Below are 112,918 nucleotides of genomic sequence, written 5' to 3' on the forward strand. Positions count from 1 at the left end.
CATTGGTTGACAGTTCACCTGCCGATGCAGGGGACACGGGTTCGTGCCCCGGTCCGGGAAGATCCCACATGCCGCAGAGCGGCTGGGCCCGTGAGCCATGGCCGCTGAGCTTGCGTGTCCGGAGCCTGTGCTCCGCAACGGGAGAGGCCACAACAGTGAGAGGCCTGCGTACCGCAAAAAAAAAAAAAAAAAGTTTCCGGATCAACCTGAACCTGATCATTTGGGTAACCCTAAGGCAGGCAGTTCTTGCAGTGCTTGTTTTAGCCTTATAAAAACCTGCTTATGTTTATCTTCCCAAGCAAAGGATTCAGGAACTAAATCTTTAATAAGTTCACAGAGTGGAAGAGGTAACAGAAAAATTTGGAACCTAGAGCTTGCAATAACCAGCTAAACCTAGAAATCCACAATGCTAGCACTTAGTTGTGAGTCTAGGAAGTTCCTGTATCAGCCTAATTCTCTCTGGAGATAGCTGAATTCCTTCAGTGCTTAGATTACGTCCTAGGTAATGAACAGCGTCTACGGATAATTGTAATTTTTCCTTTGTTCTTTCTCAGCTAACTGTTGCAGCAAATAAATGGAATCTTTTATGAATGCCTTATGGAACCTTTACAGTAGCTGAGTACAGCAGGAGGTTATCTCCATATGGTAAAAAGGCTGATTTCTCAGGGAACTAGAGGGTACTTAAATCTTGGTGAAGTACCTGGGAGGAAAAAAGAAGGAGTCCCAGTGAACCCTTGAGGCATAAAAGTGCAGGTATATTGTTGATTGTTCCAAGTAAAGCCATGTAGATATTGGCTGTTGGGTCTCCGGGATGCTGAAGAAAGGTGAACAAAGGTCTCCAACTGTAAACCATTTCAAGTCAGTTCAAGCTTGTGACACAAGGGTGGCTAGGTTTGGAACAACAGGAAAACAGGGAAAAACTATTTTTATTAACAGCTCCCAAGTCCTGGACAAATCGCCATCCTGCCAGGTTTCCAACCAGGCAAGATTGGCATGCTGCAGGGACGAGTACACGAATGATTACCTCCTGGGCAATTAGGTCTTCTACAATAGCTATGGGACCTTGTATGACCGCAGGCTTTAATAGCTCTTGAGGAAACCTAGCGAGAGGTTTAGCTACATCTATCTGAATCTTTATAGGTTTGCATTTTTTTATTCTTCTGATGTTAACACTGTCAGAAGTAGCCCCCAAATTTGCAGGCATCTCCATCCAATTAGGGAACTTTTGTTGAACTTCCGCTTTTAGGTCCAGGACAGATTGTAAGGAACATAACTGATCAGGTTCACGTTGATCAGGAAATTTTAAGGTGAGATCTCCACTGGAGGCAAAATGTACTGGCCCTTTGAAGTTAGAAAAGAGATCTCTACTGAATAGATTAACTGGGGCTATACTGCATAGCAGAAAGGAATCTTGGTTGAGATAAAAATTCTCTCTGAACTGTATTAGGTACTCCCACTATGGAAACATCCTCTTTACTCAGAGGCACCTGTTGTTCTTTGAGGGTGGGATTTAGAGTAGAAAGCACAGCTCTGGTTAGGGCTAGGGGTAGGGTGTTAAAGGGTTAGGTAATTATGTTTACAGTTAGGGTTACAGTTTAATGTAGATTTCAAAGTAAATTATGAGAGTGGGGTTTAAAGTACAAAGCATAGCTCCAGTATCAACTAAAATTTGGCCGTTTTTCATTATATTTTCCTCTGGGCTGTTTAAGGTCATTGCTGCTAATAGTTTACCCTAACCTCTGGAGTTCTGCCAACTAGGGGAGAGGGTCATGGGGGGCCCTCCCTTTGAGACAGATACGAGAGCATTTGTGAAGAGTTTGCATAGGACCTTTGAGGACACCTCTTTTTCCAGTGTCCTCAGTGATTACAAATGAAACATCAACTTTGGGTCATCAAATTGATCATGGACCCCTAGGAGGTTGTAATGGGGGAGGCCCAGGTGTCATTTTGTGTCCCTTGCCTTAGAGCTGTTGTAACTGTAAGGCTATGAGCTTGGTGGATTTCTGTTTGTGATCTTGCTCCAAGGTCCTTTCAAAATGCTCAGCTATAGTCACGAGTTCAGTCAGGCCTATAGCCTCCCACCCTCTTTTCTGCCCTTTTATCAATCCACTCATCTCAGAAGATAATCCACTTACAAAGAGGGCAGTTAAAGCAGGCTGAGTGGCCTTTTTATTCCTTGGAACACCAACTGCTGTAAAAAGAGAGCTTCCAAACTGGTTCCAAAGTCTTCCACAGATTCACCCCTCTTTTGTTTGTACGAGTGAATAATACATCAATCATTATTAGGCCAATTAATAACAGACCAAGTGTGAGCAGGGAACATTTTAGGAATAGCTTATAAAAGATTAGTTGTTATTCTGCAAGCCTTTTTAGGTTGAGGATCTTGAATACCATCCTAGGGATTATGTCATTTTGCTTCCCACATCCATTCTGGGGCTTCCCCCAGTCCTACCAACATGTGTACAAGTGGATAAAGATCTAGCAGTTTGGGGACATACGCCCTGACAGTGACTCTAAGTTCTTTAAAAAATGTTGGGGGTTCCTCCAAGGTTTAGAGAATTCTTTGACTACAGCTCTCAGTTCAGTCTTTGACCAAGGGGTAAAGGACACCTGAGGGGGCTCACCTGCAACCTCAGGTAGTTTTACTTTAAATGGCAATTGTTAAATATTCTCTTTGGAATAGAGAAGTATTTCAGACAGGAAATGAGTAACACAAGAGTCCTCGGGTGACAACGGAAAGGGGGGGACAGTAGGAGGTGCGTCTGCAGTCACATCCGTCCTGCGGTCTTTTGTCTCAGGTACCTTTTGTCTCTTTAATGTTGCATTAGCTTTTTGTTCTCAGTCTCTAAACGAAGCTATTTTGGAATCTTGAAACCGTCTGCAAACTTTTACATACCAAGTAAAGCAGGCATCTCATTCTCCCTGTGCAATCTGTGAACCCTTGCTCTCTAGTGGTTTCCTTAAATGTACAATCTTGTCTAACTGGAACATGCCCCACAATGACCACTGTAATTCTAGATCAATATTAGTATAATTTTTCCATCTTTCTAAATATCTACAACCTCCAGGACCATAGTTCTTAAATATAAAATAAGCAGGTGTGCCAGAAGCTGGCATTCTCAACTCTTGGGCGATAAAGGATCTCATTTCCTTAGCTAGCCTTTGTCAACCCAAAAGAACACACAAAAAACCTGCGCCTTAATATATCAGCAGTAACAAAGAGATGTTACTATGTCCTGGACAAAAGAAGGCCTGGTATGCACCACCACCGATTCCCAGGGATCCTTGGACTGAGGAAAAAGATCCAAACGGCAAATCCCAAGGAAGGGGGACTGCAAACTGATTCCAAACAAAACGGAGAACTATAGCCACCACCAACAGCTCCAAGCATGGGAACTGGGGGCTGATTCCAAACAGATGGGCAAGTGCAGACTACACTGTCAGCAGTGCCCAGTGTGGAATCCAGGGAACAAAATTAGGGGCTATGGTTTACCACTCAAAAAATATACTGGCAATAACCAAGAGATGTTACTGTGTCCTGGGAATTTCCATCTGAAAGGCTAGGGGTTTGGCCTCAAGGAGAATCCTCTACCAGCCAAACTGACCTGCCCTGTAAAGGAAAGCCAGTTAGATTGGGAGCACAAACGCAAAGAGAATGGAGCTCAAACCAAGAGGAGCTTACCAACAACCTTCAGGAATGGCAAGAAAGACAGTGAACTCAAAGGAGTTGTGGGCACCACACCTGTTCCTCCTTGTCCCAAATGTTATCACAAATTTGCTTCAGATCCCATCACTGCCACCAATATATTTACCTTTTTGTTTTTAAAAAGATAAGTATTTAATCATAAAATCATCTTGTTAGCAGTAGCAATCATAAGAGTGGATTTTAGAAAAGTGCACATACATATTTTTATACAGAACATTTCTGGAGGGATACATATTAAACTGTTAGTGGCCACCTCTGCATGCCCCCAATGTATTAAAAAACAAAATTTAACTGAGTAAATTGGAAGATTTACTTTGAATTTTGAATAAATTGGCCTTATTAAACGATTCATGAATCAGGCAGCATCTCATCTGATAGAAAGGGAGATACTCCAACGGGTTACACAACATGGAAGGCTTTCTTTTTTTTTGGCCATGCCACGTGGCATGTGGAAATCTTAGTTCCCCGACCAGGGATCGAACCCATGCCCCGTGCATTGGAAGCGCGGAGTCTTGGCTGCTAGACCACCAGGGAAGTCCCAGAAGACTTGTATAGTAAGGAGGGTGGGACAAGGAAAGAAAGTCATCATCAAGGGAAAAAATGAAAGTTCACTGGAGGAAAGTAAAACTTCAGGTGACAACGGCGTCTCATTGGCTAAACTGCGGAATTTTCTATTAGCTATTTCTATTTTCTATTTCTTGTTGCTGGCCAGGAAGGAAGTCTTCCCTCCTCCAGCTGGGGTAGTAAAGTGGTTGCACGTCCTCTTTGGGGTCAGTAAATGACCTCTTCCTGTTGGGGTAATTGATGATGAGTGGCACGGCATGAGAGCTCCCTCTACGGGCCTTCCAGACTCCAATTCTAGTGCAGGTTTCCTTTTGTTAACTTTCGCAGCATGTTTTATTGGCAGGAGGAGTCACAATGAGGGAGAAAAGGCCACAAGACTCACCATAAAGAAGGCTCAGAAATGCTTGGGTGGGTCCAAGGCAGGCACAAGGTGGCTGTGGGGTCAGCTGGTGGCTACAACGATCACATGGTTCCCTCTGATGGGTTTGCAGCTCGATGTGGAAGAGTGAATAAAAGGGTCAGTTCATGCTATCAGAGAAACATGAAACTGAGATAAGCTTCCCACTGCTAGAAGCATCTTGAGCCTTCAGAAAAGAACAGAGAACATGTCTAAAGGGTTTGGGAACATCAGAGCCACATCTCCTCAGAGTGGGACTCCCCAGGCTCTCCAGGTCTCAGTCCCCAACTCTCCCTCAGTGACAAAGCCTCCCTACCTCTGTCCTTGTCAGCTCAGTGATCCCTAGAGGTCCTGCCTATCCGTGAGGACTTAGGTTTCCATGAGACAGGTTGGTTGAGACCTAGTGATACAGTTGACCAGCCTGATATGCAACAGTTCCCACCACCCTGGGGCAGTTGGGCTCAGGGACACATGGCTCTGGACCCCATGTGGAGGGTGTCCTTGCACGTCCGCTGTGCCACAGAAGAGCCAGGAATGCCTGTAGCTGCCCAACTGATTCTCAGGGGGTTTTCCTGGGAGAGCCCTTGGTCATCTGACCTCCTATCCAGGAAGCCCCATGACTTTCTGATTGCTGCCTGTCATGCCAACAACACACCTGTGAAGGTTCTGCTCTGCATGGCCATCTGTCCACCAGGCGCCCCCTTCTAGGGACCCAGATGCTAGGACCACACAAATGCTGAAGGAGTGTCCACCTGCCTAAGGTACAGACACCCCTGTATCCATCTGCATGATTTCTACTGGGAATCAACAACATTTGTGGGGATTCTCTGGCCCTAAAGAACAGACCAACCTGATAGGAGCAATGCAATGATTCACAATTACCAGGGTCAATGCACATATACAAGGGCCCATAGCCCCAGATGCCCCACTCACAATTCACATGAGGGTCCCATACGTACCCACCGATGCCCAAATATTCTTGCTTCATACATACACAATCCAAACACGCACATCAGTGGTACGCTGCTAAGTGCTTGATAAAAAGCTCTCCGAGAAAGGCGGGAAAGACTTCCCTTATGGTATCTACATGGTATAAATATTCCCAGCAGGACCAATTTCAAGCTACCCACCTGACATCACTAAACACACAGCTGGGAAGAGATATGCACCATTGACTCTCCCAAGACAGTATGAACCAGTTCCAGCACATCCCATAACTTTTCCTGTGAATGTGTGCACAGAATCCACTTACACCCCAAGGAGAACTCTCAACTCCCACCACAGATATATAACCAAAAGGACACCACATATACATTTGTGTTTGTACATATATATATATATATATATATCTCCTGAACACACACCCTCACCCTGAATAAATACACAAACAGACCACCTCTTACTACCTAAATTTTTACAGATGAAACCTTACTCACCCTGAATATTCACATTCCACTCTCACAACTATATATACACACACAACATGGGCCTGAAAACAAACATGTGCAACCAATATGCCATCCAGATGTACACACTGAGTACCTAAGCACACAGGGTCACCAAGTACACAACTGTCTCATGTGCAACCCAACAAAAGACCCATGTGCAATCCCACAGCCCTAAAATACATAGACTGCAGGACTCCTGCACACACACAGAACCCACACAGCCTACTGGTTTCCAAACACACAAACTAAACTCTCACGTCCCACAGAATACATACCCCAGAAGCCCCAGGAACTCAAACACACACACAGACACAAATAATCTATACTTATCAAAGACAGCTGACCCTTGAACAGCTTGGGGGTTAGGGCGCCAACCCTCCATGCAGTGGCTCTGCATCCATGGATCCTGTAGTAGTCCTGTAGTAGTTACTGAAAAAGAAATCCACTATAAGTGGACCCGTGTGGTTCAAACCCATGTTGTTCAAGGGTCGACTGTCCATATAAGTCCACCTCACTAATACTGAGAACACACATACAAGCAACACCACTAAATTCTTCAGGCATTACATTTTGAAATAGACACATAGAGGACTCGAAGTCTCCTGCTACACTCACAAATCACAAATACACACATCCACAAACTACTCATGAGTATACACCCCAAATGCTCAGACACACTCAAAACAGAAAAACACCGACAACCTCTGCAGTCTTACTAAGATACATACACAATTCTCACACACCTATGGACACACACATGCAAATATTCCTAACCCCTGAACATATGGATCCCCTCCCAAACACTATACATTATGCTACCTCTCCAGAATACAAGCTCCCCACCACTACTCCAACATACAAACTGTATATGTGTGTGTGTGTGTATATACATTTCTACCCTCACCCTGAATATATAGACAGACCACCTCTTACTCCTACCAAACACATGTATAAACACCCTAGCGTTCTCCAAAGAAATACACTTTGAATACTCCTAACAACTCCATACCTTATGAACAAACTCTGATAATGCATGCACCTGATGATGGACACGCACACGGATTAGAATACACAAGTAAGATACATGGAAATATCTCCAGCAAACCATTTATGAAACAACTTCCATATATCAAATTATCCCTAGCTATCAGGAGCCAGCTCACACATATGCAAGTACTAACAAATACCCGTATCACATATTTCTAATACATACAAATGCAATTGTCCATCTTCCCTGTAGAAACATAGAACCCCACCTCTCTATCAGATACACATATACTCACTTCCCAAAATACATAAGCCTAAGAGGCTCCTACTGAAAATTACAAATGCACAGCCTCAGCAAATATTCCTCCAAGTGGCCATGCCCCTTGAATACACACACAAACTCATTTAACACACAACTCTCCACAAGTCCCAAATAGAACCACGATTACCCAGTACACTACAAATAGACAATAATGTCACCCTATATGCCCTTTGTTCCAAATACACATACAGTACCACACTACTGGCGTATACATAACCCCATATTCCCAACCTCTCACACAGAATGAACTCTGCCATCTTGCAGAATACAGGATCATACAAACACAACATACCTACACATTCAACATCCACCAGCCCCATAAAATAGTCACAGACTTGCCCTCTACACATCCGAATATACATACACAGCTCCTGAAAATGCACACCCACAAACACCCCATAACCATACAACATGCCCTGAATACACAAATGATCAGCCTACATTCCCCAAATATACAAAATTAACAGACTGGACACCCAAAGTAATATACACCACTACTTTTCCTGACATGGCCCTTACGCATATGCAGATAATCCTTCCAAATCCACCATTACACACACACAAATCCCCAAATTCAGGGGTGAAAAAAACACATGTAAACATATTCCCCAAACACCAAATTACAAACACCTAACCACCAACTCCTTGAGTATGCCTGCGTCACATCTCAACACCCTCCAAATACAACGCTCACTCTTACACACTCTCACAAAAACACAGGCATGACCTCCCTTCAAACACAAATATCCACGGACAAAACCAACCCACACATTTGACTACCTATCAGATTCCCACCAACCAATTAAGTATGTACAGACCCCATCTATGCTTGCAAATCAATCATGATTTGACACCAGACTACAAATACATGTTTATTACCACATTCAGCAAAGTTGCTCGCATCACCGACAAAAGAATGCAGTTTGAACCTAAGTGTTGACTGATGTTTTTATGATAAGAAGGAAGACACTAGTGAAACGATGAGTGTGTTCCTTCCATCTTCACTCATTTTCCAATCACCTGAGCTACACCTTCGGAACCAGATGAGGGTTTTCAACTCGCAAGAACTTCCCTCTAGCTTTTGTACTCTTCACAACGTGCAGACTAGAACGGCACCTGTTTAATAGCTCGCACACACTATTTAGCCCCCACTGTAGGCCCCGCAATCACTGAACCCTTCATGCAGCCGGCTCCCCAGTGGTGCCGATAATCCTGGGGTAAACATCTCAAGGGAATCGAGCTCTATGGGGGCGTGAATCCACATTGTGGGGAGTCTCCTTACATGGACAAGGGCACAAATAACCCACAGGGTGAACAACAGTGCAGAGCGGTGACACCTGAGGGGTGAAAAGTCCCCGTACCCCTTACCTCACGATTCCTAGAATTGACTCTACAGGCCGCCATGGCAGGCCCCTCCCCCGCCGGACAGCCATTGGGGCCCCACCCTCCGCGCTCGCGCATGCGCTCCTGTCTTCCGGAGCAAACTGCCCCAGCAGACGCCGGGAGCTGTTGGAGGACGGCGGTCCGCGTGCCCGAGAGACCCGCCCCAGTGGGCGTGCACAGGCATGCGCGGGCGTGCAGGCGCGGGGTGCGCGGGCCTAGGAGGTTTCTGCAGGAGAGGACAGAAATGGAGGGTCGGGCAAGCTGCGGAACTTCTCTGGCGACGCTCCTCGCTGGGAACCTCTTAAAGACGGTCTCTTCTTAAAACCAGCTCTTGTGAAATGTGCACTCGTGAGTTTTATATTGCACTCGTGAAACCCATGCACTTAGCTACAAAGAGTTCTGGAGAGCTCCGCTGTAAGCACAGTGGCCTCAAATTGGGGCAAGTACTTTCATGCCCTTTGGACTGCCGTTCCTTGGTTCTTGTTAATGCCTTTCAAAAAACAGTAGGTCCTTTTTCCTAGCACACCTGAAGTTTCCGTTAAAGAACAATGCTAGCAAAGAATTTCAGACCTGGGAAACACTCTTAAGATACTGTCTCCTGACTCCGTTCCTAGAGTTTTTCCAACGCATTTACTCTACTAGAATATTTTTTCTCCGTGTTCACAGGTGTTTCCTTTGTACGGTTTTGGTTTTTTTTTTTTAAATAATTTTGAGAAAGAGTTGACAATCTGGGCCAATTTCAACAGGTAGTATGGGAACAATTTTATTTTCCCTCCCTCCTTTTTTATAATATCTTGCAGAATTTCAGTTGACAATAAAACAACAACAACAAAAATAGTAGCGGGATCAACTTACTGACCTGACTTTGTAATACTTCCCAAAGAAACTTCAATCATCAGATCCGCTTTCTGGTCAAATGCAAGATTAGAGCATTTCTCACTCAACAGGATGCCTCTGAAGACCCCTCACATGTAACAGCACTAAGCGCCTCCAAGTGCAGACTTGAAAACTCCACAAGACACAAACATGGTATCTCTTCGTTTCTTTAATGTTTCGTGATTGAGTGGAAGATGAACTGTCTTCTGAGGCTTGTGATGCATGTCCAGAGATGTTTTTTCTCAGTAGTCAATGCCCGCCCCCACCTTCTGTGCAGGAATAGTCAGAGATCATGATCCAAAGGACTTTTAGATACTCCCTTCTGTGACTGGTCTTCCCAAGTTACATTTGGGCTAATTTGATTATCTCTGTCTGTGGGGTGTAGGATTTTGAAGTATTACAAAAGTGATTGCAGTATTGGGACTGGCTAATTTTTGCACAGTGCAATTTTTGTATCAGTGGCCTTGAGAAGAGTCCTTCAAATACTGTATCAGAATTATGAGTGAGAATCTTGTAAATAATTGGTTGAATGACTGAACAAAGGGAGGAAGCAACAAGGAAGCCTGCCTTTCTCGAGTGCCTGGGTACAATATTTTGCCTCACCATTTCTCTAGTATGAAGTTATTGGTTGCAAATCATATAAGTTTTCCTTCATTATAAAAGCTCCAGGGCTTCCCTGGTGGCGCAGTGGTTGAGAGTCCGCCTGCCGATGCAGGGGACACGGGTTCGTGCCCCGGTCTGGGAAGATCCCCCATGCCGCGGAGCAGCTGGGACCGTGAGCCATGGCCGCTGAGCCTGCGCGCCCGGAGCCTGTGCTCCGCAACGGGAGAGGCCACAACAGTGAGAGGCCCGCGTACCGCAAAAAAAAAAAAAAAAAAACAAACCTAGGTTGATGGATAAAGACGTGAAAGGAAGGGACTGTCATGCTCAACCTCGGTGCCGTGAATCAAAACAACAGTTTATAAACTGCCTAAAGAGGCACACGCCAATTGTGCTGCCACTGTGGGAGGTGGAAGGAACTTCCGGTTCTTGCCTACCTGCCAGAGCCCTCGTGGAATGTCCCCCCAGCGCACGCCACCCCGACCCACGTGCCCTCTGCCCCTCCCCCACCGCAGAACGGTTCAGCCCGCATTTTCCGGTTTACTTTCAAACGTGTCCCTCGTTGACTTGGATCCCGAGCGTTTGCTGAAGCAGGTCGCTCTCTGGCTCCTGGTCTTGACTTTTCTCATTGAGGCTACCAGGCAGCAGTAGTCCGTGCCCAAGCCTGCAGGATGGCTTCAATAGGAGGTAAGCCTATAGGCTGGGGGTGTGTTCTCAGAGACCCTGCCATCCTCACATCCTTCAGGTTCACATGTTACACTTAACTGTGGGCACCTAGTTGGACTGAAGTAGAGGGAGAAGAGAGCACTGGACGCACAAGGACATTTCACCTGGGGAGACTGGGGAGCCTGAAGAAACCTGAGACTGCCCTGGGGAGGAGGGGTCGTTGGAGGTGGATCCAGAGGAATTGCCCTGGCTATGGAGAAAGGATGGCAGCAGACAGTCTGATTCTTTCTAGAAGGGAGACAAGCCACTTTGAAACGTGTGTGTAAGGATGTGTGTGATATCCTGGTGGTGACGCAGGGAGGGTCATGAGGAAAGCCTAGAGCTGTATTGTGTTCCTGAGGCACCTGAAGCTTGCCTCACCATATCTTTCAAAGGGGTTTGAACAGGAGCATACTGTATCTCAGGGGGCCGTGGGGAGAGATGGTCTTGGTGAGAAAACTATTCAATGGGGCTGTGTGTGGCCACACCTGCAGTGAAGTGTCCTCTCCGAGAGCTAGGCAGGGGGTTACTCTAACTGCCGCAGCCCACACCTCGTCCACTCCTCCCAGCCCAGAGCTCACTTGTCAGTTCAGGTAACTGTTGCCTTGGATTCAACAGGGGATGGGCAACCATTACGAGTAACTTCAGCCAAGAGAGGGCTCAGGTTCCTGAGTTGCTCTGAATTGTTCTTCCTTTTGTGGAATGGCAGTACTTCAGACCTACTTCATCTTGTCCAGTATCTCATGGTGGACCCTCAGGCTGCCTTGAGAGGAAGAGTTTGTTCCTATTTCAGGTCACTCCTTCATGGACAGGGAACAGATGTGGAGTGGGGTTGTTTCGGGTGGAATGTCTATGAAGCCTGCTTCCTCTTTTAAAGGGGGAAGGAGTGTAGCCCAGGATCAGGAAGATGATCTTCTGTGTTACTATTAAACGTCCTATGACATCTGTTCTGGTGAGTTAGGTGCACCGTGGTGTGTACCTTGTTCTCCTGAACAGGGATGTGTTTCAGACAACTTGATCGCCATGGCATCTGGCTTATGCCTGCATCTCAGATTGTCTCTCCGTTATTGGGAGCTGGAAGGGGAAGGACCACAGGCAGTCTATACTCCCACGACCAATGTAACATGACAATTCCCTGGCCCTTGTTTAATCCTCTGCAGCCATCACTGGCTGTGAAATGACAGAATCTAAGGGACACGCGCCTACTTCTCAGACCACGCCAAGCCCCTAGGAACAGAACTCCTGACTGATGACAGTGACTCTGGGCACTGGGGAAGGGGTGGCAGGACCTGGCCCATGTTACGTATCTGCTGTGGGTTGTTCTGAGATGCAGGTCCTTTCTGGGCCAGTGTCATGGGTTTGTATCAGGATTCCATTAGAGATATTTTCCAGCATTTTGTTTTGTTTTGTGAGGCTAGGAAAGAAAGAGGGGATTTATACTGAGCATCAGGAAAAGGAGGACTGAGGAGGAGGTGGGGCCCTAATATTTTACACAGTGCCTGTCCACAAAGGGCCTTTGGGGGCCTAGAACTTACCTTGCAGAAGGCCCCACCTGCTAGTACGCCGGCTGAGGGGCATTTCTCACAGAGCAGATGTCCACACAGCTCCAGGTCTTGGGAGACAGCCTGTGAGGCTTAGGTGCCAGGGTGTGCCTTAGGGAGGCTCTCCAAGTGAGTGCTTGCTGAGGCAATTTCTTCTCGGCAGGCAGGGGTCAGGGAGCTTGGTGGATGGGCGTGGGGTCACCAGTGGAATAATTCTCAACTGGAGGTCAGGGCATGAAAATCACTTGAAGACATTTGCACGCTGCAGTTTCCCTTGTCCAAGAGTCTCTCATCTGTGGAGATTTACACTCTGATGCCGCAGAAAGCCTCAGTCCCACTTGCCCATTCTCCTCCTCCATTCACTCCTTTCCTTTGCCTCAACAGCATCTGCAGTGCTGGGAACGGATGTCACCATGAACCCCGGTGCCTCCTTGTCTACTTTCATGGCAGTGTCCTTTCCTCCACCCATTCCTGGCGCCCAGCACTGGCCACCCTGGGAGCAGCACGTGCCACCTCTCATCACCCCCGCATTCCCTCCTGGCAGCAGCCTGTGGCTGCCAGCTTTCCCCAGGATGCCTTTGGTGGCTAATGGTGGCTGTGGCCCCAGTGCCCCTGGGGCTTGCAACTTCACTGTACAAGTCAGGTCACAAGGGAGGCCAGTGCAGGCCCCCCCGGCTCAGACCTTTATCGTTCCTCAGGGCCCCCTCAACTGGAGCGCTCCAGGGGCCCTCAGCGGGAGTGCTGCATGTCCTGCACCCATATTCTTAGCAACCCCTGCGATGGAGACCATTGTGACTGCTCCAGCTGTTGGAGTTACTCAGGCTGGCAAGGGAGGCTGGACCCCAGGCTTTCCTCCTCAAGCTCCACCACCAGCTGCCCAGATGGCCCCTAACATTTGCCCAGTGAACTCTGGGCCATGGCCACGTGGCACTTCCAGGGAGGGCAGCCTGGACACCAACCAGCCCTATGCCTCGCAGGAGGACTGCTCTAACCACCAGAGCGTGTACAGTAACTTCCGACGGTGGCAGCGCCTCAAGCCACTGGCCCGGAGACACCTTCCCCAGAGTCCTGATGCAGAAGCTCTTTCCTGCTTTCTCATGTGAGTGAACGCTCAGGGGGTCATGAGCTTATCGGAGCTCTTAGATAAAGAGGAACTGGGGATGGACTCGCAGGTTAGGTTTCTAGGGATACTGGAAGCAAGGTGTGAAGGCGATGTCCACGACACGAAAAGGCACACTGTCAGTCATACGGGCGAGCCTGCCAGTCCATGACATCATGACTGAAATGTGCCTTATCTCAACTGACCCCACCCCTCTGTGAGTCTAGCCAGCTTGCTCTTCCATGATTCTCCTGGTAATACGGCCTGAAGACTTGCAGTCAGAGAGGGTCGTGGTGTAAGTTGAGGAGCCAAGGAGTGGATGCCACACTCTCCTGTGCTGACGTCTCCTTTCATACAGCACTTGAGTGTACGTGGCCGGGGGAGGTCACTTCGGAGAAGGGGGAGGAGCGCGGGGCCCAGGAGAGCGCTTCATGCACGCCTCGACTTTGTTGATGTGGAGAATTCCACTAGGAACAGGGTGATGGTAGAGCTCTCCTAAGGGCATGGGCTCTCTCCCACTAGAGTTGTGAGCCTGGCAGGCATTTCCATCCTAAACCTGCGGTCCCTCGTAAAAAGGGGACAATCACACTTCACCTTCAGAGGACCGTGCAGAAGACTCCTTGGGCTAATCTATGAAGTGTGAGCAGATTGCCTGGCACATGCCACGCCTCATTGATGATGGTGATTTTTATTATGAAAAGGCAGCCTTGAAGAGGAAAAGAGCTCCCCAAGGCACAGTGTCCCAGCTCTAGCCTGGGAGTGGATGGTCATCCTCGAGTGAGTGTGAGGCGGTGACAGCCGTAGCCGGGAAGGCTTGTCTCTGCTCTCCCAGACACCTGCCTCTCACTCTCCTGTTGCTCAGTCATGCTGTGTTGAGTGATGTGTGGTCCACATTGGTGGGTGGGGTCAGGCAGGTGGGGGCTGGGCTGGGCACAGAGACTGACCCCGAGTGCTTACAGCCCAGCGCTTCGATCCCTGGCCCGCCTGAAGCCCACCATGACACTAGAGGAGGGACTGTGCAGGGCCGTGCAGGAATGGCAGCACATTAGCAACTCTGACCGGATGATCTACTACGAGATGGCGCAAAAGTGAGTCAGCGTCCTGGGCCCAGGGGCTGCGTGGAGGGTGAGGCGAGTGGGTGAGGGCAGGGTCTGGCCGTGGGGGTGCTCATCAGAGAGGACAAAGGAGAAGGGCTGTCGCTCGGAACGGGGGGCCCGCAGCCCAGAGGCCCTACAGTCCTCCAGAAACCCCTCCCTCACCTTGAGAGTTTGGGTCTTCTGTCCTTCCTCCACCACGAGCTCTGCCCTCCCGAGTTTGACCTACCCTTGCCCTCACATGAAGGTCTCAGGACGGGGCAGGGTGAAGCTGTGAGTCCAGTAGGGGTCCAACTCCGGCCATATGGGCTGGGCTGGGGAAAGAGCTCCACCCGCCAGCCTGCTGCTTCCTTAGTGGTGGCTGGCTGGCGGCCACTGACATAGATTTGGGACCCCCTCTCCTCACGAAAAGTGGCCTGAGTGGGTACCCTGGCATCCCTCAAGAGGCTGGGGAAGCCAGCTGTCATCAGCCCAAGGGTCTCTGGCCCTTCCAGTGTTTGCTCCACGGTAATCCCCTTGGTTTAAGAAACAAAACCAAACAAACAAGCACCTCTCAGAGGAAAGGAAGGCCTGTCCTCTAAGCTCAGCATCCACATCGTCCAGCCTCTCCTGAGCCCTGTCTCCAGGTCTACGTTCCAGAACTCTCAGTCCCAACCCAGGGTCCTGGATTTGGGCAAGGACCCCTGTGGGGAACACATGCCTGTTCCAGCCTCTGGCTGTCAGCCCTTCATGTGGCTCTGGATGGGGGGCATGGGGAGGGTGCCCCCTGGGTCAGCCATGTGTCCCGTTGACCTGGTTCAATGCAGCGACCTGGCTCTATGCTGTTGAATGCTCTCCAGTGCTGGTGAGGCAGGAAGGGTCCCAGATCTTGTATCAGTTCCAGAAGCAGCTCTCTGCTGTGGACAGCACCTCACAGGGCCTTGACAGCCCCAAGGCACATCCTCTCCCAATCCCTCATTCTTGGCTGCCTTTGTTGGGCTCCAGAACCCAGGCCATTTTCTCAGGATGGCCTGTGCCTCCGTCACACCCCAGGTTCATGCAATTTGAGGCAGAGGAGGAGATGCAGATCCAGCAGTTGCGGTGGATGCAGTGCGCGCAGGGCCTGCCTCCTCCAGCCCCACCGAAGCTGGATCCTCGGGGGCCCCCAGCCCCGAAAGTGGGCCTTCAGCCGGCCACCCAGGTTCCCACTGGAGTTGAACGCACAGGTAACAGGGGCCCAGGGTTGGCCACTCTTCCCATGTGGATCATTTTCCTTCAAGACAGGGGCATTGGTCTTTCAAGCAAAACAGCCACCGAGGCGGGGGGTGGGGGGTGGGGTCTCAGATGCCCTTTGTTACTACGGGGTATTGACTTGGTCAATCTTGTAACTTCTCTCACGCCTCCCTGTCAAAGGACTGCACACAAAGTCTGCCTAAGAAGTGGGCTTGATGGGGACACCCCTAGAAAATTGGAGGTTCCCCACTTCCTTATATGTGACTCTCTTAGATGCCCCCTTACCTCCCCCCTCCAACTGTGCATGAAGCTTCAGGTGGTCCTGACCCCCCCACACCCACATCAATGTCCCCCAACAGTGCCCTCACCAGCGTGCGCTCGGTGGTCAGGAGGTAGACCGGGAGCCCCTCACCTTCCTTCCCTTCCTCCTGCTCTGCCGCAGCCTGTGCTCCCAGGATGTCCGGCCCCAGGGCCCAGCCCTCCCGCCCGAAGCCACACGGGTCCCAGCGACCCCCGGAGCCCAAGGCACCCGAGGACATTCCACCTGAGGCTGTGAGGGAGTATATGGACATCATGGAGGCGCTGGTGGGGCCCGTCCACTCAGCCACAGGCGACTCAGATGCAGAATGGGGAGAGGATGGAAATGAGCTGCAGCAGGAAGAGGACGGCACCTACTCAGACCCGGATCTCTTAAGCTATATCGACAAGCTGTGTTCCCAGGAGGACTTTGTCACCAAAGTAGGCTAGGCCTGGAGACTGGGGTCTGCAAGATGCCAGGGCATGGAACTCTCAGCACCCAAGATCTGGGTTCTGCTCAGGCCGTTGGGACTTAAGCTCAGCTCCTTGTTCCTGAGCCTGGTGTTAGGGGAGGTTTACGCAGATGTTTGTGTGTATATGTTTGTGTCTATCTGTGTGTATGCCTTTGTGTCTGTGTTTGTGCCTCTGTATATGTGCTCTTTTGTGTGTGACTGTGTATGTGCATGTTTGCGTGTGTGTGTGTGTGTGCGTGTGCGCGCTGACCATCCCCGCCTTGTGGAGGAGAGTGGGGTGGGTCTCTGCTTTTCACTTTCCCTCCTGGCCTTCTTGTCTCACAGGCCACTCCTGGCCAAGGATGCTCACAGCCTCTTCTTTCTGTTCTAGGTGGAGGCAGTCATTCACCCTGGATTCCTGGCAGATTTGCTTTCCCCAGACCCACAGCTGGATCTCTTGGCCCTAGAGAAGGAGCGGGAGCAGGAGGAAGGGCTCACCCCCGAAGAAGTGAGACAGGGGAGGGAGAGGGACACTCAGGGAGCCAGGGGACCCCACGGGAGGGGGACCCCAGGTGATCCAGGGGACAGGGGAACCCAGATGACCCAGGGGAGCCAGAGGAGGGAGGGATCCCCGGTAGAACAGGGGACACAAGGGACACTCAGGAAGACCAGGGCACAGAGGGACCCCAGTGAACAGGGGAGAGGTAGGGCCCCAGAACAGGAGGGCCACATAGCGCTGTCCATCCCTCCCCTGCCTGGGACACCTGGCATGGGGAAGGGCCCGTTCTTGGGTGGGTGCAGTGCAGGGTGAAAGGAAGGAGAGGATAGGGAGCCGGGAGGGGAGGGAAGGTCACAAAGCTGGGAATCAGTTGCAGGAGAATGGCCGGACTGCCACAGTGTCTGTATTTGGATTCGAGTCCTGGGGTCGCCCGTCCCCTCCTCCCCCCCAGGGCCATTGTCCCACTGCCCAGTGCTCCTCCTCTCACACGTGTGTGTGGAGCCGTCACTGTCCTCCTCCCTCCTACCAGCTGGTGCAGAAACGACTCCTGGCCTTGAAAGAGGACGACGGTGTGCGGGTAGCCCTGAGTCACAGTGCACCCGGAATGGCCTCAAGTCCTTCTGAGTCCGACGCCGGCCAAGGTGCCCAGAGGCACGACCAAGACCCCCATCTAGGGGTCAGTGATGAAGCCTGCCCACCAGAGATTGATTCTCAGGCTCTTCATAGGCTCATGCAAACAGACACTGCCCTGTGCAGGCCCAAAGTCTTTGTTCCCTCTGGAGGACGTCAGGAGTTCTCTATATTCCGGCCCGTACGGCTCTCCCCTCCCCAGGGTCAAAGGCGCACCGGCCCTCTACTGAGATCCAGGGATGCGTCTGTTCTCAGAAAGGCCTCTCCTCTTCGGGAGGCCCGAGTGCCCAGGGAAGGGTCCAGTGAGAACGAGGAGGTGCTCCAAAGCGTCTTCATCATAGACTCTCAGCATATACTGGTGCCTTTCGGGATGTCCCTCAGTCCTGCGCATGTCTCAGCCCTGGCTTCCTCTGGAGGTTGGGGGGCCCAGAGTGTTCCCCAGTCCCCCTCCTCTCAGAGAAGAGGCCTCAGCCCAGCTCCACCAGCCGCTCCCAAGTCGAGGAAGCGGGCTCTGTGTGGACACCCAGCCGCTGCTGAGAAGCTGCCCATCCCCGGGGCTGGCCTCGGCGTCTCTGGGAGGCCAGCCTTGGCTCTGGGGCTGGCTCGCCCCTCACAGCTGAGAAAGAGAAAGCGTGACCCGTTTGACACAAAGAAGCGTGGGAAGAGGAGGAAGAAGCACTGCAGCCAGTAGGGTTCAGCTGGGCCGGCCCTCCAGGGCGAGGCCCCAGGGCAGCCCCCTGGGGAGCCTAGGGGCTCCTCCTCCTCCTCCCAGTGCTGATCCTGGATGATGTGGGGGGAAGGGAGCGGGGCAGGACCACCAGGGTGGGGAGGGGGAGCGGGATTGTGGGGGGTTAGGGAGGTGGGGGAGGTGGGTGTGGCCAGGTGTGGGTGGGAGCAGGACCTTTGGAGTGATGTATGTAAATTGTGAACAAAGATCGTTTTCGTGGGAAATGCTCTCAGGCCACTGTCATCTTGTTGGTGTTGAGCTGCTCCACAGAGAGCGATCCTGAGAGGAAGGAAGGATGAGGGAGGTCACAGGAGCTCTGGGTCTACAGGTGGCCACACCTTTCCTCCACATAGACAAGGACTCCTCAGGCTGCCCCTGGGAACGCACAGCTCTCACTTTCCCCAGGGACCCCCTCATCAGCCCCTTCTCTAACGCCTGCTCGGCTAGGGGCCTTCTGGGGCATCTGTACCGTCTTCTGCATCCCTGAACCTTCTGGGGAGGCAGAGCTGCTCTTGTGCCTTTCAGCCCTCTGGACACTCACCAGTTTCTAGGATGGAGCCTGGAGACGGCCCTTGTCATTATGGAGCTTCTCTCTGCTTTCCTCATGTGGCCAGACGACGGCGCTGGGATGACCCTCCGCTCATCCAGGGTTTCCTGTGTGGGTGGCCTGACCAGAGACGAAAAGTCTTGGCCATGGGGACGGGACTGTCTGCCTCATCGTAGCGGGAGCATCCTCTAGTTCCACTGGGATTATTGCAATGTGGAGAGTGGTGGAGGCAGCTACCTCTTCATCCCAATGAGGAGGCAACAAGGGGAATGGGTGTGGGGAGATTCATGGGGCACCCGTTAAAGGTGTGTATAAGGGAAAGGACAGTCGGGCCCCTTTGTGGAACTTGTGGGATCTCTGTGCAGCAGCATCTCGTTCAACTGAGGGAGGAGGACCCATGTGGCTGTGGCCGTGGGGACTGGCGTCCGGGGCCTCCGGGTCTGCAAAGACACCCCAGAGCTACTGTCCCTTCCCTTTGCACCCATGGCTGGACGTGTGTGTGTACTGGTATCAACACTGGTTTGTATCCCCATAGGAAACAGGTCCTCCTAACAAACTATGACCACGTTTCACAAGAACAGCTTGCTCACAGGGGCGGCAGGGGGTGGGAGAGGTGTCTGTGGCCCCAGATCTGAGTGGGAGCTGGGATCCATGCTGAGGAGTGTGGAGGCCTCAGTCACCGTCCTGTGGGTGTCGGCAGAGGCTTCGAATCATCAGAGCAGGGGAAATGACCCCCTCATTAGAGTGAGATGAGCAAACAATGAGGGGCAGGGAGTAGACCCCTGCTGTCTCCCAGAAGTGCCTCCCCTCCCAGTCCGCTTAGCCTCTGTCACAGCCTGTGCTGGCCCACCTCTGAAGCCCCTTCCTCCTAAAGCACTGAGATGCTCTGATCTTTTATGGACCTGCCCTGGGCCTCACCCCCCCTTCCCTGCTGGCCAAAGGCTCTTCTCCTGCTTCTGACTTCTGATTCCTTCCCCAGGACCCAGGCAGGTGTTAGGACAACAGAGATTCCCTGAACATGACCCCTACACCACCAGCATGCAAAACTGGGGCCGCAGGCTTCCACAGGTGGCATGACTCTCTGCTGGACCCTGCAAAGAGCTTGGAGAAGAAAGGGGCTCATGTCTCTCCACCTCCACAGAATCTGTAGGTCAGCCTCACAGGTCCCCCTCTGTCCAGGTGGGCAGCACATGTGTGCTCCCAGCCCTCCTTGACCCTTTGTGAAAGAAAGTTTTTACAGCTTAGTAGTCTGATATTAGGCAAGGTGTCTCAGGGCTTGTTCCTTTTGAAGCCCTACAGGAGAATCTGTTTCCTCTCCCTTTCTGTCTTCTAGAGGCTGCCTGCATTCCTTGGAATTAGTCCCTTCTTCCATCTTCAAAGTGCATCACTTTAATCTCTGCTTCCCTCATCACATGGTCTCTCCAACTCTGACTCTTCCTGTGTCCCTCCTACACAGCTCTTTGTGTTTATATATAGCCCACCCAGAAAATTTAGGATAATCTCTTCATCTCAAGATTTTTTACTTAGTCACAGCTGCAAAGTCCATTTTTCCATACAAGGTAACGTGCACATATTGTCATAGGAGGGGTTAAACACGGACGTGTTGGGGGAACCAGAATTTACCCTACTAGAAGGAATCCACAAGAATACCTACCATCAGCATCCACATGAATAACAGACTATGACCAAGTGGCGTTTATTCCAGGGATGCAAGCCTTGTTCAATGGTAAACACTCACCAGTGTAATCTACCAGATTGAGTCTAAAGAGGAAACACGTACTGTTACACCAGTTAACACAGAACAGGCACTGAACGAGATTCAACGCCCCTTCATATTAAAAGTGCTCAGGAAACTAGGAATAGAAGGGCACTACCGCAACCGAATAAAGAGCCTCTACAGAAAACCTACTTCTAACATCACATGAAATGGTGAAAGAATGAATGCTTTTCCCTGAGTTCAAAACAAGGTTAGAAGGTCCACTCTTATCTTAGTTTTCAACTTAGTACTTTAGATTCTAGTTAGTGTAGTACAGCAAGAAAAGGAAAAAAGAGGCATACATATTAGAAAAGAAGAAATATAACTGTCATTCTTTACAGATGACATAACTGTCTACATAGAAAATTCCAAGGAAGGTATAAGTAGACTCATAATAAATTATAATAGCTTGCTTTAGCAGGATCTCAGAATATAAAATCAATACATAAACATTAATACACAACATTGATCATATTTCCATATACTAGTAACAAACTGAACAACTGAAAACCAAAATTTAAAACATATTAAATAGGTTCCAGTTCAAGATGGCAACATAGGAAGATCCCGAACCCACCTCCTCCCACAAACACACCAAAGCTACAGCTACATATGGAAAAATTTCCTCTGAAGAAAACTAAAAGATGGTGGAGCAACCCCTTCACATCAGGAAAACCAGAGGGAAACCACATCAAAACAGGTAGGAAAGGCTGAGACACAATTTTGCCATAAACCCCATCCTTGGTGTGGAGACACACAATTAGGAAGGAACTCAAAACCTGGAGCTTCTTCCTGAGAGGTGAAGGGTATGGACCCCACATTGGGCACTCCAAATTTTAAGGCTGGCACCTGAGAGATGGACCCTCAAAACATCTGACTTTGAAGACCAACAAGGCACATCCCATGAGACCCACAGGGCTGTGGTGAACTGAGGAACAGCTCTTAAAGGGCCTGTGCACAGACTCACCTGTCCCAGGGCCAAGTGTAGAAGCAGCCCTTTGAAAAGCACTCTGACTTTCTGTGAAAGAGACTCACTTCCCAATTTTAAAGCATTAATCTGAGGAACATGGGCCTGCTGGAATACTCCCCAGGGACAGAGGCTGGCGGGTGCCATCTTCCTGCTCTCTCTCTGCCTTCATAAAACTGAAAGGTGCCATCTTTTTTCCCCTTTTTCCTTTCCTGCAGGTGACAGCTTTGTGCGCCAGCCAGCTGGCTCCTTCTTCCCTGCTCTTCCTCTGTCTTGCTATATATATATATTTTTTTCTTCTTTTCTTTTTTTTCTTTTCCCTCTTTCCCTTTATTCAAATGGTGTCATCTTTGCACTCTTCCCACCGCCTCACTCAGCCAGTAAGCATCATCTTCACACTTTCCTTCTGATGTGCTCCAGAGAGCCAGAATCTCCAAGACAGGAGATCCCATTTTTGTGGCCTCCACTCAGGGGATGCTCCTTGATCACCTGGCTCTGGAGGCCAGGAGGGATTTCTTTTCTGGGTCCCATGGGACTGTAACAATTGGAGAGACAGTTCTTGGCAGGATACCACCCCCAGGATGTACCACTACACATCAGACTGAGACACAGCCCCAGCCTTTACATGAAAAAGGCCTATTTGCTAGTAGGGACAAGACTTAAGAGCAGGCTTCAGGTTCAGCACACATCTAGAGGCTACGGATGTGCTCTCGGGGAAGGTAGGCTGGGGGTGCCATCTCTCCACCCTCACTCTGCCTTACTACAGTCCACTGGTATCTCCCAGAATGGAGCTTGTACACTTATCTGAAGCACTGTTTTCTTGTGACTGCTCCCCAGGGAACACCTTCAGATTGCTTGCTTCTGGGGCGCAGCAGGGCTTCCACTTGCAATCTCACAAGACTAAATACATTTGCATTCTTTAAAAGCTGTTACCAAGTTTTCTGGCTTCCTATCAACCTGAATCTAGGTGCTGTCTGAGATCCTCCACTTTGGGTTGCTCATTTGTCTTGGCACACCCTCAACCGCTGGGATGGTGTGCCAGGTCTATTAAAAATAAACTGCTTAGACAATCACAAAGGTTTGAGAGGCAACCAAGAGTAGACAGGGTTAAATGACAAGGTTCATCTGTCACACAGCTCTTCAAGACTGGGAGATGTGGCTATTTCACTTAATGCATAGAAACCAACACAGAGAGTCAAGCAAAATGAAGAAAGGGAGGACTATACTCCAAAAAAAGAACAAAATAAAACCTCAGGAAAAAATCTTAATGAAATGAACATAAGTAATTTACTTGATAAAGAGTTCAAAGTTATGGTCATAAAAATGCTCACTGAACTCAGAAGGAAAATGGATGAAAACAGTGAGAACTTCAACGAAGAAATAGAAGATATAAGAAAGTTCCAAATAGAAGTCACGGAACTGGAGAATGCAATAACTGAACTTAGAAATACAGTAGATGAAGCACAAGAAAGAATAGGTGAACTCAAAGACAGGTCAGAGGAACTCATCCAATCAGAGAATAAGGAAGAAAAAAGAATGAAAATAATGAATATAGCTTAAGGGATTTATGGCACATCAAATGGAATAAAATTCACCTTATAGGAAACTAATATGTAGAAATAATATCTGAAAACTTTTCCTAACCTGGGGAAAGAAACAGACATCCAGATACAGGAAGCCCAGAGAGCTCCAAAGCAGATCAACCTAAAGAGATCCATACCAAGAAATATTAAAATTAAAATGTCAACGTTAAAGATAACAAGGGAATCTTAAAATCACCAAGAGAAATACAACTTGTTATATAACTTGTTATATACAACTTGTTATACAACTTGTTATATAACATCAACCTAAAAAGCTTCTACACAGAAAAATAAACAATCAACAAAATGAAAGGGCAAGCTACAGAATGGGAGAAAATATTTGCAAATCATGTACGTGATAAGGTGTTAATATCCAAAATATATAAGGAACTCATACAATGGCTATATCTATATATCTATATATAGATATATAGATATAGATAGATATAGATTTTCAAACAATTCAATTAAAACTTGGGCAGAAGAACTGAATAAAAAATTTTCCAATGAAGACATCCAGATCACCAACAGGTTCATGAAAAGATGCTCTACATCACTAATCACCAGGGAAATGCAAATCAAAACTACAACGAGATATCACCTCAAAGAGACTAAGAGGTAACAAATGTTGACAAGGATGCAGAAAAGGAAACCCTTGTGCACTGTTGGTGGGAATGTAAATTGGTACAGCCGCTATGGTAAACAATATGGAGTCTCCTCAAAAAATTAAAAAGAAAACTACCATACATTAGCAATCCTGCTTTGGGTATATATATATCCAAAGAAAATGAAATCACTATTTCAAAGAGATATCTGCACTCGCACGTTCATTGCAGCATTATTCACAATTGCCGAGAGATGGAAACAACCAAAGTGTCCATACATGGATAAATGGATATAGAAGATGTGGTATGTACATAGATGGAATATTATTCAGCCATGAAAAAGAAGAAAATCCTGCCACTTGCAACAACATTTATGGATCCTTGGGGCATTATGATGAGTGAAATAAGTCAGAGAGAGAAAAATAAATACTGTATGATGTAACTAAATTGTAGACTCTAAAACAGCCAAACCCAGAGAAACAGACAATAGAATGGTTGTTGCTAGGGGTTGGGGTTGGGGGAAATGGGGAGATGTTGACCAAAGGGTAAAATATCCAGTTAGCACATGAATTTCTGGGAATCTAATCTACAGCATGGTGATTGCAGCTAACAGAACTGTATTATATACTTGAAAGTTGCTAAGAGAGATCTTAAATGTTCTCACCAAAAAAAATGGTATTTATGCGAGGTAACGGAGGTGTGTTAACTAGCTCCACTGTGGTAATCATTTCACAACATGTAACATACCAACAGGTTGTACACCTTAAACTTACACAATGCTATATGTCAATTACATCTCAATAAAGTTAGAAAAAATACAGAAAACAGACTGTTGCATAACATTCAAGCAAAAATACTAGTTTGGGACTGCTTTTTCTTGAATTTAGTCATTGTTCCTTCCTGAATCTGTTTTGTATCACATGATAGCAGACTCATACAGGCAGCTTACTTCTGATCAGGCGCAGCCAAAGAGAAGCAACTGATGGTATATGGGAGTTTAGGGATAAGCTATGAGATTTCTCCCTTTCTTCCTCTACTTTGTGAAGATTCTCCAGCAGCAACTGTGTAACTTCCACGGCTCCAACTCCAATGAGACAGAACTGCTATGGTCTGACATTGATGATCATTTAACCTGGCCCTGGACGCCTTTACAACCCTCTCCTTAACTTTGCCTTTCCAGCATAGGGGTACAAGTAAATTCCTATTCCTACTAATCACTCCATTATCTAGGTGGCCCTTCTTTACTTCTCAGAAGTTTCATCACTGGTGTTCTTAATACCCCGTATTAAATTTATTTGCAAAGACTTGAAACAATTTCTATTTTATTTGTTATGGGCAAATACAGTCTAATAAAATTTCCAAGTATTAAAAAAATTAGAAGACACATGAAATCTCAAAATGGGGAAATGTTAGCCACGTTTAGGAAGAAAATGTACTAATATTATTGGAGGAGAGAATTCAGGAATTGGAAGACAACACTAATGAGTTTGGAAGGTATAAGACTGTGGAGAAGTTTGAATGGTGGGCTTCATGCCACAGGAAATAGGGAGTGATTCAAAGTTCTATAAAGATTGTGCTCACTTCAGCAGCACATATACAAAGTTTTATAAGATTAATCTGAAAGTGGTAGGCAGTTTGGAGTATGTGATGGAGTGATGTCAAAGAAAAATTGCACCAGATGGTTAAACAGGCAAGGAGTACTTTACTCAAGATGATTCTGTAATAGAGGAGAGAGACTGAACTCCGTTCTGCTGAAACAAAAGGCATGGAAGTTTTTAGATGCCAGGATGAGCTGTAGGAAAAATAGTAGAGGATGCTGGGGAAGAGGTTGGTCAATATAATTAGACCATCTCTGTTTGCTTTGGCTCTTATCAAAGTTAGGCTCCTATACTCCCCACAGAGACTGGGAACTAGGGGCAATACCTTTCTTGAAGGTTGTATTTCAAAGAGCTGACTCCCAGGTCCTTGAGAAAGACATTTCTGGGTTGGAAAATTATCAAGTGACTAGGAGAAAATTTACATCTCAAAGGGGCAGAGAAAGAATTTATAATTTCAAGCTTCTTAAAGTAAATGTTTTCAGAAAAGGGAGGTTAGGGGCCTATGGTAAAGAAAAATCCTGTCTGAAGTTTAGCCAAACTGAGGGACACATTAAGGCCATCTTGATCAGTAGTTAAAATTAGCATTACCTTCAGGAAGGTTATTTTATAAAGAAAAGCAATGCTTTAGGAACTTTCTCAGAAGAATCAAAAGTAACTGTCTGCTAGTTAGATACAGGTCAGGAATAATGAGAAAGGGCAGTTACAAAGTAAACTCAACTAATGTTCTCTGTGTTGTAGCTTTAATAAAGATGAAATAAGTAGAAAAAAAATAATCCATTGGTACACGGTGAGAGCCAATTGGATGGACTGCCCAATTAGAAATACTTCTTTATTTTCTAGTCATTATCAGTCAAGGATTAACAAACCTACTTTTATTAGATATACTTCTGTCTAGGGATTGAGAAATATCAATTATTTAAACTTAATCACTACTTTATTTCTGTGAGATTTTTAAAAATATACTTTGGGGAAAAGTAATGGAAGAGTGATATAGCACTAAAACATTGAAGTGAATGACATAATAAGATCCTATCTTTCTCAATTTAAGGAGAAAAAAAGGGAGGGCAAAAGAAATGGGCAAAAAGTAAGTTTACCAACCAGTCATTGTGTCAAGTGTTTTCATATATTTATCTAATTTAATACTCACAAAACAATGAGACATAAGGAAGATATTTATCCCATTCCATAGATGAAACTCTATTTACAAAGTAATATATCAACCATTTGTAGAGCTGACCCTTGAATTTAAGGCCTTACGTCTGTGGAAATGCAAGAGCCAAACCCTGCTAATACAAGGTGCTTAGAAGAGGTAGACTTCAGTGAGCAGGAAAATCAGAGCATGCGTGAACTGATGACAAGTTTTGCTGATCTAGCAGCTTTGTGAGACTTGTCTAGATTCAAAGGCCCTTGCTCTACTAAACCATCAAATTAGAGGTGGTCTCCTTCTGAAACAACCAATATTTGCAGAGCTATTCAGACTTTGCGTCATGGTATTTTTTCAAGGATTAACTATTATCACTGGCTTTTCAAATTTTTTTTTTTTTTTTTTTTGCGGTATGCGGGCCTCTCACTGCTGTGGCCTCTCCCGCTGCGGAGCACAGGCTCCGGACGCGCAGGCTCAGCGGCCATGGCTCACGGGCCCAGCCTCTCCGCGGCATGTGGGATCTTCCCGGATCGGGGCACGAACCCGTGTCCCCTGCATCGGCAGGCGGACTCTCAACCACTGCGCCACCAGGGAAGCCCGGCTTTTCAAATTTTAACTTTAGAAAGTCCTTGCTTTTGTTGGAAGCAATGTTAAATTTTGATGCAGTTGTTTGCAGGGATGAAACTTGGTCGCCCTCTGGAGGCTATTCTCAGGTCCGACTAGCATACCTTAATTTTGAGAAAGAAGTCAGGTCTTAACAATTTAACAAGTCATTTTAAATGTGTGGAAATTATGTATATACATTATACTTTTTTAGAAGTTACAAAACATTGAGTTCAAAATGCTCAAAATATTTTCAAATGCTGAATTAAACGATTTATGGCATAGCATGTTTTGAATTCCTGTTCTCCCTTTGGAAATGGAGATGGTCATCATTCTCCTTTTATCACGCAATATCTATACTGGGACTAAAACCGTTATTTTTTCCTCCCCTATTATAGGAACACATGGGCAATTAGTTCTATAAAATGAATAATAAAACATATGACACAATACTATACACTCAATTACTACCAAGATCTTCCATTTTAAGTTTTAAAAAAAAAATCTCTAAATTTCCAATTAAAAAAATTTTTTTTTCTTTCTCTCAGAGATAAAACATCAGAGCTTACAAGAACCCTTAAAAACAGAATGGCTCAAAGGATAAAAATGTTTTGCTCCCTAGTTCATTCTTGTTCAGTTTTCTTGTAGAAGGTGTATTATACCAGTTAGTGTAAATTATACAAGCAAAGTTCTTGCCATATATTGGTGACAGCTTTTCTACATAAAGTAAGCAGTTAAGGGGCTTCCCTGGTGGCGCAGTGGTTAAGAATCCACCTGCCAATGCAGGGGACACGGGTTCCAGCCCTGGTTCCCGAAGATCCCACATGCCGCGGAGCAACTAAGCCCATGTGCTGCAACTACTGAGCCTGCGCTCTAGAGTCCGTGTGCCACAACTATTGAGCCTGCGCTCTAGAACCCATGCGCCACAACTACTGAAGCCCGTGCACCTAGAGCCCATGCTCCGCAACGAGAAGCCACCGTGATGAGAAGCCCGCACACTGCAACAAAGAGTAGCCCCCACTCTCCGCAACTAGAGAAAGCTCGCGTGCAGCAACGAAGACCCAACACAGAGCCAAAAATAATAAATAAATAAATTTTTTTTAAAAAAGTAAGCAGTTATGAGCTGCTATAAACCTACTGTTTTTTTACTTGATTTAAATGAATTTAATTCTTTAAATAACTGAGCAAGTAGAGAATTTAGACTCAGCCATTATTAGAGGTACCTTATACAACCAAAGTGGTATAAAAACCCTGTAACATGAAAGTGTTGTGGAGGTCCTTCTGGTCTTCTGAGACCGGGACACCTGTACCTTTATGTCCCATTTATAAATGCTCCTCTATAATGTTTGGGATGCTGAAATATTTGATGAGATAGATACCTCATGCCTATTACATGCCTTCCCTATATCTCTCTCAACTACATCCCTCTAATGAGTTGGTGCAGCTCCAAGGCTCTATCCAGTAACAAGGTAGTGTCAGGCAGTGCTTGTTGTACTCACTGGCTTTTAATCCTCCAACTGCCTTGTAATCTCCTCCTTCACACCTTGAGGCTTAGAAATGGCATATTTCCTGAGGAAGAGGTTTCTAGGGAGTCCTGTATACTTGCTTGAAATGGGGACAGAAGGATGGAGGAACAGAAGGGAAGATACACGGAAGATGAACGGATTTTTTTTAATATAAATTTTTCTGCCATAAAAACTATAGGTACCAAGCAAAGCAATCAGGGAAATATATATTCATGCATTAATTTACCACTTACAACGATGAGTAGATAGAGGACATTAGATAGACTAAGGAAGTATCTAGGAGGTAAAATGGATAAGATTGATAATGGATAGGATATAGTGGCTGATGCGAGAGGTTGAACTCAAGGATTATTGTTAGGTGCCTGGTTTATACAACTGGGTGAATGGTGTCACTACACACTAAGACAAATGAAAATGAAGGAGGAGAGATTCAGCAGTTTAGGGAGACCATGAGTATTTAGCTTTATGTATATTTTAAATGAACAGATTTAGATGTTAATTAGGCAACTGGATTTACAGAATTCAGATTAGAGGTCTCAGGTACACAAATGTCCAAACTTGATGGAGTTGGTAACTGAAGCTGTGTGTTTCTGTGAAATCATATTATGAGTTCCAGAGTGAGAGGACATAATGGCCTAAAACTGAATTTTGAAGAATTTCAACATTTAATGTCTGAGGAGAAGGATACGTACCTGCAAAGAAGATAGAGAATGAACTGCCGCAGAGATGAGAAGAAAACCAGAGGAGTTTTTGGGTCAAGGAAAATCAAGTCTCAAAGACAGAAGCAAATCCTACTTACAGGTCAAGTAACTAGGAGATAAAATTTTCACATAGCATCCATGGATTTGGAAATAGTTTATGAAGTACCTTTTTATTGGAGTAATAAAAGATGGATTCTATTGGGAGTGGGTTGAAGCATGAGAAGGAAGGCATAAAGTGAAGGTATCAAATATAGATAAACATTTTTAAACAGCTTTATGGAGGTATAACTGATGCACAAAAAATGGCACATGCTTAATGTATACTATTTGATGAGTTTGGACATATGCATAAACCCATGAGACAATTAACACAATCAAGGTAATAGACATATCTGTCCCCTCCAAAAGCTTCCTTGTGTCCCATTTTTTCTGTGTGTGGTAAGAACACTTAACATGAAATTGACCCTCTTAACTAATTTTAAGTGCTTAACACTATTGTTAACTATAGACACTATTTGTACAGCAGATTTCTCAAATTTATTCATCTTGTATAACTGAAAATTCATACCTGTTGAACAACAGCTCCCCATTTCTCCCTTTCCCCAGCCCCTGGCAACCAACATTCTATTCTCTGCTTCCATGAGTCTGATTATTTTAGATACCTCATATAAATGGAATTATGCAGTATTTGTCCTTCTGTGACTGGCTTATTTACTTAGCGTATTGTCCTCCAGGTTCATCCCTGTTGCCACAATGGTAGAACCCCCTTCTTCTTTTAAAGTTGAAAATATTCCATTGTAAATATATACTACATGCTTTGAACCATTCATCTGTTGATGAACATTTTGGGAAAAGCTTCTTGACACTGATCTTGGCAATGATTTATTGGCTATGACACCAAAAGCACAGACCACAGAAGCAAAAATAGACAAGTAGAACTACATCAAAATAAAAAGCTCCTGCACAGCAAAGGAAACAACCAACAGAATGGAAAGGTAACCAATGGAATGGGAGAAAATATTTGCAAATCATATATCTGGTAAGGGGTAAATATCCAAAATTTATAAGGAATTCCCACAACTAAGTAGCAAATAAACCCAATAACTCCATCAAGAAATGGGCAAAGAACTTGAATATACATTTTCCAAAGAACACATATGAACGGCCAAAATGTATATGAAAAGGTACTCAGCATCGCTAATCATCAGGGCAATGCAAATCAAAATCACAAAGAGATATCACCTCACACCTGTTAGGATGCTTAGTTTCAAAAATATAAAGGTAACAAGTACTGGGGAGAATATGGAGAAATTGGATCTCTTGTACACTGTTGGTGGGAATACAAAATGGTATATAGTCACTATGGAAAACAGTATGGAGGCTTCTCGAAAAATTAAAAATAGAACTATCATATGATTTAGCAATCCCACTTCTGAATGGATAGATGTATATATATATGTATATATATATGTGTGTGTGTGTGTATATATATGTATAAGAGAACTGAAATCAGGATCTCAAAAAGATTGCACTCTCATGTTCATTGAAGCATTATTCACAATTGCCAAGATATAGAAAAACATTTTCAAGAATTATTTTAAAAACTGTGCCTTTGAAGAAGAGATAGTGTGGTAATTAGTAACAGAAGTCAGGTGGAGAAAGGTGAGTTTGGTTTTGCTTTCCTTCTTTGCTTTACTCTTCTTTATTATTTTTCCCAATTTGGAAGATTTTAGAATGTTTAAAAAAGATAGTGGAAAAGATCCAGATTAGAGAAGGTATTGAACAAAATAAGGATCCTTAGAGAGTGCAAGGTGATGCAATCCAAATCAGGAGTAAGGGAATTGGGTTTAGTAGGAATAGAGCTTCTGTTCTGTTAAATTACCAAAGGAGATAAAGATGGCAGCAGATGTAGTAACTCTATTATGTTAATTAACAGGAAAGTTCTCCTAATGTTTTTTCTTTTCTTTTCTGTGAATTAAAAGAGATTATCTCCTGATATTATAGCAAATGGTGGGGACATGCCATTTAAGAATAGTGCAATAGCTGAATCACTTTGTTATACAGCAGAAACTAACACAACATTGTAACGCAATTATACTCCAATAAAGATTAAAAAAAAAAAGAATAGTGCAGAAAGAGAGAACAAAGTGTAAAGAGTGGGAAATGATGGGTCCAGATTAATGTAGCAGAATTAAAGGGCAATATTAAAGGACCTTTTAGGTTAGTGATCATGAATTTATAAAGGAAACAATCTAAACTATTATACACTTTACTTGGGAAGACTTTGAAAGCTGGAGATCAAGAAAAGAGAAAGCAATGGTTTGGGTTGATCCAGCATAATTAAAAGACACTGGAACAGGGGTAGGGACAAACACACTAGTAGATAATGGACATTGGAATGTAAGAGAGTAAGGGGAGATACAAAGGCAGTATCAGGAGAAAGCAAGGGAGTAAACAGACTTGCGTCAAAGTACTATCATAGTGGTGGGGTATTTGAACAAGTGAACTGGAATGTGAGAAGTTATTGTAAAGGGATGGCATATTTGTGTGAATAATTTTTAAAGATTATTTCTCTTTTTCCAGCTCTGATTTTTATTTTAGAGGACTGACTCCTGAAAACTCGGTTTCCCAGGATTCACTGACAACTAGCTTCCAATTAATTTTGAGTAAAGGAAGGACTGGTGAGAGTTTGGAGGAAGGGGATAGGGGAGAACCCAGAATGCCCTCTTTCTTTGAGTTGTACATACAACTGAGGCTTCGTCTCCCTCATGCGTCCAATTCCTGCTCAAGGGCTTCTCCCTCCATGTTCCCAGCACCCACTAGCAGTCTCTACATTCATTCCAGTTCTGCTTAGGGGATTCAGTCTTTCCAAACTCTAGGTTGCCTTCCTATTTCATTTGACTCCAGCTTTTATAACTTTTGAAACAAGCTCCTTTTATTAAAATCTACTTTCTAAACTTCCTGAAGCAGATTTCCTGTCCTGCATGAGTAATCCCAGGAAAAAGATGCTCAAGATGGGGCTCTGGAATAAGGTTTTGAGCTTGAATGTAATAGTGACTCCATTGCCAATGCAAAGACAAGTGCTTCTTCCGAGTAGTGGAAGCAATAAATAAATTACCAGCAATATTTGCTTTGAACATATTGCCAGTTGAAGACAATACTTTTACATCTCAAGCGGCAGCGGATTTTGTCTATTACAGCAGTAATACCTACAAGCACCATGGGGACCACTAGCTGCTTCTTATAGCACCAGAGAGCTTACAAAATGAAAATGTTTACACTTAATGTTAAAAGGTGTTAGGTGTTTAAGCTCTCAGATCGAGGCATGGGAAGACACAGAGAGCCACACTGAGGGCCTTAAAATTTTCTCATGTCTTAGAGCCACACAGCAGACATGGCTGAGGATCAAGTTTCAAATCTAAAAGTGTGGGTTGCAGAATTAAAATGCAAGTTCAACGTACATCTGTGCTAAGCCTCACAGATTAATATCAGGACACTGATCAGGAAGAGTTGGGTATTAAGATAAGGATATATTGAGTATTTAGGATAAGTGCAGGTAGGCAGACTCAGATTAATATGAAAATTTTTAACCCAAATCTTCCTGTGGTTTCCTCGCCAAAGGAAGCCACCCTTCTTCCTCCCCATTTGAGGAAACTAACTTTCCCTTACTTACTTAACATATCTCTAAAGACCTCATCTAAATAGGTTAGTTTTCAAGGAAATTTCTACTTTTCTCAAGACCCACCCACATCAGCACTTATTGCATCCTAATAACTACAGTCAGATTCTACCAGGCCCCAGTAGGCAAGTATAATGTCCACCCTGGTAGGAGTTAGCATATACATCAAAAGAAATGCTATATCCTGCTAACGTGTATCAGCAGAAACCTGTAGAATGTGTGTGTGGCATATGGTTTTTTGGGGGTTTTTTTGTTTGTTTTTTTGCGGTACGCGGGCCTCTCACTGTTGTGGCCTCTCCCGTTGTGGAGCACAGGCTCCGGACGCGCAGGCTCAGTGGCCATGGCTCACGGGCCCAGCCGCTCCGCGGCATGTGGGATCCTCCTGGACCGGGGCACGAACCCGTGTCCCCTGCATTGGCAGGTGGACTCTCAACCACTGTGCCACCAGGGAAGCCCTGGCATATATTTTATAAGTGTTAGACTGAGAAAGATCGAATATAAAGTTGCAAGGGGTTGAATTTATTATAAAGACGTTACCTGAGATTCAAAGTATTAGCTCTAGCTGATGGAATTGGCTCTAATCGTTGGCTTGTTTGGCTGACTGAAACATAGATTCAATAGTCAGCAACATTCAAAGAGGGCAAGATGCCATAATTTATCTGACAGAATGTAGACAAAGGAATCCATGTACTTAAAATGAGAATGTTGGAGTGGATTAATTATGTAAAACCCACTCAACTATCCCATAGTTATGCCCCCTCAGAGGTCACCGATAACATTCTTCTTCAAGACATTAAGACATTCTTTGATGAGAGAAATACAAGCATCCTTTTAAACCTCTGTGGCATCTGTCTTCTGTGGGCTAAAGATGACAATGCGGGATAGCACCAATGAAATGGCCCCCGTGCTTTTTAACAGGAACATTGGGTTACAAAGTAGCAGAGGTTAAGTGGTAGCATTTAACATGAGAAACAAGGTGAGTGCAATTATCATAAAGGTCAGCAGGGCAGAGTGGCAGTATTTTGACCCAAAGTGACTTCCAGCAGTAACAGATTAATCACATTTACACTGGGAATTACATTGATGAGCAGGCTTGAACTGTATACATGAAAATAAAATTCAAGCACAATGAGCAGAAACCTGCATTGATTTTCCAGCAATGAAAATTACAGCCTCGCCCAGACCTAAACCAGAGATCAGGTGGCTACAATAGCTTCAGGAACTTTGCTGCAACACTGTCAAAAGTATAGAGTGTGATTATTTTCTTCCTCCAGGTCTACCTCAAAGGGGTTTACAATTTTCCAGGGGGAATGTTTAGAAAGAAAAGTGGAAAACTCAGAATTTTTCAGAGATTATTAAGATAAATTTACACAACTGAGGTTCCAAAACATCACTGTGGTCTTCAGGTCATAATAGGGCTTATGGAAGCCATGTGATAATTGGAATTTTGACACAAGTTCACCTCACTAGAAATCTTGTGCAGTGACCTACACTATATTTCCCCATATCTGAATGTATTTTTGGAGTACACATACTTGGAAAATGACAGAACTCTCAACCAAGGTCAGTGAGTGCTATTAAGAACGGCTACTGCCTGACATCCATTAGGATAGCTATTATTAAAAACAATAATAAAGAACAAGTATTCGCATGGATGTGTAGAAATCTGAACCCTTCTACATTGCAGTTCCTCAAAAAATTAAACAGAACTACCATACGATCTAGCTATTCTACTTCAGAGTATATATCCAAAGGAATTAAAAGCAGGGACTTGAACAGATGTTTGTAATTTCACCTTCTTAGCAGCATTATTCACAATAGCCAAAAGATGGAAACAACCTAAATGTCCATCAACAGAGGAATGGATAAACAAAATGTAGTATATACATACAATGGAATATTAATGACCCTAAAAAGGTAAAAAATTCTGACACACACTACGATACGGATGAACTTTGAAGACATTATGCTAAATGAAATAAGCCAGAACCGAAAACACAAATACTGTGATTCCAGTCATATGAGGTACTAGAGTAGTCAAATTTATATAGACAGATAATAGAATGGTGATTGCCAGGGTCTGGGTGCAGTGATGAATGGAGAGGTGTTGTTTACTGGATACAGAGTTTCAGTTTGGGAAGATGAAAAAAGTCCTGGAGATGAATGGTAATGATGGTTGCACAACAACGTGAATGTACTTAATGCCACTAAATGGTACACCTACACATGGTTAAGATGGTCACTTTTATGTCATGCATATTTTGCCACAACTGGAAAAAAATACATAGGAAGGGCCAAGTGGAAACTCCTGGAACTGTCCCTACATGAAAACGATACCAAAAAATAGCAATAGCACATATCTGCGGAATTTGCAGAGACTAAAATAACCATGCAGATGGGAATCTCCATCACCCGCCCCATTTAAATAATCTGTTTGGCCTGTAAAAAAAGGCAAATAAGTCATGGAAAATGATTGTTGATTATCATAAGATAATGAGGTACTAATTCTAATCAAAGCTGCTGGATTTTATGGGCCTCTTTTTTCTGGAACAAATCAAAACATCTCTAACTCCTGATACACAGCTATTGATCTGGCGAATAGTTGTCTCCACATCAAACAGCAAAGGTAACGGAGCAGTTCACTTCTATCTGACAGAGACAGAAGTACACTCAAACTTTGTCTTACTTGAGTGCTATGCCAAGTCTCCCGATGTCTATAATATTATAGTCCATAGGGAGATTAGTCATCTGGATATCACAAAAGCATTATGATAGTCCCTTGTATTGATGAGTTTATGGTGATTGGACATGAGAAAAAGTAGGAGGTACTCAAGTTGTGTCAGTAAGATACATAGATGTCAAAGAGTGGGAAATAAACTCCATGAAAATTTAGGATGTCAAATATATCACAGCCTAAGTATGATAATGCACACAAACAGAAACCAACCTCCAGAAAGCACTGAAGATCATGTTGATTTGTTTTAAAGATGCAGGCAGCACACAGCTAGGATTCCGAAAGATTTGTTACACACTCCCTTTCCTAAATCCCATTCCTGATAGTGACTGCTCTTTCCTTTTACCTCTTCTCTCCTGTCCTCACCCTTCCTTTATTGTTCCCTATCCTTCTTACCCTTTTGCCCTCTTTCATTCTTCCTCATAGAGAATAGCCTGGGCTATTATTTGTATTCTTTACATTCTTTATATCTCTCTCCCGTCCACCCCCCACCTCAACAAAGGCCTTGTACCAATTAAGAAAGTAAACATTTCAAGTCTTCAGAGTATTGACAGGAGAAAGGTTATGGGGAAATAGCAAATCCTGACAATTTAAATATTCTCTATGTATCACATAAGTATATTTATTGTAAATAAATTCATACATGCAATAATAGTACAAATAGAAAATATTCACAAGCTACCAGACTGCCAAATTCTGCATGAGATACAAAATCACATACCTATACTATCTGCTTTTCAATTTATAATTAAAACCATGTTACCTCAGAATTTTAAAAATAGCATTTGGATAATTATAAAAAAAATTATAACTACATTAAAATTTTAAATTTCTGCACTTTAAAGACACCATTAGAAAATGAAAGGGCAAGCCACAGATTGGAGAAAATATTCATGAGATATAGATATAGATATAGATATATACATAACATAGACTGGCATCCAGGATATGTAAGATGATCTTACAACTCAATAGTGAAGTAGTATTTGGGGGAAATACTACTTCAGAATTATAAGAAACAAATATTTGTGTTTAAGCCACCCAGCCTATAGTATTTTTTATTGAGATATAGTTGAAATATAACATTATGTAAGTGCAAGGTGTACACTTGTTGGTTTGGTACATTTGTATATTGCAGTATGATTACCACCAGTACCATTAGCTAACACCTCTATCATGTCACACAATTATCATTTCTTTTTTTGTGGTGAGAATAATTATGATCTAGTCTCTTAGCAACTTTGAAGTTTATAGTACAGTATTGTTGACTGTAATCACTATGTTGTGCATTAAATCTCCAGGGCTTATTTATCTATCAATACCAGTTGCAAGTTTATATCATTTGACCAACATTTTTCCAATTTCCCCACCCCCAGCCCCTGGAAACCACCATTCTACTCTTTGCTTTTATGACTTTGGCTTTTTTAGATTCCATATATAAGTGATATAAGACAGAAAAAGACCGTCTATGGTATTTTTGTCATAGCAGACCAAACAAAGGAGTATTTGGGAGATGCCATATCATGTAAGCTTTTTAGTCAATGGTGAGAAATATTGATTTTATTCAATTACAATAGGATAGTGCAATGCAGAGTTGGGTTTGGAGGCTTAAACATGGGAGAAAAATGATCTAATTTAATTTTTAAAGATTATCTATGGGGGGAGGGCTTCCCTGGTGGCACAGTGGTTGAGAGTCCGCCTGCCGATGCAGGGGACACGGGTTCGTGTCCCGGTCCGGGAAGATCCCACATGCCGCGGAGCGGTTGGGCCCGCGAGCCATGGCCGCTGAGCCTGCGCATCCGGAGCCTGTGCTCCGCAACGGGAGAGGCCACAGCAGTGAGAGGCCCGTGTACCACAAAAAAAAAAAAAAAAAAAAAAAAGATTATCTATGGGGAGTTTCCTATAGACAAGTAAACAAGGATTCAAGAAGAAACTTTAGAAGGCCCTTTTTAAGAGTCCAGGTAATGGACAGCAGATTTAAGGTGGTAAAAATAGAAAAACATTAACTAGCAATTAACTGAGAAATAGATTTTCAGGAACTAACCCCCACACATTTAGATAATTCATCTGAAATATGCTATTTGAAAATATAGCTTCTTAGGATGCATCATATCTCTGAAGGAAACGCTAAAATACCAATGGATTGATAGTCCAAGCAATGAAGATTTACTGAGTGTGTGTGTGTGTGTGTGTGTGTGTGTGTGTGTGTGTTCCTCAACTGTCCTAGGTTCAAGGAAAGGCAAATAGAAATAAAACCTTCATGTTGGAATACTGTCCCACAGTGAGGAAAGCTATCATGTACTTTTAAAATTGTATCTATTTAAACAAAGCCTAATGTAATGGGAAAAATAAACTAGACCTGGAATCAAAAGACCTGAGTTTGAATCGCAGCTTGATTAATTAACAGAATATTAAGTTCGGGCAAGTTGTCCACATTTGATCAATTTCAGGTTCCTTATTTACAAAATGGTAGGCTGGATGGAGTGATCACTAAGCTCCCTTCCTGCATGAGATTTTGTTATTCTACAACACCATATTGGTATTCTCATTAAAGTGAATTTCAAGTGTTTGGTCAAGAAGAGGCTCGGGCTTCCCTGGTGGTGCAGTGGTTGAGAATCTGCCTACTAATGCAGGGGACACGGGTTCGAGACCTGGTCTGGGAGGATCCCACATGCCACGGAGCAACTAGGCCCGTGAGCCACATCTACTGAGCCTGCGCATCTGGAGCCTGTGCTCCGCAACGAGAGGCCGCGATAGTGAGAGGCCCACGCACCGCGATGAAGAGTGGCCCCCGCTTGCCACAACTAGAGAAAGCCCTTGCACAGAAACGAAGACCTAACACAGCAAAAATAAATAAATAAATTACTAAACTCCTACCCCCAACATCTTAAAAAGAAGAAAAAAAAAAAAAAGAAGAGGCTCATTTACTTCTTTTATGTCAAATTTAATAATAATGTAAGCCCTCATCCCATCAGGCAAAGAAGAAACTCTACCATTTGTCATCATTCAAGAATCCATTTCTTTCGTTAGGTCACATGAACATTCTAGAGGCTTAAAATAACCCTAGAAAGTGTGGTAGAGGCTCTGTATTTGGGCCTTAAACAAAAGATACATCTTGTTGAACTTTCATGGTGGCTTTAAATCTGCTGACTCTACTGCTTCACTGATAAACTGGAATAACAGGAAAGTTGGTGCCTGAACCCATATTACTTGCATGAAGTGCATAACCACTGTTTCTGAAATCTTTCTGTACCTCTGGAGACATGCCCTATTTTCACATTGCCATAGTGAATGTTTAAGTTTTCTGCTACATGAAGATATGTCCCTCTCTCCAGCCTCGGGGACATCTATCCCTCTTCCTTTGGAGTCTCAATGGCTCTCCTCTCTTTCCTCTCTCTCTCTCTCACCTAACATTATTCTTTCAAAGTATTTGTGCTTTTCAAAGAACAAAGGAAAATCGGTCAATTCCAGGAAACACCAGCTTTTCACCCTAACACAAATCTCCCCTGAAGTAATTAACAGCAAATGTTGACTACCATCTTGAAGTGGTGGTCATAGAGTTATTGGGGAAAACAAACACAAGTTAAAGCTTCAATAAATTATACTGCCATAACTACAAATAATTAGCTCTTCAAGAAAACAGATTTATATATCGACAAAATCCTTGTTTTGGAGCCTCCTCACCAAATAGCCTTAGTCTTTAGGGGAACAATCAATGATCTGAAATCTATCCCTCACCAAGCATACTTTGAAAACTTCATTCTACTATACAGCTCATTAGATCGAACTTGCAATAAATCTTAACAGACTCAGAGAAGAAAATGTTTACTTAAAGTGGTAAATTTTTCAAAACTTCACGTGGAGCCTGACGGGTATTTCCAAAGATCTGATTCCTGCATTTCCCTTCAGATCATCCCCAATCATTAGAGAGATCTCTATCCAAAAGGTATGTGAATCTTCTATGTTCATGTTGCCATATCTGACTACATATATATTCTTATTTAACACACACAAAAACTCATGTACACACTGTCTCTTGCTCTCTCTCTCACATACACACACAAACACACACACACACCCATCCCTTCAGTTCATATATTTGTAAACCTACATACTCTTTTTGTAACTGCAATTTATTTTTTAAATTCACATTATGTTATTATGATCCACCCATGTTAATACACACAAAAACATTTCATTCAATTTACCTATTGTATAATATTACTTTTGAGAACAAACCATAATTTATTTATCAATTACCTTTAAGAAGGGAATTTAGGTAACATCCACCTTATTATAAACAGCACTACATTAAGATTCCAATGCACCTAGCTTCTAATGTAGATAAATAAGAATTTCCTTAATGATAGAGAGGCTGACCTTTCTTTTATAAGTTTCGTGGCCACCCAGATTTATTCTTTTGTGTTTTTATTTGTCCATTTGTCTATACTGCTGTGGAAATGTTTCAATATGAATGTCATATAATCTGTTCAGCTTTTCTTCATACTTTGTGATTCTTTAAATGTTGTGTTTAAGAAACCTTTCCCTAACCTGACTTCATAAAGCTATATCCATATTTTGCTCCTAAAGTATTCATGTTTTTTCTTTCATATTTAATTTTTGATTTGAACTGGAATTTATTTTCTCATTTCTTTAAGATAGGGGTCTAATCCTTTGTCCATATGAATTTCCAATCATCTCAACACCATTTATTAAAAGGTTCATCCTTTCTCCACAAATCTGTAATGTTACCACATTAGTCTTTTTTTTAATCTATCTATGTTCCTGGGCCCTATATTCTGTTCAATTTTGTTTGTCTATACCTTTGCTATGCCAGTACCACACTGTTTTAATTAATATGACTTTAAATGTTTATATCAGGCAGCATAGGTTGCCCTTTCTTCATGTTTCTTAATGTTTTCATATCTTCTTCAGAATTTTTTGGCTGCTTTCAACTCCCTACTTATACGTAATGGTCACCTTGGCTAAGACACGGTAACCAGACATTTGGTCAAACATTATTCATGATATTTGTGTGAAGCATTTTTTTAGATGAGATTAACATTTCACCCAATCAGTTGAAAGTCTTAATAGAAAAAAGACTGACGTCCCCTCAAAAAGAGGGAATTCTGCCAGCAGACTGCCTTTGGACTCACACTGCAATATCAGCTCTTCCCTGGGTCTCCAGCCTGTTGCCCTGCCCTGCAGATTTTTTGCACATACACATCTCCTATTGGCTCTGCTTCTGGTTCTCTGGAGAACTCTGCCTAATACACTTCTCTCCCATATAAACTTTAGATTTAGCTTGTCATGGCTTATGAAAATATCTATTGCAATTTTCATTGTGATAGCAATGCATACACAAGTTAGTGGCATGGTCAATTATAAAATATTGATTCATTTTTACAAAGAATATTATAAAGTGTTCCATTTAATTTTTTACATCCTTTAAGAAAGCATCATTTTCTCCATGAATATTTGACTCACGTTATGATATTTATTCTCAAATACCTGATATTTATTATTTTATTGTGAATGATATTTTTACTTAATAGTAAAAGTATTAATGGAATAGTATTTACTAATAGTAGTACATTTTCTTACTGGTTGTTGCTAATATTTTAAATTCTTATTGGTTTTTGTATGTCAGTCTTGTATCCAGCAAGTTCAGAGATTACAGATTTTCTTGTATTTTGTATGCAGACATTTTCCACCTCTTTTTTTGTTTTCAAATATATTTTCCACTGGCTTTTGCTTCTGTACATATAAATTAATCTTGTGTTAATATTTTATTTGGAATAGTTTTATTGATCTCTATAAATGGATGTGTTGTATATTTTATTTATTTATTTATTTTGGTTTGGCTATTGTATATTGAAAAAGTGAGTATACCCTCTTGTTTCACTCTCTGAAAAATTTTATATAAGATAAAAGTTAATTTGATCCCTGAAGGATTTGCAAAGCACTTTTAAAATGTCTGGTCCTGGTGTTTTTGTTTGCTGATTTCTAGACATTTGACCAGACTAGCCTATTCATGTAAAAGTTGTTAGTATACTATGTTTCTCTATTTCCTCTTAAGACAATTTTGCTAATTTTATTTTTTAATTCAAGTTTTTATAAATTTTCATATTAATGGCATGATACTCTTTACTTTATTCCTATAATTAGTAAAACTCCAAATATATGTAAGTAAAACCCTTATTCTTTCATAGTTTTGTTTGTGCCTTTCTCTTCTATGAACATAAAAAAATACCATTCTTTATATTTTCAAAGAAACAAAATTGAAGTTTACTGATCCTCTCTATTGTCAATTTAGATCCCATTTTTTACTGACATATAATTCACATACCATAGAATTCACCTATTTATATATTTCAGTGATTTTGAGTATATTCACATATAAGTGCAACCATCATTACAGTCAATTTCGAACATTTTTATCACTTCAAAAAACAAATCTAATATTCTTTAGGCATCACCTCCCTCTATTCCCACCCTACTTCCCACAAGCTCTAAGCAACCACTAATCTATCTTCTGTCTCTGTAGATTTCACTATTCTGGACATTTCATAGAAAGAGAATCATACAATATAAGGTCTTTTGTGACTGACTTTTTTACTTAGCATAATATTTTGAAGGTTCATCTAGGTGATAGCATGCATCAGTATTTCATTCCTTTTTATAACCAAGTAATATTTCATTGTATGGACATACCAATTCTGTTCATCCATTTATCAGCTGATGGACGTTTTGGCTGTTTCCACTTGTTTGCTACTATGAAAAATGTTGCTGTAAACAATCTTGTTCAATTGGTGTGAACATATGTTTTCATTTCTCTTGGGTATACATCTAGGAGTAGAATTGCTGGGTCATATGGTAATTTCATGTTTAATTGTTGGAGGAACTGCTTAGATGGTTTTCAATTGAGTGACGCCATTTTACTGTCCTACCACTATTGTTTTAAATAGTGTGAAGTGTGAGTCCTCCTACAAGTTGGAGATTATTGATACCCTCTATAGTTTGTTTTCTGTTTGTCCTACTTGTTTTATTAATTATCTCTTCTTCTATGGCACAATCTATTTAATTCTAATGTTGCAAACTTAGCTAATTAATTTCTAATAAGATTCCTTTCAAATGTGTGTATGTGTGTGTGTGTGTGTGTGTGTGTGTGTGTGTGACACAGATTACAAGTATTGATTTACAGGTTCCCAGCAAGGGTTTTTTTTTTCAGCTCTAAATATTTAGTAAATTCTGACAGAAATTGTCATTAAATAATAAAATAGAGCTTACAGTTTCAAACTTAATAGAGTAAAAGTAGACTGCTATAAATATTTCACGATTCCAGAAGAAAAAGAAAAATATGAAAGAATTTAGACAAGTAGGAAAAAAAGGAAGATTTAAACCAAATTAGTAACTACATTTAATGCAAATGGATTGGCTGCTCCAAATGAAAAGAAAATACGTGTCAGATTGTATAAAATTACATGTAAGTATGTGCTATCTTCAAGAGACATACCCAAAGAAAGTGGAAGAAGTAAATAATAAATGCAAGAGCAGAAATTAATGACATAGAAAATAAACAATACAAATTCAAAAGCTAACATTTGGCTCTTTGAAAATACTAATAAAAATGGCTATCTACTTGAGAGTCTTCTCAAGACCAAAAAAGAAAAAAAAAGATAGAAAGGACAAGAAGCCAATATCAGAAAGGTAAAAGGGTCATATATCACATACATGTTACAGACTTTACAAAGGAAAAAATGAACAAAGTGTTTTCAAATAAATTTTAAATTTTATAAAAATCACAGTCCCCTAGAAAAATATAATATCAAAATAGATTCAAACAGAAATAGAAATTTATACATACATTTATACATTACAGACACTGAATCAGCACTCACTACTCTCACCATGAAGAAAGCTGAAATCCAAGATTTTTCACTAGTGTGTTCTAAAGAAAGGAAGAATTCCAGTAGTACACAAACTCTTTGAGAATAGAAAGAGGGAACACTATTCAACTACTTTTTAATATTTTCTTCATTTCAAGACAGGAAAGGACAGTATAAGAAAGGATAATTAGAGGTGACCTTACCCAGGAAAACAGATGGTAAATATAATATAAGCAAACTGAGTCCAACATAAAAAGCTAATTTCATGACAGACAACCAAAATTATTTTACATAACAAAATTAATAAAATTAAAGATACAAAAAATTAAATCCAAAGTTTCTTATAATTTCAGCAGTCATGTATGATTTTACAAAAACCTGCAGCTAATCTTATCAAACTAGAAACAGAAACTTTCTTAAATGAAAATTAGCTATCTACCATAGAGTAACATTATAGATACAGGTGAGATGATTAAAGATTTAAAGATCAGGAAGAAGACAAGGATGCCCCCTGTCACCACTCTATTCAGTATTGTACTTGAGAGTTTAGCCAGTGGAGAAAGTCAAGAAAAAGAACTAAAATGTCTAAGGATTAGAAAAGAAAACACACAACTTGTTCTATTTAGATATGATATTGTTGTGTACAGAGAAAATACAAAATAATGTACAGGAAATTGCTAGGATTTGTAAGAGAGCTTCTTAAGATTTCTAGATAAAAATCAATAAAAATAAATTGTGTTTTTATATAATAGCATCAAACAGAAAGTGATAGTAAAAAGAAAGAAATCCTTTTAGATAGCACCAAAAAGCTGAAGTAGCAATAAATCCAATAAGATATACAAAGCCTTTACAGACAACATTATAATAGTTTTTCAAAGACCTTGAGGAAATCAGAAATGAAGAGATATATTTTGTGTTTATAAGTTGGATATCTTAATAGTGAAAAGATGTTAAGTCTCTAAAAATTAAGTTATAGGGTAAGAAAAATCTAAGTGAAAATGCCAAAGATTTTGTTTTGGACCTGAAAAACTTCTTTAAAAATTTATACGGATTACAAAAGCCCACCACACACTTGAAGAATAATATAAATGTGGGAAAACTTGTTCTACTGAATATTTAGTGTTCTTATAAAGCTCTAGTAACAAAGAGGGTGCAGTTTTGATATAGAGACAAACAAATGAACCAAAAGAAGACTTAATAGAGACACAGAAAAACAAACCAAAACATATATTGTTAAAACAAAATCATATGTATATATATGTACACACACACACACACATACATATGGCACCTCTGTATAACAGAGGTATCACAGCACCTCAACAAAGACATAACAAACTTTTCGATTAAAAAATGCTGAGCACTAGGGTATCCATAAAGAAAAAATAATTAAAATTGTATCATATTGTAAACAAAATTATTTCCAGATGGATTAATGACCTACATGTGAAATGGTACCAAATATATTTTAAAAGACAATATAGGAGGCTATCTTTAAGCCACAAAGTAGAAAGATGGAAAAAAGTATAAGCTTTAAAGGAAAAGATTGATGTATTTACCCACATTAAATTAAGAAATATTTTCCAACAAAAGAAAACACAAAGATAGTTAAAAGAGAGGTCATGCCACAGACCTGAAAAGATCATTGCAACATATAAAACCAATAGAGAGACTACTATTCAAAATATGAAAAGAACTTAAAAAGAATAAAGCTGGAGGTATCTCACGCCCTGACTTCAGACTCTAGTACAGACCTACAGTAAACAAAACAGTATGGTACTGACACCAAAACAGACATATGGAACAGAATAGAGAGACCAGAAATAAACCTATATACACTTATGGTCAATTAATCTAAGACAAAGGAGGCAAGAATGTTCAATAGGAAAAAGGTCTCTTCAATAAGTGGTGCTGGGAAAACTGGACAGCTACTTGTGAAACAATTAAATTAGAACACTTTCTCACATCATATACAAAAATAAATTCAAAATGGATTAAAGACCTAAATACAAGATCAGAAACCATAAAACTCCTTGAAGAAAACATAGGCAAAACACTCTGACATAAATAATAGCAATATTATTTTGGATCTGTCTCCTAAGACAAAGGAAACCAAAGAAAAAATAAACAAATGGGACCTAAATCAACTTTAAAGCTTTTGCACTGAAAAGGAAACCACTGACAACATGAAAAGACAACCTACTAAAGGGCAGAAAATATTTGCAAATGATATGACCTATAAGAGGTTAATATCTAAAATACATGAACATCGCATAAAACTCAATATTAAAAAAACAATTAAAAATGGGCAGAAGACCTGAATAGACATGTTTCCAAAGAATACATACAGGTGGCCAATAGGCACATGAAAAGATGCACATCACTAATCAACAAAGAAATACAAATCAAAACCACAATGAGGTATCACTTCATACCTGTCAGAATGGCTATCATCAAAAAGACTACAAATAACAAATGTTGGCAAGGATGTGGAGAAAAGGGAACCCTAGTACACTGTTGGTAGGAATATGAATTGGTGCAGCCACTATGGAAAACAGTATGAAGGTTTCTCAAAAACTAAAATCAGAACTACCACAAGATCCAGCAATTCCACTCCTGGGTATATATCCAAAGAAAACGAAAATACTAATCCCAAAAGATGAATGCACCCAATGTTCACAGCAGCATTATGTACATTATTTACAATAGCCAAGATATGGAAGAAACCTAAGTGCCTGCTAACAGCCAAATGAATAAATAACATGTGGTATGATACACACACACGCACGCACACACACACAGAGAGAAATATTACTCAGCCATGAAAAAGAAAGAAATCCTGCCATTTGCAACAACATGGATGGACATGGAGGGTATTATGATTAGTGAAATAAGTCAGACAGAGAAAGACAAATACTGTATGTTATCATTTACATGTGGAATCTAAAAAATAAAATGAATGACTATAACAAAACTGAAATAGACTCACAGTTATAGAGAACAGACTAGTGGTTACCAGTGGGGAAAGAGAAGGAGGAAGGGGCAAGATAGGGGTAGGGGATAAAGAGGTATAAAATGTGTAAAATAAATCAGCTACAAAGATATATTTACAGTTCAGGAAATATGGCCAATATTTTATAATAACTTTAAATGGAGTATAATCTATAAAAATATTGAATCACTATGTTCTACATCTGAAAGTAATATAATATTGTAAATCAACTATACTTCAACTAAAAAATGAAATAAACTCTTAAAAGCAAGAATAAAAAGGCAAATAACCCAACAGAAAACTAGGCCAAAAATTCAATAGACCCTTCAAAAAACAGCAAATCCCAAAAGCCAATAACTATATTTAAAACTGTAAAATATTTATATTTTCAATAGTAATCATGAAAACTAAAATTCACACCATAATGAGGTACCACTACACACAGATTAGATAGGAAATATTAAAATAAATGATAACAACTAATGTCAAGGAATTTAAATATGAGTCACCACCACTGTTGGAAGTGTAAGTTGATTGGACCACTTGTCATTATCTTGTGGTTTAAGGACATATTTTCTCTGTGACTCAGCATCTCATTCCTGAAACTTCCCTGTAACCCAGTAGTTCACTCCCTAGAGAAACGTGTTCTCCTGTCTACTAGGATACATATATAAACATGTATCTTGTTCAGCATTGTTCATGACAGCCATAAATAGAAAACAACACAAATATCTATCAACAGTATTACAGGAATGTGCACATAAGTAATCAATCTACAAAGAAAAACAATGAATGGGTTAACATAAAAGTTAGGTAAGTGGTTATTGTTTGTGCTATGGGAGGGTTTTGTGATGATGCAAGGCATGGAGGGGATTCTTGGTTGTTGCCAATGTTCCATTTCTTGACCCGTGTGATTGTAACAATTGTTACTGCTTCATAATTTTCATTAAATGTACATAGAGTCTATAGATTTTCCATCTAAACTCACAAAGAGAAACAGCTATTGTGCTTACTACCTAGGGAGTTAAGTACACAGGAATGATGCTACAGATGAATACTTATGTCTCCACAGCGATGCTTGCTGGCCACAAAAGCTAAAGCACCAGGATAACTGCCTTTCCTTATTTTCAAATTCCAAGTCTCACATAAATGCACTGAGTTTGTGGAATTTCTTTTACATAAAGATCCCAAGCTGAAAGAGGGTTTGGGATTTTTTTTTCTTAACTTCTAACCTCTGCCTTAGGAAGGTATACTAGAAAATGCAGTAGCCCCCTTATCCTCAGGGTATACATTCCAAGACCCCAGTGGTTGCATGAAACAGCAGATAGCACCGAATCCTATATATACTGTGTTTTTTTCCTATACTTACATACCTATGATAAAATTTATAAGATAGGCACAGTAAGAGGTTAACAATAACTAATAATAAAATGTAAAAATTATAGCAATATACTATAATAAAAGTTATCTGAATGTGGTCCCTTCCTCTCTCAAAATATCTTATTGTACAAATTTCATGCCTTTTCCATCTTAACTAAGCACTTATCATGCACTGTGGCCATAACTTTTGCAATTTGAGGTGTGACCACAAAACTAGCATGAATTTATTTTTCCTTTTCACAATTTCACATACAGAAGATTCATTCTTACCATAGATCTTAGCAACCTCAGCAAATGATTTTTTCTTTCCTTATTAAACCAAGAACTTTCACCTTTTCACCTAAAGACACTACTTTACAGCTTCTCTTTGGCATATCCAAATTGCCAGCATCACTCCTCTTTTGCTTTGGGGCCATTATTAAGTAAAATAAGGGTGACTTGGACACAAGCACTGTGATACTGAGAGTCAGTTCTATAACCAAGATGGCTACTAAGTGACTAAGGGGTGAGATATGCCAGACAAAGGGATGGTCCATATCCCGGTGGGTGGATGGATGATACAAGATTTCATCACGCTACTCAGAAATTTATGAATTGTTTATTTCTGGAAGTTTCTACTTAATATTTTTGGACTTCGGTTGACCGTGGGTAACTGAAACAGTAGAAAATGAAACCTCGAATAAAGGGAAATGACTATAGATCAAATAGATGCTGAATGCCAATCCACTTATTTCACTCTAGGAGTAATCTTGGATGAATCAATTATAAACCATCTGAACTCTCCAAATATCTTTAGTTCTTTCAGATTGGTAAGAAGTGGTCTTGTTAATGACATAGTAATTCTTTTTCCCCTTGTCAATGAACAACATGGTGCACATATTCACTGAAGTGTGTCAAAACTCACACCTGTTAAATGACATTTTCAAATTAACTTCCTTAAGGTGATCCTGCCCTTAGAGAAGTAACTTTTCTTGCTTTTTCAGAGTCCTTAACTCCAAGAATCAAGTTTATTATTTAACTAGACCTACACTTCCAAATACTCTCACCAATAGCCACTGTCCCCAAAGAGTTTAGACTCTAGTGTTACCCTGAAGCATTTTTTCAAAGGAAAAAAAATCTCCCTAGAAAAAAGTATTTATATTCTCTTTAGGTTTAGTCTTCCTATGGGTATCAAATAATATTCACTCCTTCCTTAAATCTAACACAGACAAAAAAATTCCTGAATCTATACCATGCCAACTTCTGAATTCTGAATTTGGGATACAGTAAATTAATGATTAATAGTTTCTTCTTCAACTTCCTTTAGTACAAACACACACACATCCTAATTTTCTTAGTCTTTTAAAATACCATCACAATTGAATAAGATCACTAACTTCGATACTACGATATCATAATATAGGATTTCCTACTATGGTACCATAAAACATTGATCTCTGATGGCTCAATCACACTGAAAAGCTCTACAAACTCTAGGGTTCTACAGCTGTAGTTCTCCTTTTGCACTGCTTATTGAGAGGAAAAATTTGTATTCATACCTTATAACTTCTCTTTAAACTTGCCTTCCATTCTTAGGTTACTTAAGATTTTGTATATTCAAATCTGTCCATAAATTGGAGTCAAATATTACTCTGATATTTGATTAGGTGCTAAAATCAGTGGAAAATATTGTTTAAGGGAGTAAAGTCAAAATTACCCTTGAAAATCTCTTAAATCAACCATAACATACACTGTCCACTAAATAATTTTTATCAGTTTCTCTAAAGCTTAATCAATTTCCCTTACCCATCCTCTCAATTAATTATTCAATGAATTATTTGAGAATGGCAGAGAATCATAAATTCCTAAATAATGCATTTTTCTTCTCACGTACCTACTGGCTGTCTTTTCACTAGTTTCAAGCCCTCTTTCAAATGTAGCTGGAGCCAAATACTCTATCAACTGCATTGCCCCCATCAATATTGCCATATCATTCAGGGACTTTTCCTCCGCCTTCATAAACAATCTAATTTCCCTTCTATCAGCCATTTTGGATGATGCAGACACACATATGACCTTCCCCAGACTTCTTCCCTCTCTTCATAGCCTGATAACAGCTTGTGAAATTTTCCTATGGGAAACTAATAAACTCACAAGAAAGCATTAACCTAGGCATTCATGTTAAACCATGCATTCTCTCCGCCAGTGCTTCCAGGCCAAGATTACTACTTTTCTCAAGTTACTCCCCTGCTGAAAGAGTATTCATTACATCAATTTACAAAAGCTGTGAGCACTCCCCTTCCTCAGCAACAATCTGGTAGTTTAGATAAACGGTGGAGTATTTCTTGGCTCATTTCTATGGTAGTCTTAGATGGAGGCACAGCCATATGTTATGTCACAGTACAGTAATCTCAGACAAGACCACAAGTATATAAATCCTTATTTATGTAGACTTGAATATCTGGAAGAGCATGAAAGTGGGTCTGTTACTAGAAGAAAAGCCTACTTTACAATACAAAACACATAGAGAACAGTGGAGAGCACGGATAGTGTTTTCCTCTTTTCCATTTAAAGTCTATACCGGTTTCAGCTTAAAGCTGCATCTCTGTAGGTTCTCCCTAACTTTTCTCCTCTTCACCATGACCTTGGTTTTTTCAGCTTTCTTCTTACTCTGCAAGGCTTGATTAGCAGTCAATAGGCTCCTTTCATCTTCTCAGCAAGATACGCTGTGGGAGAGGTCAGGTACCTTGAAGGTCCTACGGAAATATGTTTTAATCTTTCAGTTAAACATCTACAATCAAAATTTCCCTTGCAAATGTTGATAGCCTTTATTTGGTGTTATGATAATAGAAACTTTCTTTTCTCATCTAAGCTAAGGCTCTCTTCTAGGAGGGGGAAATGACCAAAAAAAAGGGAGGGGGGACTTGGAGAAAACAAATCTTGTCTTACTGCATAACACTGAAGACAGAGAACAGAATTATATGGCACTTTTTCTTGAGGAGATGATGACATTGCACTGTGGTATTCTTTTTTCTTCTTTAATTAATTAATTTTTATTTATTTTTGGCTGCGTTGGGTCTTCATTGCTGCGCGTGGGCTTTCTCTAGTGGCGGCGAGTGGGGGTTACTCTTCATTGCGGTGTCTTCGCTTGTTGTGGAGCACGGGCTCTAGACACGTGGGCTTCAGTAGTTGTGCCATGCAGGCTCAGTAGTTATGGCACACTGGCTTAGTTGCTCTGGGCATGTGGGATCTTCCTGGACCAGGGCTCGCACCCATGTCCCCTGCCTTGGCAGGCGGATTCTTAACCACTGCGCCACCACGCAAGTTCTGCACTGTGGTATTCTAATGAGAGAAGTGGAATTTTTTAAAATTGTTTTGCATAGAGGGAATTTACCACCATAGTGGTGATATCTGACTTCTCTTGTGTCTTAACTTCTGAGACCTAAAGCCATTCAGCAGTGTTTTCTTGGTAGCTCTTGAAATACCAGACTGTAGTAGAAGAAATTACAGACCTTTGTCCAATGTCTAAAGCCAGTTTATTAACCAGAAGCACAATTTAAGGACTCTGTACTTCAAATAAATCAAATCCTTATAGTCTCTAATTTATACTTAATCTTTCAGTCTCATTATTTTTCATTTCCAAAGATAATTTTTTTTAAATCCACTAGGCTATATTTTCTACCTAAACTATATGTTCCATTAAAATAAAAGTATGGGGGTTGCTAAATGGGCCAAGATCCTCTCATGTTCTATCATGTATGTCATTAAAATAATTTAGAAAGCAATGCCATGTTTATTATCAGATTATGTGTCTGTTATAAAAGATACATTGGAAAACCAGGTTAATCATATGTGGTTTGATTGAGAAATTCAATCTTGATGAAGTAAAGAAATTTAAATGTTTAATTTTTTTTCAGTAACTGCTATAAGGGAAATTTAATGCTTTTGCAGTCTAGACCAAAAACTACATCTAATTTTAAAGAATTCATTTAAGTAAATATATGGACATTTCATGTACTACTATTATTATGTTATTATTTTTATTGGGGGGATATTTGTTCAAAGCAACAACTCCAAATAGCCAAAAAGCTTCCCACATGCTCTTCTCTAAATTCCTGTTTTGTTTAATTATAACCCTGAGTTTAGAATTAAAAAGAAAAAGGGGAAAAGAGGGAGACCCTCCTCTGACTACAGCACAATTAGCTGCCCATTAGCAGTTATGATCCTGGTCTTCTGCCTCTGCTATCAGTGGCCTCTAATAACATGGGATGGGTTCACTCTGTGGCTTCAGCATGGGAAGAGTTTATGGTTCATCCTCATTCTTGCCTCTTTTACAACAGAAGACACCCCAAAGTGGAAGCCGTGTCTTACTTTTGTCACTTCCAGCAATAACCCCCTCCAACTTATTCTCTGGGCTACTGTTCGACCACACTGAGTTCTCTTTTAAGCTCTCTGAGAGTGACAGTGAACTAACTGGAGGACTGGTATTTTTATCATCTCTTACCCAGAAACACTGTTTCTTCTACCAGGTCTAACTGGTAGAACAAATGAAACAAATTTTCAAACAACAAAGTTTCAAACACACAAAACCTATCAAATGATTTGTTTGCTTTGTTTTGATCTCAATAACTGTAGCTTTCATCTCTAGAAGTTAAATTGGGTTCTTTTTTATATCTTCTATATTTCGACATAACTTTTTTTAACATGGGTGGTACAATTATAAAAGCTATTTTGACTTCCTTATCTTCTCATTCTAACATCTGTGCCAGTTTTGGGTCACTCTCAAGTGATTATTCTTATTATAGTTCATCTTTCCCTGACCCTTTGTATGCCTGGTAATCTTTGGTTGGATGCCATAACTTATTAATTTTGCCTTGTAGTAGTGATGAATATTTTTGTATTTCTATAAATATTATTGAGTTTTGCTCTGGAACATAGTCAAGTTACTTGGAAAGGTTTTCACCTTTTTGTGTCTTGCCTTGAAGATTTGTTCTGCTCTCAAAAACTTCATTAGTTAAATGTTTTATATCTATTGTTTAGATGATGAAAATGAAATTCCTAGAGAAAATGTAAAAGCCATGTACCTGGCTGTGGTAGGATCTCAAAAATTATCATTGAATAATTGGAATTCATACCCCTCTGATTCTAAAAACACCATGGTGTCACTCTTCACAACGTTCCTCTGTTTTTAATTAACTCACTTACTAGCTAGATGAAAAGTCCCTCAAAAGTTTCTTAAATATAAAATTTAAATACTGTGCTAAAAATATATATAATAATTTTCTTACCACTGGCTCTAACAATTTACTCATCTAATTCAGGCTTTTCACTTAACAGTAATTACATATGGTTATAATATGTGAGAATGTGCAACGAGAACTTACGTTGGAAAAATATCTGTTCTTACATTTCATATTATAAAAATGTTTTCACTGTACAGGAAAAGCCAGACATATTCTAAAATATTTATTTGCAGTAATGTCTTGGATATATATTTTCCTTTAATAATTAATAAAACTAAGAACTGACAATAACATTGATTGAGAAGGAGTATAATTTTGAGGTTCCTGCCTCAGAGACGATGTTAATCTTCATGTTCACACTTCATGTAGTTTAGTTCAGAAAAAAGTTTTCATTTTCCTCTTTGTAACTAAAAGAATCCCCATTCTGCATTCAGAACAGTCACAGTAAAAAACAAAGGCCTACTTTATATAAAGTCAGAATTTATAAACACACACACCCATATATACATATGTGTGTATGTGTGTGTGTGTCTGTGTATATATATGTGTGTGTGTGTGTGTGTGTGTATATATATATATATATATATATATATATATAACTTCCTTATTCTTGTTTCCAAAATATTATTGTAAAGAAAATTATGACTTATGTGGTATTTATTCATGAATAAACTCTAATGGAGAGTTCTACTCTTCGTTTTTGTCCAGTGTATGAACCCATATATAAGTTATGGAAATCCCCATCTTATGAGGAAGAATCTGTCTCTCGTTATTGAGATTGAAAATGCCAGCTACTTAATCTCTGAGTAACCTTTAGGGCCATAGGCTAGCATATGACCTTAGCTCTGACAATCAGTTATATCCATTCTGGAGACTGGACTGGAAGCTACTGACAAGAAGAAAAGACTGCTTAGAATATATTCTGGAAGTGGAAAGCACACACAGTTTTCAGTATCCAGAACAAATGTATCAGTGATTCATATTACTGTATTTAGCATCCCCTATCATTGATATTTGTAGTTCTAGCTGAAGTGTCTCTGCCCAGTGACTCTTGCACTAGGTTGTTCCCTGGACCAATTCTACAGCATGATTCCTAGGCATAAGTTTAAACTTCCAAACACCAATGCTGGTTCTTGAATCTTTTATTTAGAGATTCCATAAACTGTCCAATATCTTTTTAGTAGTTTATTTTCTACTTAATTAACCCAGAGTAAGTCATCTATTGCTCTAACATAAAAATTGATACCAGGAGAGATCAGAGACAACAGATCATTGAGGATATAGGGGAAACTGCCATCAGTTATCTAGCCTGCTTGGCACTGAAGACAGTAAATCCCTAGTTGGCAATAAGAAACAAATTGAGAAAAATTAACCTTAGAGTCTCCTGGAACTTAAAGCCTACTAGTGACCTGACTAGGGAAAATCAAGTAGTAACTCACATGTAAAAGGATGAAGGTCCTGGGACTTCCCTGGTGGTGCAGTCGTTAGGAATCCACCTGACAGTGCAAGGGACACGGGTTTGAGCCCTGGTCCGGGAAGCAACTAAGCCCACGAGCCACAACTACTGAGCCTGTGTGCCACAACTACTGAAGCCTATGAGCCTAGAGCCTGTGCTCTGCAACAAGAGAAGCCACCGCAATGAGAAGCCCGCACACTGCAATGAAGAGTAGCCCTCACTCGCCACAACTAGAGAAAGCCCATCCGTGCACAGCAACGAAGACCCCATGGAGCCAAAAATAAATAAATAAATTTATCTTTTAAAAAAGTATGGAGGCCCTGAATATTCCAGATCTGTAAGGTGTCATGGTTACTTCTAAGGGCACTGGGAGAGCATCCTTTCCCAATTGTATTCTTAGCTCCTTTGTCAAAGATCAGTTGGCTGTATATGCATATGTTTATTTCTAGTCTCTCTATTCTGTTCCATTCGTCTGTCTTTTTGCCAGTACCATGCTGTTTTGAGTACTGTAGGTTTGTAATATATTTTTTGAAATCAGAAACTCTTATGCCTCCAACTTTGTTCTTTCTCAGAACTGACAAATGGTGTTGGTGAAATTGGATATCCACATGCAAAAGAATGAAACTGGACTCTTGTATCATACACAAAAATCAACTCTAAATGGATTAAAGACTTAAACATAAGATCTGAAACTGTAAAACTCCTAGAAGAAAACATAGGGGAAAAGATCCTTGACACTAATTTTGGCAATGATGTCCTAACTATATGACACCAAAAGCACAGGCAACAAAGCAAAAATGGGCAAGTAGAACTACATCAAACTAAAAACCTTCTGAACAGCAAAGGAAACAATCAACAAAATGAAAAGGCAGCCTATGGAAGAGAAGAAAATACTTGCAAACCCTGTATCAGATAAGGGCTTAATATTCAAAATTTATAAGAAACTCCTATGACTTAATAGCAAAAAACCCCCCAAATAACCCAATTTAAAAATGGGCAATGATGGGCTTGAACAGACATTTTTCCAAAGAAGATATATAAATGGTCAATAGATATATGAAAAGGTGCTCAACATCACTAACCATCAGGAAAATGTAAATCAAAACCACAATGAGGGAATTCCCTGGTGGTCCAGTGGTTAAGACTCTGTGCTTTCACTGCTGAGGGTGCAGGTTCAATCCCTGGTCAGGGAACTAAGATCCCACATGCCGCACAGCACAGACCAAAACAACCCCCAAAAAACAACAAAAGAAAACACACAATGAGGTATCATCCTGAACCTGTTAGGATGGCTATTATAAAAATAAATAAAGTAAAGTATTGGTAAGGATGTGGAGAAATTGGAACTACTGGGTACTGTTGGTAAGAATGTAAAATGGTACAGTTGCTATGAAATAGTATGGAGGGTCTTAAAAACCTTAAAAATAGAATTATCACGTGACCCAGCAATGCCACTTCTCTGTAGATAGTCTAAAGATTTGAAATCAAGATCTAAAAGATATTTCTGCACTACCATGCTCACTGTAGCATTATTCATGATAGCCAAGATATGGACAAAACGTACATATCCATTGATGGATGAATACATTTTTAAAATGTGATATATACATACAATAGAATATTGTCCAGCCTTAAAAAAGAAGGAAAATCTGCCATGTGCAGTAACATAGATATATCTGAAGATGTTATGCTAAGTGAAATATGCCAGTCACAGAAGAACAAATACTGCATGATTCCACTTACATGAGATATCTAAAATAGTCAAACTCGCAGAAACAAAGAATAGAATGATAGTTGCCAGGGGCTGTATTATACACTTAAAAATGTGAGAGTAGATCACATATTGTTTTCTTACCACAATAAAATTTCTTTTCATACATTAATAAAATAAATTAAAAATAAAGACAACAGGATAAACCAATGTAATAAGAATGTAATATTCCAGTCTTAAATTCCCAGCTCAAGATAATGCCAAATATCATTAACTTTCTGTGAATGTGATAAAAGTCTTACTTCTTGCATCCACAGGTTGAGATAGAATAACACTAAACATTTAATTCTGATGACTGCTTTATTATGAGAGTTTAATTGGCATCTTGGAATGGGGCACTGACTGAAAAAGAACTGGACTTCTTTGTAGTGGGATGAGGATATAATGGTAGATTCCAATAAAGAAAGGACTCTCCAACCCTCACTTGCCATCTTTCTAAAGAGAAGTCAATTTTACGACATATAGTAACATTTTTTTCGCCATGATTGGAGACATGTAATGACTTAGCCAAGAAGAGTTACCTAGAAAATGGAAGTCAATTTTTCCCATCCCAACCTCTTTACCCTTCCCTGTATTGATTCTTGGTACCTTCGATACCACTATTCTCCACTAGGCAGGGTGGAGACATGAAGATGAAATGATAAATGGCAGTTTGACTTAAGTCTGCCTCCCAGTAGGACTACTAGGATGCCCCAAAATTCCATAAATATTTCACTAGTTTCTTAGTATATCATTAAAGTAGTACACTCAGCCACAAGCAGAATCACCATCTTGGCTGCATGTCTCAGGGAATAATATTTTTATTAGGAAGAGCTCAATAAAAGCCCCAAGAGCTTCCTCTATTTATTATAATAATATGTCAAAAGCATGATTAAATCCCTAAGAGAATCACAGTGATTAGTTTCACTACTGAAGATTTTACAAATTCAGGGTTGGTGATTTCTATCATATTCCCTTTTAAAATTTCAATTTGTCTAGTGTAGAAGTCAGAGTATTCAGGAGTAAAACAGAAGATTGTTATAAATTTGATCAGCTAGAGACAGCAAATTGAGACCATTGTTCTATATGTGGTCTCTTCACTAGAACAAATCAGTAAGGTTCTAAGGGACCTGCTTTGCTTTCTAAGTAATCAGTAGTTATTGATTAGGCACATGCTTTTATTCCTTTACTCTAAAAAGCTGAGAACATCAGAACAATTTGCTTGCAAATCACAAGGCAGCAGTATTAATTTCACTGTATTGTCTCAACTTTTTCATTCTACATCACAGCTTAGTTCATAGAGACCTTGACCTTCTGACATCACACTTATCCTCTATTTTAATGACATCATGCTCAGAGAACCTACAGATCAGTAAATAGACTATCCAAAGTGTCTTGGCAAGACCCATGTCTGCCTGAAAGTCATAGATAAATTGCATGAACCTTGTCCATTCCCTATGATTTAGGAATCTCCCACTTTATGAGGCAAATCCACCTTTCACCATAGAAGCTAAACATCTCAAGTACTTGTTTTCTCAGCCTCCTTTGAAACTAGGGCATTAGCACAAAAACGGAATTCTATCAGTTGGATGCATATGCCCCAGATTTGCAATTAAAAGCTGCCAGTGAGTGAGTGGAAAACAGTAATTGTAGAGTCTATACTGGTCACACAAAAGAACCCTAGTGGAAGCAATACCCTCTTTCCAGCAGCATCTAAATTCTGTGTTTGTGAGCTCAGCATTACAATCTGCAGAGTAATCAAGTAATCCAGCAGTAGCGGCAATCTCGTCTTCACCACATCAGACCATGAAATAAGTTTAGACATTTCTCCTGGATGATCGTTTAGACCCACGGTTCTCTGACTCTCCAAACCATTCTGTGAGCTACTCTGTATCACTGTAATAAATTCATTTTCTTAAAGTTATCTAAGTCATATCATGTTGCTTAAAACCAAGAGTTCTGCCGATACACCCAATTAGCATTTAGTAAGCATCTTCAACTGGCCTTATCAGACCCTAAAGGAAACTAGATAGATAGGATACAAACTCTGTTAGTGCATATGCTTGTGGGGGAAACTGTGATGGTGTTAGAGTACACACATATGTAATAAACCATGGGAGTATAGCTAAAATTTTGCTTTTCTTATGCTAATTGTGATTTCTTCTTTGTGGATTATTAAAGTAAAATGCTTAATTCCTGAACATTTGGATCTATTTTAAAATAATTTTTGTTACTGATTTCTAACTCAACGTCTCAATGGTCAGAAAGCATATTTTATTGTATTTCAGTCTTTGAAATATGTTGAGACTTGCTTTATGTACAACCATATAAGTAATTTTGTAATATAGTCTATATATACTTGTGAAAAGTGTGATTTCCATCATTGTTGCATAGAGCGTTTTATATATTTCAAATTGATCAAGTTTGATATTTGTGTTAAAAATCTTCCATGGACTTTTGGCTGGTTGTTCTACCTACTACTGAGGGAGTTGTGTTAAAATCTCCCACGATGATTGTGGATTTACATATTTATTCTTCTTTTCCTGTCAAGTTTTGCTGTATGAATTTTTAAAAACATTACTGTTTGTAGGAAATCTTAGATTTATTACATTGTTTTAGAGAATTGATCTTTTAATCCTTATGGTATTTGAAACAAATTCTACAGGTAAGCCATTTGAATAAGATAATTTAACAAGGTTTCTGAATCCAAGGTCAATAGTTTTAAAAATCAATTGTATTTGTACAGACCAACAGCAAATAGGGTATTCAGAAAACGATGCTCTTGATGGTAATATCTAAAAAGTGAAACACATAAAAATAAATCTAATGAGAGATACGAAGACTTCTATATGCAAAATTATGAAGCAGTACTGAGAAAAATTAAAGAATACCTAGATAAAGGGATATACCATGTTCATGGACTGAGGGACTCAACTTATTAGAGAAATCAATACTCCACATATTAATCTCAGTTTCAACATAGTCAAGTCCCATTAATTTGGGGTTTTTTATTTTTGTTTTTGTGTTTGGCTGTTATATTTGTTGCATATTTGTTTGTCTGTTTGGTTTTTATTTCTTTGGGGAGATTAACAATGGTTTTAAAATCACTGGGAAGTGTGTCCTCCTACAATTTAAAACTGCTATTCTCTTCCTCATTGATGCTTAAAATTTCATATTTAGATATACAGTCTATAACTTTACCTTTCTTTGCCCCTCTTCAATCTCACTCCTCACACTTCCCTGGGAGAGGCAGCACCTTAAGGCTTGTAAGCCATTTACATTTCAGTACAAGTTTGATACAAGTTTCCTAGAAGTTTTGGTAGGAGAAGGAGAGAACAGAGATAAGAGGCACCAAAAAGGGCAAGGAAAAAAGAAAATGAGTTCAATAAAGACAACCACAGATTGGAGAAAGACCAGCCTTTTGCTATTTCTCAATCCTTCTTAGAACAGCTCTGTTGATTGACATTCAGAAAAACAGATGACTGCACTATTTCTGCTTACTGATTTACTTTATATTCCAGTATAAGCCACTACCAATCAAGCAGTCATTATCTGCTTAATCCAAAGTTTTACTTTACAATTGTTTTTTATGTTGTTTTTTTTTTTTTTTTTTTTTTTTTTTTTTTTCTTTTTGCGGTATGCGGGCCTCTCACTGTTGTGGCCTCTCCCGTTGCGGAGCACAGGCTCCGGACGCGCAGGCCCAGCGGCCATGGCTCACGGGCCCAGCCGCTCCGCGGCATATGGGATCCTCCCAGACCGGGGCACGAACCCGTATCCCCTGCATCGGCAGGCGGACTCTCAACCACTGCGCCACCAGGGAGGCCCTTTTATGTTGCTTTTTAAGTTGATATGACATCTGGATTCTAAAACATGACATTCTGTTCTCTTTTGGATACAGGAAAAAATATTTTGATGTTTGAGACTGTATGATTAATTTTCCAAATGGTGGAAAGAGTACTGGATTGAGAACAGAGATTTTAATACTTCTTAATATTTAATATGCAATCATCTATCTTTGGTAAATTCCTTAGCTAAGCAGGCTCATATTTTTCTCATTTGTAAAATGAAGGGACTCAAATATCTCATGAACCTGTTCTCAACCCCTTTAAGAGTACATGACTCTTAGTCAGATGTTCATTGGATCACTCAGCAAATTCTTGCTAAAAATAAGACAGTATAATTTTAGATGACACCTTTCTTTTAATAACATCAATTAATTTTTTCTCAAAAATTTCCAGTTAAGCAGTAGAGATAAATATCTTTTAGATATGGGGATATCAATAAAGACTGAAGTTTTACTAAGCTTACAGAGTTGAAAGTAAAAGGATAAGTATTGTTAATATCAATATTATCATTTAGAAAATGCTTTTTACATCTTTTAGGTTTAGTTCAGAAACAAATAATGTTTTAAGTCATCTCCAAATGCTCAAAGGGCAAATAATTTATTCTCTATATGACAATTATAATAACACAACACTTTGATTCCTTAAGTATGATTTGTAATTCAAACTTACCCCTCATTTATTATAAAAAAAAAGTTTATTCCTTTGATCTAAATTTACTAAAATAGATATAAATTGTCTGTGTTACATAATATTTTCAAATGTAACTTCCTTGTCTTACAATACCCTCACTTGAGACAGGCAATATAATAGATGTATTATTAAAATGCCTGCTCTTTCTACAATCTAATGGTTTTCAACATGACTTAGTCAATCAGTAAATACTTACATCAAAAGTTACTGAGACCAGGGACTTCTCTGGTGGTCCAGTGGGTAAGACCCTGTGCTCCCAATGCAGGGGGCCCGGGTTTGATCCCTGGCCAGGGAACTAGATCCCGCATGCATGCTGCAACTAAGAGTCCACATTCTGCAACTAAGATTCCGCATGCCACAACTAAGAAGTCTGCATGCCACAACTAAGACCCAGTGCAGCCAAAAAAATAAATATTAAAAAAAAAGAAAAAAAGTTACTGAGACCAGGGGTTTTTAAATTGTAGTTCTTGGAGTTTGGGGATTTTGTCAAGGACATTTATGAGTTTATGAAAGAGCGGAGGGTACAAATAATCAAAGCCACACTTATTTTGTATTTCATAAAGTTATTGGGATTACATGTAAAATTTTGTTTGAAAGATGGGATATGTTCTATTAAACATCTGGATGTCACTGACTGTACAGACGCTTTTCAAATGTAGAGGTTAATAATAATAATAATAATAATGCATATTGAGCATTCATTAAATACCAGGCACTGTTTGAGTGCTTAAGACACACTAACTTATTTCATCCTAACATCAATCCACTGATCATTATCTCAATTTTAAAGACGTAGAAACCGAGGCACAGAAAAATTAAATACCTGTCCCAGTTAGTAAATGAAAGAACAATAATCAAACTCAGGCTGTTTAACTCCAGTACGTTCACTCTTACCCACAACATTAATTCACTTTCTTAGGACCTCCTTAGAATAGAAAAATGGACAATCTTAAAAGTCAGAAAAAAAGAGACAAAATAGACTCAATGAAGTTTCTCATCAGAAAAGCAGCAATACAAAAGTGGTATTAAAAATATTCATCTGGTAATTAATGTAAAATAAATAATAGGAGAACCTAACTTTGGGTATTTGGGCTCATTCATTTATTAATGAATATTAATTGAGCTAGTTATCATCCTTTGTGATTAGGCTACATTAATGAACAAAGCATAAAGAAAATTCTGCCCCCTTGGACTTTCTAATGGATCCAGAGACTAGTTACCTTGGCCCAAAGACCTGGCCTAGGAGGATAGCAAGGAGCCTACAGAGTGTTAGTTGAAAAAACAGTCAAATTTTTTTCTATCTAAAGGCTATGGCAGAGATAGAAGAATGAGAAAATCAGAAAGAGGGACTAGGTTTGGAGAGAAAAATGATTTTGAATAGCTATCTTTCAAGGAACAGCAAGACATCCATTTATGAATATTTAGAAGGCAATTAGCAATACAAAGTTGGGGCTTTAGTGAGAGTACATTACATGGATACCATAGCCATTTCCCACTGAGGTAATAGCCAATCCAATGGCAGGTTTTAGCTGGAAACATAAAATTCAATCAATAGTCTGATAGAGGAGAACCAGCACACAAAATACAGAAGTATGGTGAATTCCCAAAATAATGGAATGGGAAAAATCAAAAAGAAGCACTCAAACTAACAAACTGATTTGCTAAATATGTGAAAAGAGTAACAGGTAGTACATAGTCAACACAATTACAGCAAAAAGATGAGTCATCTGTGAGGAGCAAAAAATCAAAGGCAATTGAGATTTTAAGGTAAATGAGACAGAAGAAAAACCTTTGAATTTGGAAATTATAAAGCCATTACTGATGTGGAAAATGAAATCTTGGTGCAATGTGGAATGAAAGCAGGGTGAAAAGAGAACATAAAGAGTTCGTATATGTCATTTGTTTTGCACATATAGTACAAGGAAGGGGAGGAGTAGACCATTAGGAAGAAGGGCATGCTTCATTTTGGTGGTAACTGCATCAAGAACACTACAGGATTTTGAAACCACAAATTAGCTGATGATTAGAGAAAACTTTACTTAGCTTTGGAAAAGCTGTGCTTCAAATAGCTTACGGATAGCCCAACTAATTCCTTAGTCTTTCCACTACTATATGCTCCTTCCAATAGAGTAATACAAACCTGTCACTTGTTTTTAATAATGCTTGCTCATTTCCCCAGCAGTTTTCTCTTAATCTACTATCTTTGACTTCCTTGCCTTAGCTTACAGTAACATTTTAATACAGGGACTATAACAATAATGCTGGACTCATTTATAATTCTATCTCTTCAAACACACTTTCTCACATGAAATGTTGTCAGGATTAATTAAAAAGAAAGTAAAGTGACAAATAAGAAAACCCTCTTTCAAAAAGATTTTTTAAAAGACCTTTGCTCTGAAAGGCAGATATGAATCACTGACAGCACACAGGTGGGTATTAGCTGGGTGTAATGAAGTTCTCACACTCTTTCACTCAAGCTTTGTTTCAGTCCAACTGTGCCCTCTACAGTCTTATCAAGTGAATGAAGGTGACTTTAGCTGGAAAGGAATCTGATAAGTCTCTGATACTCAGTCCACACTTTTCAGACAGGAAAGCAATATTTGATTCTTTATAAAAATTTCCGACCTATTTAATTTGGGGGAACTCTCTAAGATAAAAGGTAATTAAATTTAACAAGTGGATACATTTGCTTGGCTGTGTGATGACCACTGGAAAAGAAAATAAAGTTTTATATAGTCTAATTGTGTCCTTCGATACTACAAACTATTATTAGTGACAATGTGGAATTTTACCTGAGCCCTCGAATCCTGGAAAACAGCAAAAGTTAAGATATCCCTCTGCCCTTTGTGTTGTGGAAAACAGCTTATTCCTAAGAACCACCACAGATGCCTCCTCTTGTTTACCTATGGCAATGCCAGACAAAGATATTCCAAATTGCCATTTTTTTGTCTCATAAATTATCATCTGAAGTGTTTATTCCTACTAATCAATTGGAACAAACTGCTTATTAATCAAACTGTAAAGTTTCACTCCTTCCTCCAGGCTCCAGAACTCGGACTCACTGTCAGACTGAGTCAACAGATAATCTCTCCTAAGAACAGGCTCACCTCAGGGTAAAATATTCTCTGATCTACCATCCACTCAAGCTACTCTTTTATCCCATTTGCCCACACCCTACCCTTAATACCCTTGTTACTTCCTCTCAAGAGAAGAAAAACCCCTTTTGATTAACCACTGAGAGGCTTGCAGATCTTAGGGTCACAGCATTCTCCCTAATGCGATAGTTCTCCTCCCCCAATTGCAATAGGCCCCTCCTCGCACTTACCCTTTTGAGTAAAGTTTCTCCTTACTACGCTGCTATTGTTTGGGTTTTTTTAGTTGACATTGGCAACTGATAGAAGAAGTAAATATTGCTGCAGCTGGATATATGTGATAATGGGGGATTGAAAACTCTAAAATTTTTATTTGATTTTTATTGGAGTATAGTTCTTTTACAATGTTGTGTTAGTTTCTTGCTGTACAGCAAAGTGAATCAGTCATACATATACATATATCTGCTCTTTTTTAGATTTCCTTCCCATTTAGGTCACCACAGAGCACTGAGTAGAGTTCCCTGTGATATACAGTAGGTTCTCATTAGTTACCTATTTTATACATAGTAGTGATATATGTCAGTCCCAATCTCCCAATTCATCCCACCCACCCCTTCCCCCCTTGGTAACCGTAAGGTTGTTCTCTACATCTGTGATTCTATTTCTGCTTTGCAAGTAAGTTCATCTCTACCATTTTTCTAGATTCCACACATAAATGGTACTGTACAATATTTGTCTTTCTCTGTCTGACTTACTTCGCTCTGTATGACAATCTCTAGCTCCAACCACATCTCTGCAAATGGCACTATTTCATTCCTTTTTATGGCTGAGGAATATTCCATTGTATATATGTACCACATCTTCTTTATCCATTCTTCTGTTGATGGACATTTAGGTTCCTTCCACGTGCTGGCTATTATAAATAGTGCTGCAGTGAACATTGGGGTGCATTCATCCTTTCGAATTATGGTTTTCTTTGGATATATGCCTAGGAGTGGGATTGCTAGGTCATATGGTAGCTCTATCTTTAGTTTTTTAAGGAATCTCCATACTGTTCTCCATAGTGGCTGTACCAATTTACAGTTCCACCAACAGTGTTGGAGGGTACCCTTTTCTCCACACCCTCTCCAGCATTTATTGTCTGTAGATTTTTTGATGATGGCCATTCTGACTGGTATGAGGTGATACTTCACTGTCATTTTGATTTGCATTTCTCTAATGATTAGTGATGTTGAGCATCTTTTCATGTGTTTCTTGGCCACCTGTATGTCTTCTTTGGAGAAATGTCTATTTAGGTCTTCCACCCATTTTTTGATTGGGTTGTTTGTCTTTTTGATATTGAGCTGAATGAGCTGTTTGTGTATTTTGGAGATTAATCCCTTGTCAGTTGCTTTGTTTGAAAATATTTTCTCCCATTCTGAGGGTTGTCTTTTCATTTTGTTTATGGTTTCCTTTGCTGTGCAAAAGCTTCTAAGTTTCATTAGGTCCCATTTATTTATTTTTGTTTTTATTTTCATTACTCTAGGTGGTGGGTCGAAAAAGATCTTGCTGTGGAAAACTGTAAATATTAAATGATTTGGTTCATTCAGTGAATTATGAGTGTTAATGAATACATTAAACAGTCCACAAAGAGAGAGTCCTTTAAGCATCTGCTGTGTGCTAGGGTTTCCTCTACTAGGCCACAATTAGAAAAATCTGTTTGCTCAAAAAGCACATAGGTCAGTACAGAAGACTAACATAAAAAAACATCATGAGATGCATTGATAGAAATGTACACAAAGTGCTATGTTTACATTTGATAAAGTCATTTACTATGAGTGCCTAGGGTCTATGGCAGGAAAATGATGTGACCAGAAAAGTTTGAGAGTAAAGGTGATATCTGAGAAGACCATCAAAGAATAAACACGACTCTGTCAGATGAACAAACTGTGAAGAATCTGTATTTGGCATTGGGAACAAAGTGATCACAAAAACCCCAAGTAATACCATGGTTCCTCTGGAGAGCAAAAGTAGTTGGAACTGACTCAACTGTAGCTCACATATGTAAGACAACTGAAGGGGAGCTGGAAAGATGAGCAGATACAAAGCAGCACAGCCTTTTACAACTATGAAAGTTGGGGACTGCACAACTCCAGTGGGTACCATTCATAATAATGTCAATGTGAATGACACAAGCTGGAGTTGTGTACAGCCCTGAGCAAGACCTCTGAGCAGGTACCGAATTAGTAGAGTATTTTTATGCCAAGTGTATAAGTTAGGATGCTTTTGGTAGCAAAAAAATGGAAACCCAATCTGTCTGTCTTCAACTTCAAGAGGATTTTGGAAAGAACATCAGGGCTCATATAACAGAGAAGGACCCTATGGGGCCTTCCTAGGATAGACCCCTCCCCCATATCCTCTACTTTAGCTCCTCTCTGAAGTACATAGATAACAGTATTTGATGCACATTTCCTGCTTTACAGATGCTAAAACTCCCACCAAATGGAAGGTTAACTACTTAATGACCATGAGCACATAGCCCCCAGGCCTACTGGAGCCAAAGAATGGATGACGTTAACCCCTGTGACACTGTCCTGAAACCTCACCATCAACCAGAGAACTGTGCACAAGCTGATCACATACCCTGGGACTCCCCTCCCTCACCTTGCCTTTAAAAACACTTTGCTGAAACCCATCAGGAAAATGAGGCTTTTTGAGTACTAGCTGTCCCGGACTCTTTGTATGGTGCCTTACAATAAAACACGGCACTTTATTTCACCACAACCCAGTGTCAGTAGATTGGGTTTATTGCACGTGGATAAGTGGACCCAGGTCTGCTTCAGTGACACTCACAATACTGCTATGGGGCTTTTGCACAGCAATGGAAACCATAAACAAGACGAAAAAACAACCCTCAGAATGGGAGAAAATATGTGCAAATGAAGCAACTAACCAAGGATTAATCTCTAAAATTTGCAAGCAGCTCACACAGCTCAATATCAAAAAAACAAACAAACTAATCCAAAAATGGGCGTAAGGCCTAAATAGACATTTCTCCAAAGAAGACATACAGATTGCCAACAAACACATGAAACGATGCTCAGCATCACTAATCATTAGAGAAATGCAAATCAAAGCTACAATGAGGAATCACCTCACACCGGTCAGAATGGCCATCATCAAAAAATCTACAGACAATAAATGCTGGAGAGGGTGTGGAGAAAAGGGAACCCTCCTACACTGTTGGTGGGACTGTAAATTGGTATAGCCACTATGGAGAACAGTATGGAGGTTCCTTAAAAAACTAAAAAAGAGAACTACCATACGACCCAGCAATCTCACTACTGGGCATATACACTGAGAAAGCCATAATTCAAAAAGAGTCATGGACCACAATGTTCATTGCAGCTGTATTTACAATAGCCACGACATGGAAGCAACCTAAATGTCCATCAACACATGAATGGATAAAGAAGGTGTGGCACATATATACAATGGAATATTACTCAGCCATAGAAAGAAACGAAACTGAGTTATTTGTAGTGAGGTGGATGGACCTAGAGTCTGTCATACAGAGTGAAGGAAGTCAGAAAGAGAAAAACAAATACTGTATGCTAACACATATATATGAAATCTAAAAAAAAAGAGAAAGGTTCCGATAAACCAAGGAGCAGGACAGGAATAAACACACAGATGTAGAGAATGGACTTGAAGACACAAGGAAGGGGGAAGGTTAGGCTGGGACGCTGTGAGAGAGTAGCATGGACATATATACACTACCAAATACAGAATAATAGAGAGCTAGTGGGAAGCGGCCGCATAGCACAGGGAGATCAGCTAGGTGTTTTGTGACCACCTGGAGGGCTGGGATAGGGAGGGTGGGAGGGAGACACAAGAGGGAGGGGATATGGGGATATATGTATACATATAGCTGATTCACTCTGTTATACAGCAGAAACTAACACACCATTGTAAAGCAATTATACTCCGAAAAAGATATTTAAAAAAAAGAAAAAGAAAATAATGGAGGGTTTGTAAAGAAAAGGGAAAAGCCAGAAAGTGCTGGATATAATTGAGGATTTCTGCATTAGGAATTCTGCAGCACTGTGAACTACAAGAAAATTGAGTAGGGGGATGAAGATTTAAGAATGTTCAACTTTTTATGAATTTAATTCCTTTTTTCACCTTTTTTTATGAGTAATGGTTAAAATTTGAATTCCTTTATAAATTACTTTTGGGTGATTAACTGTGTTTTTTAAAATGCATCTCTGTACAAAGACTCTCTCAAATTTATTATGGTGGCCTAAATAAATTAATACATCTTGAAGGTCTTAGTGGTAAATCACCATGTTTAATTCCAAGAGAATTTAAAAGGTAAAGAAAAATTAGTTTCAAAAATATTTTCAACAAGTTGACATTTATGAAAATTTTTGAAAGATGAGCAGCTATGGGCATACCACCTTATTTTAGCTGATGAACTAATGAATATAGACTTCACACATTTTCAAAGTACTGAACTGCCTTTTCTTCTATAGCAATCCGCAACATATACCAGGTTCAAAAAAACCAATAATCTTAAATCATGATTTCTTCCCTAAAATCCCCTTTCTACTCATTTATAAATCCTCCTTAATATTAATTTTTTCCTATCATATTTCTCAGCCTTGATTATTTCATGTATTTGATGTACAAATGTATTGAACACTTACAATATGTACAAGATACTTTTTTTTTAAAGCTACATGTTAGTTGACTCTTTCGTGCTTGGCACTGGAAGATACACTGTTGGAAGATTCAGCCCCTGCACTCAATTTCTCACAGGTTCAAGAAGATTCAGACAAGTAAATCCACAATTCAACACCCTACTATAAAAGGTATGAGAAAGGGTTGCCCAGGGGGTTTTGATTGTAAAGAGCAGGAGAAACTATCTTTTCCTGGGTATGGGAGGATTCCTAGAGATGTTACCTGAGAAAAGGAAGATGAGAAGAAATTGCTAGGTGAATAAGGGATACTTTTTAGCTTTTATTTCTATTCAATTCTCACAAAAGAAGAAAAAGTCAAAAAAATAAATGAAGGTATGTGACTCTCAGAGCTCCTTAGGCTCTTTGGTATCTATATTTGTAGCTGGAGATACATGTGCCACAATTATGTTCTAAGTTAAGGGAGTCTGCGTGTGTCATGCATCAAGCATGTAGCACAAGCTCATGTTAATAAAAATAGCCAGTCAGGCATAATCAAGGTAGAAGAGCAACAACTCACTACATATTCACCGATACCTTTCCTCTAGTCTCCTCTCCTGTGTTCCTTTCACCCACCCAAATGTTTTGGTGTGTAAACTTTCCTCTCAAGACAATGGAGTCCACAGCATGGCCATCACAAGTTTGAGTGTTGAACAATAGGTGAGATCCCTAGTGAATAATTACACCCAGTTGGAGAAGACTAAACAGTGCTTGGAGCCAGGTGAGAGAAATAGCGTTTGGCTTATCTGCTCTGAAATAATATCTGAAAGACTCAATCCATAAAGTTTCCATATGGTTGAAAGCAAGTTGAAGAGTGAACACTGGGGGGGGGTGGTGGTGGTGGTGGTGGTGGTGGTGGTGGTGGTGTGTGTGTGTGTGTGTGTGTGTGTGTGTGTGTGTGTGTGTGTGTGTGTGTGTGTGTGTGTGTGTGTGTGTGTGTGTGTGTGTGTGTGTGTGTGTGTGTGTGTGTGTGTGTGTGTGTGTGTGTGTGTGTGTGTGTGTGTGTGTGTGTGTTTTGATTCATCAAATGTTAGGGAGAAACATTTTATGACAGAAAGAGCACTGGCCCCAGAGGCATGGGTTTAAAGTTCTGTATCTGTCACTCTCTTGACAGGAAGCTTTTTAAAAAGCTCATTTAATGACTCAGTTAATGCTTTTTTACATATGAAAAAGAATGAGCCTTTTTCAAACTTAAAAGTTTGATGATTTCATGGTCACTTTTAGTCGCAGCTTTTTAAGATTCCCCATCTAAATAAACTCTTAGGCTCCATGACGTGTGCCCAACCTAGACATGCCGAAGGGGCTTTGAAATCCTGGCCTGCTTTCAGCCAACTTTATGCATTTATATCAGCTGATTTGTTACTTGATAAAAATGTTCAGGATAATGCAGTCACTTTTTTCAATGTTGTAGAAAAGACCACTTCAGAAACAGATTACAACAGCCATGATAATGGACCGGAGTCCTGAGGCATGGAGCTGAGAATTCCATCTCCCCCTGCATGAGAGAGGCAGGTTGTTACCCTCTACAGAATCTAAGTTGGGGATTTGCTCCCTAACCCCCAACTCTGGCTAACAGCTTCCCATCAGCCTACCATCTGTGAATGAATCTGGACCTGCAGATTTATAGTCTCAGTTGGTACCGTGTCTTAGGATGTGGAGGACAGCTCGCTTATTATTCCCTAATGCTGCTGCTTCTCAATCTTAAGAGCTAACTCAAGATTTAGTGAATAATCTATACACACGTTACATGAGCTACTCAGATTCCCTCCCACATCGTGTCTTCCAGACTGAGGAGTTCTTCCAACTGCCTATTCTCAAACCCCCAACCTCACCCACACCTTCAGCTGAGGAGCTGCTTCCTCAGCTGCAATGGAAGGGGGAGGCTTCTGGAAGCCTTCCAGTGCCAAACGATGCAGGGGACACGGGTTCGTGCCCCGGACCGGGAGGATCCCACATGCCGCGGATCGGCTGGGCCCTTGAGCCATGGCTGCTGAGCCTGCACGTCCGGAGCCTGAGCTCAAGCAGGAGAGGAGACAACAGTGAGAGGCGCGTGCACAGAAAAAAAAAAAAAACAAACACAGGAAAGCATTGGGGCAGTAAGACGGGCAGTGGACATGAACAGGCCCTTCATACAAAAACAGAAAGACACCAGTCTGAAAAGACCACAGAATGAAGGACTCCAACTACGTGACATTCTCGAAAGGGCAAAAATACACAGACAGTAACAAGACCAGCAGCTGTCGGGGGCTTGGGGGCACTGGTAGGATGTTCTGGTAGGGCACTGGTAGGGAAGGTGGCCCCCAGGGATGTTTCGGGCAGTGAAATGGTTCTGGGTGGCACTGCAGTGGTGGCTGCAGGTCATCACACCTGTCCAAACCTGAACAGTAGGACACAGAGAGTGAGCCTTGATATAAACTACAGACTCCAGGGGAGAATTAGGTGTCAATGCCGATCCATCACTGAGATGACGCGCCACACAGGCCAGAGACGTTACCAAGGGAGGGAACCCAGAGGGACGGGTATAGGAAAGCGCTGTCTGCTCGATTCTGATTCTCCTATAACCCTAAAGCTGCGCTAAAGACTGTCCACCAATTAAAAAGAAGAAACGGCTTCTAAGCACGTGACAATACTCTCAACCTCATTCACGATTCAGAAAAACCCCGAGGGAACGTCCATACTGCTTACCGGGGCCTAGGATGAGCGGGAACACGCCGCGGCCTCGCCCCTTCCTGTCGGGCATCGCGCTGGAGCCCAGAGTCCCCCTGACTTGACCCACCGCACCCCACCCCGCGTTTCATGCCGTCCACAGTCTCTACACATGACATCTTTTGATCAGATGACTCACTGTCCCAATTACAAGGTTTCAGTTTCTGCACAGGAAGAAACCAAAACCAGCACAGAGGGGCGGCTCTTCAGTCAAACTCAGGGTCTGCCTGCCTTCACGTCCCACTCTTCCTGACGGGAGGCCCACATCCTAAGGAAGGAGGTCCTTACCAGCACCTCAGGAGCCTCATCCAGTCCACCTCACGCTGCTCTGAGAGCCTCGCCAACCTCTGCAGCTACCCAAGTCCTGGGCACTTGAGGGCCGTCCCCCTTCCCCGAGTCACTGAGCCACGTGCTCTGACAATGCATTTAAAACCAGGCTCTCGGACTTCCCTGGTCGCACACTGGTTAACAATCCGCCTGCCAATGGTGGGCACACGGGTTCGAATACTGGTCCGGGAAGATGCCACGTGCTGCGGAGCAACTAAGCCCGTGCACCACAACTACTGAGCCTGCGCTCTAGAGCCTGCGTGCCACAACTACTGAGCCCACGACCCGCAACTACTGAGGCCCGCATGCCTAGAAGCTGTGCTCCACAATAAGAGAAGCCACCGCACTGCGAAGCCCGCGCACTGCCACGAAGAGTAGCCCCGGCTCGCCGCAACTAGAGAACAAAGCCCGCGCGCAACAACAGAGACCCAACGCAGCCGAAACTGAATAAGTTAAATAGTAAACAAATAAAAAATTAAAATGAATGAATAAATAAATAAATAAAAGCAGGCTCTGCTTTGTCAGCACTCTGGAGTTCCCTATGTATCGACGGGCAGGATTCCCGAGCTCTCCTGTAATTATGTCTGTGAAGTGCCTTTCCCGAGGAGCACAGAAGCTCCTGGAAGCAGAGAATTGCTTCTTAAGATCACATGCAGAAACTGAAGACATTTGATGCTTATGTCAAAGATAAAAGACACAACACTAGATGGTGTGAAGGGTCCTCGAGGCCAAGAGCCAGGCAAGCAGGACACTTCCTCTGGGGACCCTTCCATCAGCAGAGAAGAAAATGTCCGTGGCCAGAACTGGCACTCAATTCGCTTTGAGCTGAGCAGCACCCGTGTAATTACACAGGCTCCCCAAAGAGTAATTACTCCCACATTTAAGAAAGGAGATGGCTTTTCAGGCAGGGAAGGCAAGTACAGTCTTCCCAGCTGGATGCACTGTGTGTGCTGATGGTCACGATGGAGCTGGGCCCCAGAGCTCTGCTCTCCCCTCAAACCCCCAACCTCACCCTCACCCTCAGCTGAGGAGCTGCTTCCCTGAGAACACAGAAGCCATCGGAGGGCTTCCCCACCTGCAACCCTGCTCAGCCATCCCCTCCCCACTCCAGGACCACGGGTAGCAGCTCTCCCCTCCCCCACACGCATCTACTGGATCATTCCCACTGTTATTTCTCCCATCACAACACAACACAACACAACACAACATCCTCCCCGGACCTCAGCTCCTACCCCAGCTACTGTCCAGTTTCTATTTTCCCCGTCACAGCAAAATGTCTTGAAAAAGTTGGGACCAGAACAAACACAGTTCTCCCACTCTTCTCTCCTAAGCCTCTCCGATCAGGATTTTACCCCACAGATCCATCCAAACGCATCATCGGCGAGTTAGGACCTCCCCCCAGTGCTGGGCTCGATGGTTAATGGCTCCGCGGAACGGCAACCTCGTTTGTCCAGTCACCCAGGGAACCTCTAAAGTGCTTCCCACATGCAGACAAAACGCTGTGATTAATATTTTAGGAGAAATACTCAGCGTGGAGAATACACTTGAGCTGCTGGAGGAAAGAGGTAGCGGCACAGAAAAGAAGTTTCTGTAACTACAGGAATGAACAGATAAGCTGTTTTAATGGTAGCAAGTATGGGATGAAGGAGAACGAATAAAAACCATTCAGAATACGACATTAACAAGCCTCACACCACAACGTGGTAACAGAGGATGGAGAAGGACTTTAGAATGAACTCATTTTTCTGGGCAGGTGACAGGCTGGATGATGCAACGATGAGCCGCCAGAGACAACAGGACAAGGCAAGGGGCAGGGGAGCTGTAAATAATCATTTCTGGATCTACTGGATCTAGTCATCCGAGGTGCCCTTTGGACAAACTCCATAGAGATGCTGGCAAGTGGCTGGACAGAGGCATCTGTCTGGTCCAGGGGGGAGAACTGACAGAGCTGGAGGTGAAAAGCACCAGAGGGTGAGATCAGACGGGGTGGAGAGTCATGGACCAAGGGAGAAACGACAACACACACAGAGGGCGGAAGAGAGAGTCAGTCAGGAAGACAGCAAGGAGAGATCTGTCACAGAAACCAACAGAGCAGACTCTGCGGATGGCAAGGCGACAGTGGTCTGAGGTGACGACTGGCAAATCTCCACTGCTTTGTATGCTGGATGCCAGGTCACCTCAACCGGATCAGGTTCCGTGGAGGGGCAGAACCAAGACCGCAGGCTGCACGATACAATTCAGCTGGGAAACAAGAATCTTTGCCAGAGACCTCACTGCATGGTGTGTAGCGCGACCCTCTGAGATTGTAAGAGACAAAGAGCGCAGTTTACTGGAAGGGTGACAAGGCTGTTCTTCCAGATGATCCTCATTGCATCCCTCGACTGAGCACTGAAAACAATGTACCTATGTGACAACGGTGTTCTACTGAACAGACAACTTATATGCACTGAGTGCTCCCTGGACAGCACGCTCTCAGCTTACAGGAAGCACGAGGAAGGCACCAACGTCAACACGTTAGGGGCTGTTGCTCAGGAAGGCTCGCGGCCTACAGCGGGATCCTCAGGGAAACCTTTTAACGCTCGAGAACAAAAGTGATTTGGCAGGACCATATAAGTCAAGCAAGGGATGGTGTTCTGCCACAAATGTCAAGAACACGAGCCTTGTACTGTGGCTCTAAGAGGATCCTGGGATCTACACGTAGAACTTGCCAGAAACACTTGGTGCTGACCTGCTCCTCTACACTTTGTCTAACCACATCTTTTACCGACTCCTACTTTCCCATTTTAACTTTTGAACTATTCGCCTCCCAAGGTGTTATCACAAAAGAACAGCAGCAGGTAAATACGTAAACAGCAAAACTCACCAGAGGCTGACTCATTTTCCGCTGCTCTTGGAACAACGTGCAGGACTGTGACAGTGGAGGCGGACCTGGAGAAGGAAAACGCAGGCAGTGAAGCTACGACTGAAGCGGCTCGGGGTGCACGAGCACCCGCCCCGCGCTCCACAAGAGACACCTGTGGGAGACCCGTCCTTTCACCTTCAGAAGGGCCTGTGAGAATAAGGAGGGAGCAACCACCCTCAGGTCTGTAACTCCCACGTGACTCTGGTACCTGAGGGGATACTTTATTTTTCCATAGCGAGTGTACATTGAATCCTATTAAAATAAACCTCCGTCATTAAATATGAAATTAAAAAACGCTTATAGTTTATCTCTTCTCAGTCTGTTAACAACTTAGATCACAACATCCACAGGATACCCAGAATAAAGGGACACACTCAGGTGCGTTTCAGTCTTGCAATGATTTGTACAAACTTTACAAACTTAAGTGCGACGCTCGAAAACATCTTTTATTAAAGCTGACTTTAAGTGGACAGAACACCTGCCCTAGGAGTTTGGAGTCCTGTGAGCGACCCCACGTGCACACCCGGTGAGGGTCTAGGACAAGTCATCTCCCTTCTCAGGCCCCATCGCTTCCTTCCTCACCCGAGGCAGCAGGACAGAAGCCCTGCAGACTCATCCTGCACCGATTACACTGGGCGACTCCACAGGGCACAACCCAGGGGGGCGGCGGACGCTTACATTAGACAACCAAGGTGCTGACGCGCCTTGAGACCCACGTGCGATCTCGCCGAGACGGCGACAGGAGGGGGAGGACGAGGAGGAGGGGGAGGACGAGGAGGAGGATCGGGGTTGGACGGAGGGGAGGACGCAGCACGTCCCGGCCGAGCCTGTGGACCCTGCTCCCCCAGGACACCCAGAGCTCACAAGTCCCAGGGGAGCCCCATCCGGAGCAGCCAGCCCTGTCCTCCAGCCCGGCCCCTCCACCTCCGGGAAGCGGTCAAACCCTCCAGGTGGCTCTACCGCGGGGCCCGGGGCGGGCTACCCCAAGCCCTGCTCTTCAAGGGCCGCAGGCTCCACAACCAAATACAGGCCTGCAGACGCAACACCTACCCCGTCGGGACTCGCTCACCGGCCCCGGGCTCCCGAGGCTCCGGTCCGGGGGCTGCTCCTCGGGCGCGCTCCTCTCTCGGGGTCCCTCCGCTCCGCCTCCCGAGACCACTGGGCCAGAGGAGCCAGCTCTGGGCCCACGTCCCTCCCGGGACCTCGCTTGGCCCCGCGCTGCACATGGTCGGGCACTGCACCGCTGCCGGTCGCCCGGCCACTCCGGCCCAAACGCGGGCTCCGCAGCTCGAGCTCGGAGGTCACAGTTCCAGCCTCCGCCCGGCCCACGCGAACCCTCGCCCGCACAGCCCGCTCCCGCGGGCTGCCGGCCGGCCCGGACAGCGTACCGCCCCGCAGGCCCCCGAAATGCTCGCCCGCAAGAGGCCAAGACGGGGGAACGACGGCCAGCGACGACCTGGGCACGCACAGGAAGCGGGGGCGGGGCGGCGACGGTGCGCGTGCGCCAACACGCACAAATCATGAGGCGCACCTGCGCAGGCGGACGCCCGAAGTCCGCCTGCCAAAGCCCGCCAGGAGCACGGGACAAGTACCCGGACTCCAGAAGCCTCCCCGAAGTCTCCGTGCCGTCAAGATAGTGAGCGTATGAAATGTCTCCTTCTCATCTGGCGCTCAAGTGCTGCTGTGCTGCGAGGGTGTGCCGCCTGGACCAGGGACTCCATTGCCCATTTGTCTTCACTCCTGTTAGGGATCAAGGAAAGGTGTGGCCTCAAGTGGGGGCTGTGTGATGGTCTCCAGGCTCCCTGGTCCTTTCCCGGCCCTGGGACATTTCGGGTTACATCTGAGATTCCCCCACCACCAGGAGAGGGGAAGGAGGGTATCATGTTCGCTTAACTGAAACGCTACAACTTTCATTCAAATCCTAGAATACAATAAATGCCCAGCCATGACACAAACTAATATTGCCCACGGAAGGAAAAGAAAATAGAAACTGTAGCTGTTTAGATTACACAACCAACGCATTAAAAACTGTACGAAAATCAGAACGTACACACAAACCGAAAACAGAAAACAGATACCTGGGATCTTACCTCTTAAAGAGGATACTCTTTATGTTAGGTAAAAATATCATTTTTCAAAAATGGAATCAGAAGGGTAATGATTTATCACTATTTATCACTGGGGGTGAAATAATATAACTGTGTTCTTGGCCAACTGTTCCTTAAAAGCTGCTAGGGGAAAAGGTAAAAATAAAATCTCCATGGACTTCCCTGGTGGTCCAGTGGTGAAGACTCCTAGTTTCCACTGCAGGGGGCACGTGTTTGACTCCTGGTTGGGGAACTAAGATCCCGCATGCTGTGCAGCACAGTCTCATTAATTAATTAATTAACGAACACACAAAATAAAAATAAAAAATCTCTCGCCAACCGAGAAAATCCTCTCCACAAATGTAGAGATAAAGAAAACGGTTTTACTGTTGAATAACCATTAAACCAGACTGTGCTGTGCACCCACAGGTGAACCACTAATGTTTCTGCAAATGAAATCAACCTCACCTTTTTTTTTATAGCTCAGCAGATAAAATCTGTTGCATACAGGTTCTCAAGATAAACGGGAACTTGCCTCATGGGAATAGACTTGACACCACCATAAAAATGGCATACATTCTTTCAGAGTACATCCTAAATTCACCTGGTCATCTCGGTGGTTGTCCATGCTAGTTAATACCCTTTATCCAAAGGAGAAAGACAACTTCTCCTATCTCTAGGACAAGCACGTACTTATAGCTCAGAGGAAAGTGCCTAACACCTAGCCTAAACTCCCCTGGTGACAGAGAGATAAAGAAGATAGCTCTCAGGTCCTTAACATAAACATTCCTGGGTTGTAATGCTGGCAAGAGACTGATTTAGCTTTTAAAAAGATTTAGATACTTACGAAAGGGACAGAGGAAGTATTTCTATTACAAGCGTCTTGAGGAAATCCTCTAAAAACGGAAATAAGAAGTGATGATTCATGCAAATGAATAAGCACCTAACCCATTCCTGATTTCCCCAGCTGAACTGCCACATTAAATGAATCCTGCACAAAATGTGTGCTTCTCCAAAACTGCTCTTGGAAGTGGCTGCTTAGAGCCACGAATGGTCTTTTCCAGTTCTTGCTGCTGCTGACTGTGGCCTCTGCCTGAATTCTCACCGATGAAATGCTGCTTGTGTGGGAATGACAGCGACCACACCTCCTCTGAGCCTGAGCCTGGCAAACCTCCAGGGCGCATTTCTCGCATTTTCCAAGTTCACCACGTAAGGACATCAGCTACACGGAGTACCTTGCTGGGAAGCGCCTTGGAAGGGCAGTGCGCCCATGAGCACGCCACCAGGCGTCCAGTTCTCACCTCACCCACGTGCACTGACCGTGTCTCAGCAGAAGACTGGGGTGGCCTGTGAACCCCAGCTGCTGTGCCCACCTCCACACCTCACTCTATCCCTTCAGCCCAGAGACATGCTGGGCTCCCCAGCCCCCTGCCCTGGACACTCTCTGGAAGTCTTTCTATTACAAGTTGTCATGAGGAAATGCTCTAAAAAAGGGAATAATAAGTACGGAGTCATCCCAATGAACAGGATGTCCAGCAGTGAGCTGATGTCTCTCACGACTCACCCCTCTCTCCAAAAGGCGAAAAACTGTCATTTCATACATTTCCCCCTTTTTAAACTTGTTGAAGCTAGGAGGGTAAACCTGGACCCTGCGATTTCACCTTGACCAGAAGCAGCAATGGCCACCTTTTAGTTTGCTTTCATTAAGATCTCTTCATATATATGGAGATTTACAATATAAAGCTTTCTCTTTTTGTATCTGCATTTCTATTAAATACAGATATTTTCCCTACTTTGTCACTTATCTATTTTTATTGAAGTATACTTCGTTTGCAATATTTCAGGTGTACAGCAAAGTGACTCAGTTACATGTATTTATGTAAGAATATATGTATTCTTTTTCAGGTTCTTTTTTCCATTATGGGTTATTACAAGATATTGAACATAGTTCCCTGGGCTATACAGTAGGTCCTTACTGTTTATCTATTTTACATATAAAAGTGTGTATCTGTCAATCCCTGTTCTTTATCTTTTTAACTTAATTTTTTACTCTCACATTCTGTTATACAGACACTTAAAAAGATATTTTGTGTTCAAATCTTTCACTTTCACTTCATACTTTTCATCAGCTTGGACACTGTACTTGAAGAAGCCTTTCCCATCCTGCATTTCCTAAGTAGTTGCCTGTGTTTTCTCCTGTTTATTTTGGGTCTCTTAACATACCAATTTTATCAAGATAACTGGCACCCATCTTCAGGATTTGTAAAATCATTTTCCTCTTAAAGTCTCTCAACCATTTTTTTCAACACTAACACATCTACCACAACCAGGAAACGCACTGTTTAAGAAGAAAACTCAAGTTTGTAATCTAACAGAAAAGGACAGGCTCTTCTTTGAAGCTCAGCGACACGTCTTAATTTAAAGGCAGGGGAGGGACTTCCCTGGTGTTCCAGTGGTAAAGAATCCGCCTTCTAATACAGGGTACGTGGGTTCAAAGCCTGGGAACACTGGTCCGGGAGCTAAGATCCCACACGCCATGGGGCAATTAAGCCCGCGTGCTGCAATTAGACACGATGCAGCCTAAGAGAGATAAATAATTTTTTACAAATAAAAATAAAAAAATAAAGGCAGGGGAAGCAGGAAAGTGACCGTCTCATGTGAATTCCTTCTTATTCAAAATACAGGTCGTAGCAGTTTACTTGGGCTGCGTCACAAAATACGACACACTGGCGGGCTTAAGCAACACAAATGCACTGTCCGACATTTACGCAGGCTGCAAGTCTGAGATCAAGGTGTCAGCAGGGTTGGTCCCCTCTGAGGGCTGTACGGGAGGATGTGCTCCAGGCTTCCTGGTGGAAAGGGCGGTTTCCTCACAAGCACATGCACTATGTATGTAGCAGGTAGGTGCCTGGGCTGAACTCCGATCCCAGGGCTGCTCATCCGCAGCAGCACCAGGCCGCTGGAGGGCTTGTCACGGACCCGTTGGCAGGAGGACTGCAGGCTGACACAGACGTCTGCTCAGCTGTGGACCCATGGCCCGGCCACAGCCCTGCCAGAGGCTGCCTGGTTGAAATCTAGGTCACGGTTCACCTCCCTCCTGCTTATTGCATTCAACGATGCCTTGAAGACCCCCTACTGCACCAGCCTGGGTGGCACATCCCACCCAGTCATTTCCACATCAGAAGCATGTCCATTGAGAAGGTTAAAATTAGGCCCTGGCTCAGTGCTGTGGAATTAGAATCTGTGAGGCTGGGTCCAGGCATCTGTGTTGGAATATTTTCTCCACGGGACTCTCATGCCCAGAGGACTGTATTGACAAAGCCCTTCTGCTTCACCCCACTGATATTTCTGCACTAGAGCTACAGCCGTTGTTGTATTAAACTGCATCCGCAGGAGGAAGAGAGAGGAGGAGAGGCGACAGTTCTGCTGATCTCCAAACACGCTGTTACGGAACCACACTTGGGTCCACTCGCCCGCACGCACTAAAGCCCATCTACGGACACGGGTCACGGTGAAGGAAAGTGCCGCGTTTATGGCGGGGCAACAAGCAAGGGGTCCAGGTATCTAGGGCTCAAAAGGCCCCCACTCCCCCGTGGCTTTCAGGGAAAGGTGTTTACAGATGGGGTGAGGCTGTTGGTGGGAATGTACACTGGGGCTGCCGCTATGCAGAACAGTGTGGAGGTTCCTCAAAACACTAAAGCTAGAGCTACCGTAGGACCCAGCAATCCCACTCCTGGGCATATACCCAGAGAAAACCATAATTCAAGAAGACACACGCACCCCAATATGTATAGCAGTACTATTTACAATAGCCAAGACATAGAAGCAACTTAAATGTCCATCGACAGAGGAATGGATAGGGAAGATGTGGTACATATGTGTGAGGGAATACTACTCAGCCATAAAAAAGAATGAGATTATGCCATGTGCAGCAACATGGATGGACCTAGAGATTATCAGACTAAGTGAAGGACGTCAGACAAAGACAAATACCATATGCTACCACTCCTGTGTGGAATCTAAAACAGTGATACGAATGAACTTCTGAACAGAACGGAAACAGACTCACAGACATAGAAAAAAAACTTATGTTTACCAAAGGGAAAAGGTGGGGGAGAGGGATAGATCAGGAGGTTGGGGCTAACATATGCACACAACTATATATAAAACAGGAAATCAACAAGGACCTCCTGTAGAGCACAGGGATCTCTACTCAATATTCTGTAGTAACCTAGGGAGTTCCCTGGTGGCCCAGAGGTTAGGATTCTGGTCTTTCATGGCCATGGCCCGGGTTCAATCCCTGGTCAGGGAACTGAGATCCTACAAGCCACACAGCACCACGAAAAAAAAGCAAAATTCGGTAATAACCTAAATGGGAAAACAATCTGAAAAAGAATAGATATCTGTGTCCATATAACTGACTTTGCTGTACACCGGAAACTAATACAACACTGTAAATCAACTATACTCCCAATATAAAATTTAAAAAATGTTTAAAGTGAATTACAAACGAGTGGGGTGAGGGAGAGGAGGTTGAGGGGTGTGTGGTCAGCTTGTGGACATTCTTCCGATTGGTTGGTGGTGAGGTAATCTGAGGTCAACATCATCAACCGGCTGGTTCCAGCTGGTCTGGGGTCTACGTGCTTGTGGGCAGCATGCAGTTACCTTCCTCCCCCCTGCTGGGGGCTTCAGTCTCTGCAAAACAGCTCCAAGGACGTGGCTCAGAACAGTATCTACAGCCCTTGAGGAGGAACTAAAGGTCCTTGACTTTGTTTAATGGCTACACTAGTATTATTTGGTCTTTGGGGACTCTTGTCCTTTCTTTTGGCACTTTCTCCCTTCTCTGATTAAATTGTTTGTTTCCAACTCACGGAAGGCTAGGAGGCTAAAATTTTCTTTTTTTTTTTTTTTTTTTTTTTCTTTTTGCGGTATGCGGGCCTCTCACTGTTGTGGCCTCTCCCGTTGCGGAGCACAGGCTCCGGATGCGCAGGCCCAGCGGCCATGGCTCACGGGCCCAGCCGCTCCGCGGCATATGGGATCCTCCCAGACCGGGGCACGAACCCGTATCCCCTGCATCGGCAGGCGGACTCTCAACCACTGCGCCACCAGGGAGGCCCTAAAATTTTCTAAAGACAAGAAGCAGGCAGAAGACATGGGGAGAATCCATCCCAGGAAGGCCCCACAAGGTCCTGCTCACTTACAACATCACATTCAATCTGGGCTGTTTACGCCATTTTCGGACAACATACCAACACATCTTAAGATGGGTCCCACCCGACTGTTGCACATTTGGACAAGGTGCGGTGGGGTGGGATTATGCAAATCCAGATCTGAAGACTAGATAAAGCAATCAGGGTATTTCACAGTATACAAGAGAAATTTTCATGGGGACAGAATACCAACCTTCTAATATTTGAAAGCCTGTTAGCCAAGAGGGAGAGTGAACTTCTGTTTTGTTATACAAGGACCCAATCAGCTGTGATGGTTGAAAGCATGATGAACGCAAATCTGAATTCATTTGCCTCCTAACAATGCAACGTCTACAGCAGAGGGACACAGGTCCTCAAGCAGCAGTGCTTTTCCCAGCAGTGCAGACCCTGAGGAGAGCCAGGCTGTGGCAGCTCTGGAGGACCTCAGACACTCTTTGCATGGCCTCTGAGACCTAGAACATCTCAGAAAGTCCACGAGTGCAAACCAAAGAGACACTCAGTCCCTGCACCTTGGATGAACTGATTTGACGCTACGTATGCATTGCTTGGGCTAATTAGAAATATGGAAGTGATCAGAAGACAGAATAAACCTCTGGGCACATCCTGAACAACAGAGATACTTCTCATCAAAGTCCAAACAATAATTCAAAAGCAAGATTCAGAGCCAAAATGTGGAAACAAACCAAGTGTTCACTGACAGATGAATGGATCAAGAAAATGTAGTGTGTATATTCACACAACAGATATTATTCACCCACAAACAGGAAGGAAAGTTTCTAATTCATACAAAGACCATTTATGTATTTTTCAAAGATTGACATTTCTTTGTATGAACAGTGAAAATTTAACAATTCCACTTTTAAGAGGAAAGGTTAGTGTTTCTTTGTAGAAACAATTAAGTCTCGGCAGTAGAGGCATAAGCACACACGTGCACACAGAGTAAACAGAATAGCGCCCCGCTACCTCCCCGCAATCTGATCCCCCGATGAGCCCTGCTGATTCTCCCTCCAAATATAGAGAACCTGTTTACTTCTCTCCATCTTCTCAGACATCGTCTTCCTGGACTACCACGCCAAATTCCTAACCTTATCTGGGTCTCCCGACTTCCACTCTTACTGAATCCCCACCCCATCCATTTATGCAGCAGCCAAAATCAATTGTTCCTCTTTCAGTGCAAACTGGATCAGGACACCTCTCATTCACTGCTTTCCCACTGCACTTGGCAAACATCTGAACTTCTTCAGACCCACGGTTTTATTTCCTTCTCACTCACTGTGTACTGTCCACACTGGCTTTGGGGTCTAGGAAGGAAATTTTGACACAGGCTACCACACAGATGACACGCGAAGACATTAAGCTAAGTGGATAAGTCAGATACAAATGGACAAATGTTACATGATTCCACTTCTGTGAGGTCCCCAGATGGGTCAAATTCATAGAGACAGAAAGTGGAGTGGTGGGTGTCAGGGGCTGGGAGGGGGGTGGGGAGTCAGTGTTTAATGGGGACAGAGTTTCACTTGGACAGGATGAAAACATTCTGGAGATGGATGGTCGGGATGGTTGCACAACAATGAGAATTCTTGTTTTCCTTCCTTAAGATTTTTGTTTTACTTATTTTTGGCTGCGTTGGGTCTTCGTTGCTGGGCGCAGGCTTTCTCTAGTCGCGGTGAGCGGGGGCTACTCTTCGGTGCAGTGTGTAGGCTTCTCATTGAGGTGGCTTCTCTTTGCGGCAGAGCATGGGCCCTAGGCGCGTGGGCTCAGTAGTTGTGGCTCGCGGGCTGAGGAGTTATGGCTTGCAGGCTCAGTAGTTGTGGCGCACGGGCGTTAGGTGCTCCGCGGTATGTGGGATCTTCCCGGACCAGGGCTCGAACCTGTGTCCCCTGCATCGGCAGGCGGATTCTTGACCACTGTGCCACCAGGGAAACCCAAGAAAAAAAGCAAGACTCAGACCCCAAGGGGAGGAGTGGAAGTACGAGTTGGGAGGTTCAGAAGAAGCTTCCAGTGACACTGCATGACCCTGAGTTGGCTATTTTCTTCTCTGCATCTCGGCTACCATATACTTCCTACCCTCATAGAAAAATAACCTGTCTGGAATTGGAAATTTTTCCATTTAGTCTTTTTGTGCATGTGACATTTTTATTCAGAAAAATAATCTGTGTTGAACTGGAGTTTTTTCCATTTAGTATTTTGTACATGTGACATTTTTATTCAGGTAGTGAAATCTCTGGGTCAACAGTGATACCACATTCTCAAGATTTTGATAAGTAGACTAGAACTTCTTAACTGGAATCAAGGGGCAGGCTTTGGACAATCCATGGACTTTGTGGCATCCAAAGGTGCCCTTTTTTGTGTGTGTGTGTGTGTGTGTGTGTTTGTAGACACCCTTTGAAGGGTGCGTGAGCACCTGTGGTTTTCTATGATTTTAGCTTCTCCAAATGGCTCTTGGACTCAAAGGTGCCTGAGGGGAGCGGACGTGTACTCCCCCAGTACAGAATTCTGAACGCAGTGTCAGTAAACATTCAGCCAAAGAGCTTTGCCAAATTGCGTGTTTTAACGTAACTTTTTAATCCACTGAGTCGATGTACCTGGGATCTTTTTTTACATACTTATCTCACTCTTTATTTATTTTTTTTTGGGGGGGGGTACGCGGGCCTCTAACGGTTGTGGCCTCTCCCGTTGCGGAGCACAGGCTCCGGACGCGCAGGCTCAGCGGCCATGGCTCATGGGCCCAGCCACTCCGCGGCATGTGGGATCTTCCCGAACCGGGGTACCAACCCGTGTCCCCTGCATCGGCAGGTGGACTCTCAACCACTGCACCACCACGGAAGCCATTATCTCACTCTTATAAGGCTGAAACGTTGCTGCTTCCCCTAAGTTTCCTTGTCCCTCTCCCCACTCTCCCACCAGGCCGTGGAAGAGGAATGGGAGGGAGAGGGAGAGTCCAGCAGGGAGAGGACAGTGCACCTGCTGGGAAGCGGTAAAGAGGGGTCCAGGGTGGGAGGGAGGGAGACACAAGAGGGAGGGGATATGGGAACAGGTGTATATGTATAACTGATTCGCTTTGTTATAAAGCAGAAACTAATACGCCATTGTGAATCAACTCTACTCCAATAAACTTGTAAAAAAAAATTAGAACTACCATATGACACAGCATTTTCATTCCTGGATATATATCGAAAAAAATAAAACCAAAAAACATTAATTTGAAAAGATATGTGCACCCTAATGTTAATGGCAGCATTATTTACAATTGACAACATATGGAAGCAAGCTAAGTGTTTATTAAGAGATGAATGGGTAAGGAAGATGTGATATATATATATATACAATGGAATACTACTTAGCTAAAAAAAAATTTTGTTTGAATTGAAATTGTATCAAGTATCTTTTCCGACCACAATGCTATGAGACTAGACATCAATTACAGGAAAAGATGTGTAAAAAATACAAACACATGGAGGCTAAAGAATACACTACTCAATAACGAAGTGATCACTGAAGAAATCAAAGAGGAAATTAAAAAATACCTAGAAACAAATGACAATGGAGACACGACGACCCAAAACCTATGGGATGCAGCAAAAGCAGTTCTAAGAGGGAAGTTTATAGCAATACAATCCTACCTTAAGAAACAGGAAACATCTCGAATAAACAACCTAACCTTGCACCTAAAGCAATTACAGAAAGAAGAACAAAAACATCCCAAAGTTAGCAGAAGGAAAGAAATCATAAAAATCAGATCAGAAATAAATGAAAAAGAAATGAAGGAAATGATAGCAAAGATCAATAAAACTAAAAGCTGGTTCTTTGAGAAGATAAACAAAATTGATAAACCATTAGCCAGACTCATCAAGAAAAAAAGGGAGAAGACTCAAATCAATAGAATTAGAAATGAAAAAGGAGAAGTAACAACTGACACTGCAGAAATACAAAAGATCAGGAGAGATTACTACAAGCAACTCTATGCCAATAAAATGGACAACCTGGAAGAAATGGACAAATTCTTAGAAATGCACAACCTGCCAAGACTGAATCAGGAAGAAATAGAAAATATGAACAGACCAATCACAAGCACTGAAATTGAAACTGTGATAAAAAATCTTCCAACAAACAAAAGCCCAGGACCAGATGGCTTCACAGGCGAATTCTATCAAGCATTTAGAGAAGAGCTAACACCTATCCTTCTGAAACTCTTCCAAAATATAGCAGAGGGAGGAACACTCCCAAACTCATTCTACGAGGCCACCATCACCTTGATACCAAAACCAGACAAGGATGTCACAAAGAAAGAAAACTACAGGCCAATATCACTGATGAACATAGATGCAAAAATCCTCAACAAAATACTAGCAAACAGAATCCAACAGCACATTAAAAGGATCATACACCATGATCAAGTGGGGTTTATTCCAGGAATGCAAGGATTCTTCAATATACGCAAATCAATCAACGTGATACACCATATTAACAAATTAAAGGAGAAAAACCATATGATCATCTCAATAGATGCAGACAAAGCTTTCGACAAAATTCAACACCCATTTATGATAAAAACCCTGCAGAAAGTAGGCATAGAGGGAACTTTCCTCAACATAATAAAGGCCATATATGACAAACCCACAGCCAGCATCGTCCTCAATGGTGAAAAACTGAAAGCATTTCCACTAAGATCAGGAACAAGACAAGGTTGCCCACTCTCACCACTCTTATTCAACATAGTTTTGGAAGTTTTAGCCACAGCAATCAGAGAAGAAAAGGAAATAAAAGGAATCCAAATCGGAAAAGAAGAAGTAAAGCTGTCACTGTTTGCAGATGACATGATACTATACATAGAGAATCCTAAAGATGCTACCAGAAAACTACTAGAGCTAATCAATGAATTTGGTAAAGTTGCAGGATACAAAATTAATGCAAAGAAATCTCTGGCATCCCCATATACTAATGATGAAAAATCTGAAAGTGAAATCAAGGAAACACTCCCATTTACCATTGCAACAAAAAGAATAAAATATCTAGGAATAAACCTACCTAAGGAGACAAAAGACCTGTATGCAGAAAATTATAAGACACTGATGAAAGAAATTAAAGATGATACAAATAGATGGAGAGATGTACCATGTTCTTGGATTGGAAGAATCAACATTGTGAAAATGACTCTACTACCCAAAGCAATCTACAGATTCAATGCAATCCCTATCAAACTACCACTGGCATTTTTCACAGAACTAGAACAAAAAATTTCACAATTTGTATGGAAACACAAAAGACCCCGAATAGCCAAAGCAATCTTGAGGACGAAAAATGGAGCTGGAGGAATCAGGCTCCCTGACTTCAGACTATACTACAAAGCTACAGTAATCAAGACAGCATGGTACTGGCACAAAAACAGAAAGATAGATCAATGGAACAGGATAGAAAGCCCAGAGATAAACCCACGGACATATGGTCACCTTATCTTTGATAAAGGAGGCAGGAATGTACAGTGGAGAAAGGACAGTCTCTTCAATAAGTGGTGCTGGGAAAACTGGATAGGGACATGTAAAAGTATGAGATTCGATCACTCCCTAACACCATACACAAAAATAAGCTCAAAATGGATTAAAGACCTAAATGTAAGGCCAGAAACTATCAAATTCTTAGAGGAAAACATAGGCAGAACACTCTATGACATAAATCACAGCAAGATCCTTTTTGACCCACCTCCTAGAGAAATGGAAATAAAAACAAAAATAAACAAATGGGACCTAATGAAACTTAAAAGCTTTTGCACAGCAAAGGAAACCATAAACAAGACCAAAAGACAACCCTCAGAATGGGAGAAAATATTTGCAAATGAAGCAACTGACCAAGGATTAATCTCCAAAATTTATAAGCAGCTCATGCAGCTCAATAACAAAAAAAACAAATAACCCAATCCAAAAATGGGCAGAAGACCTAAATAGACATTTCTCCACAGAAGATATACAGACTGCCAACAAACACATGAAAGGATGCTCAACATCTTTACTCAGTAGAGAAATGCAAATCAAAACTACAATGAGATATCATCTCACACCAGTCAGAATGGCCATCATCAAAAAATCTAGAAACAATAAATGCTGGAGAGGGTGTGGAAAAAAGGGAACACTCTTGCACTGCTGGTGGGAATGTGAATTGGTACAGCCACTATGGAGAACGGTATGGAGGTTCGTTAAAAAACTACAAATAGAACTACCATATGACCCAGCAATCCCACTACTGGGCATATACCCTGAGAAAACCATAATTCAAAAAGAGACATGTACCAAAATGTTCATAGCAGCCCTATTTACAATCGCCCGGAGATGGAAACAACCTAAGTGTCCATCATCGGATGAATGGGTAAAGAAGATGTGGCACATATATACAATGGAATATTACTCAGCCATAAAAAGAAACGAAATTGAGCTATTTGTAATGAGGTGGATGGACCTAGAGCCTGTCATACAGAGTGAAGTAAGTCAGAAAGAGAAAGACAAATACTGTATGCTGACACATATGTATGGAATTTAAGAAAAAAAAATGTCATGAAGAACATAGGGGTAAGACAGGAATAAAGACACAGACCTACTAGAGAATGGACTTGAAGATATGGGGAGGCGGAAGGGTAAGCTGTGACAAAGTGAAAGAGCAGCATGGACATATATACACTACCAAACGTAAGGTAGATAGCTAGTGGGAAGCAGCCACATAGCACAGGGAGATCAGATCGATGCTTTGTGACCGCCTGGAGGGGTGGGATAGGGAGGGTGGGAAGGAGACGCAAGAGGGTAGAGATATGGGAACATATGTATATGTATAACTGATTCACTTTGTTATAAAACAGAAACTAACACACCATTGTGAAGAAATTATACTCCAATAAAGTTGTAAAAAATAATAATAAAGTTAAAAATTTTTAAAAAAGAAGAAAAAAACCCCCAAGCAAACTAGGAATAGAAAAGGAACATACTGAAACTCATCAAGAGGGTCTACAAACAACCTATACCGACATTATATTTAACTGTGAAAGACTGAATGCTTTCTCTGTAAGATCAGAAACAAGGCACTGATATCTGCCCTCACCACTTTTATTAAATATATTAATGGAGGTTCTAGTAAGAAAGTAAAGCAAAAATAAATAAATACATAAATTTAAAAGTTAAATTTTTAAAACATTTATTTAAAAGATAAAAGGACTATTCCTACTACGTTGAATAGGAAGGAATATATCCTACTGAATGTTGAACAGTAATATATACTATTATATTAAATAAGGAAAAGTAAAACGGTATCTGAAGAGGAGATGATAATCTAAATGGAGAAAATACCAAGGAATCCACAAAAAGCTTGAGAAATAATATTAGTTTGTAAATGTTTTAGAGTACAAATCAACACAGTTTTATCAAATTATATATTAATAACAAATGTGTAGAAGCTTAAATAAAAATATGTGATGCCATTTACAACTGACCTAAATAAATACTTAAATATAAGCCCAATAAGACATTTATAGGTCCTCTATACTGAAAATTACAAAATGCTGATGAAGAAAAATGTAAAAGTCCCAAACAAATAGTGAGACATACCTTGTTCATGGATTAGAAAACACAACATAATAAAGATGTCAATTCTCCCCAAGTTAAGAGGCTTAACAGAGTTACTCTTAAAATGCCCTCAAGGTTTTTGTGTATATAGACAAGCTTATTCTAAGATTTATATAGTAAGAAGAGGCTGAAGAATAGCTAAAACAATTTGTAAAGGAAGATTAAAATGGGAGGAATTCATCTACCCAATTTCAAGATTTTGCAGTAATGATGGAGGGTAGATACACAGATCAATGGAATGGAATAGAGAACCCAGAAATAGACTGACATAAATACATTTAACTTGTTCTTGACAGCAGTGTGAAAGCTATCAAGGAAGAATAGACTTTTCAAAAAATGGTACTGAAACAGTTGGACATCCCTCGACAAAAACAAACAAACAAAAAATGAACCTTAACCTAAACCTCCACACCTTACACAAAAATTAAATCAAAGTGGATCATAATCTTCAATGTAAAAGCAGGACACTTTGAGAAAAAAAATAGGAGAAAATCTTTGGCATCTAGAACTACGTGAATAATTCTTAGACTTGACACGGAAAGTATGATCAATAAAAGCAAACATTGATAAATTGGATCTCATCCAAATGAGTTAAAAATGCTTCATAGAAGATCATTTTAAGTGGATGAAAACTCAAATTACACAGTGGGAAAACATATTGGAAAATCCCACATGAGACAAATGACTTGTATCTATAATATACAAAGAACTCTCCAAACAACTTAAAAAAACCCAACTAGAAAATAGGCAGAAGACAGGAACAGACATTTCATGGAAGAGAATATACACATGGCAAAGAAGCACATGAAAAGATGCTCAACATCATTAGCCATTAGGGAAATGCAAATTCAGACCATAATGAGATATCAGAGAATAACGAAAATTAAAGTATAGTGACAACATCAAATGCTGGTGAGTACATAGAAAAATGATCTCACATCACTGGTGGGAAAATAAAATGGTTTAGCCACTCTGAGAAACAGCTTGACAGTCTCTTTTAATCCTAAAAGTAGATTCACCCTACAACACAGTAATTGTACTCTTGAGCATTTATCCAAAAGAAACAAAAACTTCATTAAGTTCCCACAGCAACTTACACATAAATGTTCATAGCAGTTTTATTTATAACAGCCCCAAACTGGCCACTACCCAAATGTCTTTCAATGGATGAATGTTGAAACAAATTGTGATAAAATCTTATGATAGAATACTACCGAGCAACAAAAAGGAACAAATTATTAATATATGCAAAAATTGAAATGAACTTCAAGGGAATGATGCCGAAGGAAAAATTTTAAAAAGCCAATCTCCGAAGATGAAGTAATTCATGATGATATTTACATATTATTCTTAAAATAACAAAACTGTGGAGATGGAGAACAGATTAGAAGTTGCCAAGGGTTAGACATGGGGGTAGAAAGTACAGCGGGGGATCTTTGTGAGGTTTTTGTGGTCCCAGTACAAATAATACAGCAATCTTGGTTTTAACCCCGAAAGATGTTTAAAAGCAATTCCTAATAAGAGGTGTCCAGATATTTAGCAATGGCAGCAGATTAGAGGTATAGCTACCCAACATGACAGCTTCAAAACAGATGGTACTAATTCAATGCATATGTTCATTTTAAAAAGGCCAATCACAATACTTAGATGGTATATATCTTAACGATATTATTCTAAGGATCCAGCTATACCAGATGGACTAGCAGGATTTTCTGTACATTCAATCTTATTTTAGACACTAAATCTTATAATAAGACAGTTAAAAAAAGAAAAAGAAAAAGAAAAAAAAAACAAACCAACTACAGTTGGATAGTCTCATAGGAAGATGAGGTGAAAATATGTAGCAGCGGTTCAAAAGCTTAAGCAGTGGCACCTAAATTTGGCTGCACATTAGAATCATCTGAAGCACTTTTTAAAAACCAACAGTTGGTCATCCTAAACCAATAAAATCATTTTAAATCTCCTCAGACGATGCCATTGTCTAGCCAGAAGTGAGAACCAGCGGACTAAGCAGAAGGGGATGTTTCTACAAAGATTTCTTAACAATAAGTTCTTTCACCCAATCAGATTTACCTTCCTGCAAAGGGGTAAAGAAGGCTAGATGTTGTCCATACTTGCTTAGCTTTAATTAGCACTTGTGACTTGCCCAAAACCTAGATCATGTTTCCCCTAAATTTCATGTGATTTCCTAAGTTCTTCAAATCCAGGGCTAAGGGGTTTGCCAGGATGAGATTTTAAGTGCTCACACAGGGGAAGTCCCTGGCAAACCAGGACAGAGGTCACTCTACATTGAAATGTAAAGCATCCTAAATAACCCTGCCACTGCCCCCAGATACTCGTCTGTGCCAACCAGTGGAGAAAAGGCATTCTCCATTACTACCACGGCAAATGCTGCTCTACTTGCCTTGGCTACTCCCTATCTTTTCCAGGCGTCTCTCCCCTTCACCTGCTGGTGGACGCTTTGGCAGCTGACAATGCAGATATTTTCAAACTTTAAGGTGAATAAAAATCATCTGGAGGGCCAGTTATAACAGAGATCACTGAGCCCCACTAGAGTTGCTGATTCCATAGGGCTGGGACAGGGCCCTAAAACTTGAATATCTGACACATTATCAGGGGACGCTGGTAAAGCTGGTCAGGTTGTTACCGAATGCACGTTCGTGTGTCTGAAGCACAGTGAGGCCAAACAAACCGAAAGGTTGGAGTCTGGGGCAGAGAAAGGTTTATTGCAGGATCGAGCAAGGAGAGGGGTGGCCCGTGTTCCAAAAACCCTGAAATCTCCAAAGGATTTCAGCAAAGCATTTTTAAAGGCCACGTGAGGGAGGGACGTCCCAGGGAATGTGATCAGCTCGTGCACAATCATCTGACTGGCTGATGTTGAGGCCACAGGGCAGGTAACATTATCCATCCTTAGGTGCCAGAAGGTCTGGGGGCTGTGTGCTCATGATCATCAAAGAGTTAACTTCTTCCATTGGGTGGTGGTTTTTAGCATCTGAAAACTCAAGAAATATGCCTGAGATACTATTATCTGAGGACTTCAGAGAGGAACTACAGCAGAGGCTATGGAGGATGGGTCTGTCCTAGGAAGGCCCCATAGGGTACTGCTTGGTTACAAGGTGACCATACTTTGAGAACCACTGCTCTAGTGGCTTGGAATGTTAAAGTAATGGAAGAAGCCCTTCCCAGATCTAGATTCTAGTATCACCAGCTATTTTGGTGGGGGGGAAGGGTAAGTTTTGTCCTTGCTTGGACTTCTTGTTCATTTATATCAAAGCCTATTTGAGGCAGTGCACTCGGCAGTCCTGCAGATCTGTCTTTGGCTTCAACAGTGTTTGGAATGAACAGACCCAGGGACGCTCCTTGCTCCAGCCCCCGACCACACTCCAACATTTCTTCCTGTCGCAACCTTTGGAATCAGCCACTCAGCTATCCTCAGCCTCCAGGACAGGCCAACACCGTTTTTGGAGCTTAGCTCCTTATCACTGATCAACCACGAGTTCCCAGGTTCGTCAGAATTATTCCATCGAGGTGGAGGCCGCCATCCACCGCCTGTTCAACATGCATCTGTGGACACTTACCTCTCTCTAAGCTTCTATTTCCACAGCAACAGTGGGACTCTGGACAATGGGGGCCACATTTTTCGCCAACTGGCTGAAGAGAAGTGTGAGGGCGCCCAGCGACTCTTGAAAATGCAAAACAAGTGCTGCGGCCGCGCCCTCTTCCAGGATGCGCGGAAGCCTTCTCAAGATGAGTGGGGTAAAACCCAGGACACTGTGCAAGCCGCCATTCTTAGGGAGAAGAACCTGAACCAGGCACTATCGGATCTGCGCGCCCTGGGTCCTGCCCGCGCAGACTCTCACCTCTGTGACTTCCTGGAGAGCCGCTTCCTGGAGGAGCAGCTGAAACTCATCAAGAAGATGGGCAACCACCTGACCAACCTCCGCAGGCTGGCTGGTCCGCAGGCTGTGCTGGGCGAGTATCTTTTCGTGGAGAGCCGCTTCCTGGAGGAGCAGCTGAAACTCATCAAGAAGATGGGCAACCACCTGACCAACCTCCGCAGGCTGGCTGGTCCGCAGGCTGGGCTGGGCGAGTATCTTTTCGTGGAGAGCCGCTTCCTGGAGGAGCAGCTGAAACTCATCAAGAAGATGGGCAACCACCTGACCAACCTCCGCAGGCTGGCTGGTCCGCAGGCTGGGCTGGGCGAGTATCTTTTCGAAAGGCTCACGCTCGAGCACAAACAGGAGTCTCTGAAGTCCAGCGGCCTCTGAGGAGCCCCTCTGGCGTCAGAGCTTCTGCCCGAAGCCCAGCTCTGCAGCCACTAGGCAGCTTTGTAACCGCCCTGGAGCACTCTCCCAAGCCTTGGACCAAATGGAAACAATAACGCTTTTTGCAGAAGGAAAAAAAAAGCCTATTTGAAACACAAACAGAATAAAGAGAAAAAAAGAAATATATATATATATATATATATATATATATATATATATATATATTCATGTTCTTTTAACATATGAATTGCCCCACTTTATCTGTGTGAAATACGTTTGTTCCCGTTATTGGGCTGGTTCTCAAGCTTTGCTGCTCGTATGAATTACCTAAAGAGCTCTTTTTTTTTTTTAGTATTAAATATTTTTTTAATTAGTTTCTGCTTTATAACAAACTGAATCAGTTATACATATACATCTGTTCCCATATCCCTTTCCCTAAAGAGCTTTTAAGAGAAACTTTGGTGTCTGGGTCCCAGCCCCAGAGATTTTGATTCAGTAGGTCTAGGGAGGAGCCTGGGCACGGGGAGGTCTCAGAGTTCCCCAGGTGATTCTAATATGCAGCAACTTTGTGAACCACCTCTTGGCTTCAATCCAGCTAGTGATCAGATATTAAATCTAAGACACATGGGCTAGTGCGTGAGCTCTGCTGCTAGGCGTGTTCCATTTTCTTCCTCCTGGAAGATTCGTGCCAGGGAAAATGATTGATAGTTGTGTTACTTCTCTGAAATGGATAGAAATTTCCAATTAGCGTGAACAGGGGAGGGTGAATGGGTGAATGCAATAAGGTGTATCATTTATGTATTTCCCTATGTGTATGGCTAGAAGCTTTTGCAACTGACGTCTGCCCTACTTTTCATGCGAATGGTAGTGCTTGTCCTCCTAATGCAGCTGTAAACTTTATAAGCCCATAGGTAGACAGCATCACAAAATATTTACCCCTCCCCACTGGCCCACTCTCAAGCTTCACTCCCCTTCCCCAATACACAAATGTACATCAGTGTGCTTGAGACCAACATCAACATACTGACTGTCAATTCTTCTACTTTGCAGCTTCCCTCTTATCAGGAGGTGTCAGCATTTAGTGCCCAGAGGAGGCATTTCCAGTCATCTCAGCTTAGAGGTCAAATATCCAAATATCCAAAGTAAAAAAGGTTAAAGAAAAGAAGAAGAAGAAGAAAGCAAGGAAGAAAAGAAGGAAACAATTTTCTTATCTCATAGTAATAAGGCAGTTTTCCTTAAAAAAAATAAAGACTTAAGCCTTAAATTCTCTTTCCTAATCAAAATGTGCTTTTCCGTCTTTAGACTATTCCTCTTATATCCTGTATTATTCATGATGTTTAATTCTTGAAATAGCACATGGCTGAAAACAGAAGCTAACCTCTTGTCCACTATGAATTAAATCTTCTTTTCCTAGGACCCGTCTACAATGTACAGTTTGGGGTTTGCCAACATAATTATTTTCTCTGAAATAAGGTACAGCATTTTGCCTTTTCAATATATAGTTATACAATACATTGTTAACACAACATAGTTAATATAGTCAATACAACTATAACACACATGATATGATGCCACTTTGGTGATTTTCTTCATCCATGTAATTCTGAAATTTGACAGTATAGTTTTCATATTCTAGTGAGCTGAGTATTACCTTTGCAAGGATAGAAAAATAAAATAAATTCATAATATTCTTGTGTGGTTTGCCCCTGGGGTGGATTACCATAATGGGGGCATATTTGAGCCTTTCTCCAAGTCATTAAAAAACCTCCAGCGAGTAGCCCCTTGTCCTCTCCAGGAAACTGCGGGAAGGTATCTTTAATCACAATAATCCTGGGGGGAGAAATCTCGGAAATAAGACATCTGCTTCTGTGCCTTGTTGTTTTGCAGAATAGCAATGATTGCTTTAGCAGCTTCTATTGCCATATGTGTATAGTAAGTAAATGAACATAAAATTGAATGAACGCATAAAAGAAGGATAAACCCACCCAGTTTAACAAATCCACTCTCTCACCTGCTGTGCCCTGAAACGTGAAAGAAAGAATCACGGGATCATAAGGATTCATAAAGTAACAGTCTCTGTTAACAATATTGACAGGAGGTATAAGGATGATTTGTCTGATGTGGGACCAACAGCTTAACTGCTTAATTCTTTTTTTTAAGGGCAAATCATTCATTTATTGTTTAAAGATTGCAAGACAACATCTGAATTTTTGTAGCACAATTTAAATGTTTTACTTTTTTGATAAAGCAGAGTATAATAGAAAAACAATTAGTTTCCAGTAATATCTATATTTCTATTCAGAATTAAGTCTTCCACAGACATGTAACCTGGAAACAAAAGCCTGTTCCAATAAGCAAAGCTTCAACAGAGCGGCTACTTTTCGGGCCAGGGAAAGGTTCATCCCTATAGGATGATGATGTGCTGTGTAAAATGGCTGCAAGGTCACAGCCTTGAGGGCGTTGGAAGTCTGTTATCCTATTCCACATTAAGTAGTTTGGTGAACTTCAAACGACCGTTCGTCTGCAACCAAGCTGCCAACCTTTAACTGATATTTCAAACAGGTAAAAAATAAATGAAAAGAAATCCCTACACTGATGTTCCTCGATTTACACTGTTAAATGGTTCATTAACATGTAATTCTGGCTAAGAATTACATTTGAGACTCCTTGCTCAGATTTTGGTTAACAGTACTAATCTTTAGAAATTCAAGTTCTTATTAATCAATAATTTGTCAGCTAGGATACATTCAGGCATCAGCTGCAACTACAGAATAGGTTCACTGCCTCAGCGCTTTGGAAAGACATAATCTACAACACTACTAGCAGACAAAATATCTGTTACTAGACAGCATATGTGCAGTACAGCAAGACAAAAACATATATTCATATGTGCCGCGGACCAGCCGGAGAAAGAGGATTTCACCGCCCAGGGTCAGAAGGGACGGGGTAAGGAACTGAAGTAGCACCGACGAATGGAGTCAGAAGGACCAAGACAACTGATGGTTGCAAGGCAAGTTTTATTATGCTACGGTTGCAGATTATATAGACTAGAAATGGAAGGTTGCCAGATGGTGGTTTACATTATCTATAGACTGTCTTGGCTCAAGGTTAACTTCCCTGGGAGAAAACCCATAAGCCCAGAATCATCCAAAATAACCTGCATGTGCAAGGGGGAGACAGCTTTGCTTGTCTCATTTTACATTCTTTCTGATTTCTGGGCCCTGGTGATTTATCTCCCATGGAATGGAACAAGGAAGGGAACAAGTAGGGACAGTCCCTTCGAGCAGCGGCGGCATGCCTGGCATGTCCATAGCCTGATCTCAAGGCTGACTGTTTCCCTCAGTTCCCCCTTTTTTATTTTTTAATTTTTGCTGCAAAATAATTCCATGAAGCGTAGTGCCGAGAGTAGTATATTGTTGCATGAGGATACGAAACAGACATGAGAAGATTATTATCAAAAATAGGCAAATTATGGCCAGGGTAATAAATCCTGACAACCCTCCAGTAATCCACGACTGAGGGTTTAACCACTTTAAATGGTCCAGTAAAGTTTTAATTACATCTTCTTGCCAAATATCATCAAGATGTGCATTTTGCATATCCTGAATTTCAGCATTTAATTTCTTAAGGTCAAGACTAATATTATTATCTGACCAAACACTCAGCAGATGCATTTTTACTTTTTCCCATTCCCAAATACAGTCATTGTACTTGTAAGGAGTAACACAAATCCATGTATACTTTTCATGACAAGCTAAACGCATCCTCAATTTTAATGCTGCCATCTGATCTCCAATCCCCCAAATTGCGTTTTTAAATTCATCTAACTTGTTATTCATCTGTAAATCTATGTGACTTTGTAAAGATAAAGCAAGACTGGTATTTTGAGATAATTGATTAGCAAAGTGAGCATGATTAATACTCTGTGAAAGAGCAAGACAGGCAGTAGCCGCGGTAGCAGACAGAGCAGCCAAGGCAAGTAAACTTACTATTAGCCACCCAATAAAGCGTCTCCTTCTCTGCAAGGCTTTAGAGAGTTCCACCCATGCCTGTACTCCAGTATCTTCCTACCAAGGTTCTCTCAGATGTACAGGCACCATAACATATATGGGTTACTTTAGTATAAGCACAGATTGTGTTCCTGCAGAAGGGAACATACAACTGTAAAAATACAATGAACACAGCTAATATTATATCCTCCTTTGGAAGAATTACCAATGCTAATAGAACCAATCAAAAGTGTATATGGAGGAGCAACACAAGTTATAACAGGTGTATTGGAATAAGTTAGAGCTAGTTTCCATATACCCCAGTTCTTTTGAAATGCGATAAACCTATCTATGACGGGAAACAAGAGATAAGAATTTACCCCTTGGTATAATCTATAGTACACCATATTTGGTTATTATTCCAAGATGCATTGCAACATTCAAAATTGGATCCAGGAAAGTTAATGGTCATAAAAGGAGGAAATTGATTTTTTGATTTTCTCTTAAAAATAGTAACCATATGTCCAGCCATAAGTATCCCTTGTCCTCCAAGTAAACGCTTCATACACAAATAATTTCCTGAATCTTCACCTGTAACCTTGGCTATAGTAATAGCGGAATCCCTAAGTGGTGAGGCGTATGAGATTTGACCTCTAATATTAATAGGTTGCCCATTTTTATAGCAAATGATGGTATCCTTAAGATCCTCTCGTCGGCTGGTAGCCGGGCATGTAAGAGTAATGTTGGTTCCTGTAAAACGAAGGATGCCTGGAGAGCCTGACAAACTAATTGATTGATCCGTTCCCTCATAAACATCTGTATGCTCATAACTAATAGCCTTTACACATCCAGTTTCCAGATTCAATGGGCTAAGACAGACAGGATAGGTACTAAACCAGTTAGTATAATTTACAGACATATTGATTTGTTTCATATTCCCAATAAGAGGCCCATAAACAGTATCATTGTAAAATACAGGAAACTCTGCTTCAGACCAAGATATGGGTTTTAATAGTGGAGGATCAGGTACATAGGCCCAGTAAGTTGCTGCATTAACAGAGGGAACACATGAAATGGTTGCCAACATAGCCAAAAATAAAGTCACAGGTGTAACAGGATTATTCTGTTGTTTCACTAACTCTAGAGCTCGTGAAACCAATTGTTTAATTTGTCCCCAAGTTGGAACATCACTCCTTTGAGTCGTCCTGGCAAGTGGTCTCCTCTTCTTCTTCTTTTGCTGAATCAACACTGTCAAATTTTCGGGAGAGATGCAGAGCTTCTTCATCTTCTGAACTAGTTGTGAGCTGTGGCGAGCCATCTATTTGCTTGACTAAGCAAGCGCTCAGGAAGCCAGAGAGGTCCAGGAGCTGATCTGGGAAATATACACACGTGACCACGTCCCCAAATCAACACAGGATCAGGACCACGCCAAGTGCTGGTTAGCGGATCTTTCCCGAGGACCTCCAGAGACTGAAAGGCCAATCTTGGCTCAGCCACCAACCTTTCCCCTGTCAACAGTGAGAAAATTTAAAATAAACAGAGCATGATTTATAAGGTTATGTAGTGTTGTTCTATATAATTCCCCCATTTTTATTTTTTCAATAGTTAGCTTTAAAGATCTATTTGCACGTTGTATAATACCTTGTCCTTGAGGGTTACATGGAATGCCTGTAATATTGGTAATTTGTAATGAATTACAAAATGTTGCAAAGCAACACTAGTGTAAGTGCGCCCATTGTCTGTTTTAATAATTTTGGGAAGGTTCATGAAAGCAAAACAGTGTAATAAATGAGTGATGACATGTTTAGTAGCTTCTCGGGTCTGTGCTGTAGCACAGAGGAAACCAGAATAAGTATCAATAGTGACATGAACAAACTGTAATTTCCCAAAAGACGGGATATGAGTAACATCCATTTGCCATAAATGACTAGGTAATAATCCACGAGGATTAACACCATAATGTGGAACAGGAAGGTGAGGTAAGCACTGTGGGCATTGCTTAACAATTTGTCAGGGCAGCTTCACGAGTAAGGGAAAATTGTTTGCATAATGTAGCTGCCGACTGATGGTGTAAAGCATGCGATTGTTGTGCTGCTTGTGAAGCAGTTTGATCATAACTTACCATAATATGAGGGTGTCCAGGACATGGACCATGAGTATCAACAGTATGAAGATAATGAATGCAATACCTTAGCCATTCTTGACAGCATGACGAACGGAAAGGAGGAGGACGGTAAATTGGGATATGTCCTGCTTTAGGGAAAAGAGATTGAGGAGGAAGAGTAACTTTAACTTTATTTTTGGGAGGAAAATGCACAGGATAAAGATCACGTTTAGATCGAGTTAAAACATCTGCAGTACCATTCATTTTAGACAATGGACCAGACAAGTTAGAATGAGCACGGATATGCAGAGCTGCAACAGGACCATCGTGGGAACGAATAAGCTGTTGAAGCAAATGAAAAGACGATGATAATTCAGGGTCATTAGTATATCCTCTGGTCGCAGTCTCCAGAAGAAATAATAAGCTAATAAGATATTTACTATCAGAAAACAAATGAAAAGATATAGAAGGCAAATGTTTAAAAGCCATAATGACAGCAAACAGTTCAACACGTTGAGCTGAAGTCAAGGAAGTTTGTTTAATGAGTTTTGTTCCATCGTCAATGATTACAGTAGCCAGTCCTGAAGAAGAACCATCTGTAAAAAACCAAAGGTACATGAGGAATAGGCTGTTGCCTAATTATAGAAGGAAAGATATAAGAGTTAAGTTTGCTGAACTGGATCAATTTATCAGCAGGCTAATGGCATTCCAAGGTACCTGAAAATCCTGCAAGAACAAGACCCCATTCATTACTATGTTGAAAAAGCCAATTTTGTTGACTAACTGAATAAGGGATAATAATTTGAGAAGGTTCTATACCTATAAGTTGTAAGCATCTAGTTCTACCTTGCATTATTAACTTAATAATAAGTTCATAATAAGGGTTAATAACTTTAGAGGATGGAGTTTTCATATGAATCCATTCAATAATTCCAACAGTTTGCCATCAGATGGCAGTAGGCACATGAGGTGTTGGACAAACAACTAAAGACATGGGCAGGTGAGTATGTATTCGAGTTAACTGTGCAGAGCTGATAGCTCTATTAACTATTTGGGAAGCTTGAAATCCTCTGGAGTCATAGAGCGTGAAGTAGAAGGATCTGAGTCACCTTTAAGAATATCAAGTAAAGGCTCTAACTGAGCAGTAGGAAGTTCTAAGGAAGGCCTTAGCCAATTAATATCTCCAAGTAATTTTTGAAAATCATTTCATGTTTTTAAATTATCAACTCGAATTTGCAGTTTTTGAGGCCTAATGGTAGAGTTATCAATATATTTTCCCAAATAGAAAAATGGAGATTGTCTTTGAATTTTTTCTGAGGCAATGACCAAGCCAAATGATTGTAAGGATTGTTGTAAAAATTGAGAAGCAGTCTCTAATCAAGAAATATTGTCAGTGGCTAAAAGTATATCATCCATATAATGTATGAGATATAACGTTGGAAACCTTTTTCTCACAGGAGTTAAGGCCTGAGCCTCATATATTTGGCATAATGTAGGACTATTTGCCATGCCCTGAGGCAATACTTTCCATTGACATCTCCTCATGGGTTCCTTAAAATTTAAGGAAGGCAAGCTAAAAGCAAAATGTTTTCTATCTTCAGGAAACAAAGGAATAGTGAAAAAACAATCTTTAAATCTATAACTAAAAGATGATAATTGTGTGGTATGGCTGTTGGAGAGGGTAGGCCTAGTTGAAGAGCTCCCATTATTAGCATAGTTTTATTAACAGCTCTTAGACCCTGTAATAACCTCTATTTTCCAGACTTTTTCTTGATAATAAAAATAGGAGTACTCCAAGGAGTATTGGAAATTTCTAAATGCCCGAATTGTTCCAGTACTAACTGTTCTGCAGCTTCTAATTTCTCCTTTGTGAGGGGCCATTGGTCCACCCATACAGGGTCATCACTCAGCCAAGTAATTGGACCAGCAGTGAGTGGAGGAGAATCCAAGGCCCCTAAGAAAAACCCAAACCTTGTCTATCACTTTTTATTTTCACATCAATAGGATAGACAGTTCCTTTTTGATTTGTTCCCAGCCCTTTTGTGGGAAGAAATCCTTGATCCAACACCATATTAGAGACGTGAGAATTTGGACTATAAAGTAATACTCCCATTTCTTTTCATATATCTTGGCCCAAGAGGTTTAAAGGCAGCCCAGGCAAAACATAAGGCTGGAAGTATCCTGAATGGCCCTCACTATCTTGCCATAATAATAACTGACTACTTGGCATAGGAGAAGAACTCTGTCCTATTCCTTGAAGTTCTGTAATAATAGGACTAACGGGCCAATGTTTAGGCCAGTGCATCTGCGTCATAACAGAGACATCAGCTCCAGTGTCTAACAAACCTGAAAAAACCTTTCCATTCATGGTTCATTTCATTTCTGGACGTTCTTTCCCTATCTTCTGAATCCAGTAGGCAGCACTAGATGATCCAAAAGCCTTTGTTTCTCTCTTTTGATGTTGTAAAATTTGTCCATGAGGTACAAAGGGCAAAAGTAGCAACTGTGGAATTTTATCACCAGGAGAAATCGTTATTATATTTTTAATAGTTTGTGCCATGATTTTTATTTCTCCTTCGTACTCAGAGTCTATGAGTCCTGGCATAATAGTTAAACGCTTCATGGCGACATTACTTCTTCCCAATAACAGTCCAATCAAACCCTTGGGTAAAGGTCCATAGATGCCCATAGAGAGGGCCTGAGGACCCATTGCAGGAGTTAATACATATCAGGCGGAGGTACTGAGGTCCAGTCCTGTGCTTCCTGCTGTTGCTCTGGAGAGCGAAGATATTGTATGTTTTTGTTTTTGGTTAATGTCTGATTGATAGTTTGAGGAGGATACGCAGACGTTGCCACTATTATTTGTTGGGGCCGGGGAAGGCCCCGGGAGGAGTTTCGCAACAGTGGTGTCCCATCCCTGTGGGCCACTGAGCGACAATCTCGTGCCCAACGTTTTCCCCTGTTGCATTTAGGGCATAAACCAGGGATTTTCGGACCATCTGGAGGTTTTTGAGTAGGGAAGGAAGGAGCAGGGTTACAATGAAAAGATCCACATTCTCCAGCAAAATGACCTGCCTTTCCGCATTGAAAACTAGTCTTTGTTCTCTTTTGATTGTTTTTAAACCCCACTTTAGTTAATGCTGCAGCCATAGCAGCACCCTGTATATAAGCAGGCCCAATGTCTGCACAAAGGCGAATATAATCCTCCAGTGTTCCCCGTTTTCTCCAAGGTCGAATCGCAGCCTGACCTGCATTATTAGCGTTTTCAAAAGCAAGTTGCTTAACTACAATTGTACCAGTGAGTCCATCCACAATGAGTCTCCCCACCGCCTGTAACAATCTATCTACAAAATCAACATATGGTTCATCAGGTCCCTGTCTCATTTTTGAAAGATCCTCAGTTTTGTGTGTAGAAGGTAATTTCCTCCAGGCTTGTAATGCCAAATGATTTATTTGAGGATAAGCAACAAAGGTATAAGTTAGTTGATCTTGTAAAGAAATATATGGTCCTTCCCCAATCAGCATATGATAATCCACTGGAATATCATGGGTAGCATTCTTTTCTGCTTGTTCAGCAGCCCGTTCATAAAAATCAAACTTCCATATTAAATAATCTCCACCATTTAAACAAGCTCGTGCAATAGACTTCCAATCAGCGGGGGAAAGAGCTTCTCCTGCAATAGTGTCAACCACAGCAGTAGTAAAAGGAGCAGTGGGCCCATATTGAGCACAAGCAGATTTTAAATCTTTCAAAACTTTAAAAGGAAGAGTCTGGGAAGATGGCGGAAGAGTAAGACGCGGAGATCACCTTCCTCCCCACAGATACATCAGAAATTCATCTACACGTGGAACAACTCCTACAGAACACCTACTGAACGCTGACAGAAGACCTCAGACCCCCCAAAAGGCAAGAAGCTCCCCACATACCTGGGTAGGGCAAAAGAAAAAAAGAATAAACAGAGACAATAGGATAGGGACCGGACCTGCACCAGTGGGAGGGAGCCGTGAAGTGGGGAAGGTTTCTACACACTACAAGCCCCTTCGCGGGCGGAGACTGCAGGTGGCGGAGGGGGAAAGCTTCGGAGTAGCGGAGGAGAGCACAGCAACAGGGGTGCGGAGGGCAAAGAGGAGAGATTCTGGCACAGAGGACCGGTGCCCTCAGGCACACACCAGCCCGAGAGGCTTGTCTGCTCGGCTGCCTTGGCGGGCGGGGCTGGGAGCTGAGGCTCGGGTATCGGCTTTCAGTCGGAGCGCAGGGAGAGGACTGGGGCTGGCGGCAGGAAGAGAGCCTGAAGGGGTTAGTGCACCACGGCTAGCCCGGAGGGAGTCCGGGGAAAGGGTCTGGAGCTGCTGAAGAGGCAAGAGACTTTTTTCCCTTTTGTTTCCTGGTGCGCGAGGAGAGGGCATTAAGAGGGCTGCTTGGGGAAGCGCCGGAGACAGGCACGAGCCGCGGGTAAGGCACGGACCTCGGAGACGGGCGTGGGCCGCCGCCGCCGCCGCCCGCCGCCGCCCGCCGCCGCGGCCCGCCGCCGCCGCCGCCGCCGCCGCCACCGCCACCCGCCGCGGCCCGCCGCCGCCGCCGCCGCCGCCGCCGCCGCCGCCACGGCCCGCCGCCGCCGCCGCTGCCGCCGCCGCCGCGGGACCTGTGTGCGAGCGCGGGTCACTGTCCGCCCCGCCTTCCGGGGGGCCTGTGCACCCCGCCACTGCCGGGGTCCCCGAGACCCGGGGACGGCTTTCCCGGGAAAGCGCACGGAGCGCCTCGGGCTGCTGCAACGTCACGCCGGCCTCTGCCGCCGCAGGCCCGCCCCACACTGCGCGCCCCTCCCTCCCCTCTGCCTGAGTGAGCCAGAGCCCCCGAATCAGCGGCTCCTTTAAACCCGTCCTGTCTGAGCGAAGAACGGACGCCCTCCGGCGACCTACGCGCAGAGGCGGGGCCAGGTGCAAGGCTGAGACCCGGGAGCTGTGAGAGCAGAGGCAGGGAAATCTCTCTGTGCAGCCTCGGAGGCAGCGGATTAAAGCTCCACGGTCCATTTGATGTGCCCTGCGTCTGTGGAGTGCATGAATGGACAGCGAATCATCCCAAATTGAGGAAGTGGACTTTGAGGACAAGATTTAAGACTTTCCCCCCTTTTCCTCTTTTTACAACGAATTATTCCAAATTAAGGAGGTGGACTTAGCAAGATTTCAGACTTCTCGCCCTTTTCCTCTTTTTACAACGAATTATCCCAAATTGAGGAGGTGGACTTGGAGAGCAAGATTTTTGATTTTTCCCCCTGCTCTCTTTTTGTGAATGTGTATGTGTAATCTTCTGTGTAAGATTCTCTCTGTATAGCTTTGCTTCCACCATATGTCCCAGGGTTCTATCGGTCCGGTTTTTTTTTTTTTTCAATAATTACTTTCTAATTTTAATAACGCTACTATATTTCATACTTTATTCTATTTTACTTTACCTGCTCTTTCTTTTTTTCCTACTCTCCCTTCCTCCCTCCCTCCCTCCGCTCCTCCTTTCCTTCTTTCTTTTTCTTTCCTCCCTCCCACCCTTCTTCTTTCCACTTTCTTTTTCTTTCCTTCCTCCCTCCCTCCTGTCTTTCTTCCTTTCCTTCCTCCCTCCCTCCCTCCTTTCTTTCCTTCTTTCTTTCCATCCTTCCTCCCTCCCTCCCTCCTTTCTTTCTTCCTTCCTTCCTTCCTTTCTTCCCTTCTTCCTTTCTTTCCCTCTCTCTTTCTTTCTTCTACTAATTCTTTCTTTCTACTTTTTCTCCCTGTTATTCTGAGCCGGGTGGATGAAAGGCTCTTGGTGCTGCAGCCAGGAGCCAGTGATGTGCCTCTGAAGTGGGAGAGCCAACTTCAGGACACGGGTCCACAAGAGACCTCCCAGCTCCACATAATATCAAGCAGCAAAAATCTCCCAGAGATCTCCATCCCAACACCAGCACCCAGCTTCAGTCAACGACCAGCAAGCTACAGTGCGGGTCACCCTATGCCAAGCAACTAGCAAGGCAGGAACACAACCCCACCCATTAGCAGAGAGGCTACCTAAAAACATAATAAGGCCATAGGCACCCCAAAACACACCACCAGACGTGGACCTGTCCACCAGAAAGACAAGATCGAGCCTCAACCACCAGAGCACAGGAATTAGTCCCCCCCACCAGGAAGCCTACACAACCTACTGAAACAACCTTAGCCACTGGGGTCAGACACCAAAAACAACGGGAACTACGAATCTGCAGCCGGCAAAAAGGAGACCCCAAACACAGTAACATAAGCAAAATGAGAAGGCAGAAAAACACACAGCAGGTGAAGGAGCAAGATAAACACCTACCAGACCTAACAAATGAAGAGGTAATAGGCAGTCTACCTGAAAAAGAATTCAGAATAATGATAGTAAAGCTGATCCAAGATTCTATTTCCAAGATCCATAATCTTGGAAATAGAATAGACAACATGCAAGAAACAGTTAACAAGGACCTAGAAGAACTAAAGATGAATCAAGCATCGATTAAAAACACAATAAATGAAATGAAAAATACTCTAGATGGGATCAATAGCAGAATAACTGAGGCAGAAGAACGGATAAGTGAGGTGGAAGATAAAATAGTGGAAATAACTGATGCAGAGCAAAATAAAGAAAAAAGAATGAAAAGAACAGAGGACAGTCTCAGAGACCTCTGGGACAACATTAAACGCACCAACATTCGAATTATAGGGGTTCCAGAAGAAGAAGAGAAAAAGAAAGGGACTGAGAAAATATTTGAAGAGATTATAGTTGAAAACTTCCCTAATATGGGAAAGGAAATAGTTAATCAAGTCCAGGAGGCACAGAGAGTCCCATACAGAATAAATCCAAGGAGAAATACACCAAGACACATATTAATCAAACTGTCAAAAATTAAACACAAAGAAATCATATTAAAAGCAGCAAGGCAAAAACAACAAATAACACACAAGGGAATCCCCATCAGGTTAACAGCTGATCTCTCAGCAGAAACCCTACAAGCCAGAAGGGAGTGGCAGGACATAATTAAAGTGATGAAGGAGAGAAACCTGCAACCTAGATTACTCTACCCAGCAAGGATCTCATTCAGATTTGATGGAGAAATTAAAACCTTTACAGACAAGCAAAAGCTGAGAGAGTTCAGCACCACCAAACCAGCTTTACAACAAATGCTAAAGGAACTTCTCTAGGCAAGAAACACAACAGAAGGAATATACCTACAATAACGAACCCAAAGCAATTAAGGAAATGGGAATAGGAACATACATATCAATAATTACCTTAAATGTAAATGGACTAAATGCTCCCACCAAAAGACACAGAGTGGCTGAATGGATACAAAAACAAGACCCATATATATGCTGTCTACAAGAGAAACACTTCAGACCTAGAGACACATACAGATTGAAAGTAAAGGGATGGAAAAAGATATTCCATGCAAATGGAAATCAAAAGAAAGCTGGAGTAGCAATTCTTATATCAGACAAAATAGACTTTAAAATAAAGACTATTAGAAGAGACAAGGAAGGACACTACATAACGATAAAGGGATCGATCCAAGAAGAAGATATAACAATTGTAAATATTTATGCACCCAACATAGGAGCACCTCAATACATAAGGCAAATACTAACAGCCATAAAAGGGGAAATCGACAGTAACACAATCATAGTAGGGGACTTTAACACCCCACTTTCACCAATGGACAGATCATCCAAAATGAAAATAAATAAGGAAACACAAGCTTTAAATGATACATTAAACGAGATGGACTTAGTTGATATTTATAGGACATTCCATCCAAAAACAACAGAATACACATTTTTCTCAAGTGCTCATGGAACATTCTCCAGGATAGATCATATCTTGGGTCACAAATCAAGCCTCGGTAATTTTAAGAAAATTGAAATTGTATCAAGTATCTTCTCCGACCACAATGCTATGAGACTAGACATCAATTACAGGAAAAGATGTGTAAAAAATACAAACACATGGAGGCTAAACAATACACTACTCAATAACGAAGTGATCACTGAAGAAATCAAAGAGGAAATTAAAAAATACCTAGAAACAAATGACAATGGAGACACGACGACCCAAAACCTATGGGACGCAGCAAAAGCAGTTCTAAGGGGGAAGTTTATAGCAATACAATCCCACCTTAAGAAACAGGAAGCATTTCGAGTAAACAACCTGACCCTGCACCTAAAGCAATTAGAGAAAGAAGAACAAAAATACCCCAAAGCTAGCAGAAGGAAAGAAATCATAAAGATCAGATCAGAAATAAATGAAAAAGAAATGAAGGAAACGATAGCAAAGATCAACCAAACTAAAAGCTGGTTCTTTGAGAAGATAAACAAAATTGACAAACCATTAGCCAGACTCATCAAGAAAAAAAGGGAGAAGACTCAAATCAATAGAATTAGAAATGAAAAAGGAGAAGTAACAACTGACACTGCAGAAATACAAAAGATTATGAGAGATTACTATAAGCAACTCTATTCCAATAAAATGGACAACCTGGAAGAAATGGACACATTCTTAGAAATGCACAACCTGCCAAGACTGACTCAGGAAGAAATAGAAAATATGAATAGACCAATCACAAGCACTGAAATTGAAACTGTGATTAAAAATCTTCCATCAAACAAAAGCCCAGGACCAGATGGCTTCACAGGTGAATTCTATCAAACATTTAGAGAAGAGCTAACACCTATCCTTCTCAAACTCTTCCAAAATATAGCAGAGGGAGGAACACTCCCAAACTCATTCTACGAGGCCGACATCACCTTGATACCAAAACCAGGCAAGGATGTCACAAAGAAAGAAAACTACAGGCCAATATCACTGATGAACATAGATGCAAAAATCCTCAACAAAATACTAGCAAACAGAATCCAACAGCACATTAAAAGGATCATACACCATGATCAAGTGGGGTTTATCCCAGGAATGCAAGGATTCTTCAATATACGCAAATCAATCAATGTAATTCACCATATTAACAAGTTGAAGGAGAAAAACCATATGATCATCTCAATAGATGCAGAGAAAGCTTTCGACAAAATTCAACACCCATTTATGATAAAAACCCTGCAGAAAGTAGGTATAGAGGGATCTTTCCTCAACATAATAAAGGCCATATATGACAAACCCACAGCCAACATTGTCCTCAATGGTGAAAAACTGAAACCATTTCCACTAAGATCAGGAACAAGACAAGGCTGCCCACTCTCACCACTCTTATTCAACATAGTTTTGGAAGTTTTAGCCACAGCAATCAGAGAAGAAAAGGAAATAAAAGGAATCCAAATTGGAAAAGAAGAAGTAAAGCTGTCACTGTTTGCAGATGACATGATACTATACATAGAGAATCCTAAAGATGCTACCGAAAAACTACTAGAGCTAATCAATGAATTTGGTAAAGTAGCAGGATATAAAATTAATGTACAGAAATCTCTGGCATTCCTGTACACTAATGATGAAAAATCTGAAAATGAAATCAAGAAAACACTCCCATTTACCATCGCAACAAAAAGAATAAAATATCTAGGAATAAACCTACCTAAGGAGACAAAAGACCTGTATGCAGAAAACTATAAGACACTGATGAAAGAAATTAAAGATGATACAAATAGATGGAGAGATATACCATGCTCCTGGATTGGAAGAATCAATATTGTGAAAATGACTCTACTACCCAAAGCAATCTACAGATTCAATGCAATCCCTATCAAACTACCAATGGCATTTTTCACAGAACTAGAACAAAAAATTTCAAAATTTGTTTGGAAAAACAAAAGGCCCCGAATAGCTAAAGCAATCTTGAGAACGAAAAACGGAGCTGGAGGAATCAGGCTCCCTGACTTCAGACTATACTACAAAGCTACAGTAATTAAGACAGTCTGGTACTGGCATAAAAACAGAAAGATAGATCAGTGGATCAGGATAGAAAGCCCAGAGATAAACCCACGCACATATGGCCAACTTATCTTTGATAAAGGAGCCAGGAATGTACAGTGGAGAAAGGACAGCCTCTTCAATAAGTGGTGCTGGGAAAACTGGACAGGGACATGTAAAAGTTTGAGATTAGATCATTCCCTAACACCATACACAAAAATAAGCTCAAAATGGATTAAAGACTTAAATGTAAGGCCAGAAACTATCAAACTCTTAGAGGAAAACATAGGTAGAACACTCTATGACATAAATCACAGCAAGATCCTTTTGGACCCACCTCCTAGAGAAATGGAAATAAAAACAAAGATAAACAAATGGGACCTAATGAAACTTCAAAGCTTTTGCACAGCAAAGGAAACCATAAAGAAGACCAAAAGACAACCCTCAGAATGGGAGAAAATATTTGCAAATGAAGCAACTGACAAAGGATTAATCTCCAAAATTTATAAACAGCTCATGCAGCTCAATAGCAAAAAAACAGACAACCCAATCCAAAAATGGGCAGAAGACTTAAATAGGCATTTCTCCAAAGAAGATATACAGACTGCCAACAAACACATGAAAGAATGCTCAACATCATTAATCATTAGAGAAATGCAAATCAAAACTACAATGAGATATCATCTCACACCAGTCAGAATGGCCATCATCAAGAAATCTAGAAACAATAAATGCTGGAGAGGGTGTGGAGAAAAGGGAACACTCTTGCACTGCTGGTGGGAATGTGAATTGGTACAGCCACTATGGAGAACGGTATGGAGGTTCCTTAAAAAACTACAAATAGAACTACCATATGACCCAGCAATCCCACTACTGGGCATATACCCTGAGAAAACCATAATTCAAAAAGAGACATGTACCAAAATGTTCATTGCAGCTCTATTCACAATAGCCCGGAGCTGGAAACAACCTAAGTGTCCATCATCGGATGAATGGATAAAGAAGATGTGGCACATATATACAATGGAATATTACTCAGCCATAAAAAGAAACGAAACTGAGCTATTTGTAATGAGGTGGATAGACCTAGAGTCTGTCATACAGAGTGAAGTTAGTCAGAAAGAGAAAGACAAATACCGTATGCTAACACATATATACGGAATTAAAAAAAAAAATGTCATGAAGAACCTAGGGGCAAAACGGGAATAAAGACACAGACCTACTTGAGAATGGACTTGAGGATATGGGGAGGGGGAAGGGTAAGCTGTGACAAAGCGAAAGAGAGGCATGGACATATATACACTACCAAACGTAAGGTAGATAGATAGTGGGAAGCAGCCGCAGAGCACAGGGAGATCAGCTCGGTGCTTTGTGACCGCCTGGAGGGGTGGGATAGGGAGGGTGGGAGGGAGGGAGATGCATGAGGGAAGGGATGTGGGAACAGATGTATATGTATGACTGATTCACTTTGTTATAAAGCAGAAACTAATTAAAAAAATAAATAAATAAACTTTAAAAAAAAAAAAAAAAGGAAGAGCCTGATGCTCCCTAATAGCCTGTTGAGGATGATTAGGATCAGGTCTTTCTATGACAGGACAACAGAAAATAGGATCTTCTCCTCGTTTTATTGCTGCTTATACAGCACGTTGCAAGAGACTGAGCATTTTTACAGATGTAGATTTTTGAGGAAGACAGTCCTTACTAATTTGCAGCTTTTTCACTGACTTATCTGTCATAGCCATTAGAAAATCATCCTCAGGATGATTCTCTCTTTTATGTTTTTTTTTCTCTCTTTTATGTTTAAAAGCCTCATCGGTTAAGTCAAAATGTTCCTCTTCATCTGAAATATTTAAATTAATTAGCTCTTTCGGTTTAGGAAGTGGCGACACAGTAGCTGATAATACAGTCTTGTCTTCTGTCAGAGGCTTATGTTTTTCTGACTTTACATTCAAATCAACACTATCATGAGAAGAACCTAAACATATTTTTATCAGATTCCACAAACTAAATGTAACAACAGCAGTATGAGTAGGCCCTCGAGACTCATAATAATTTTTTAAATCTTCTCCAACTTTCTGCCAGATTTCTGTCACAGAGCCGCCATCAGGAAACCAGGGAGATACATCATGGATATGCTGCAAAAATTCAGTCAACTGTGAGGTAGAAACTTTATTACCCCGAGCTATAAGCATCAAAAGTAAAACCTGAGCAAATAATTCACGCTCCTTTGAGCCCTTTTGCCCCATCTTATTTTACTTCTGACTGTTGCCTTATGCCTCTATTAGTTTCACTTTTACTCGTGGCCACACATATTTTGCATAAGGGTTCTCTTACCTGCACTTTCTTTTCCTTTTAATTGCCTTCATGCTTCAGGTCCCTGTTCGGGCACCACTTGCCATGGACCAGCCTCAGAAAGAGGATTTCACCGCCCAGGGTCAGAAGGGACGGGGTAAGGAACTGAAGTAGCACCGACGAATGGGGTCAGAAGGAACAAGACAACTGATGGTTGCAAGGTAAGTTTTATTATGCTACAGGTGCAGATTATATAGACTAGAAAAGGGAAGGTTGCCAGACGGTGGTTTACATTATCTAATGACTGTCTCGGCTCAAGGTTAACTTCCCTGGGAGAAAACCCATAAGCCCAGAATCATCCAAAATAACCTGCATGTGCAGGGAGGAGACAGCTTTGCTTGTCTCATTTTACTTTCTTTCTGATTTCTGGGCCCTGGTGATTTATCTCCCATGGAATGGAACAAGGAGGGGAACAAGTAGGGACAGTCCCTTCGAGCAGCAGCGGCATGCCTGGCATGTCC

At 41.8% G+C, this 112,918-nt stretch overlaps 1 pseudogene across 1 annotated transcript; it reads left to right on the forward strand.

Moving 5' to 3' along the window:
* Nucleotides 1-26,668: 26,668 nt before the first annotated feature.
* Nucleotides 26,669-93,887, forward strand: LOC308610773 (ferritin light chain-like; annotated as a pseudogene). Its single transcript has 2 exons — nt 26,669-26,679; nt 93,350-93,887. The product of its transcript is annotated as a ferritin light chain-like (transcript).
* Nucleotides 93,888-112,918: the final 19,031 nt, after the last annotated feature.

This window comes from Mesoplodon bidens (assembly GCF_964165515.1).
Source record: "Mesoplodon bidens genome assembly, contig: HAP1_SCAFFOLD_178, whole genome shotgun sequence".
Classification (NCBI taxonomy): domain Eukaryota; kingdom Metazoa; phylum Chordata; class Mammalia; order Artiodactyla; family Ziphiidae; genus Mesoplodon; species Mesoplodon bidens.